The 144,179-nt window shown below is 34.5% G+C and overlaps 7 protein-coding genes and 1 pseudogene across 8 annotated transcripts; 5 read left to right on the forward strand and 3 right to left on the reverse strand.

The window, feature by feature from the left end:
• Positions 1-3,445: 3,445 nt before the first annotated feature.
• On the reverse strand, positions 3,446-5,338 carry LOC133820912 (zinc finger protein JAGGED-like). Of its 2 annotated transcripts, XM_062253478.1 has the most exons (5): positions 5,093-5,338; positions 4,788-4,879; positions 4,436-4,567; positions 4,160-4,238; positions 3,446-4,048 (listed from the first exon to the last, which is right to left on the reverse strand). In XM_062253478.1, coding segments are annotated over exons 1-5 (813 nt in total). In that variant the 5' UTR covers positions 5,095-5,338; the 3' UTR covers positions 3,446-3,540. The 2 variants fall into 2 exon arrangements, with proteins under 2 accessions (XP_062109462.1, XP_062109461.1); XM_062253477.1 differs by lacking the exon at positions 5,093-5,338 and having other exon boundaries at positions 4,788-5,086.
• Positions 5,339-22,242: 16,904 nt separating this feature from the next.
• On the forward strand, positions 22,243-26,006 carry LOC133821948 (large ribosomal subunit protein uL15c). The gene is made up of 4 exons (XM_062254133.1): positions 22,243-22,400; positions 22,500-22,857; positions 24,615-24,766; positions 25,527-26,006. Exons 1-4 carry the CDS (start codon positions 22,329-22,331, stop codon positions 25,764-25,766), a joined length of 822 nt encoding a protein of 273 aa, XP_062110117.1. The 5' UTR covers positions 22,243-22,328; the 3' UTR covers positions 25,767-26,006.
• Positions 26,007-35,674: 9,668 nt separating this feature from the next.
• On the reverse strand, positions 35,675-41,189 carry LOC133821759 (uncharacterized). Its single transcript, XM_062253903.1, has 2 exons — positions 36,580-41,189; positions 35,675-36,303 (listed from the first exon to the last, which is right to left on the reverse strand). The coding sequence occupies exons 1-2, from the start codon at positions 41,117-41,119 to the stop codon at positions 35,675-35,677; spliced, it is 5,169 nt and encodes a 1,722-aa protein (XP_062109887.1). The 5' UTR covers positions 41,120-41,189.
• A 10,350-nt stretch (positions 41,190-51,539) lies between these two features.
• On the forward strand, positions 51,540-53,599 carry LOC133821949 (uncharacterized). The gene is made up of 4 exons (XM_062254134.1): positions 51,540-51,697; positions 52,196-52,368; positions 52,488-52,551; positions 52,752-53,599. Exons 2-4 carry the CDS (start codon positions 52,202-52,204, stop codon positions 53,046-53,048), a joined length of 528 nt encoding a protein of 175 aa, XP_062110118.1. The 5' UTR covers positions 51,540-51,697; positions 52,196-52,201; the 3' UTR covers positions 53,049-53,599.
• Positions 53,600-58,975: 5,376 nt separating this feature from the next.
• Positions 58,976-59,946, forward strand: LOC133821952 (uncharacterized). The gene has a single exon (XM_062254136.1). It carries the CDS (start codon positions 59,271-59,273, stop codon positions 59,682-59,684), a length of 414 nt encoding a protein of 137 aa, XP_062110120.1. The 5' UTR covers positions 58,976-59,270; the 3' UTR covers positions 59,685-59,946.
• A 3,858-nt stretch (positions 59,947-63,804) lies between these two features.
• Positions 63,805-65,895, reverse strand: LOC133821950 (ribulose bisphosphate carboxylase small subunit, chloroplastic 1-like). Its single transcript, XM_062254135.1, has 3 exons — positions 65,591-65,895; positions 65,302-65,436; positions 63,805-64,241 (listed from the first exon to the last, which is right to left on the reverse strand). The coding sequence occupies exons 1-3, from the start codon at positions 65,774-65,776 to the stop codon at positions 64,014-64,016; spliced, it is 549 nt and encodes a 182-aa protein (XP_062110119.1). The 5' UTR covers positions 65,777-65,895; the 3' UTR covers positions 63,805-64,013.
• A 34,812-nt stretch (positions 65,896-100,707) lies between these two features.
• LOC133821953 (uncharacterized) lies at positions 100,708-104,397 on the forward strand. The gene is made up of 3 exons (XM_062254137.1): positions 100,708-100,930; positions 103,038-103,243; positions 103,930-104,397. The coding sequence occupies exons 1-3, from the start codon at positions 100,829-100,831 to the stop codon at positions 104,195-104,197; spliced, it is 576 nt and encodes a 191-aa protein (XP_062110121.1). The 5' UTR covers positions 100,708-100,828; the 3' UTR covers positions 104,198-104,397.
• Positions 104,398-114,624: 10,227 nt separating this feature from the next.
• Positions 114,625-120,177, forward strand: LOC133821760 (hypersensitive-induced reaction 1 protein-like; annotated as a pseudogene).
• The last annotated feature ends 24,002 nt before the right edge of the window (positions 120,178-144,179 follow it).

The following is a 144,179-nucleotide window of genomic DNA, read 5'->3' on the forward strand; positions in this document are numbered from 1 at the left end:
AACCTGTTTTATGGTGGTCTATTTCTGTTCCCTCTTGGAAGTTGTTTGACACTACTTTCTTTTGAAGGACGTACTAAATTAAGACATATCTTTATTAGTGGACAATCTTTGACTTGGGGTTACAATTGTGAAGTTGGGGCTATTTAACATAACATTATATATATATTGTATTGTAAATAATAATAATAATAATAATGTGGTGATTGTATCTCTTAAGGATCTCCGTGAGGTGGTTCAATATTCTCACTATACTCTAATATCTACGTCGCTGTCAGTTATTTTTCCTCACCAATCTAGCTTGAATAGTAGGATAACAAGTAGTTTAAACTAATTTTTTTTTAATCTTAAATGTCTTTTTGCAGTAAAACTTGATCTCAAGTAATCTATTCTATTAAAAGATTTTGGGGAACAAAACTGTTAGGACCGAAGTGCTATTGATTGATCTATATTAAAGTTTAGGAAAAATAAATAAATAATATTATAAGAATTTAGAAAAGTAAATTAAGAAATGAAATAAAGATAAATGATGAAATAAAAAGCTAATTAACAATCATAGAGAGAAACACATATAGAGGTTCAAAATATACTCTTTACATTTTATTTCATATTCTACATGGTGATAGGAGGATTCATACATATTGCGACAAAAAAGTGAATAAAATCATCAAATCAGTGATTGTGCCTGAGTATATATATATATATAGATTTTATTGTCGTAGAAAGATATGATTCTTGAGATTATTTGACTATGCTTTATGTAGTTTTTTTTTTCAATGTAATATACATATTGTAACCTCTCTATAATAGTTTTGGGACCAAATTAATTTTATTATAATTGAGAAATTATAACTGAATATAGGTATTAGTACAAAAAATTTCCAAAGACTTAAAAGTATCAACTTTAACAACAATAACAATAAAATTCTCTAATAATTATTATATATTTAAAGGTAACTTAAGTAATTCAAATATAGAATAAATCATTGAATTTTTTATTTGTGTACAAATAAATTACATAATATATATTTATTTGGCTGTATATATAATTATTACTATATAGAGGTATATTTTCTTAATACGAGACTTAAAAAAAGTATAATTAATTACATTTTAGAGGTTATTTTTATTTATAATTGGCTCAAATTGGGACCAATTTTTTTTATAATAAAATAAAAATTATTCTTATATAGAGTATTTATATATAGAGATTTTACTGTAAATAATGCCTAGCCAATCTTACTAGCTAATAAGATGATGTTCATCAACTAATTGCTTAAGCTTCCACCCACCACCCGATCGATCATCGGACGGCGGGGGCAGTCCTTTGCTCTAGTTTCTTTTTATTTGGATAGTTTTTGTACTTTTTTTTTTTTACTATTTACTCTTAATTTGATTTTTATTTTAAAAGGACATGCACTAGCTAGCACCACCAAAGACAAAAGACATGATGAGTCGATATAGTCATAATGAGGTAATATGTTTATATAGTGATGTGGAGCTACATATTGATAACCATAAATAATTCTCATATATAACCATCAACATATGAAGAAGTCTAGTGAAGATTCCACACATTAATATGCTACCAATGAACAATGCATGGTTTGTACTAGTAAGCTCGTTTGTCTTGTCTTTTTATATGTGAAAGCAATTATAATCTCAAACTAGTAGCTCTTACAAGAAAGTAACAAAACTATACACACAATAAATGAGAAATGTGATCTTCGTGATCAATAAATGTAATTTTTGGATATACATGCATCAATTTTTTAGAAAAAAAATGCTGTGAAATTGTAATTTTCATATATATATATATATATATATATGAAATGACTATAACGCATCTTTTTTTTGCAATATCGGAGCATTATTTTTCTATTTCGGCACCTGGATAGATATAGTCCAAATTTTTTTTATATAACTGTATATATTATAGGTATTTAGAATATTCTGCAAATTTTCAAGAAATTCTGAATAGTTTATGAAGCGGAAAACAGATTTTAAATTGTCAAATTTTACACGCGTACACAAAAAACAAGCATGCGTGCAACAGATAGTTTAGACCTTATTTCGGTATCATAATTTATTCAGAATTTCTTGAAAATTTGTAGAACGTTCTAAATAGCTATAATGTACCCCATCATATAAAAAAATTTGGTATTATAACGATTCAGGTGCCGAAATAGAAAAATGATGCACAGAAAAAAAAAAAATGATTCGTTGTAGTAGCTCCCATGTATATAATAAACAATAATATTGGTATAATTGTTAAGTTGGGGAAATATTCGATGAAAACAATGTCTAAAATGGAAGTGATGGAACCAGTTGATGATGATCTACAATTTTTGAGAAAATTTAAACTGACTCGTTTCTTTTGCTTTGTATGATGATGAGTAAGATAGTTCCCACTAATAATTACCGGCTAGCTAAGGTTAGCTGGTTACTCATCTGTGCGTCATATTTTAAAGAAGAGAACAGTGAAAAAGACGAAAAATATTTACTTCCAAAAATGTAGATTCCTGACTAGATATATATTGTACTACTGAAGAGGACAACTCAATTTGTTCCAATATTGTCCACTTATTAATTAGTGGCATTGCTTTAAATTACATGTAATGATTAACTAACCAGAAGAATAGGTATATATAGTAGTTTTGTTTTAATGCAATTCATGAACAGTTCAACAAAGCAGCTTGATCATTTTTTTTCCCTCTAAACTGTGCTACCATGTTGTGACTCTGACAACGATAGAGCCAAGAAAACTGAAAATGAGTAATAATAAGTGAGTGAAAATCTTGGGTGTTGATCATTCAGAGAAGCCAATCATAATTATTCTTAGTCTTAATTATTACTTCTTATTATTAACCCTTTTGTTTTGGTCAAAGACGAACGTATATATGGAAGTTTACATAAAATTCAAACCAAAAAACTTAAGTATTTATTAAATTGGGGAGACAAGTATAATATTATAGAAACTGATAGCCATGCAAAATGAAGTTGAAATGCAAAAAGGGGTTGGGAACTTTCAGTTGATATCTAACTTGGTTTGTCCCACCACACAAAAGCTCATATATATATATATATATATATATCTTTTTCTCTCCTCAATTAGTAGTAGTAGTAGCTTTCCTTTTCACAGTAGGTTTAGTAGTAGTAGTACTAGTACTACAAACCAATACAAAAAACACCACTCTGATCTCCATTAATCCCCACCACCCCACAGCTCCCAGCCAAACTAGCTGAGCCTGTCAATGAGATCAAAAGCTGTTCCCAATCCCTGTACAAAAATACCAACCAACAAAAAATAAAATGACCCCATTTGTCAGCTTGTTAGGTCTCTCTCCCTTTCTCTTTCTCTTCTCTCTATCTCTTAAAACGGGTGGCGTGTCAATGTAGCTAGAGATAGATATATAATAATCACTTCAAAGAAAGATTCAAAAGAAAAAGTCTTCTAAAAATCCATACTTTATATTATTATTATCGTTTATGATGATCAGTTCATAATAATCTTTTCTCATTAATTTTAATGTTACCAAATTACTACTGCAACGACGAACCTCCCCTACCACCACCACAACCTCTACTTCCTCCTGGTTCGGCCAACTCAGTCGACCCTCCTCGGCCGCTGCCGCCGGTTGAGCCTGATCCGAACCCGTGTCCAACCGGGGCACCAATGCAAGTGTAGCTTGATTCAGATGCGTATGTTAGGTTAGGATGACAGTACTGCGACGAAGAGTTGGTGCTGGAACCGAGTACGTGACCAACATAGTAATCGTGAGGTGGCGGAGGAGGAGGAGGGTAGTGTGATGAGAAAGGCATTGGACGATTAGAGGAGTTGTATAGAGTATAAGGCGGCTGAGATGGTTGTACCACTTGTTGTGGTGCTGGCGGCGGCGGTGGCGGAGGTGACGGTGCGTAGTTTGATGATGATGAGCCGGAAAACATTCTTGTTGGGAATCTCATTGGCAGTGCTGAGTCGGTCACTACTCCCATGTTGGCTGTTGGATGATGGTACCCGGCTCCCGGCGGTGTCATTGGATGACAACAGCTTGATTATTATAAAAATAACCAAAAAAAAGATCAAAATTTAGTTCTCTTTCCTATTAATGAACAAAGGAAATGTTGGTGATGAAATTAATTGATATATATATATATATACCTGAGGTGACCTTGGGCGGCTAGGTTATCGTTGCTGAAGACCAACTGACGAGCTCGGTTCAGTGTCTCTGTCTCTCTCTCTGACCATATTCAACACGCACACACACACAAACTCTAATTAATCAGAGATTAATGAATAGTTACATGTGATTAGTTAATTAAGATTTGATTTGACTTGAGCCAGAACACACTAACACACAGTGTGTAGTATATAATATATAATATATATATATTCATTGGTAAATCATGGTGAAAAGGAGGAGTATTAGTAGTTTGCCTTGGCGGTGGCGGTTCATGTGTCCCCCAAGTGCCTGAGATTTGCAGAACTTGAGGGAACAAAACCTACACTCGTAGACCTTCCCGCACTCGTCCTTTCCATCCTTACCGCCGCTTTTTTTCTTTCTATAGCCTGCGAAAACAGAAAAAAATATATTATATAATATACACATATATATATTTATAGTTTTAATAAACACAAACAAATTAAAGCCTTTTCACACCCTAACACTGAACCCTAATCATATAAGCAACTTTGAGATGAGACCCTTTTCACACCAAAGACTACATTATGCAATTTTACACTTGATTGATATATATATATATACATATATATATATGTGTGTGTGTACCGGTGGAGCCGTCCTCGAAGACTTGTTTACCGTCTCTACTCAAGTAATCTTCAGGCAAATTGTTGAGGTCTAAAGGGTTCCCCTCAGGCCGCCTGTAAAAGGTGCAAAAAGGAAAAAAGTTTAATAAATAAATAGTGATAATCAGTATATGATAATGAAAGATGTGAGAAAAGTGAGAAAGAGAACAAAAGAAGAAAGAAACTTTGTATGTGGTCATTAATTATTAAAGTGTATATATAAACAAGTAGAAGTAGTAGTAGTAGTAGTGGTAGTAAGATTTTAATCGGTGGATGGGGAAGACCTACATGGTACCGACAGAGAAAGAAATAAGAATATTAAGTTGAACACAACTACAACTACAACATATATGTGTATCTTTCAGAAGTGTGAAGTGATTATATATATATATAAGTAAAATAAAAATTAAATAAAATAAATAAAACCCCTTTTGAAAAACAAAAAATAATAATAATTATAAGACTTTCAGTTTGAGACTGCAATATAGAGGCTAGTTGAGTGATGGTAGAAGAAAAAGAGCTTTGAAAGTTCTCTATCAGTTTTTGTCTGCCAACCTCTCTGGATCTGGACGAAACTCTCTCTCTCTCTCTCTCTCTCTCTCTAATGAATTTAATGGACAGTGGGTCTCGTGACTTTAAAAAGAAGGGAGAGAGAGAAGAGTAGGCATAATAAGTGTATATATATATATATATATGAATATGTTATGAGTATGAGTGGAATAAATAATTAATAATAGAGAGTGAATCTGTGTGTGTTGTGAATTTGGTTTGGTTGAGATCAAGCGGACGAGGAATGAGAGGGACGTTTCCTTAATGAGTTTTGGCCTTAGCAAAGGACAATATTTTGGTTTGGTCTATTGCCCCAGAACTAGGAGTAATCAATTATATATTTATATATATATATATGTAGTCATTGATCAGTTTTCTTCCTTATTTGGTTATAAGATTGCTACCAACTTTTACCATATATGAAAACACATACACTTGATCAACGTCAAATACTTATATATATACTTTTTTTTTCTTTTCTATATACCTATACCTATAGCTGCTAGTACACACTTGTTAAACCTAGCTAGCTCAACCATATTTACTGTGAAACTTATTGAATCACTATAGTACTATTTCTAAAAAGCTAGAAATGGATTATTAATTAATTAAACTGTACGCCTGAGATGTGTAGTTGATCTTAGCCGGACGTTGATCAGAAAAGCATGCATGCTATAAGTTTCTATATACATATATAGTAATCACCAGCTAGGATTACCGTGATAGATTTCATGTGGTGTTACTATCATATATCAATGAGAAATAAATATATATATATATGTATTTATAGAACTTTTTTATATTATCTAATTTAGCATTTGCATGCTCAAATTAATGATCATCATACTATAGCTACGTATATACTTGTAATGTAGTTGGTCGCTGAATAATATATGACATTTTAAAGTAGTGATTTCTCGTCCATATACGTTGAAAAATGTATAAATTGATTGGTTCATGAATTTTCTAAAATAGGAGTGGTTTCAGACTGAAAGAATGGCCTCTTGACCAGAAGTAACCAAAAATATATAGTATCTAGAAATGGCTAAAATATTTAAGATATAGAGGCTTGTATAAATGATTAATATACTGATCAAACTGATAGATATCGCCGAGTCTCGTGACCTTCTCACCTAAATTAGCAATAAAGTTATTAAAACCCTGTAATGTAATTAAACTTCTTTACTTTACTCTCATCAACATTATATATTCATTAATGACTTAACCATCGATCACACTTCAAAAGAAGTGGTGTCCAAGTCTGTTTCTTCTATATATACATGACCCAAGCCCAAAGAAAATGGGCTGGGACAAAGACCTACCAAAAATGCAATGCAAAACCTTAAAATTCATAATCAAATTTCATATTCAAAGTAAAAAAAATCAAACCCCAAAATTGATTAATTTACTCCACACACAATTCATGAGGTAAAAATTTTAAGACCTAAACAAAATGATGAACTCTCAGGATCGGTTAGTCATAATCATCAATCTTCATCATTCCTTGTACTCAGTGATGACCTCGATCGAGAGCAACCCGTCTCAGCTCCCGTCCGACCAGTTGCTCGATCGTCTGCCATTACAAGAAATTTGAATGAAGAAGAAGAAGAAATAGAAAAGAACGAAAAAATAGTTTAGGTTTATTTTACATTTCAAAACATTACTTTAACTTTTAATTTGTAAATTTTGTTTAAGCTTAAGATTAATATTTTGTTAGGTTTATTATTCAAACGTAATGTTTGATTTATTCTAAGTTTAATTGTTTTTTCTTTTTATTTTTTTATATTTGTATTCTATTATTTTCTTTAAAAATTTAGAAAATAAAATTAAAAGGTATCTTGGTCTTATTTGAAAAAAGTGGCAAAATTTTAAGTCATGAGACTATTTTTTTTTATCGTATTACAAAATAGATGGCCCTTTTAAAATATTTTGAAGTACAAAGTCCAATGAAGAGCCATAATGGTATAAACCTTATAAAAAATACATAACATTAAAAATATTTAGGGATTTTATGGTCGGGGCACCACTTTTGCCCGTACCATGATTTTCGACATATGGAGAAATTATAACTCAATTTTTTTATATGATGATGTACATAATAGTTGTTGTATGCATATCCCAACAATTTTTGAGAAATTGTTGCAGTTATACGCGTGTAACTGATAGTTTAAACTTTGTTTCTGCCATCGTAAATTATTCAAATTTTTTTTAAAAATTAGTGGAATGCCTGATATAAATATAATATTATGCACCATCATATATAAAAAATTGCTTTTAATTTCTACCCACATATAAAAAAACAGAGGCACCACAACCAGATTAAGCAAAAGTGGCACCCTTATTATAATAGAATTTTCCTAAAAATATATAGATGTTTATGACTATAAGTAAATTTGTTAGAAAAGAAGAACTAATAGTGACTAAAGAGCTAAAACTAGTGTGATTATTAATTATATGTGAAAAAGTGAGACTAAAAATACAACTTATGATAATATAATATTAATTTTGTCACAATTAATTAAAAAAAATTATTGTAACTAAAATTAATAGTTAGTCAAAATGATTTATTTCTGTAATTAAAAAAGTTTCTAACAATTTTTTTTTCTAGTGAGATTATTGAATATATAGAGAAATTCTATAGTAGGTGTGTCAGTTTAGCTCTTATTGGTAGGGGCATTTCTGATTCTGGCATGTAGAGATTATATCTCAAATTTTTTTATATGTTGTTTTATATTGTAGTTATAGTAGACATCTCACTAATTTTATAAAAATTCTGAATAATTTACTATGCCCAAAACATGATTTAAAGAGTCAATTGTATGCGTACAACTAACTATTTTGAACTCTTGTTCTTGGCATTGTAAAGTATTCAAAAAAATTTGAAAACTGCTAGGATGCCTACTATAACTACAATATATACCGTCATATAAAAAATTTGGATTATAATTTATTTACATATCGAAAACAGAGATGTACCTACCAATAGAGGCTAAATTGAAACCCCACCATCACTACAAAAAACAAGGCCTATACCGAGAACAAATGTCATCGGTAGAAGCCCAAATGTTCTCGATATAGCCTATACCGAGACCATGTCGTCGGTAGAAAGTCCTCGGTGCATCCGCGTCGGTAGAACAAAACTTCTACCGACGACAATCAAAATGTTCTCGGTATAGGTTTTACCGAGGACATTGTCCTCGGTATAGAGTGAAAATGTCCTCGGCACAACCAACTCCAATATATCATCTTAATGGTATATACCGAGGACAATGTCCTCGGTATAGACTAAAGCATAATTTTTTTTTTATTTGTAATATTTATTCCCTTATTTATTTATTTATTTAATTTGAATTAAATAGAATAAAATTAAAACACTTATATTAAACATATAAATAAAAAAACATAAGAGTATGTTTGCTGAATCAAAATAAAGAGTTGTCTTAAACATGATAATGTAATAGTCTATTGTAATAAAATTCATACATAACTCCTACCGAGTCGGTGCTCCAACAACGGGATCATCGGGTGGTGGTGGGGCACATTGAGATCCCGGGGTGATACAATGAGTCCGGACATGCTCCTCTAACTGTCGAAGACGCTCTCTCATCTCAGACATCTCTTCATCTCTAGTTTGTGAAGGATGAAAATCAAATGGAGTTCGGTCCCTTATGTTAAGGATACGTCCATATCCTTTCTGGTGGCCCCGTCGTTTTCCGAAGACAGTTTGTACCAAAGATATGTCTTCATCTTCAGGCGCACTCGAAACTGGTGTGGAACTCTCAGTATCAATTGTCTGTGTCTGCTGTGTGTCGCGATATGCACGCAATTCCTCCTATGATACAATGTATAATGTAATTATGTTTTGTAAACAAACAATTAAAATTTTGAAAAATGTTTAAAAAAACTTAACGTACCCAAGTATTTTTGGCTGTCTCTGTCACCCACCCTGTGTCTGATTTATGGTAAGTATCCATCCAGCTATCCGGGATGGGCTCAAGTTCCCCAGTCTCTAAATTGCGCTGTCACGTACATATATTTTTATAAAATTAATAATTAAACGTAAATAAGAAAAACAAACTAAAAAATAATTAATTAACTAACTTTTTTATAGCGCAGGGCTGGGATTGACTCAGAACCTCCATAGCTAAGCTCTTTCAGTTTCTTCCTATTTTCCTTGCTGACCACAGAACGTTTCTGCAAAAAGTTATCGTTAGTAATATATTTAATTAAGATAGTTAAGTTTAGCAAGAAATTAATACCGTAATTTCTGGGCGTCGGAAAAATTCAATGGCTTTTTGCCACTGCGTATCCGTGCAACCACCATAACGATTTTGTGGCCCATTAATCGTCAAATGCTCTTTAATATCGTACTTCCAGTCAGAATACTTTTTAGCATACGAAGTATCAATGCCTCTCAAAATCCCAGGCATATGCCATTCTCCATATCTAGTACGCCCAATATCAAACAAATCATCCTAATTTACAAACATTTATTAGTAAATATGATATATAACATAAAATGAGAATTAACATAAAAATACATAAACTACTTACTTCCAAATGTGCAAGTATTCTTTCTTTCGAGGCATTTGGTACTTTTGACCATTGAGGACAGTTCGGATATGTGTACTGCCGAACAAGTAATCCGAGCTCTCTTGAGAAATTTGAACTGTAATCTCCGATCTCTTTATATGTTCTCCCCCGCACATCCTACTCGAGAGGGAGAGGACACCCCAACTGTTCCCTTTTTTCCCGCGTGTTCAATCCTTTATGGCGTCCACGTTTGTTTGGAGGCGCTATTGTATGCAAAATCAATATTTTAAAATTAATATGGATTAATTGTTAAAATTTAAGGAGTATATCAATGTGTAAAGTATTACCTCGTTCACAATCAGCTGGGATATCTGACGGTCCACGTGGAGGATCGCATCCTCCACCATCACCCCCGTGAGATCGAGCAATAACATCAGCCATATCTGTCAAATTAATCGATATTAAAATTATATTTATCGGTTAAAAATGACTATATAAAATTATTTATTGTTAAAAATAATTACTTCAACATATTATAAAATTACCACTTAATTATCAAAATAATGTCTATGACCATAAAAATCAACCTTCTTTTGTAAACGAATAGATGGTGTTGCCACATTGCAAGTAGAGCAAGCATAATAACCTTGGCCAGTCCATCCAGAAAGGCTACTCCTTGCTGGGTAATCGTTTATAGTCCACATCAAAGCTGCCCGAAGAGTGAAGAAACTTTCATCGACTGCATCTTGAGTCTGTACACCAGTCACCCATAATTCTTTTAACTCATCAATCAATGGTCTTAAGAAAACATCAAAATCTTTTCCTGGCGAATGAGGTCCCGGAATTAATAAGCTCAACATGAAATTAGTTTCTCTCATGCACAACCATGGTGGCAAGTTATATGTCGTCAACACTACCGGCCACATACTATAAGAAAGACTCATATTACCAAAGGGATTGAATCCATCTGCAGCCAATCCAAGCCGCACATTCCTTGGTTCCATTGCAAATGTTGGATTATTTCGGTCAAAGTCCTTCCAAGCTTTCCCATCAGCAAGATGACGCAATATACCATCTTCTTTTATACGTTGCTCGTGATGCCATCTCATATGTTGAGCAATGTGCCTCGATGCATATTTTCGCATTAACCTAGGGGTTAAAGGAAAATAACGCATCACTTTATGAGGCACTTTCTTTCCCTTGGTGTTCTTGTCCATCCATCGATCCTCCCCACAAACAGGACATTTGCTTTTTCCAACATGTTCTTTCCAAAACAGTGTGCAATCATGCTTGCAGACATGGATTGACTCGTAGCCCAATCCAAGTTTCCGCAGCAACCTTTTCGCTGCATAATGCGATTTTGGAAGCTTATTTGGAGCTGGAAATACATCATGTAACAACTCCAGCATTCCATCAAATATTTTGTTGGGAATTTTGCCCAACACTTTGAAATGCATTAACTTCACTAGGAAATTCAATGATGTGTAATTTTGACACCCGGGGAATAATGGAGCCTTGATCTCAGCAAACAAATCGTTATAATGTTGCCCACCCCTGTAGTCTGTTGTAGGTATCTCTTGATCGCACTCATTCTCTTCATATTCGTCATTATCATTTTGCATAAGATCATTGAGAACATCCATCATTTCATCTTCATCATTTTGATCTATCACTTTCCTCATTGGTATTATTTCATCCTCTCCATGCCAATGTCAATTGGTATATTTCCGTAGAAAACCATTTACAAAGAGATGATTTTCTAATACATCAATCGTCTGAAATTCAACGTTGACACACCTCCTACACGGACATTTCACCAATCCCCTTGAGTCAACGCACTGCCGAGCTCTCTGGAGAAAATCCATCACACCAGCCTCATACTCATCAGATAATCGATTTGTCAAATTAATCCAGCTCTTGTCGATCGACATTGTATGAATGTAGCACTGCACGGAACACTAATCATCAAACTTACAATCAATTTGTGTGTGTGTCCTAATTCAGAGAGAGGCAAATGTAAGAGTCTTCAATCACTCACCCTCTCTGAACGGGTCTAAGGCTTCTTGTGATGAACACTAAAAAAATATAATATTATCACTTGGTGATAATAATACTATCATATCACTAGGTCTTATTACCAAAGAAAAAAGCAAATAAAATTAAATATGCTTTTTTTAATGTCTTATTCTCTTTGAAGTTAATTATGTTGTTTTATGATTGTTATCCAATAAATTAGCATTTATGACGTGGCAAGTAATCCCTGACACGTGGATGACACCTGGAAGCGTCTGCTAGAGTATCGACCAGAAGACACAGTAGAAGCGGGGTAAGCCCGTCTTACCCGCGACCAGTCTGGTCGATGATTCCGTGTACAAAGCAATATTTATGGGAAGATCTTTGTAATCCCGAATTTATCTCACTCAATCTCCTGATTACCCGATTATTCAGGGGAGAATATCTGTAACAATCTTTTGTAACCCCCCTTGAGCCTATAAATAGCAAGAGATAGCTCAAGGGAGGGACTTTTGGCTTTTGAATCATTCGAAACTATAGTAATTCTCCTAGTAAACTTGTATTGTTCTTCAGAGGTTGGTGAAACTCATTGAACCCTAGTTCTTTGATCACTCTTCTGATTCTTATATCAATATTAGTCTAAGTGGACGTAGGTCATTACCAGATCCTGGAGCCGAACCACTACAAACATTCTTGTGTGATTTACTGTTTTTGCCATACGTTCTTCTCTATACATTCATTCACATCAATCACATTTTGACTCCGTGTCAGTTGGCCAAATCTTGGGTCAACAATGATATCTAACTATAATATATTTCAGTGTAAATATTATTAAAATTATTTAAATTTGACTTATTTTTTTCTAACTTCAAATATTAATTTTAATTTTAATAATGATTAACATTGTGTTTAAAATTGGTTTCCTAATAATATAATTGTTAATTTTATTTTTACATATTAATTCAGTATTTATTAAATAACATATATATTTTTTTTTGATGAATCAGCAAGTTTTTCATTACTCCAATAACAACTATACAAGCTAATAGCATCTTCAATGGAAGACCTAATAATAGCAAAATCTATACAAATATGTAAACTGTTAGAAAATATCCCTCTTTACACCATTAGTTTTATAAGTTTTATAAGGCCAAGAACCATTCTATTTCTAGTGTATTGACATGTTGAGGCCAAACACATCTGACTCTGTACTTTATATCTTCTTTAATCTTCTTTACAATCATATCTACTGTCATCACCTTCGAGTTCCAAAGAGGTTCATTTTTGGCATGCCAGACTTGGTAAACCAAAGCTGCAAGTGCAGCGGAATAGCATTGTTTTTTTAACTTAGTTATTTTGGCTCTTTCTATCCACCTGAGAAGACTACCCAGATGCCTTGATTTAGCTCCCCATCTAAGCCAGTTCTTCACTTGCTGAAGGCAAAGCCAAGCTAAGGAGCAATCGAAAAATAAATGCTCCTCTGTTTCTGTGTGATGCCGACAGAACAAGCAATGAGATTCATCTATTATGTTATAGTTCTTCAGCTTTTCCCTTGTTCTCAACCGATTCTGAACAGCAATCCAGAACACCAAACTATGTCTTGGCAGGTTAAGTCTACCCCACACTTCTTGACTCCATTTAACTCTATTCTGAACAGGGCACATCATCATGTAGCCATGGGATATCTGATATCTGGCATCAACAAATTGCTGTATATCAGCAATACTTTTAACACGATCCTTGACAGCCACCAACTTTTTCCAATACCAGCTCCCATGAGTAGGGGGCTGGTAGTTCCACCAATCTCCACCTTTAAGATAGACACTATGTATCCACCTAACCCATAAATTGTCTTCCTTGTTTGCAATTGCCCATACATACTTGATAATAGCTGCAATATTCCATTCAGCAACTCGTTTGAAACCAATTCCCCCTGCTGCCTTGGACTAACAAACTCTCTCCCAAGCTATAAGGCCTGCTCCCTGAAACAGGTGTTGTCCTTTCCATAGATAAGCACGGCAAATAGCCTTAATGCCAGCAATAACTTTCCTTGGTAGGATCATGATTTGGCTCCAATATGAGTGTATGGTTAATAACACTGAGTTGATTAATACAGCTCGGCCAGCAAAGGACAAATTTTTAGAGCTCCAAGTCTTAATCCTAGCTGTCATTTTATCAGCCAATACATCACACTCATTGCTTGAAATTCGTTTGGCACAAACAGGGATGCCTAGGTATTGAAATGGTACTTCTTTCCTGCTAAATCCAGATGCATCCACAATGCGCTGCACCTCACTATCCTGCATGCCACAGCAGTAAACAGCCGACTTCGAGGGATTAGGATGCAGCCCAGAGGAACAAGAAAAGAGCTTCAGTCCTTGCAATAGATAATGGATGCTTTTAAAGTCTCCATGACAGAACAAAAGGACGTCATCTGCAAAACTCAAGTGATTTAACTTCAATTCTGCACACCTGTCATGAAACTTGAAGTCTGATTTTGTCCCAATTCGTTTCAAAATTCTTGTGAGATACTCCATTCCGAGGACAAAGAGGAGCGGAGACATAGGATCCCCTTGCCGTAATCCTCTCTTTGCGTCAAAAAATCCATGCATTGAGCCATTGAACATAAGAGAGAATCTCGGAGTCCGGACACAATTCATAACCAGCTTTACAAACTTGTCAGGAAATTGGAAAGCAAGGAGCAATTCTTCAAGGAAATCTCACTCTACTGTATCATAAGCTTTCTGTAAATCCAGTTTGATCACACACCCTGCCTTTGTTGCTTTCCTCCCATAATGCCGAATGATATCTTGACAAATCATAATGTTGTGAGCGATGAACCTACCCTTGATGAAGCCCCCTTGATTTTGTGCTATCAACTCAGGAAGGATGTGTTTGAGTCTCGAACAAATCAACTTGGTGGCTGTTTTGTATATTACATTGCAACATGCAATGGGTCTGAAGTCACTAACTGTGTTAGGACACTTAGTTTTGGGTATAAGAGTTAACACAGTTGTATTAATCTCTTTGAGTATGTGACCTGAATGCAAGAATGAGATTACTGCATCACAAACATCATTCCCAATTAGGTCCCAATTGTCCTGAAAAAAATAACTTGAATATCCATCTGGACCCGGTGCCTTGATCCCAGGAATCTCAAAGATGATCTTCCTGATTTCTTCCTTTGTAAACTCGCCCAGTAGCAAATCAGCTTGCGGCTTGGTCACTAAGGGCCCTTGTTTCACCACGCTGAGAATCACAGGTCGCCTACTAGTCATCTTTGTACCCAGTAAGTGTTGGTAAAAGGACATAAATGCTTCTGTTACTTGAGAAGGCGCATCTACCCTGATTCCTTCCTGGTTTACAATTGATAAAATTATGTTCTGTCTTCGCCTTTCTCTAATGCTAGTTTTATAAATTTACACAAATTTTTTAAGATTTGTTTAAATCGTTAAAATTACTTTAAGATTTATTACTTATTTAAATAAAATTTCAAGATTAATGTTTATTTTTATTAAAATTTGGTTGCATAATGTTATTGTTAATTTTATTTAATCATAATTAAAAATATATTATACAACTTATCAATTCACTATTTCTTAAATTAGAAATTTTATTGAGTACTTTTAATTCTATAAAAAATTGGGCAGCATAACGACTGTATTTTCATATATCCCAAAATTTAAAAACCTGCAAATAACACATAAAAAAATATCCAGTCGCAGAACATACACAAAGCAATACAAATACATTGTAAATGACTATATAATTTATAATTATTACTCTAAATTTTATTAATTATTCAATTTTCTATTTAAAATATCATAATTCTACTAAAAATTAACAACAAAAATAAAGCATCAATATTTATCAACACTAAGAATAAAAAAATTAACAACAACAACAAAATTCAAATTAAATAAACAAAACTCACTCTAATAATCAAAATTTATTAACCAAATCTAATAATCTAACACTAAAATTATTTAACCCAATCTAAAAAACAAACACTCAAATATTATATTTTCATACAAACATATTTTTATAACTAAAAGTCAAATTATATACCTAAAAAACAAACTATTAAATTAATAAATTTTGATACTAATAAATTAATTATTTATCCATATGATTAAACTAACTAAATCCTTAAACTATATATGTATTTTACTAAAATACTACACAACATTATTTCCTCTAAATTGGATATCATTAAACTTTTAACTAATTTTCATTACTAATTATTATTCTTACCTATTTTAAATACATAATCAGAAATTATATATATAATATGACAAATAACAATATATTAACAATATTAAACAAATTATACATAAAACCCTAAATATATTTATGCAAAAAATATAAAAAAAAACCAAAAAATTACATAGAAAATATGAAATACCTGTAAAACCGCTTGTAAACAATGCAAAACCTGAAAACAAACAAACAAAAATCTCATTATAGAAGACCAAAACAGAAAAAAAAAATTGATAAATTTATACAAAAAAAATTGAAATATATTCAAATGCTTACCTTAATAGACCTTATAGCTACCTAAATCTTCTTTGGAAGGGAAGATTTGACCAAAACCAAAACTTTTGGGGGCCGAAATACCGAAAAAATAAAAAAGGGGCAAAGAAAATGGAGATTTTTTTTTTTCCGTTTCAGAGAGAATGAGCTCTCTGTTTGAGGAAGATGAAGATTATAAAGACCCTATACCGATAACATGTTCTCGGTATAGGGTCCTCGGTACAGAAACTAAAATGAAAAAACCGCGTAAATATGGCGAGGTACTAAATTGTCTATACCGAGAACGTGTTCTCGGTATAGCTTCTTATTTTTGTAGTGCATGAAATTTCTCAATATATATATAATATATAATTAAGCTAAATAGTTATTATCATACAAAAATGTTCGATAATTTTCTATAAAAGAAAAACACTCACGGGAATGGAATTATAATGGTAATGGAAATTGATTATGAGATGTTTAATTTATTTATAGAGTGAACATTGGAATCATAATTTTTTTTTTAGTTTGGTGTAGTAATATAGAATGGAAAAATGGTATATTGATAAAAATGTCCCTATTTTTTTGTTTATATTTATTATATTTAACATTAAGTAAATTAAAAAATATATTAATGAATTAAATGTATAACAACATAATATACAATTAAATACTTTGAATTATTTTTTTATAATTAAAAATTATTATTTAAATTACAATAGATTAAAAAAAATCATTTAAATTTTATAAATATTTTGAAATGTTATTAACAAAAAAAAATCTTAAATTAATATAAATAATTTTATATACTGAATAATAATAATAATATATGAATGAATATATTTTAGACTATTATATATGAAATTTAAAATATATATATATATATATAAATGCATAGGATAACTCCAATACATTAGCTTAGGACTTTTTGTATATAAATATATATAAGAATTATCAATGAAGAAAGAAAATAGGCAAAATAGTTATTTATATGATTTTTAAGTAATGGAAATGTCTTAACATTGAACTAGCATTGGAATGAAAGTTCTTAGGAGCTGGGATGGAGAGAGAATTAGGGGTGTTCATTGGATTATATCCAATATTTTTCGATCTATCTAATTATTCACTGGATGTTGGATTTTTACAATCGATCTATTCTAATTAACTTGTCTCAATCGATCTAATTAAATCCAATTATCCATTAGATTGAATCAGTTTTATCCATTAGATGTATCCCATTGCTTATGTATTTGATCGGATTTGATCCATCCAATATTTTTTAGCATTTATTTAGTTTAATTTGTTAAAAAAATACATATTATTATAAATAAAAAGACTAATTTGTTCAAAACGTTACAACATCATACAAATACAACATATATTATAAGCATAATCCTGAATAAATAAATATATTTGAAAATTATATATACAATTGGATCAGTCAGTTATATTAGATTTTTGTATGTATCATCCAATAACTGATCCAATCCAACTTGGATCTTCAAAATCCAATCTGATCTAATCCAATCATAATTGGATATCACATATTTGGCGGTCGGTAGTAATTAGATCGGTCGGTTCTAATTGAATTGGATGATTTCTGCATACCTCTAGGGAGAATGTTGATTCAAGAGGGGCCAAAATATAAGAAGTTTGTATAAGGGGCTAAATTCATGATTTTTGAAAAGAAATTGGAATTATTTATAAAAATAACATGTAATATATTTATTTTTTAAAAAAAACTTTGAGGGGCCAAGGTCACCCTCTATGTCTAATAGCAAACCAAACAAAAGAATGGAATCCCTCATTCCAATATTCCCACCTCTTCTATCGAACGAAACATACTCTTAAGTATAGCCTGCTCACCCAAGTACCATGAAAATAGGCTATATATGTATTACTTAGGTCGAGTTAAGCAATTAATCATTACTATTAACAAATTATTAAAATGAGTATACATATATATATATTTCTTCAGGTGCTGTTGAGGACCACTCTAGCTACACATTAACATACATATAAATATATATATTATATAAATTTTTTGTTACTTTTAAGTGGTCCACTTCACTTCACAAGTAGAATTCCCAGTAATAAAGAGATTATATGTACCACTTCTGTTCAGAATTTGCAAAGATTCCTCATTAACTAATAGTTATACACTGCAAATTTTATTATCTTTATCTTTATTAGTGCATTAACGTTGATCAATAAATATGTATTTAGAATGAACTAATAAAAAGTCTTTCAAATTCACGATACTAGAAAAATAAAGGTTAACTATACATATCGGAGGTTGTAAAATGTTCTTGGTTGGCTACAATTATATATAGACTTATCTTGTATCAATTTAAGTACAGCTGCTCCTCGATCACTTTTTTTTATTTCTTGAACTCATCGCATTATCAACTACGCAATAATTAATCTTATAATTAAAAATATTTTGACCAAAATCGGGTCTAAAGTACGTACTATTTTGATTTATATTGTAAAATACAAAATCCAAATTGTTATTTAACAAAATACAGGAGCTAAAATATATATTTTCAGTTATTTTAATTAATATACTTAATCTTTCTTAAGGTACTTAGTTAAGTAAAGAATGTTTCATATTGACAAGTGCCGATCATCAACATATCTATTATCTATAGCAAAATAGATTTGCCATCATGCATTCAATATTTTTTTCCTAATATATAATAAATAATAATATATTTATTTGTGGATGGAAATATGCTTAAATTAAAGTGCACACATACACAATTTAATATATATATATATATAAATATATATAAGAAAAGAAGAGCAGTGCGCATGCTTAGGCGCACTGAGAATACTTTTGAAGATGATAAAATTGTGTAAGCATTTATAGACTTCAATTCTATGTATAGAATCCAATATAGAGTGAGTACTGCTGAAGATGCTTCCTCCAAAGTTATTGAATGAATGAATAGTATTGTCCTTATGCTTTTGGAGGTGTGTTAGTATTATTACGATACATAAAAAAAAATTAAAAAAAAAAGTCTTTTCATATAACTTTCTATGGATATTTTAAGTATTTATTCCAGTCAAATAGTTACTCATTCATTTACGTTTGAGAGATGAGAAAGTGACACTTAAGGAAACAACCATTACTGGCCCAATTACCAATTTTATGCAGTTTCGCCCATTAATTGGGCCTTCTCAATATGGTGATTTTTGGGCTTTCATGTAAAAACTAAAAATCAAAATTGGGCCCCTTCTTAACGGGCCTTTCTTGAGTGAGAGCTGAGAAAAATGACTATAATTCATGCATGGATATGGAGATACCAAAAGCTACAATAGAAAATACAAAAAAGATACTCGATTACAATAGAAGATACCAAATAAAAGAGAAAGTATGTCCAATTACATTTGAAAATGGTAAACATTGAAAAAAACAAGCAATAGGTACGAAAGATGATTAAGCCATTCTGCACTTCTGTAATAAAATAACATAAATCATAAAAGGGTGAGTAACCATTTGGTACCCTGTGTTTTTGCAAAGTATCATTTTGGTACTCTCTGTTTTTAATAATGCTCATATGGTACCTTAAACTTAAATTTAATTAATAAAATTTAATCAAATTGCTGTCAATTATGAAAGTTCAAAATTTAAATTTAATTACTTAATTACATATAACTGATGATAGTTTGATCATATTGACAAAATTTTATCTATCAAATCTGAGTCTAGGGTATCAAATATGTATAATTTTAAAATACAGGGTACCATATGAGCATTATTGAAAACAGATGATACCAAAATAATATTTTGCAAAAACATAGGGTATCAAACAAGTAAATTCCCATCATAAAAATAAGTAATTTCCTCTATAACAATGGCAAACTTATAAGTTTAAAAATAGACATATAAGCACATGTTTCATGATACTCAATAGGATGATGCATCATTGATATAGTTTATTTTACCCAAAACATAAGGATGGCAAAAATACTCATTGGATCGGGGAAAGTTGGGTTTAACCCGCCCCACATTAAAACCCTTACAGGGCTGGGTGGGTGGAACCCACCCCATTTACATCCCTAGCAAAACAAATATTTGGTCAAATTAGAGAGAGATGATAAAGAGTTCAAAAAAAAAAAAATGCAAAATGACACAACATCAACGAAGGTATTAGTGTCTTAAATAGAGAGAGACTCCACACTGGACAATGAGGTAAAATTAAGTTTGTAGTGGGGCCAACTTTAGATATAAACGAACTAGACATATACTTAATGGATAAGGTTTTCAGATAAAAGAGTTCTAAATTTTAGAAAAATATCATTTTTTATAAAAAAAAAAAAGACTTAAATTTTTAAAAAATATCATTTTTATATGTAATTGATTTTACAAAATATTATTGTTGACTAGGTTTTAAGTCAAATTGATCAAATATATAAAAAAGAAATGGTTGAATATAAAATGAAATGATTGGAATTTTGAAGTGATTCGGGTGATTCAAGTTCACTATATATCAATTATGTTTGTATTAGGTAGAAGAACTTGCAAGATTCAAGTTTCTTATACAATGTGGGCAGTGTATATATATGCACCCAATTGTGTCGACTTACAAATGAGAATCTCAGTCCTTTTTATAGGCAACTCAAGGATTTTGAACACTAAGAAAATAGTGGACTCATTGATGAGGTCTCGCTGAGCCAGCTAAGTTATTATTTGCATGTACATTGAATCCGTTATAGTTTCTCGCGACTCTTTTAGGGTTCTTCCCGAGTGGGAACATGCGTCAAATTGTCAAGTGATGGGTGCACATGTTTCAAGGAAGATCGCCATTTTCCCTCCATATACGCATCACTGGTTATACTAGTGAGATTGCATACTTTACAAGTCGCTACTAATGCTATAAGCGATCTCCTGCCTCCTCTCTTATTTTCCACTCTCATAGTATGTTCCCCGAATATGTTATTTCGGTGGGTGAGGGTGTCCTTTCTCCTCAGAGATACAAGTGTTATATTATGGGAAATCCACATACAATAATTATATTACATTAGATTGGCCTATATGTAATTAAGCATATTTCTTTTTTTTTTTACTTTAAGAGAGATGGTCTCCCAAGTCTTCGAGATAAATTTATTTTAGGATAATTATTAATATTTGGTCTATTAAACTACTTTTAAAATATAATTTATTATTTACAACATTAATATTTCTTCTAATTTTTAACATTTAGGATTTCTTTGAGAAAAAAAATATTTCTATTAATGCTTCATTAAAATTTATCCGAAAGTAATTACAAAAAATGAGAAATTTACAAAAATACATAAGGTTTTAAAAAAAATACTAAAAATATGAAATTTGTAAAAATTATAAAAATACAGAGTGACATAATCATAAATACAGATTTTTTTTTGTAAACAAACTTTACAAATTTGTAACAATATAATTTTTTTTGTAACCAAAGTTTACAAATTTGTAATTAAAATTTATAAGTTTCTAAACATATGTTACAATTTTGTAAATAACATTTACAGACTAAATAAAAAATTATAACAGGCGATTACAATCTTAACAAATTGTTATCTGTTTTTTTGTAATTTTTGTAAAATTATGTATTTTTCAAATTCTTATAAAATTTATAGTACTAGGTGTAATTTAAAAAAAAAATAACCAAAAGAAAAATAAAGAACAAATTTTCTAAGAAAATTGCCCTATGTTTATTATCATGTCTCATCATTCATATAAATAATCATTAGTTTCAGTGAGTAAGAGCATAAGATCGATTTTATTTTTCATTTTTCTTTTATTTAAAATAATAATAATAATAATAAATATATAAATAAAAAAGAAAGCTTTATCCTATCTGTTGGTACAAGTCAGTGTTAGTGCAATAGCACAAGTGAACAAGCTCGAACGCAAAAGACTGAGAGTCCCATATCCATGGCGAGAGCTCTTCTATCTCTTTCTTCAACCTCACATGTTACCAGACCAACCCCTTCTTCCCCATTCAAGGTTCTCTCCTTCTGTCTCTCTTTTCGTCTATCTTTTTCCTCTATCGTTTGGCTTTCATGGCTTCAAATTTGACGTTCGACCATTTTTATTGTGTCACAGGGAAATGTTGGGAATTTGAAGGCAAACCCATGTCAAATTCAGTTCCTCAGAGTCAAACTCGACAATTTATGCAGAGAGAGAAGACAACTGATGGTTGTGAATAAGGCAGCTCGGACCGAAGCCGCGACTTCATTGGAGAGCAGTGTTCGGTTCCGGCTCAACAATCTGGGTCCTCAACCCGGTTCGAGAAAGAAAGGAAAGAGAAAAGGAAGGGGTATAGCGGCTGGACAAGGAAACAGCTGTGGGTTTGGGATGAGGGGCCAGAAGTCCCGCTCCGGACCTGGCATTCGGCGAGGCTTCGAGGGAGGTCAAATGCCGCTTTACCGTCGTATCCCGAAATTGAGAGGAATTGCTGGAGGTATTGCTCCTATTTTTTTCTTTCTACAATAGCTTACTTCAATTTTCTAATGTTTGATAATATGTTTACCTTCTTAAGTGATGATTATAGATTGGGCAACCGTAGAATTGAATTATACTGTTGTGTATGTGTTTTTATCACTTCATTATTGAAATCAAGAAAATGAAAGGTTGCAGCCTTAGCCAAATTGGTAATGTTGAGTTTAATGTTCGAATACTTATCCCCTTTGTCATAAAACAAAATAACACTAAGAATAAGGAAATGAATGGTGTGTTTTGGTTGATGACTAGTTTTATCTGTAATAAGCTTTTGAATTCTGCTCGGGTTATTGAATTATCTGTGTGGCAAAGCTTTCAGCTGTGGGTGAGCATTTGTGCTCTAATCTACCATACTATAATCTTTTAGTATATGTGAAGTTAGATATTTACGAACAAAATCATATGGCTCTTTTTCACAACCTTCTGATTTCACGTTTCTATTTGTATTTGGATAACATTCGAAGTCGTAGTCTTCGATTTTGAAGACTGAGGTTTATGGGGTATACCTTTTATGTTACTATGCTTGAGTCTTGATCAGTTCCTTTCAAGAATTGCTTAATGCCTACAAAGTAGTATTCAACTATTAGCTGTTAAGCTGAAGACATCAATATATACTATGACAAATTATTCATTCAGACCGTTGGATCTACATATTTTGCATCAGCCCTCGTCCATGAAGATACCTGAAATTATTATTTATGCTACTCATTTCTCTTGTTACAATCATAACCCCCCAATACACTTTAGTTCAAGTTTTATTCTTTACCGTATAAAACACTTCTTCTGCACATGTAAGTGGATGCCCCGTTCAAGAATTTTGTTGGGCATCTTAATTCATTCTAATTATAATCTTGTCTATTACATGTAATTGGATGGCCCTTTCAAGAAGTAACTAGCAACCTAGAATATAGCATTAAAATGTGTACTTCTGTAATAGGAGAAAAAAAGACTAGGATAATCCATAATATAGGTCCTCTGAATATATTCACTTTGCTAGTTATCTCACTTTGTACTTCATCGAGTGGTTTGCTGCATCATGTTTGATGGTGGCTTTTCAAAGACCCTGCATATATTGTGATTATGAGCCGCTAAAACAGATTGAATAAGGGATTTGAAGATAGATAGATACAATCATAAAAATTCAAGGCCAAGTGCAGCATTTGAATGTATCATCATTGGTACACAATCACTGGCAAAATTCTATCTTTTTAAGTCATTTCCTCCAATTACTCGAAAATATAACATTTTCATACACTCACAAAATTTTATCTTGTGAGGAATTGTTAGTCTCTGTTTTTTGTCACTCAAGGTGCCTTTAAACTTTTCTGGTTGTCCAAAAATTTTGTGGCTTGGTAGGGTGCTCATCCAGTAGCTCAATTGTGATTGTTAAGGGACATTTAAAGTCATAAGATTTCATTGAGTTTGCTCTTATTCCTTCTCAAAGAAAATACACACTAGGACATGTGGTTGCTGAACAGATTATTAAAAGAAACAAAAATAATTACAATATAAAGAAAACCAATTCATTTATCACACTTAGAGAAAGGTGAAACCGTGTTTATTTGTTATCTTAAATTAATAATGTCGTTTTACTTTTATTGTGAATCGTGACAAATATTTTTAGCCTCGGATAGCAAATGAATGTTTGCTCAACTGCAGCATTATGCATGAGTAAAGCACTTTAATTAAAGCATGTGTTTCCACTTTCTTTCTTACCAGGCATGCGCGCTGGAGTACCTAAATATCTCCCCGTGAACTTGAAAGATATAGAAGCTGCGGGATTTCAAGAAGGAGATGAAGTATCATTGGATACTTTAAAGAGCAAAGGATTGATTAACCCATCAGGAAGAGAAAGGAAACTCCCTTTGAAGGTAAGGATGACATTTGGTTTTTTCTCATTAATGTAGCTAAGGTTGGTACATACACATATGGGTTCGAGTTTTTGAGATACAGCACTTGATGGTTTCTTTTTCAGTTAGCCAGAGGGAGTACGGTGCAAATTTTTACTTTACTAAAAAAACCATTAACGAGAGATGTTGAATTTAAAAAATTATTAATATTTGGCATTCTAAGACATTAGAATCATCTGCTGCTTATGAAGAGGGTGAAAATGCAGTCACATTTATGTCGAACTTCATTTACTTTATGCTATTGACTTAATATATGAGCCATAGTTCTTCATGCTATGCAATGCTGAATGTAATCTCCAGACAAGGAAATCTCTGCGCAAGAGTCAATCTTTGTTTGAAAATAAATCTTGTATGATAGTTTACTTGTTATGACTGGCAGTTGGTAAAGTGGTCTATTTCCATAGGTTTTTTGAGCATGTGTAAGGCTGGTTATGCAAATACATTTATTCAATTGAGCTCTTCCCCCTTTACAATTTAATTTATGCCTGTGTTAACTTGTTTCTGGTTTTGTTTTAATTGCTTATTAATTTTTCTTCCTAAGACTGGTTTTCTGTTTATGAATAAACTATGTTTTACTGTTCAAATAGTTGTATATGTGCTTAGTTGCAGCAGCAGCAGCTTGATTTTCTGATTGCAAATGCCATCACATAATGGCATCGTTATGATATGTGCACAGTTTTATACCTGGCTGAGATAATAATTGTTTTTTTAATGTTTCAAGATACTTGGTGATGGGGAGTTAAGCGTGAAGCTGAACATAAAGGCCCGTGCCTTTTCAGAACAAGCAAAGGAGAAGCTTGAGGCTGCTGGCTGCTCCCTCACTGTATTACCTGGACGGAAGAAGTGGGTAAAACCATCCGTAGCGAAAAACCTTGCCCGTGCAGATGAATACTTCGCCAAGAAAAGAGCTGCCGCTGCCGCTGCCGCCGCCACTGATGCAACTGAACCAGCTACTGCTTGAGCGATCACAGTTTATACTCTCTTTTGGTAGCCAAGCAGAAACTAATCCACATATTGCTCTTTAACGCTTTCATTCTTTTTTTGGAGTTTTGTAGTACTTGCTATTGTACATTTTTTTTTTCTTTTCTCTCCATCTAGGCTGTAAAAGTTCCAACTGAAAGTTCTGTACTGGTTTCAGACTTAGATTGGTAATCACCTCTATTTAGTTAAAAAAAAGAACTGAAAATAGTATGTGTGTGAAGGCAAGGCAAAACAAATTATAGCATAATCAACTTTCTAATCCATTTATGGCCCTACTTTTCTACTTGAAATCACCCCAAGTTGGTATTCCTAATTAGGAATCTATGTCAGATAAAACTGATTATTGTGGGTTGTTGTCACATCTTTTTGCTTGGTTATTATCTATACATTGTCGATAACGATGGACCCTCTTTTGGCAAAACAATCCTAAGCTATAAAATTGTATTGGAATCGGATTCAAAAACATGTGCATGACCATGTTGACCAATGTTGCTTGGTGACGCAATACTTACTTTTTAACTTTAAATATCAAGTGGTGTGTGTGAATATGATTTAGTGGGTTGGCTTAGACACTACGCTCCATATTGGCAAGAGAATGATTAGAGAAGGAAATAAAAAGGGCTTTGACGCGTGGAGAATTTGCTTTGATTATGTTATGTGTTATGATTTGAATTCACTTCTTTGGAAAAATATTAAGTAATTTTTGCCTAAATTCCCATCTACACAAAAATTATAAAAATGCTCTCAATGGGATCTATTGTACAACTTTTTAAGGTGCACAAGTTGCAACTGATTTTAATGGCCGGATTGGAACAAAATGATACTAAAATGACGTGAAGACACGGTTTAATGAGCATATTATATGTTGTTTTTGTGCTTATTATTTTAATTTGTAGATAAAATTTTAACTTGTGCAATGAACCAGGGACGCCAAAAAGTAAGGACACTCGCATTATTCTAAACTAATAAGGTCAATAACTTACAAATAATAAAACATGGGCATTTTTTAATTTAAAAAGGTACTGTTTATCATATTTTTTTCTTCTAATAGTAAGTAAAACTAAAAATAAAGTGTTAAGACACTCAAAATTTAGGGATGACAATTTAACTCGGGTAATACTTAATCTAATAGGAATTAGGATAAAAGAACAATATTTTATCCACTCTCTTTACTCGATTAGTATATACCAATAATGAAATATATAACTTTACTAGATACAAACAACGTATGCACGTTTGCTTAATTTTATTTATAAAATTTATTATTAATTTTATATTAATGTCATATAAATTTTGAAATAAATATCCTATTTTAATTAAATAATTTATTTAATTTTGTTTAAGTTTTTGTTTGTTATAGTTTTTGAATCTAGGAGTGACAACAAGTGATTATATATTATATGTTTAATGTAATATTAAATATTATACGTTTATTTTAAATTTAAGTTTCTTGCTAGTTTTTTTTTTTAAAAAAAGTAATTTGTTGCTAATTCATATTAGATTATATTATATGTATAATATGATATTATTCTAATAAGTGAGTTTAAGTTTAATTAAATTTTATTTAAGTTATAAGACGTATGATTTTATTATTTTTAAATAATTATTATTGTAAAATATCTCAAAAATATCCTATTTTAATTTGTTTAATTATTTATTACTTTTAAATAATTATCATTGTAAAATATCTGAAAATATCATATTTTAATTTGTTTAATTATTTATTATTTTTAAATAATTATCATTGTAAAATATCTCAAAAATATCTTATTTTAATTTCTTTAATTACTTATTTTATTTAAATTTAAGTGTTTACAAACTACCGTTAAATATAAGAATATTCCGTTAAAGTTAACATTAAAAAAATAAAAAATCGATAAAACCAAGATTTTCCGTTATTAACACACTTATTATATATAGAAGAGATATAGAGAATAAAAGTATATATATATATATTTTTACATATTTTTAGTTCAAAAGATATATGATTTGTTTAGAATACATAACTACCTAAATTTATATAAATATGTACTATATCATAATTTATACTAATAAATGTCACCATAGACTAAATATATATACACATTGTTGACTAGTTTTTTTTCGCTAACAAATAATTAAATTAAAGCTCAAAGAAACAAAGAAAGAGACACAATGATTTTGTGGTTCAGGTTTGTTGACTCTCGTTTTAGCCAACTGACATGGAGTCAAATGCTTGATGTTATCGAAAGTATTAAATAAGATCTAATTGAAAGAAAAATAGACAACACAACAATTTATAGTGGTTCGACCCCAAGAATTGGTAATAACCTACGTCCACTTAGACTATTATTGATCTTGATTCTCAAAGGGGTGATCAAAGAACTAGGGTTCTTTGAGTTTCACAAGCCTTCGTGGGATGAGTAATACAACTGAAAGATAATAGCCAAAATTCTCTTCTAAAGCACAAACAAGATTTTTCCAAAAGTCTCTCCCTTGAGCTACTTCTTCTCTATTTATGGGCTCAAGGTGGGTTACATGAATCAATCATAGATATTTATACCTAATAAATCGGATAATCAGGTATAAAGGGAAATAATCTCGGATATGATTACAACTGTACAAGATTACTAAAAAATATACGGAGTATACGAGCAGTCTGCTCGTTTATAAAACTCAAACGCTGTGTCAGGGGAGCATCCCTGATCGATGGTCGAACAGAACCACTGCCAAGTGTCCGCCACGTGTTGAAAATATTTGCCACGTCATCCATACCTGCTTTTTGGATAACAAGGTTATTAATTAACCATAGTCCACAAGTCACTTGTATTAGGATGAGAGAAGCTTGAAAGTTTCAAACTTCTGTGGAGTTTCAGGCATCGTTTTGGCAATGTTCTGAATAAAAAAAGTCTGGGATCCTTTACAATGTGTGCCCTAACCCTATTTATAGATTGTCGAGGGCAATTAATTCCCTAAAGAGGTGTAATTACAATTATCCTCCCTTAATGGGGCACTAAATGAACAATAAATAATACATTCCACAAGTTAATGTGTTGGTGGGCCCAAACGTATCTCAATGGGCCCAATTATGAGATTTCAGCCACTACATTTTGGGGTAACATGTCCTTGACAATGTCAGGGGTAGCTGCATGTGTTTCTCAAGTCAAGCGGTGTTGTGAGACATTCTGCTTGTTGCTTGTACGGACTCGACATCACGATTTGTGTAACAGTGAATGCTACACAGCTGCTTGTGGTCCAAGGCTGCTAGGCTTGACACCTGGCACTCAACTCCAGGCCCAGAGGAGGAGTTTCACATGCATGGAGGACTTGAATGGAGGAGATGTGAGATGGAAAAGGACATTCTGCATGTGGCTATCGGGAAGTAGCCTTCCTTGAGGACATACTTCTTTGGAGGAGGTGAACAAGGAATAAAAGGCAAGGCTTTCCTTCTGGAAGCTCTAGGCGAGCTCTAAGGGACCTAATCAGCTTCCGTGAAAATCTAATTACCCTTAATGTATGCCACGTGTCACCTGGTGAAAACATGGACAACATACATATATTATAGATTCTATTAATTCATGTGAATGATATTATTTTTAATTCTTAAATTTGATTAGGGTAGTGGTACCCACTACTTACTTAAAATAATAAGGTAATATGATAGAGTATAGGTAAAGGTTTTTTAATAGGTTAAGGTACTATTACCTTCGAGGAACTTTACCATTGTCGTCTCTACTCTCTACCCAAAATTTAAGCACAAAACTTATATATGGTATTATTTTTAACCACATAAAAATGTTATTTGCGATAATAATATACTTTTTTTTGTTAATAGTTACACTTATATACCAATTCAATTTTAATGAGTATACCAACCAAATTGTAAAACGTTGACAAATATTAACAATCATGTCATCACTTGACGGTTGATACTAACAAGTGCGGGTAAATATTTAATATTATTACCATAAGAAAACAAAATTAATTGGTACGAAAATATAACTGTGGGATATTGGGGCGACAATACCCAAATATTTTCAAAAATTACACTTTAATACCCAATTTTTTTTTTGCCAACGCATCACCCAGTCACAACCGCAAGGCCTTCATCTCTGTTCAGCCTCGTCACTCGGGTCGCCCAGCCACGATGTAACCCAGTCGAACCACCACCACCCTCCTTCGATGTATGCATTCATAGCAACATAGAGGTCAAGTGAAGGTAGATCTGCAACTTTGAGATCTCTAGCCGTTCGACGAGCATCCCTTTTGCAACTTTTAGATTCCCCGTGTCAGAAGTTCGTCAACGATTCCACGATCCCAAGTTCTTCGATGGTTCTACGATCCCCTTTAACCTTAGCCACCTCCAGTCGACCTATAGTAGCAGTAAGAAGAAGAAGATGATAATGGCGATGGAGATAATGAAGATGCAGTAGCAAAGTGGGGACGATTGAAAGGGTTTTTAATTTTAATTTGTTTGAATGAAATGATTATAAATATATATTTATTAGTTTAAAATTGAATATTTTTTTGTGTGTTTCTTTTTTCTTTTTTTATAATAAGTTTGATGCGTGTCGTATTGCGTACCAAATTTAACAAATATTTTATTTACTCTCAAACCAATTATTTAGTATAACGGCAAATAGAGGTCGAACCCAAGGGAACTATATTCAGTTTATTATTCACAAAAGCTTAACAAAGTTAAATTGGAAAGGGTGGTTTTGGAAAGTAAAAGTAAAAGCAAAAATTAAGAAAACAATTGATAGCAAGAAGAGATTAACAACGATTTTAAAGATGGTTAAGAATTATTCTCCACCTCAGACCGTCATGCAATTATATCAATAATGAATATTATTCCGATTCCCAATTAAACTATTAACCCTACAGATAACGCTTAAGCAGTCAATTATCTCAATCTCCCTATCACAATCAATTACGGCTAAGCGCTCAATAATTAATTCTTTTTACCAAACAACAAACCTATTAAGCATACGATTCATTTAATTTAGTAAAAGCATTAACAACAGTGGAGATAGGTTAATCTAGGCAATAAATCAATGAAGCATTTAATTCATTTAACCTAGGTTCTATTCTTCATCACAATCAACAATGTTTTTGACCACATCATCAATTGCAATTTATCACAAACACTTAGAATCCTAAACTATTAGGTGAATAGAAATTCTAAGATGACAGTAAATAATGCAAGCCCTAATTAGTTGTACACCCTAACAAGGAATCACAATATTTCATACAATAGGCATAGAAGAATAGAAGCAATTTAACATTATGGAAATCAAGAACAATATTCACATCTCAAATCAAACATTCATGTCTGGGTTTTGAATAACCCTTAACCTAAAAGAAACTTAGCCAACAATCATGATTAAAAACATAACCAGAATCAAAGAATAAAAGAGTTTAGAGAAGAAGAAAACTATTGAAAAGGTTGAATGCGATCCTCCTTCTTCTCCTCCGCTCTCTCTGTGTTCCTCCCTCTAAAATCGTGTATCTAAAACTTAATTCACGAATATGACCTAATCCCCCTTTTATTTCCCGTCTAAAAATTAAGAAAAATCGAATTTGGATTTGAATTTTAACGCGTGCCGCGGCATCCATATTTCCTTGCCGCGGCACGAGGCTTCAGATATGCGATATGGGCTTTTCGTGCCGCGGTATGCAACTTTCCTTGCCGCGGCACGAGACTCTCTGTTTCTCTTGTAGCGGCAGGGACTTTTCTCTGTAGCGGCAAGGACCTTTCTGATTTCCCTCGTAGCGGCAGGGACTTTTCCCTGTAGCGGCAAGCTTTCAGATTTCTGTACTTTTGTTCTTTTCTCGATTTTTCTCCTCTTTAACACTTTACTCCAATGGTTAGAATCCTACAAAATCATCATTCAACCAAAAATCATCAAAAATATACAATTATCCTTAAAAATAATAATTTAGATTAAATGAATCAAATTAACAAAACGATTCTAGCTATCCCCAAACACACTACTTATGAACACAAAATCTGATAAGTAGAAAGGTAAACTTTATACAAAAATATACTTATCAAATTCCCCCACACTTAAACTTTGCTAGTCCCTTAGCAAACCCACTAGACTCTAAACAAAACTAAAAACTATCACAGAGGCGGTCTCACTGAATACGATGATTGTCTCAGAGAATTTCACTAAAATATTATGCTATAGTGACTTTGAATTTCATAACCATCAGATTTTCAACTCCCAAATTGATGAACCACTTGAAATTTGCCTTAAACCACGAGTTATAACAGTCATACTTACCAGTTCACTTGAATCAAGATGAATTTATACATGTCGTTTTATTCAAAAAAAATTTAAGCAAACTAGCCCCTCATCAGAAAATGAATATATATATAAAGGGCAACCACTCCATAGACACTAACCAATTACTCTCCACTAATATAAACACACAGAATCAAGAATCAAAAGGTCTTTATCAGCTTATAATGGATGGCTAGGGTACAGGGTAGATGAGAAAGATACATTTTAGGCTCATATTGCACCATAGCATACCTAATACATATACTTTTCTATTTCTACTTTGGATCTTCTTCAACAATTCCCTCATAAATTTCATACATTGTTGATCTCTCTATTTTCCCCCACACTTATTTTCATGCAAGAAAAAAAAATTTCTTTTCTTTTTCTCTTTTTGCTTTTAACATATTTCTTGGGGATAAATAGGAGATCTTTACACTTATAACCACATCATAAACAGAAACTCTTACTATACTTCTTTTTTTTTTTTTTTTTTTTTTTTTTTCTTTCTTCTCTTTTTTTTTTTTTCATATAACCTCTCATCCCATAGTAGAAATTTAACTAGCTAAGCCATGGTGCAATGGGTTATCAACACAGATAAAGAAAAAGAAAGAAGTTTAGGGTTAAGTAATGAGTTTTCATCGAAAAAAAATATATGGTCAATAAGGCCCAAAACAGGGAACTAAGGATACATTATTGATAAGGTAGGCTTGAAAGGCTCAAACGATCCAAAGAAATTGCCTTTATCATTTTCCTAATTCTGTGCACTTATGATTTCGCCTCAAGCAATTTACTAGTGTGTTCTAGAGTGGCGGGGCTAAGTTGTATATATCTATATTTCTTTTCTTATTTTTTTTTTTTTTTTTTTTTTTCGACATGCATAAACTATTCCTAAAACAAGTAAGTAGCAAATCTATCTGTAATAAATCGCTATTTAAATCACAAAAGTAGTCATCAAAACAGGAGTCAATCACACGAATCATAATCTATCCATCATCTTCTAGCATTCAAGTTTAGTGTCACTCATAAACTCATCATCGACCATTGCATTCAATAAGACCAGCCCAAGACACAAGACAAAATAACACACACACAAACATTTATAAACAAAGACAATTAACCAGACAAACAATTTGTTACCCGTCCCCCACACTTAAATTGAACATTGTCCTCAATGGAGATAAGTACAAATTGAGACAAGAACAGTAAATAAAAGAAAAATAAGAAAATAAAATAAAAGAAAAGAAAATAAAAGAAAAATAAGAAAATACGAAAAAAGAAAACTCCCTCATCAGTTGCGACTAAAAGTGTCATCCTCATCATAGTTGAACTCCTCTGTGCCAGCTGCTTCATCAGCATCTCCATATTCCTGAGTGTTACTCGGCTGTACTGGAACAGCTGGAGGATAAGGTGGCAACCAATTTGGGGCCGGTGGGAATGCAGACATATCCGCCCCTAAATAGGTTTGCTGCATCCTGAAGCATAGGTCTTGATAAGCAGCAATCTCCATCATCCGTTGGTTGTGGGCCACCATTTCATCATGATATGCTCGCATGTCAATGCGAGCTCGGTAAAGTTCCGTCTCCATGGCGGCAACCCGATCAGTAAGTGACCTGGATCGGCCTGTGTGAGGCTGCACAGGTGCATGTGAAGAAGATGCAGGTTGCTCAGAAGATGTGGCTGCGGGTTTGTCAAACCGCTGAATAGTATTCCTGTCAATGATATGCATTGGGTTTATGACCTCTTCATTATCATTCCAGCGCACACCGGCTTTCTTGCATAAGTCTGTGATTAATGAAGGATGGTAGAACCCGTACTGTGTGCTAGCCATACTCTTCAGAATAGAGGCGTGAATGATCTTGCCAACGTCAATAGTCTCGTTGGTCATAATAGCCCTCAACAAATTCCCACAGGCCAAATCAACTGTTCCAAAATGTTTTGTTGGGAATAGTTTTGCCCCAACAAAACGATGCCATGCCTTAAGTTCATAGTCCATATACTTGGACTCCAGTTTGTGTGACAAGGCATTCTCTGTCGCCCTCCACCGTGCTCCTTGAATGCCAATAGCTTGGATAATGGCATTAGGATCCAGATTTGATTCAGAAGCATTAAATTCGTCATTGGGAATGTCTGGCAAGCCATAGTAACGGTTAATGGCAGAGGCAGAATAGGTAACGGAAACACCCCTAACCATTACCTGTAAATTCTTGCGGTCGATTGCATTAGCATAGAACTCACGAACAATCGAAACAACCGCGGGCTGTGGTTGGGCACACAGTCTTTGCCAACCCCTCTGCTCGATGATACTCATCAACCTTGGGTAAGGATGATGCATGTCTAGATCAAAGCCCCGTTCTGCCACCCATGCCTTCTTCTTATCAATGGCATCCTTGTAGCTTTCAAACGCTTCTTTAGAAGTGAATTTCTTTGCATCATACTTGACTTTGGCTGTGGTAGACGGGCCTGCATGGTCAGTGCGTGATCTCTTGCTCGACATTATATTACAGGCAATAATTGAGGATTAACGGCTTCAAAGTGGTAATGAGTAATAATTAATGGCACAGCACAGAGTAGAAGATGTAACACGCTCAAATCTGACTATTCAACTCACTGTGGCATTTCATCGAGCATGTAGAGTGCACTTTTTAAACTTCAGAGATCACAAGTTTATGGCTTGATCAACTACCCCCAAGATGTAGATACACTCAATATACACGCATTTTCACCAGAAATCAAAATCAAAGAAGGAGATCCAACAAAACCCGTTCACTCTAATAATGGGTTTGAATGATGCCAAGTCTCAAACAAAGGAGGGCAAATGAGAATATTACCTTGAATCCAGTTAAAAGCTGTGATAATGTGCTTGATTACTACTTGATTCCTTGCAAAGACTTCCAAATGAGCATGAATTGAAGAGAAGAAGAATAGGTGGCAAATGATGATGAACTTGAGGAATGGGAATGGATGATGGGTATGGTGGGGTGAGGCAATGATGATGGTTTAATGAGGATGGTGAGGTTTGAGGAGGATGAGGATTAGAGTAGAATGTGATGACGTTTAATGGAGATGGGAGTGGTCTTTAGGGCTGAGGAGAAGAAGAAGAGAGTGGGGATTGTAAGATAGGTTTGTGTTTTGAGAGATGGGTGAGTGAATGGGAAAAATGAAAGAAAAAGGGGGTTTTAGGGATTTCTGGGCGCGTGCCGCGGCAGGGGGTTTTACGTGCCGCGGCACAGAACTCTCGGATTTGGGAGTTCTGAACGTACCGCGGCAGGGCTTTTCTGTGCCGCGGCAGAGGGGTCTTGGCCTGGGGGATGTGCATAACGTGCCGCGGCAGGAAATTTTCTGTGCCGCGACACAGTGGTCTCGGGTTCGGGCCTTCGTATCGTGCCGCGGCAAGGCTTTTATGTGCCGCGGCATGGTGCCTTTTTCTGCATTTTCTTACTTCTTTTTTTTTTTTTTTTTTTCACGTTTTTCACGGTTTAAAGAGAGAATCAGAGTACAGAAAAAAAAATTGAAAAAAAAACTAAATGTTTAACTTAAAAATAAAAATAAAAATAAAGAAAATAACTAAAACTGAAAACAATAAAGATGGCTACGTTTAACGTCGCTAGCTCGACTCAGAACTTCAATCTTCATCAACATAAACTGGGTCTTCAAGGTACATCACATGAACTTGCTCCTCCTTGGCCATTGACTCATAATAAGGCTTCAGTCGCTGGCCATTCACCTTGAAAGACTTCCCCGTGCTTGGGCTTACAACTTCGACCGCTCCATGAGGAAAAACCTTAGTAACAATGAACGGACCTAACCAGCGAGACTTCAACTTCCCAGGAAAGAGTTTAAGGCGAGAGTGATACATGAGGACTTTCTGACCTTCCACAAAGCTCTTCCGGAGAATATGTTTGTCATGAAAAGCTTTGGTTTTCTCCTTATAGATTTTCGCGCTCTCATATGCTTCATTGCGTATTTCTTCTAACTCATGCAATTGAAGCATTCTTTGTTGTCCTACAGCAACCGTGTCCAAGTTACACTTCTTTACAGCCCACCACGCCTTATGCTCTAGCTCCACCGGTAGATGGCAAGGTTTACCATACACCAACCGATAAGGTGACATACCGATAGGTGTTTTATATGCCGTTCGATACGCCCACAAGGCATCATCAAGCCTTGTACTCCAATCTTTCCGGTTTGAATTTACAGTTTTCTCAAGGATCAATTTGATTTCACGATTAGAAACCTCCGCTTGCCCGTTGGCTTGTGGATGATAAGCAGCTGTCACCTTGTGAGTTACACTATAGCGTCGAAACAATGCTTCTATACTCTTGTTGCAAAAATGAGTGCCTCGATCACTAAGTATAGCCTTAGGTGTACCAAAAAGCACAAAAATGTTAGAGCGAATGAAATCCACTACTGTTTTTGAATTGTCCGTTCTAGTTGCAATCGCTTCCACCCATTTAGACACATAGTCTACCGCCAATAAAATATATTCATAGCCGAAAGAGGATGGGAATGGTCCCATGAAATCCATACCCCAAACATCAAAGATTTCAAGAATTAAAATGGGAGTTTGAGGCATTTGATCCTTGGCCGTTATGTTACCCACTCGTTGACAACGATCACATGCCTTACAATAAGCATAAGCATCTTTGAAAATTGTGGGCCAATAGAAACCGCTGTCAAATATCTTACGAGCTGCCCTCTTAGGTCCAAAGTGTCCACCACAAGCATAAGCATGACAAAAAGCAAGGATGGAACGAAATTCAGATTCCGGTACACATCTACGAATGATTTGATCAGTACAATACTTCCAAAGATAAGGTTCATCCCATATATAGTGGCGAGCATCATGCTTAATCTTGTTCCGTTGTGCTTGTGTGAGATCACTTGGTAACTCCTTTGAAGCAAGGTAGTTTACAATGTCGGCATACCAAGGAATAACTTCTTGCATGGCAAGGAGTTGCTCATCTGGAAACCGCTCATGCAATGGTAAGAACTCCTCCTCCCGAATCAACCGACTCAAGTGATCAGCCACTAGATTTTCCGAGCCGCTTTTATCTTTTATCTCCAAGTCAAACTCTTGTAATAATAAAATCCACCGAATAAGTCTTGGTTTTGCCTCCTTCTTTGCTAGCAAATATTTAAGAGCAGCATGGTCGGTATATATGATTACTTTCGTCCCAATCAAATAAGAACGGAACTTCTCCAAAGCATAGATAACCGCCAATAGTTCCTTCTCAGTGGTAGAGTAATTTAACTGTGCATCATTTAGAGTTCTAGAAGCATAGTAAATCACATGAGGAAGCTTACCAACCCGCTGCCCTAGGACTGCACCCACTGCATAATCACTAGCGTCACACATAAGCTCAAAAGGCAACTCCCAATTCGGTGGCTGGATAATAGGAGCTGTAGTCAAAGATTCTTTCAATATATTAAAGGCCAGTAGACACTTCTCATCAAACTCAAACTTAACATCCTTTTGGAGGAGCTTGCACAGTGGCGTAGAGATTTTAGAGAAGTCCTTTATAAATCGTCGATAGAAACCCGCATGACCAAGAAACGACCGTATTTCCTTGACACTAGATGGAGGTGGTAAAGACCGAATGAGATCAACTTTGGCCTTGTCCACTTCAATTCCTTTTTCTGAGATAACATGTCCCAAAACAATCCCCTGCTGTACCATAAAATGGCATTTCTCCCAATTCAAAACTAGATTGGTCTCAATGCAGCGTTTGAGAACCAAAGTAAGATTATGCAAGCATTTATCAAATGAATCGCCATATACACTGAAATCATCCATGAATACCTCAATAATGCTCTCAATGTAATCTGAAAAGATACTAACCATACATCTCTGAAATGTAGCAGGAGCGTTGCATAAACCGAATGGCATTCTCCGAAAAGCAAATGTGCCAAAGGGACATGTGAAAGTCGTCTTCTCCTGATCTTCTGGGGCTATGACAATCTGATTATACCCCGAATAACCATCTAAGAAACAGTAATAGGGGTGGCCAGCCAATCTCTCGAGCATCTGATCAATGAATGGTAGGGGGAAGTGATCCTTTCGAGTTGTCGAATTTAGCTTGCGGTAATCAATACACACCCGCCACCCTGTTTGAACTCGAGTTGGAACCAACTCATTCTCATTATTCTTCACCACAGTAATGCCAGACTTCTTGGGTACCACTTGAACTGGACTCACCCATTTACTGTCAGAGATTGGGTAAATCACACCCACACTAAGGAGCTTCAGAATCTCCTTCTTCACAACTTCCATCATTGGTGGGTTTAATCTCCGTTGCGCCTCACGTGTTGGCTTAAACCCTTCTTCAAGTAAGATTCGGTGCATGCACATGGAAGGGCTAATCCCCTTAATATCCGCTATAGACCAACCAATGGCTGTTTTATACTCTCGGAGTACTCTCATTAATTTGTCTTCTTGGCCTTGGTTAAGATTTCTTGCAATTATAACAGGAAGTGTCTCGTTCTTCCCCAAGTAAACATATTTGAGATGCTCCGGAAGAGGCTTCAATTCAAGTGTAGGAGCTTGAATAATTGATGGCTGCAATTTATCATTAGAAATCGGCAAATCAAGAAATGCAACCTTCTTAAAAGTCTTGTCAAAACCACTATTGAGTGTGGTTATGACATCCATGATCTCATGAGACAAATCTTCATCGGTCAACACAAGATGCTCCCTCAACACAACCTCCAAATCATCTTCACTATGCAAATCTAAAACTCGTTGAGAAAGACTATCCAACACATCAATAGAGTAAACAGCGTGCACATCACTTGGATATCTCATAGCTTCAAAAATATTAAATCGAATAGTTTCCCCATCAAATTCCATGGTCAACGTACCGTCATGCACATCAATTTTAGTTCTCGCAGTTTTCATGAATGGCCTTCCCAACAAAATTGGAGTGGAGCATGGAATAGATTCATCTTCCATATCAAGAACATAAAAATCAGCTGGAAACACCAATTCATTAACTTGAACTAAAACATCTTCTATTACACCCCTGGGATAAGCATTCGACCTATCAGCAAGTTGAATAATCACCCCCGTTTCTTCAAGTGGACCGAGATTCAATGAAGCATAAATGGAGAATGGCATGACATTGATAGAGGCTCCCAAATCCAACATACACCGCTCAATTCTTTTATTCCCAATAGTGCAAGGGATAGTAAAAGTACCAGGATCCTTACACTTTGGTGGAAGCTTCTTTTGTAGAACTGCGGAAACATTCTCCCCCACACTAACTTTTTCATTACCCCTCAACTTACGCTTATTAGTGCACAACTCTTTCAGGAACTTGGCATAGCGCGGCACTTGTTTAATAGCGTCAAGAAGAGGAATATTCACTTCTACCTTTCGGAATGTATCAAGAATCTCCTTGTCAACCTCTTCCTTTTTTGTCTTTTTCAGTCTGCTTGGGAATGGAGGTGGAATGACAATAGTAGGCTTAGGCCTGAGTTGTGTAGGGGTGGTTGGCTTTGGTGGAACATCATCATTGACTGAGCAATCAACTTGTGGCTTGGATGACAATGTACTGGGCACTGGCGGATTAGGTGGATCATATTGCGTCCCACTACGCAAAGTTACTGCACTAGCATTCTCTTTGGGATTCATCTCAGGTTGTGAAGGCAATTTATTTGACAGATGAGCCTCCAACCGGTTATATGATGCCGCTAATTGTCCCACCTGATTCTCCAAACTCTTGATGGAAGCTTGGGTGGTTTGCTGAAATTGAAGAGTATTTGTGGCAAGAGCATTGATTAAATCCTCAGTAGAAGGTTTAGCATTTGGTGGTGGAGCAGCCTGCGGTGGTTGTGATGGTCTAGGTGCATAATTATTTGGAGACCTCTGTTGTGTAGTGAAACCAGGTGGTCTTGCTGCTGTTGGTTGTGGAGCTAGTTGTTGTTGATTCCCATATCGAAGGTTTGGATGATCACGCCAGCCAGGATTATAGGTTTGTGAAAATGGTTCATAATACATCTGACGTAATTGACCAGGAAAATTTCCTACAGCGTTAACACCCTCAGTTTCTCCCTCGACTAGAGTGGGGCACGTATCAGTAGGGTGCCCCACTACTTGACAGATTCCACATGGCCGCACCTGTTGGCCCAAAGCTAGTTGTTGTACCACTGAAGTCAATTGAGCTATCTGTTGACCAAGTTGATTATCAACAGTAGTTTGCACCTCGTTAACCCTTCTTGAAGTTGACATATGCTCCTGGCGAATACCAAACTGTTGGGAATTAGCTGCCATATTAGAAATCAAGCTCCTGGCTGCTGCAGGAGTCTTGTCCACTAGTGCCCCTCCACTGGCTGCATCAATCATACTTCTGTCCAACGGCAGTAATCCCTCATAGAAATATTGAATCAATAGTTGCTCACTGATCTGATGGTGAGGACAACTAGCACACAACCGCTTAAAGCGCTCCCAGTAATCGTAGAGTGATTCTCCCACAGCCTGCCTGATGCCACAAATTTCTTTCCTTATACTCCCCACTTTAGACGCTGGAAAATACCGCTCCAAAAACAAGGTCTTCATAGTGTTCCAGGTCTCCACAGTACCAGGGGGGAGATAATACAGCCACTCCTTTGCTGAATCCTTTAGAGAGAAAGGAAAAGCTCGGAGTTTCATTTGTTCTTCTGTCACTGAGGCTGGCTTCATACTGGAGCATACAATATGGAACTCCTTGAGATGATTATTCGGATCCTCACCAGGCAGCCCATGGAACGATGGCAATAGATGAATGAGGCCCGACTTAAGCTCAAAATTCACATCAAGAGGTGCATATTGAATGCAAAGCGGTTGTTGATCAATATCTGGCGCAGCCAACTCTTTCAACGTCCTATTTTGTGCCATATCTCTGTAAGATGTAATAGAATCGTCTGAATCTGAGTCGTGAGATGGTAAGGGCACTTTCACAGGATCCACTTGATGAGCAAGACGTTGAAAGAGTGGATTATCAGTAATAGTCCGCGAAGTCCGAGAAGAAGATGAAGTAGCAAGATACTGTTTGATTGCCTCCAACCTATTCTGAGTGTCTTCGCCAGACATATAACTCTGAGATGCCAAGAGAAATCAAGTTAGTAAGCGTAAACCAATATGAATAATAAAAAGAATTAAATAGTTCCCCGGCAACGGCGCCAAAAATTTGATGCGTGTCGTATTGCGTACCAAATTTAACAAATATTTTATTTACTCTCAAACCAATTATTTAGTATAACGGCAAATAGAGGTCGAACCCAAGGGAACTATATTCAGTTTATTATTCACAAAAGCTTAACAAAGTTAAATTGGAAAGGGTGGTTTTGGAAAGTAAAAGTAAAAGCAAAAATTAAGAAAACAATTGATAGCAAGAAGAGATTAACAACGATTTTAAAGATGGTTAAGAATTATTCTCCACCTCAGACCGTCATGCAATTATATCAATAATGAATATTATTCCGATTCCCAATTAAACTATTAACCCTACAGATAACGCTTAAGCAGTCAATTATCTCAATCTCCCTATCACAATCAATTACGGCTAAGCGCTCAATAATTAATTCTTTTTACCAAACAACAAACCTATTAAGCATACGATTCATTTAATTTAGTAAAAGCATTAACAACAGTGGAGATAGGTTAATCTAGGCAATAAATCAATGAAGCATTTAATTCATTTAACCTAGGTTCTATTCTTCATCACAATCAACAATGTTTTTGACCACATCATCAATTGCAATTTATCACAAACACTTAGAATCCTAAACTATTAGGTGAATAGAAATTCTAAGATGACAGTAAATAATGCAAGCCCTAATTAGTTGTACACCCTAACAAGGAATCACAATATTTCATACAATAGGCATAGAAGAATAGAAGCAATTTAACATTATGGAAATCAAGAACAATATTCACATCTCAAATCAAACATTCATGTCTGGGTTTTGAATAACCCTTAACCTAAAAGAAACTTAGCCAACAATCATGATTAAAAACATAACCAGAATCAAAGAATAAAAGAGTTTAGAGAAGAAGAAAACTATTGAAAAGGTTGAATGCGATCCTCCTTCTTCTCCTCCGCTCTCTCTGTGTTCCTCCCTCTAAAATCGTGTATCTAAAACTTAATTCACGAATATGACCTAATCCCCCTTTTATTTCCCGTCTAAAAATTAAGAAAAATCGAATTTGGATTTGAATTTTAACGCGTGCCGCGGCATCCATATTTCCTTGCCGCGGCACGAGGCTTCAGATATGCGATATGGGCTTTTCGTGCCGCGGTATGCAACTTTCCTTGCCGCGGCACGAGACTCTCTGTTTCTCTTGTAGCGGCAGGGACTTTTCTCTGTAGCGGCAAGGACCTTTCTGATTTCCCTCGTAGCGGCAGGGACTTTTCCCTGTAGCGGCAAGCTTTCAGATTTCTGTACTTTTGTTCTTTTCTCGATTTTTCTCCTCTTTAACACTTTACTCCAATGGTTAGAATCCTACAAAATCATCATTCAACCAAAAATCATCAAAAATATACAATTATCCTTAAAAATAATAATTTAGATTAAATGAATCAAATTAACAAAACGATTCTAGCTATCCCCAAACACACTACTTATGAACACAAAATCTGATAAGTAGAAAGGTAAACTTTATACAAAAATATACTTATCAAATTTTAATTTTTTGTAATACTTTTTTGGATTTTTTAATTATTTTTATTTGTTTTTAAATAATTAAAATAATATGGACTATTAAAATTGTGTCACGTTTGTGCTTTTCTCTGACATTAATTCTGAATACCAACTACAACATCGATTTATGAACAAAATGTATTATTGCCGCAAAAAAGAATGATTTGAGTATCAAAGTGTAATCTTTAAAAAGATTTAACTATATGTATATTTGAAATTGATATTTATTTAAATTTGATACTCTTCCTAGTTATTTTTTTAGTAACTCTTCCTAGTTAGTTTTAGTTTGTGTTTACATGTAAGTCCTTTTTGCTTTTTTTTCTTTCTGTCGGAGTGTTTACACGTAAGTTGTACTTTGCATTAATAAAAAAAACACTTATTTTTATTTTATTTTATTTTGGGTAAGAAATGCAGAATTGAATTAGTTGGATTTGGAAGTGTAATTTTATTTAAATAAAAGGCATGGTTGGCAATGGTTGTCAAGTCCAACCAACCAAAGATTCATCTTTTTTTCTCGTACAGATTTCAAAGACCTATAATCACTTTTTTTTTAGAAGACATAAAAATCACTCTAATGTATTTATGGCAAACTATTTATTTACAACCAAGTCAACTATTTTAAAAACCAACAGGAAAGTGAGTTTTCTGTTTACACCATATAAAATAATCAGTACTATATATTATAATTATTTAATATTTGTCTTTCTTTATTTTCTTTTCTTTTAATCAACTAACATGAAATCTTAACAAACTATTAAAAGCATCTAATTGAATTAGATTGGTCAAGTTTAAATTTTTTGGACTAGGTTGGGTAAATAACTCTAGGTTAGCCTATGCATTGATAATTTTATATTTTTTGTGTTTTTTTAAATAAATAAATAAATAAATCTACATCCTACTTTTTCTATTCACAGTACTTATTTCCACAAACGTAAAAGCAAAGTTAAGTTTTAAATTGTTCCAAAATCACAACAATAATATACTCTATAAAGTAATTAGTGGATAAGCAACTAATTGGAATCTCAAAACTGATTCACAGTCATAGTTATTAAGAAGCATAAATAAATTATCAAAAAGATAAGAACCCACATAGAATGTCTTACTATGTTCCCTAGTATTCTACAACAATACAAATATATGCTTGAATTTTGGGTTCAAAACCACACAAACATAACAAAATAAATTTATGACTTTTATCAACGTCAAAAACTAATTACTCTAGCTATTCGAATTTTTGTGGTAGTGATTGTTTTTAATCACTACTTGTATATATTTTTAGTATTTTCACTATATGTATAAGTTGTAATTTTTTTTTTTATATAACGGTGTATAATATAGTTACAAAAGATCTCTCACAAATTTTTGGAAAATTTCAAATAATTTAGGATGCCGAAATTAAGATTTAAATAGTTTATTGCACGCGTAAATAAATATTGAAACAAACACGCGAGCAACAAGTTGTTTAAATCTTGATTTCAACAATTAAGTTATTCAAAATTTTCTGAAAATTTGTGGGAGGTCCTTTATAACTACATTATACACCGTCAGGTAAAAAATTAGAATTATAATTTATTTATACGCTAAAAATACTTAAAATACCTATTGATTAAAAATAATCACCACTACAGTGTTATATATATCTAATCTTTTGTAAAATGGTAGATCATTAATTCATTACTACTCCGAATGAAGAACGTTAATTAATTTAAAGTTTTGATTGAAACAAAAAAATATCCTGTGAATACAATTTCTTTTGTAATATTTTAATATGTAGTTATTTAGTTTGATTGAAATGTTTATGCTATTTTGGTTCTTTTTATTACAACCAAAATAAAATCCCCCATTTCAAATATTATCAACAATAACTAAAAAATATTAAAATATTTGAGGGTATTTTGATCATATTGAAAAAAAATTTGACCGAAATTTGATCCAGAAGTACTATTTTGTTGTATTTTGCAAAACGTAGGACCTAAATTATAGTTTAACAAAATAGAAGGTCCGATCGATAATTTTTACACAACACATAGACCAAAATAATATTTACTTTAAGAATAAAGTATAAACAACATAAATATTTTATACATTAAAAAAATTTAATGTAATTAATGGACTCCAATAACTTATTTAAAAATAATCAATCAAATAAATTATTGTAATTAATATCATTTGCAAAAAACTTAATATTTAAGAATTAATGAAAAGATTGAAGAATTATGAAAATAAAATGGGTTTTTTTTATCTTCATATTATTTTTAGTAGGGGAATTAGCGGCAAAATTACTCAATGTTTTGAAAAATTTGTGAATTAGTACCCAATTTTTTTAATGGGAAATGTACCCAATGTCCACTTTCGTTGGTATCCGTCGGTACCCAGCCCATTAAGTCCTTTAAAAGCTGACTCTGTACCCACATGTCAGCTCCTTATTGGTCTATTTAATAATATTTTTTAAAAAATTAAAATAAATAAAAAATTAATACATTTAAAAAAAATTATTCTTATTTCTTCTTCCCTATCGTCTCCCTCTCTTCTCCATTTGCCATAACTATGGCCGGATCGGAACCAAATTCCAAAGAGGTGCCAAAACTTTGATCGGTTGGTTGCAGGTTTTAGGGAGTGTGTGAGGTGGTCTGCTCGTGGGGGAAGGGGTTTCAGCGACATTTGATCCTCTTGGTCCAGCGCGTGTACGGCAACGATGAGCGAAGGGGCAGCATCAGAGTCCGGGAGAAAGGCTACGTGAGAGAGATGGAGAGAGAAGCTGATTATAAAAATAATATTAATTTTATTTACTGATTAATTAATATTTCTCTATTTGAAATTTAATATTTTAGAAAAAATTAAATTATAAAACTGAATTTTTTATAGATTTTTTTACTATTTTAACTTTAATTTTAAAAAAATATTATTAAATGAACTAATAAGGAGTCGACATATGAGTACACAATAAATTTTTATCGGACTTAATAAATTAGGTACCGACATATACTAGAAGAGTGCATTTAAAATTTTTCCCATAAAAAAAATTGGTACTAATTCACAAAACTTTTAAAATATTAAGTAGTTTTGACACGCTAATTCTTCTTTTTAGTACAGAAGTTTGATGTAATGCGTTGAAGATAAGTAGTAATTTGACATTAAAATTATTTATATTGGAAAAGATAATGAGTTGAAGACGTCTTAGTGTATTTTACCAATCAAACAAGTCATAAAAATTGAAAAGAGTCCAAAATTAGACTAAACAAAACAAGTATAAGAAAAAAAGGGAGTGGGGTGGGGTGGGGCGGCTGATGTAAATTTGCTCCTACAAATATTAGTTAGACTTCTCTTGTTTAGTTTTTTCTCATGATATCATGTTCTAAACTTACGTCATACCAAATTGAAAAGAAATAATAAATAAAAAAGGCACATATATATGAAAATTATAAAAGGACAATCAAGTGATGGAAGATAGAGAAGGAAAGCATCAAAGAATTATTAGAATCTTAGGAGATCGGAAGTGGGTCCTAAATTCATTGGTAGTTGACAATTACAACACCATATCATTCATTCAATTCATTTCATTTCATTCATTTTATTAATTAAGAATATGTATATATAGAGATACACACACTATTTCCTTTTCCTTTTCCATCATCATATGGACCAGACTCCGCCACACCGCCATATGTTTATAATTCTATGCTATGCTACGGTATCCCATCCCCCATTGACCATTCTCCACCCAACCCTAGTTATGCATGCCTACATATATCGGAAAATTTTATAATAAGGCCTGCCTTTTCTCCTTATCGGTAACAACGTTTCTATTTTTATGGCGTGAATAAATTATATTTAAATTTTTTTTATATGATGATGTGATCTGTAGTTATAGTAGTAATTCCACTAATTTTTTGAAAATTCTGAATAATTTACGGTGCTGAAAAAGACTTCAAACCAATTTGTTTCACGCATGTATAAAACAGGCTTAATAACAATTTGTTTTTGTATTTTCTGTGTATGGATAGATTACAATTCAATTTTATTTATATGACGGTGTATAATGTATTTATTTAGAATTCCTGACAAATTTTTTGAGAAATTCTAAATAATTTACAGTGCTGAAAATAAGAAATAGGTTGTTTTGAAGCTTGTTTTATACGTCGTTGAAACAAGTTATTTTGAAGCTTGTTTTCAGTATAGTAAATTATTTGGAAGTTTTTAAAAACTGGTGGAATGTCCTAAATAACTATAATGTACACCGTCATATAAAAAAAAATATTATAATTTTTCCATGTGCCAAAAACAGAGACGCCCCTAACGATGGGGGCAAAGTGCATGTCCCTCACCGTAGTCATCCCATATATATATGTGCTTTATCCATATTAAATATATATTTTAAAAAAAAGTGAAATTACCTATTAATCATATTAATACTCAATTTACAAGAGTATTGGTGGTGTTTGATAACACTTAAAAAATAATTTTTATTTAATTAATTAAAAATTTGACAATTAAATATAAAACAGTGACAAAAATCATGAGGCTCCATCTAAAAACCAATTGGTGATTAGTGGAGTTACACATGTTCTTATTAATAGTTCAATATTCTTACACATATTCCATGTGCGATTTTTACACATGTTCTTATTAATAGTTCAATATTCTTACACATATTCCATGTGCGATTTTTCGCTCTCCAATCTTGAATCACCTGATCACAAGTGGCCCATTTTGTCAGCTCGCTTATTTTTTTGGATCTCAAGTGTCTTTTCGCACTATGCGGATCTCGTGTGGCTTGGCTCACTCTTTTGGATCGGTGTGGATCGAATGCCCGCTAGGGAATTGGCTCTTGATACCATGACAAGAATCATGAGGCTCCATCTAAAAACCAATTGGTGATTAGTGGAGTTACACATGTTCTTATTAATAGTTCAATATTCTTACACATATTCCATGTGGGACACCATAGTCTAATAAACAGTGTTTGGTAACTCTATTTTTATTTATTATTTTTAAAAATTTTAATTAAAATTCATTAAATTTTGAAAATAGAATTTTTTCATTTTCAAAATTTCTTTAAACTGTTTTCGACTTTTTCGTTTTTTTTCTTCTCTTTTTCAAATCAACACCTTATTTTATAGTTAAACAAAAAAATAAAAATAAAAGTTATCAAACACATTTATTATTTTTTGTTTTTAAAAACAAAAAGCAAAATAGTTACCAAACATATTTTTAATTTTTAAAAATAAAGAAACAAAAATAAAAATAATATTTTCATTTTTGTGTTTAAAAAATTTTAAAACAACAATTTTACCAAACACAACCTATATAACATGATAGTTTTTTTTCTTTTTCCTTTTTCAAGATGATTCAAGAAAATATATATATTTTAAAGAGAAATGTTTATGCTATTTTGGTTCCTTCTATTATTTTAATATAAGTCTGGATCTTTGATTTTAAATAATTACAACCAGAATCGTAATAAAACTAAAAAATCATCTAAAATATTTTTGTTACTGGTCTTTGTGGTGGACTAAGTTCGGAGAAAGATAAAAACTGATAAGAAAAAGTGCAAACTATTAAACTAAGGCTATCACTTTTTACCAATGTACAAATCAAAAGGTTTTGTTTGTTGTTGTTGTTTGAATCGGAAGATCTAACCCGGTACTAAGAAGACATAATGATCGAAGATTGTATAAACGCATTAGGAAATTATAGATAATTATATTGTTAAGAGAATTGTTAAGGGACACCATTGGTAGTGCCCACCACCACAAGAGATAGCATATCGATATTGGTCAAATCCAATATCAGATCCCACATATTTGAATTTAATAAATATTATGTGATATCGCTAATAAACTATAGTGTGTCATCTCATGTGATATTAATCATCTTAAATTGTCAAATAACAACAACCTGCTATTAATAACCTCACACCTACGTAGCGTTGGTGATAGTTTTAAATAAGAAAGGAGAAAGATGGTAGATGGTAAGTTTAAACCCTCACCAACTACATAAGATAATAGAAATTAGTAGTTTTAGTTTGCTAGCTAGGCCTTTGCCGTCTAAATTAAAGTAAGTAGATGATTTGTCCAATCTATAATTTTAATTTGTGGACCACGCCATTAACAAGGCAGTCCTACCTATAAGTTAGATCGATTTGCCCAAAAAATAATTTTGCACATAAATTCTGTGAGTCCCTCACAGACCACCCCATAATTCCCAACCATTTAACGTATAACCAACTTATACTCTTACTCCTTTGTAAAGGTAAAACAAAAACAAACAAAAGGTAATAATACCTTCTTTTATAGTAATAAGACAATATTAATTAGAGTGTCGTTATTTGGTATTTAAAGAGCCAACATCACAAGAGGTGTATTCTTTTAATTGGTTAGCGATACTTAATAATAATAATAATTAAATTAAATTGTGTGAGACTCGATATTGGATATCACTAATAGTGATATACCACATCCTTACAGTGTTGGGGACCTAGGGATGTAAATGGGGCGGGTCGGCCCTGCCCCGCTAAAGATTGGCCCCAACCCAACCCGCCTCGGATGTGATGGGCAGGTCAGACCCAACCCGGTAAGGTTTTTTTTAATAAAAGAGAGACTATTTTTTTTTAAAAATGTTACAATATAAAAATAAATGACAACAAAATCTGCCATACTAGATAGAAATGAGCTGTCTAATTTTTTTTTTTTTATAAATGGTCTTGCATACTAAAATAAAATAAAATTTAATGTACTTCAAAGTAAAACATCAATTTTCTCATCTATCTAAAATATACTTTGTCTTGTTTATATATATATATATTTGTATTGTGAATCACCCTAAATAGTGGTAGTAATTAGTTTTTTTTTAATTATTAAAAAAAAATAACAACAACCGAGTTGGGTCGTGATCCAACCTGCTTCAATTGCTAGCGGGTCGGGTCAGATCTCGAACCGCTCCGTTTTTGCCATTCTTATATCTGGATCAGGGGTCTCCCCATCGGGTCCGACCCGCCCCGATCCACCGAGCTTTTTTACCATACCTATGAGCAACACTGGAGCCCTTTAACAATTCTCTATAAAATATACTCTCTTAATCATGAAAAAAGAATATTATTTACTTGTTTGCTCTAACGGTTTACACTTTTTTCTGTTTAAAACAAAACAAATTATTTGAATGAAAATCTTGGATCTGATAAATATTTTACAAAATAAGTTTATGGATGGTGTTGGTGTCCTAACAAAAATGGCTAGGACACCAAAGCCATGCTCAATTGTTTTACAGTAACTTTCAACTAAGGTAATAGTTAAACTAAGATTGCATTATTATACGAGGTATGACGGTTCAGAACAAACTTCAATTATATTTAATAGAAGTGGATTTTTTTTTTTTTTGGGTAGATTTTTAACAAGTCAGACAATATGATAAATTATTACACTGTATATCTGTTATACAAATATAATTCAGACAGTCAAACATAGTATAAATAATATATTTTTTTATATATAAATAAAATCATATTATATTTTGAATTGCTAAAAAAATTGTCATATTATATGTATTATTATTATTACATCATTAGTAACACCAAAATATCCCCTAAAAGATGCATAGTACTAGTAGTGTTATAGTTACTTGTTTTTATTTTAAAAAGAAAATATACAGAGAGATTTTTTTAAAACAATAATATACATGAGATGAAATATTTAAAAAATATGATGATAGGTACAAACTGATTTTCTTTTACTTAAATATAATTTTAAAATAATCAATACGATTTTGAAACTAATACTTACAAAAACAATATAAATCTAGAATCTAATGGTTAAAAAATTCTAAATTTATGATAAATTAACGACGTATAAACAGGTAATTGAGTCTCTGATGATGATTATCGCTTGTGGTGTTTCTATAGCTAGGTAGATTTTTTATTTTTTATAAAATATATATATTTTCATGAATAATATAAAATAAATTTTTAACTCAAATAATTAGAAGTAAGTGTATAAAAGGAGTCAGTGTTCAGTTCACATAAATAAATAAATAAAATTTAAATGTACAATATATGCCGAAATTGTTGTTTCGACTTGTTTGCGTTATTTAATTTTCATTAAACAAGATAGACATCCAAATACAATCGACTAATCTCAATCCTAATTCGCACCGAAAACAAAATTAATATTATATTAATATAATATAATTTTATGGCAGTCACTGACCACGTTCACAAAATCCACACCGTTAACAATCCCATAGCTGAACGCCACGCGTCACTATCAGGCAACTAGTTTCCGTGTGATCAATCACCAGCCGTTGACACTGAGACTCGTAGTTCGAGGCCCGGTCCCACCTCTTAAGATATTTACGATATTTCACACACAAAAATAAATAAATAATAATAAAAAATTTTAATTATTTATTTTCTTCTCAAAATTACACTAATAAAAAATTTTATATTCCCAACGGGTCGGGCGCCAAACCCAAAGTAATTTTTCACTTATCGCGCGGGAGGCACCGCCTGCGTGCATCTATTAAAATAATAATAAAAAAAATCAAATTAATAGTAAAATAATATCGCCCACTAATTTTTAATATTTCATTTAATTAAAAAAAATAAAATAAAATAAAATAATAAAGAAAAGAAAAGAGGCTTCTGTCTATGTGCCTTGACTCGCTCTTTCTCTCTCTCTCATGTCGCTCTCACTATTTATTTTTTTAATTTAATAATTGTTGAAAGAAAATTAATATTATAATAATAATTGAGATTCTCTTTCTCTCTCCTCCTTTTTTGCCCGTTCATCTATAAATTAGTAGCAACCCTTATTGACAACCTTTCTTTCCTGTCTCAAGCCAAACACTGCGCTTAAAATTCTTTTCTTTTCTTATTTTTTCCTTTTTTTTTTTTCATTTCAAATTTTATTTCACACATACACGAGTTTGTTTTGAAGAGTTGAGTTTGAGCTGATAGCTGTACAGTTGAGCTGAGGTAATAAATCTTCCCTCTCTTTTTTTTTTTTTTTCTGTGTTTAAAATTATCTTGGTTGTGATTTTAATGAATCGTTTACATAGTGAATTTAATTTCGTATTTTTTTAGATTTGAAACTTTGTAATTGTTCGTAAATTAGTAAAGTCTTCTAGATCTAAGGACCAGCGGATTTTTTTTTTTTGTTTGGCGAAAATAGAAAGATGCAAGAACTGGTTCTGACGGATCTATCAGAGATTGAGAAAATAGTAAATTTGAAAATTAATATTTGGTGTAAGCTGGCAATTGGTTGGTTGGTTGTTTATTTTATTTTATTTTTGGTTTTGTTTTGTTATGAAATTGTATTTGTTTGACCAGATCTTGTTTCAAGTGGGAGAGACACGTTTTTCGATATTTCTAGAGAAAATAAATCGTTAAGAATTTTTTTTAATTAATCAACGCTTCTGGTTCTGACGTACTAATTGTGGTTATTTGATTAATTTTTTTTTGTATGGATTTTAGAAAAAGATGAAGCAGTGTGTGATTCAACAGAAGGGGTTCTCACTTTGTGAAGAGATCAGAGGCTCTTCTATGGACCGTAAAGACCCTGTTGTTTGCCCTAAACCTCGCCGTCCTAGCTTCCTAAACGCCGCCGTGCCTGACCTCCCTATCAGATCTTTCCGATGGCATCTTAAGTAAGTTGATTTTTTTATTATATACGCGTCCATTATATACTGTAAAAAAGAACAGAAGATTATTTATGTTTTCTTTAAAAAATTATAATTAATAATGATTAAATTCATTTCAATTTCAGCTACCAATCAGAGCTTTGTGATTCTAAAGCTGGGACTGATCTTTTTGATGCCATCCTCACAAAGGTTTGTTCTTTTTGCAATTATTTTTAATTATTAAATTTATGTTGTATGATCTGCCTGAAGTTTTTTAGATTTACTTTTAAGGAATTGAAAAACTCATAGATGGTTGGTTCCGTCCTTGTCTAAAACTTGTTTTTGTTATGTTAGAAATCTTTATAATGATCATGGGGTTTGGTTGTTGATGATTTGTTTTTATAATACAGGGTTATGGCATGGAGCAATCTAGCTATACAGCCCAAGTAGCCTCGTCGCCCCCATTTTTCAGCGGGTCGCCGCCGAGCAGAGTAGCTAACCCATTAATTCAGGATGCTCGATTCGGAGATGAGAAGCTCGCCCCACTGGCAGCGCCACAGCCAATTCCTCCACCGTCCGGCCTGTCTTCCCCGAGGAAAGGCGGCTGCGTACGGGGCAATTTTGGGAACAAACCAACGGTGAGAGTCGAGGGGTTCGATTGTCTGGACAGGGATAGACGCAATTGCAGCATCCCTGCCCTTGCATAGAGCTCGATCGTCGAGCTTGATATCCATCTCCAAACGAGTACTAAAAGGTGTATAGGAAACAAAACTAAACAAAAAAAGATTTTAAAGTTCGGTTATAAACAAAATCACAATCTTTGATAGAGAGCGAGAGAGGGGAATTTTGAAAACCACCACTGAGGGAGAAAACTGAAGAGGGGAGATCCTTTTGTCTTGTGTAAATATGTTTTAAAGGGTTCTCTGTAGAGGTAAAAATTGTGTCAAATGTCATGTATGTAAATGAGTTTCTTCTTTGATTAACTAAATAATGAGAAAAGAGTCTAGGGTTTGTAAGGTGTGGGTTTGGGGTTGAGAGAAAAGAGTCTTTGTTGGCGACACCCATCTCTATATTGTAAAGTCTAGTAGTCTCTGATGGGATTTTTTCACTGTATCTCTTTTGTTTACATGGGTGCTTTAAAAGTGTTCCAATGAGCAGCTTGTGAAGGGAATCTGTAAAAATTAAAGTTGCCGTTGAGTCCAATCTAAGCAGTCATTTACAAACACTTTTGTATATATACCATTTCTACTTCTTATCATCTCTTTTTGTGATGTTCACTTTTTTTTACATCTGTTGAATCTGAATTGGAACAAGCAATGAACAATCTTTATTGATATTGGTACATAAGTTTACTTTGTCATCAAGTAAAAACTAAAAAATTGCCCTCTTTCATCTCTGCCTTTACTTTGAATTGATCATATGATCGTATCTGTCGTCTCAAATTAGGATTAAAAGAAAGAGAGGGAAAGAAAAAAAGTTATTCCAAGTTGCAACAATTGAGCCAGTGGAATCTTATAATCTATATTTTGCCCAAGCTTTTTTTAAAGCAGAGACCAAAAAGGGTCATTTGATCAGCTTTTCTTATAGAGCACCTTTATTCGCTTAGGTGGGTAAGCGCATCTATAGCTCATTGCCCAGCAATGCATATCTGATTTGCTCATCTAGCTTGCAAATTTTATGGACTTGGTTTTTCAACAAGTCCAATCGGAATGGAATAATATATTTTTCTCCTCATTGTGGGAATGGTACCATTCTTTTTTGGTTTTGTTTTATTTGTTGGAAGTTATTAATAATGGCCATTACTAATTTGTGATTATCTCGTAAAATTCATGTCTAAATTTGTATGGATTAATTCAAAGTAATATCAATACAAGTTTGTTTTTGTATTCATGTTTAGCCTTTACTTTTAGTTTAAGGAACTGGCTTTGGAAACTAGAAGAAAAGAGATTGTGATGACTGGCTACCAACTTTTGTTTATTTATTATTTTAATTGTTTTTAGGGTTGCCGACTTCAGTTTAATTATATATTTTTACCTATAGTTGTCAACATTGGAAAGCAAAGAACATTTTTCTCTTATCTTCCAACTATTTTCTTGAGAAGAAATCATATTTGTCATCTTATTAGAACAAGTTCTAGAGTTTCTTACCAATTTCCTTCCACTATAAACTTGGCAAGAAAGTAAAATATGACCCTTTGGTACTGTTTTTACTAAGGTGTTATTACTTATTTTCAATCCGTAGAATTTCAGAAATTGGAATTTACAAAATTGACAAAATCCATAAATTTTGTTAGAGCTTCTAGTATGTTAGAGCACTGAAACTTCTCTAATTTATTATTTAAAATACATTATTAAAATCTCACTTTTATTTTTATTTTACCTCAAACTTTTATAATACACCATGCATCAATTTTTCTGTATTCATTTAAATATTGTATATTTTATTTATGAAAACAAAACAATAAAATAAAAATCTATAATGAAGAGAAATGAAAGAAATTATTAAAATACTAATTTGAAGAAGATAAAGTTGTAGCTAAATTTAGTCATGCACTATTAATTATGTAAAATAAAAAATAATAACACCTCATTTGATGGAGGTGTATTTTAGACTTTTTTTTACTCTTTTTTTTAGATATTTTAGATAATCTCCTATAAGTGCTCTTACTCCAATGTTTTAGGTAATTTAGCTAAAATTAGCTATTTTAGGGAGTCACTTTTACCAACATCATTCCTATCATTCTCTATTTTAGCTAACTTTGATTAATTTAATAATTTTTTACAATTTTAAATTTCTAATATTTGATTACTTTAATAATTAAGTATACAACTTCATTAATTAAATTTGTGTAGAAGAATATATTTTTTTTAGAATTTATAATTTCACGAAAAACTATAAATAATTTAAAAATAGTGAACAAACTATGCTAAAAAATAATATACTATATATAGTTAAAAAAATAGTTGTTTAAGATGTAAAATTACAAAATTATTAAAGATGTTAGTTTTTATTTTATTTATTAAAATAATATAAAATAAGTTTAGGAGATCCCTAAATATTTAGAGAACTAGCTAAACATAGGGAGCTCTCTATTTAGTTGCTAAAATAAAAAGCCATTTTGAGATTGAGAGCTCCCTACATTTTATTTAAAAATTGAGATTTAGGGAGCCCCTTATGGTTTTCTCATTTAGAACCCTAACTTTATATGGATGTATTTATTTTGCTGCAAAAGATTTATTCAGATGTTCTTATTTCAATTTACAACCCTAAGAGTATCTCCAATAGCATGATATAAGTGTTGTATAATTATTTTTTTAGCCCATCTTATAAAATAAAATTTCGGTGGTAGTAGTTACTAATTTGATAAATGCTAAAAATTGAGTTAAATATAGCCAATAATAAATATCAAAAAATTTTAATAATTTTTTTACCACTCATTAATACGATTTATTAATTGAATTTTTTTTTAATTTTTAATTTATCTTTTAATAATAAAAAGTTAATTATTTTATGTATTTTTAATAAATATTAATAGTTATATTAATTTTTTTTAACTAGTTGCATTAGACAACAAATTAAAGAAGTAGGCTAAATATAAAATTGACATGTATTTTGAGCTAAATTTAACCCAAAATATACACCATTAAGTAGAGACGGTCTAAAGGTGACAAGACAACATACCAATTTAGGTATTTTTAAACTTAATTATGATTTCAAAATTTTAATAATTTTATTTTTGAAGTACTAAACCTGTATATTTAATCTTTTATTATTAAATATAGCCTGTGACTAGAGAATTTATGTTAAAGTAAAGCTTAGCTATACATCCACTGTCTGAAAAGTCTAAGCCGTTTTGACCAGCCAATCACTTCACAGCTACTAATTCAAATTCCCAAATGGCCAAATCCCACGTTACCTTTTCACGCGTTGCATTTAATTAATTAATTAATTAAACCCAAAAAAATATCAAACATTTTTAATTATTTCTTCACATTCTAAATGCAGACTCCCCAAAAAAAAAAAAAAAAATCTAAATGCAGACGACTTTTGCCAAAGGAACGGCAGCGTATAATGTTTCTCCTAATTCCTAAACAGAACAAAAGAAAAGGAAAGTGATATAAATACAAAGTTTTTTTTTAAAATATTTTATTTCCTAATTTGTTTAAGTTAATTTCACGTCAAATCATAGAATAACAAAGCAATTAAACAGATATTCTAATTGTGTTAACCATAATACTCTGTACTTATCTATTTAACCACAAACAAAAGCATTAAATTCTTATTGGTTTGGGCAATATATATATATATATACATGTGCCCATGAGATAAAGCTTGTCATTATTATTTCATAACTAATAGGTTGGAACTGTCAAATTTAAACAGACAGAAACTGATGAGTTGTTTAATTAGTACAGACACATCTCTTAGGTCCAACTACATACATTATCTTCCACCACTTGATGAAACTCTGAACTGAAACCCCAATTGGGCTATATTTTAGATAAGTATCAAAACCCATTAAAAGAAAATCCCTTATTTAATTTTTTTTTTTTTTGGGTAAATTACATCTAACACGGAAATTTAAAAAAATATTCGTTTTATACGCCAATTTAAAAAAACTATAAATTTACTGTGCTCCTCCCAACTAATGTCTACACACAACTTTTTTTTTCTCCTTATCGTATCTTATTGATATGTAATTTTGAACCATTATATATTTTTTTTTGTCAAATCAACTTTTCTTTCAAATATTATATGTCAAATCACTTTTATATATTTTGTCAAATCAATACAATTTTGATCTTATATTTTACTATTTTAATTATATTAATTCCTATAATACAAATATTACAATTTTCATATTATATATTTAAAAAAAAAGTCTCAATACTTTAATTTTTTTGTCTTTTTTGTTCATAGATACTTTTGGTATGATAATAATAATAATAATTACATATAAATTTATTTTACTTATAAATATTTAAAATAAATATAATTATTAATATTAAATAAATATTTTTGCTTACATAAAATATTATATATTTAATCAATATAATCTATTTCTTTATTAGCTGTTACAGTTTTTTTTTTTTTAAATATACGTTACTTGTTTAATGCAATTTAACATTTTTGTATATACTAATTATAAAATTATTTTAGTTACAAACTTAGTTTTAGATATTTTTGTTACAAATATGTTAACTAAATTTCACAACTTACTTTTTAAAAATATTAGTCACAAATATAATATTTTTTAGTTATAAAATTAGTTATGTAAGCCATTGTTACAAAAAAAAAAAAATTAGCAATGAATTATTCTATAAATGTTGTCTACAAAAATGTAAAACTTGTTTACAAATCTGTAAAACTTAGTTATATATTTGTAAATGTTGTTTACAAAAATATTTTTATATAACTGATTTACGCATCTGTAATACATGTTTACGAATTTGTAACGGCTATTAACAAAAAATGTTGTATTTCACTGCTACTCCGTATTTACACTTGTCATTCTGTGTTTTTCATAATAATTTCATATTTTTGTAATCTATCGTATTTTTCATATTTTTTTAAATGTCAATGTATTTTTGTGAATTTTCCTAAAATTAATCTCTTTAAATAATATTAAAAGATGAGTAATTATTGAAATAATAACAATATGTTACAAATTAGTAACATTGTGTTATGAATAATATTGGGAGAATAAATAACTATTAAAATTATAAAACTAGTAAATTTTTATTATAATTATGTTAAGTAAATATATAAATTATTTATGCAACTATTAGTTGAAAAATATAATTTTATTTGTGAATTAGTTTTGTAAACTTTTGTTACAAAAATATATATTTTTTTGTTATGAATTAATCTGTAATTGTTGTTTACAAATTTTTAAAAATTTATTTACTTATTGTAATAGTTTTGTTACTACTTGTTACAATCTTGTAACATATTTGTACTTTATAATGAGTTTTAGTTATTGTATGTAACAATTTTATTATTAATTGTAATAGTTTTGTTACTCCTTGTTATAATATTAATATTAGTTGTTCTAACATCTAACATTTTTGTAAATTTTTTAGTTACAAAAATTGAATATTTTACTTATAAAATTAATTTTTGTAAATCATTGTTACAAACATGTTAACAAAAATAATAAATTTTAATATTATTAAATAAATAGTTTTCAAATTATTAGATTCGTCTTTATAATACTAATAATTAATAATTATATTATTAGTTTTTAAAAACATTAATAATTTATTACGAGAAAAAATTACATGTGTTATTAAATGGACTTAGGTGTCATATTTATCTATAGATTATTTATTAGTTGTCATCATTATATTTGTAATTAATTTTTTTTATTAACTTGCGGTATAGATGCAAATTTTCTTAATTTTTTCTCCACATGGGAATGCATTATTGGACCTTAAAATTCATTGAACAGAGGTTCGTACAATGATGGGATAAATTGTCCAAGTGGAAGGGAGCCAAAACAGACCAAAGCAATTTACGGCCTTTAGTCTCTTGTTATCCCTAACTGCCGACTAAACAACTAGCTATGTAGATCATATAGGGATATAGATAGATAGATAGCCCCTCGAAAACAGAAAATTAATAAATCTTGGCCAGTTTGGCTCTTGGTAACTGGAGGGCGTGCTTAGGGAACATGACAAAAGCTGATGCACGTGAAAAGATCTTAAAGATTCATTATTATTACTATTATTAAAGTTGCACAGTTGTACTTATCAGAAAACCAAGTTGGTCTGGGTTGGTTTGGTTCAATTCAATTTCAAACAAACCTTTTTTTTTTTCCTTTCTCTATTTGCCGTTTCGTTCACGAAAGTGTATCTGGGCAAAGCTTTAAATTTAATCCCATCATCAGCTCATTTTACTTTTACTCTTTACGAAAAACAAATAAAGATATGAAGAGGCAGAGAAATGCGGTGGCGGTGGCGGTGGCTGTGGCTGTGTCTGGGGACCCCATTAAAGACTCTGCAGCTGGGAATAAGAGAAGGAAGATAAGAGCTTCTGCTACGGTTGAGAAAGCTGCGAAAGAAGATGTAGCAGTGACGAAGGAGGAGGAGGCGGAGGTAGTGGTGGCCGAGGCTCCGGCGGTGGCTGTGGTGGTGGAGGAGAGTAGTGGGGTGTTGGGTTGGGAGGAGAATTGGTGGCCGTGGTTGAGTGGGGTGGTGGACGAGCAGATGTCTTGGGGAGCCGTTTGGTTGCCGTTTTGGGACGTGGATGAGTTCATGGGAGACGAAGCCTCGCCCTCTAGTCATTCCTTGTTTAGTGATGTGTTTTGGGATGATGACATTTGGGGCTTAAGGGGTTTTTAAGAGATAATAATACTAACCATATATACATATATATATATATATATGTATTATGTAATGACATAGTTTAGACTACTTGTTCAATAATATGTATTATTGAGCTTTAATCTCAGTTTCGTGTTCATGTTTTTCTGTTGTATATTATGTATGTGTACATTAGTTTATCCGACTGAATCTTCTTCTTAAACTCAGAATCACATGAGGTTTGGCTTTCGTTCTTTGTTGTTATATATTTCAATATACTCTAATCAATTTTACCTTTTTATTCTTGTTTTTGTGGTGTTTTAATAACCTTAATATCTGCAACTGCAACTCGTGGTAGTTAATTATCGTCGAAAATTGGTTCAGAACAAAGTCAATTATTTCTAATTATGGCATTGATACTACACATGAGAAACTGCCAAAATTTAAAACGAGCGATGTGCTTTTTCTTTCTTTTTTTATGAATTGTCTAACTTCTTATCAGCACTTTAACGCTAGAATCGTATAAGTTGACATTGAGTAATGAATAGTGATAACTCACGTTGTTTAACATTAATGTTGAAATTAAGGATAATTGCTTTTGTAAAAATTGATGCCGACATGGCTGAAACCAAAAATAAATATAACAAAAAGAAAAAGAAAAGAAGATAATTGTGGCATGTAAAAAAGTTTGTCTTTTACCTTTTCTTTCAGTATTATACTTATTACATCTTTGTTACTTTTTGTTTTTTTGAATTCAAAAACAGATGAAAAATTTTCATTGTTGATAATGTTATATTTCTTCTGATTTTTGGTGATTTTTTTTTTTTTGGCATTTTCAAAGTGCATAAGATGCATTGTTTTTTTTTTTATTTGAAGAGCATAAGATAAATAGTTGGATTTGGTAGTTTTATTTATTGAGTTGACTAAGTTATATTTAAATCTTAGGGTCTACACTAAAATAAAAAAGATTGTAGGACAATCAAATTGGACATGTGCTTCCAAAGTTTTCCACCTAATACTTTAAAATTATATTGAATTTATTTTTCTTTTTTCTTTTCAATTGCAAAATATATATTTTTATGTTAGAATTTATATTTGATATATTTTTCAACAACTAAAAGACCCCATGTGTAAAGTAATGTTATATTTTAAAATGATAGACACATGTGAAGTTTTATGACATTATTTTCAAGTAAATTTATATATATATATTTTTTATTTTGGCATATCATCACTTAACGATAAAAGGCTACCTTCACACTACATTTGGACAAAATAGGCCCAAAACCCAACAACCTAATGGGTCCATCAACCATATCGTCCGTCGTGGGTCTGGATTCACCTGCCCAAATTCATTTTCGGCCGATTTGATGGTGTATCGAATCAAACTCATATTTAGCAAATAAACTTCACTACAACCTTAAAAGTAAAATTGCTGCTCACCCCATTTCTCTCTTTCACTCTACTCCTTGCTTGTCGCCCCACCTTGTGCCATATGAGGCCTATGAGTCCAGGCTCACTCACTCATTGTTGGTCAGCTATCGCCCACGCCCTCTCACATGCAGTGACTATGAGCATCCACCTCTTCCTAGCCTCCCCATCGGTCAAGGCTGACATGTATGAGGCCACGCAATCCTCCTAGGGTTGGCAATATGAGGTGGCAAGGCGGAGCGGGACTCCGCGATGCCTTGTCCCTAATGGGACGGGTCAATTTTGGCCCCGCCTTAAACGAGGCGAGACGAGTCAGATGCGACCTTCCTCATGACTCGCCTAGTATACTTATTTATATTTAAAAAAAGAAGAAAAATCAAAGTTCATAATGGAAACGATACTTTGATACTTTGATGTTTAAAAAGTGTTAGTAGTGTGTTTTATTATTTATTTAGTGACTTACTTTGTTGTTGTTATTTTAGGAAATAATCAAACTTCATTACGCAAAAAGATCACTATGTAACAGAGTAAACAGCTCAGAAGAAAAATCTGTCTCCTGTAGACTACGGTCAAAATAAGATCAAGAAGTTCTAGCTAGGAAATGAGTTACCTTATTGCAGACCGTTTAACAAAAAAACAACGATACATTATTTAAATTGAGCAAAAGAGATCTACAATTATCAATCAATAGCCCAAAAGGGGAGACCATTGTATACGGATTCCTGATTGCTTTTATCACAACCAAGCTATTTGTCTCAAGCACAACTTGCTGCCAATTGTGATCCTTTATCAAACTCAGCGCCTCCTCGACTCCTATTGCCTCTACCATCGCCGGAGCCAAACACCCTGCATTGCTCTTCATCTTGGCCTCAATAAGATGACCATCATGACCTCTAGCAACAATACCGACACCATACCTGCCTCCGTTTTCAAAAATAGCACCATCAACTAGGGGTGAGCATAAAATCCGAAAAACCGAAAAAACCGTATACACTGACCTTCTGAACACCGAAAAAACCGAAACCGATTAAACCGAACACTGAAAAAACCGCTAACGGCGCAAACCGCCACTGTTCGGTCGGTTTGAAAATTTTGTCCGGACCGACCGGCGGAATCGAAACCGACCGAACAATATAATATATAATAATTATTAATTATTAAAATTATTAAATAAAAATTAAAAAAAATATGAAATTATGTTTTATATATTTATGTTTTAGAAATGCACAAAAATGGATTCCAACAATCCAAAAATTTTAGTTTTTTAACTAAAACTTTTAAAAATTAAAAATTAAAAAAAAATAAAAAAGAAATTTGGTTTGGTCGGTTAGCAGTCTAAAACGGTCGGTTTTTTCTTTTGACTGGTTTAGTCGGTCGGTTTTTGGATTGCACCAATCCGGACCGAAAACCGAATTCTGGATTTTATGTTATGAAAAAACTGCACAAACCTACTGATGCTCACCCCTACCATCAACATATCTTAATTATCATATTACCAGTTGGTTTGGTCCACTCCTCACTTCCTTCATTGGGTGCTAACACACCAAGAGAAGGCATTAAAGATCACTAAGGGTTGAACAACCCCATACATCCCTAAATCCTCCACCTCAAGCAAGCCCCCTCCTAGTCTCTCCTAGAGTCTCTCGTGCAATGTGACTAAGTAGTACCCCTTCTTAGTGTTTTTTACTAATTTAAAAAATGTTTCCCCACTTTTTTGTATAATTTCTTTTTACATTTAGTTATTTAAATTGGGTATTTATCTTGGTTAGTGTATATTGTATATATTTTTGGTTTGTGTTTAAGTGCATATTCGTATGTTATGTATAGGATTTTTAGTTTGTTAAAATGATAGTTTTGAGAAAGGAAATATTAATGACGCCCATAGCAAGCTCAAATATTAAATGGTATTTTTCAAAAAGCATATAAGCTATAAGGGCCTAATTCATCCGAATCTAAACCAAACTGGCTCAAAATTCATGAAACCCAAATTCATAAAAACCAAAAGATAATAGGAAGAATTAAAGTACAATCTTTCCTAAGTCTGAATTTGCAAAATCCGAACCCGAGAATACAATTAAAACTCGTGAATTTCGTCGTGTGTACTCATAAGTCACACAAAATTAATTAAGATTTTTATTATTAAAAAGTATCCATTAATGATTTAAATAGGTCTAATTTCTGCCTATATCCCTTGAAGTTATTATCTATTACAAAAGAAGCTAAACTTATGATTATGAATTGTTTTTATATGGATGATAACCAAAAGAAAAAAAAAAATCATACAATTAGACATTTGATTTAATTTTACCTTTGAGATTTACAAAATTATTAAATTTCGATTAATTTTGACTAAACAATTAAGAGTATGTTCCTTTACTTTTTTTTTAAGAAAAATAAGTAATCTTCATTAATAAAAAATTAATATGACATAAATCATTATAAGCTCATTGAGCATCCAACCATTCGCCAAAAAAACTTTGTTTACTTCACACACATTCTATTACTTGTTGTTTTAGGTTTTGACCATATTTTGATTAAGAGAATTAGTTTATTATTTATTTTATTATAAGACAAAATTTTAACAAAGAAAGAATATGGTAGTATAATTTAGCTAAAATGCATAAAGTGTTTTGCTTATTTAAAAATATAAAAGTTATTTGACACCTAAATGTGTGTAATTTACGTGTGCAAATATCATTACTCTTATTAGTATTTATGGAATGAAAAATCACAAATTTGAATTCCATTATTCTCATTAAATAATTCATTCACATGGATAATACAAAAAAAGAAAACAACGAAGAGGAAGATGATGCACCATCATAAATAAGTGTCATCAATAAGACAAAATGAAAGGAAAGTGATAGAGACAGATATGAATAAGTCTGAATAAGAGAAAATGAAATGAAAGTGATAGAGATGAATAATGAATATATATTATTGGGAGGGCTTGTAAGCAATGAAACTGATGCACTGAACTTGGCGGACGTTGTCGAATCCAATGATACGAATGTAGGCGTCCGGGTATTCCTTCTTGGCTTCCTCGACCTCTCTCAGCACTTGTGTCGCGTCTGTGCAACCAAACATCGGCAGCTTCCACATTGTCCAGTAACGGCCGTCGTAGTACCCTGGGGAATTGTTGTGCTCACGGTACACGAAAGCATCCTATTTATATACATTAAAAAACTATAATGATTCATCATCTTTTATATATAATGTTTCTTATATCTAGTATATTTAAAATAATAGAATTGTTAAAGGTCCAGCACCAAAAGAAAGTGACATATTATTATTGGTGCAATCTAATATCGAGTTTCATATATTTAAATTTAATAAATATTATAAAGTACTGCTAACCAATCATGAGTTATCACCTCATATGGTGTTGGACACCTTAAAATACTAAATATCAACACTCTTAAAATTATTTAACTTTTCATTTAATATATTTATATCCTTTTTTTTTATATATAATGTTGTTTATTTATTTAAAATTTATAAGACAATAATATAAATTTAATAATTATATAAATAAAACTAAATAAATATGTATAGTTCATTATACGTAATATATATATATACACGTCAGACAACATTTTAAAATATAATTTTTTGTTTCCTATGGAATTAAATCAAATTAATTAGTAATATAGAGACCATTTTCAATCATTTTCATACTTTTGTTTGCTTTATACCAAATAGAGTGACAACATTTTTTGTTGTTATTATGTTGGAACTTTTATTACGAGGAGGGACGGAGGCAGAAAAAAAAATTAGGGTGGCAACATGTAAATTAAAATATTTGGGGGGATTGATTACTATTTTTTTAAATTCTATTAAAATATTTTTTTTACTAATTTAATATATATATATATATATAATATAAAGAATTAAAAAAAATTGTGGGCTTGAGCCCTCCACTTCTATAACTCCTTCTATATCTGATTATGAGAAATGTAATTCGAATACATTACATTACAAAGATGTTGGTTTCTACCGAAGAAAATTACTGTCGTTAGAGCCACTTGAGCTAAAAAAAACTGCGAATAAATGGCGCTTTTTTGAAAAGTCATTTTCTGAATTTTCAATGTTGTCGGTATAAGCATTGTCGATAGAAGTAATTTTTTTTTGTATTGTTAGTTTTTTTTTTAATAAAAATAAAGTAAGCTAGAATATACATAGGAAAAATAATATTAGAGATGAGATAGATATGAAATGTTTTAACCTTCAGTTCAAATTCAAGGCAAGGAACCCAGTTATTCTTGAGAAGGTATTCTACTTCCTTGAGCAATGACTCACTAGAGAGAGGTGGAAGGTAAGACAGAGTCTCAAACTTCTTGTTGTTTCTTGGTGGCCACACCTATAAATAACATGATGAAAATTATAAAATAAAAAAAATTAATTGACCTATATATATATAAATAAATTGATTGATTGATTAGTATTTAAAACAATAATTCAAATACATTTTATGAGTATGAGAATTAGTTTGTCATTTATAATAATTCAAAAACCTTCATGCATTGCACTCTTCCACCATTGCTGGCTATAGATGTTATGTCATTGTTTGACTTTTGAGTAACTGGAAATGAGGAGGTTGACTTGAGGCCAGAGAAAGGTGCCACCATGCTGGCTTTTGCCGGCGTGCCACGGCCGACGGAGGCAACCGCGGCGGCGGAAGAGACCATGGAGGAAGCCATTTGTTATACCGTTTGCTTAAATTGATCGAATAATTAAGCTTCTTTTGATAGGTGAATCAGAAATGTACTTCTTTCTACACTTATAGTTGAAGAGGGTTTGCTTTGCTTTGCTATATATGCTTTCTTCGACTTGTATTTATAGGGCACATGAACTCTCTCACTATTAGCTGCTAGTTCGTCCATCTTACAATCCGACGGCCTTGGTTTGGTGATGGAAATTGGTGGAAGTCTTTTGGCCGTTGGATCATGTTTAGAGCCATATTCAAACCTTAATGGCCACACACATATGTACCAAAAAAGTAACCAAGGGATGACCCCTTAGCCTTATCGTCTTATGGTTCATTGGTCATGACACGTGGCACGCTCTCCTGTTATCTTATCTCAGCCTAGAAATGTAGTGAAGTGAGGACTTGAATTATTTCCATGAAGGGTTTTGAGTGATCTATTTTCGCATGAATCTTTCTGATATGATAATATTGTGACTTGTGGAGTTAGAGCCTTTATCATCGATAATTTCCACCTCTCATTTTGCTATGTGAATTTAATAATATATTACTTTTCTTGAGACAATTAGGCATGCACTAGCAATCGATCTATATATATAATGCATGTAACTAATCCAAATAACTTTGTGAAATTAATAATAATCCAACTCCCTATGTAAACTTGATATTTCAGCTATAAAAAAAGAAGAAAAAAATGATCATTTTTCTAAAATTCACAACAAAAAAAACCAATTTTATTACTATTACTTTGTTTAATACTATTAGAGGCAAGAGTTTATTAATTTATAGTTTTATGTACTTTTGAGTCTGGTTTCCACTTTTCCATCAAGATTCAAAGCCATCAAATATTTTCAGCTAGCTAATGCTATATACCTTTCTTTCTAATCTTGTTCACTATGAATATATAAATATATATATGCCTTTATATATAAGTGCGATCGATTCTTATATATTATATATATGAGTTCTTATATTATAAGTACAGATTTTGTGGAGCCCTTTTTGATTACTCATCCAAGAACATTATCAACCACAAGTATAGATCGGGTGGAGCTTAATCTCTGTATAGCTATATATGTTTTTGTCTTTTACTTGATTGCTCTTATATATTTTGATTAGTTATTAGTAGCCACACGCGCCTCAACTTTATTAAAAAAGAGTAAAATAAATTTATATACGTATATGTGATCATTCGATTGATTCAAGCTACTAGATTTCAATGTAGTTCACCTCGTTTTGCTAATACAGTTTATCAAAGCAGTGAAAGACAAAATAGTAAATTACAGGGCTGTCCAGAAATTTTTACAACCTGCTCAATCAGAATTTTCGGCCTAAACCAACCTAAAAAAATCGCCAAAAAGCGCAACTCAAATAAACCGACAAAAATTTAAACCGCCCAATTGTTATATTTGGCGAGTTGAAAATAATTATCAACCTGCCCAATATAACCCGACCCGCCTAATTAAAAACTTACTATTTTTAATACATTTAAATATATTAATATATTATATAATTTTGTTTTATTTTTTCACTATAAATTTATAATATTGCTTTAAGCTTAAAAATATAAATTTCACTATTAGTATTAGTATTTAAAAAGAAAAAAACTACAAAAATATAATCTTAAAAAAAAAAATCACACTATTACTTCGGTTTGGACAGGTTGACCCGACCAACCCGCCCAAATTATTGGACGGGTTAAATTAATTTTTTTCTTATTTGAGCAAGTTACGGATTCACTTTTCCTAACTCAATTATAATATTGGACTGATAAAAATATCTTGTAACCCGACTAACCCACTCAATAATCAGCCCTAGTAAATTAGTAGCAAAGGGCAAGAAGTTTGTACCATTAGGTGGGGTATCATTTTAATTTGTATGGTGAGAGTCACATGGGTTGTTAGTGGATTCAAGTTCTAAGCTTTGACGTTTTATAAATTATTGATGCATGGTTTAGTAGATATCCAGCTACTCATTATTATATTTAGGATTTATGATCACATGATGAATATTATTTGCATAGGTTTTCATCGATTTGTGTGAATACTGAAACAAATAGTACTCAAAGAAATATAGTGAGATCACTCAAAGAAGTCAAAGAATTCGTATGCATAGCAATCAAATGAAAAAATAACATCACATATCACATACTATAGTGGTTTAGCTTAAGTTGAGCTTACCCTTCTATTGTCAAACTATCCTACTCTCATTATCATTTCGATTTCTTTTTAAGAGTTATAAATACAACAATTCTTGTTGTATAATTAGCATTCATGCTATTTATTAGTATAGGTAAAGTTATTTGGCGGTTAAAAATGATATAAATTGTAATAACCATGTTTTATTGCATGTGTTGATATTTGACAAATCATGATCACAGATGCATCTGGGTGTGTATTGGTTGCATCTGGAGATTTTCGTGGTTTCATTTGCCACGTGGGATTAATTTTTTAGTTTGTTCTTAACTAATTCTATTTAGTTTGTTATTAGGGATTTTTGTTAGATTCTTTACTTGCTTATAAATATTGGTCGGTTTTGGGTCTTGTGAGCTGAGCCAACCAATTCATTTTATTGCAGATAGTTTTATTAGTTTTCTCTTTAAATTTTTTGTTGCAGGTTTCTTTGCTAAGACTTTGAGTTTTTCAGATTCTACACAGTGAAGAACAAAGGGATCTGTTCTAGGAGTTTTGAAGAGATTTCAGAGACTTAGTGCTAAAAGGATTTCAGCCATTCTTCTAAGGGAGTTAGAAGTCTAGAAAGTTGAGTGAGACACTCAAGTTAGGGTAATTGTAAATCTTGCTATGAGTTTTAGATTGTTATTTAGTAAATTGGCATGTTGATTTTGTAATTTGTAAAGAACAAAGTTTACTATAGTGGAAGTATTTTGCCCTGGTCTTTGTGACCCAAGGAGTAGCTGATTTTTATTAGTGAACCTTGTAAAAATTCCCTTGTGTTCTTTCCTTTCTTAGTAATTGTTCATTATTCAATTTTTTTGAATCAATCTAATAGTTTACAGACTGTTTAACGTCCAAAATGTGACTACCATTAAGCGGTAGTTGTAGTAAAATCAGACGTTCGATCCACGAGGAGGTAACATAAAACCAAAAGATTAGTAGAAAACAACATAAAAAGTTAGTAACATGAAATAAATAAAAATAGAAATGAAAAGAGATTTGAGATTTTTGTGTTGTCTTTTTGATGAAATGATAAAATTAGATAAGTGAAATAAAAGTAAGGTGTAATCAAGAGTTTGAGAAATATAAATGTTTTAAGAATCATCCATATGCTTGTTTGGTTACTTAGTTACTTGATTTACAAAAATACACAAATAATAAATAGTTCACATCCCAACATTTACTTGGAAAATCTAATATTAAAGTCCATATTCTTTTCTAACAAAAGTTCATTTGAGTTATAAAGTTCTTTACTTTAGGAGCACAATGTTAATCTTATGAAAAATCTGAAAATGACAAAATACCCAAGGGTAATAATGCAATAGAAGATTGGACATAAAATTATGTATCAATATTACTTTTACTAATTAGAAGCACATAGAAAGAGCATGACTAATCCTATATACTATTAGTGCAAGTAAATAAAGGTAACAAAATAGAGATAAGGATGAAAGAACATAAATAACTCAAATACCTTATATTAAGAACATAGTAAATCAAAGTAACAAAATAATATCACTAGCATATTGAATCATCCATAACCTTCCTAGGAAGATTAGACCATTATGCTCATGATTCTCACAAAATTCTAAGAAGAAAATATGAGAAAAAAGTGAGTAGAAATTTTGCTATAGTTTCTTTACTCTAAAAATTACATATCAAATGTGAAAGAAGAGTCCATATTTATATATAGAAGGAGAAAATGATTAAAAAGATATTAAATTACAAATGGGGTCTACAAAATAAATTTAAAATATTAATAATAAAATATGATTTTAAAAAATCAAATCTTATTATTAATATTAACTTAGCTATTTTAGTGAATGGTCATTTTGCCCTTTTTCTAAAACACCACAAAATATGAGCTTAAGAGCTCAAAATAGAAAGGTGCAAGACCCAAAACCCACAGAAATTGGGTTGAAAGGTGGCTGAAAGTGTTGACCAAGTGCAGTCAATAGAGGCGCGTCACGTGTCCAGGTGGTGGCAAGCTTGGGCTTGGGCTTGGGCTTGTTTGTGCTCATTTTGGGTCTAATTCCCTAAAAAAATGTCACTTTTTCAACTCTTTTTTTCAGTTTTGATTCTTTCTTTCTTCTTTCTTTTTCTTTATGCCAAAATACAACTTTAATTCCTACAAAATAATAATAAATTAAATCATATTAATTCTATGAAAATATTAATTGAAACTTAATTTATTTTGACTATTAAAATCAATAAATGTGTATTTTCACCACTAATCACAACATAAAAAATAACTTTTCAAATTGGTATTAGAACCGGACGGTATAAAATTGTAGATTTGTAGGGTATTTTTGTAGTTACTCGCTTTAGATTGTCTATTGAATTTGTTCTTGATCTACATCTGTTTATGTTCTGGTTTCTTGCTTTCCACCTATTTGTTTTCTGGTTTCTTGCTTTCTTGTTTCAATCCTCTCTGAGATCCATCTCTGGGAGTATTTTCTTTGTTTGTGTTGATCATGGAATTGTTTAGGGAAGGTGGATCTACCACAAGACCTTCTATGCTGGAAGGAGCCAACTACCCCTACTGGAAGACAAAAATGAGAGCATTCCTCAGGGCAATAGATGAGTGTGTGTGGATGGTTATTGTCGATGGATGGAATCCTCCCACTGTCAAAGAAGGTGATGTTGAAAAAGCCAAAGCAATGAACGAGTGGACAACTACTAAAATTGAGAAGGCAAACTTCAACTTAAAGGCCTTGCATGCTCTCTTTAATGCAGTCTCCACAAATCAGGTCAAGGTCATTGCAAATTTTGAGATTGCCAAAGAAGTTGGAGAAAAACTCAAAGTCAAGAATGAGGATACCGATGTTGTTAAGAAGTCCAAACTTCACTCTCTTGATAAGGCCTTCAAAAATCTCGCAAAGGAGGAGGACAAATCAATAGCTAAATTCCATGCAAAATTGTGTGACATATCCAATGAGTCTTATGCCCTCGGCGAGACTTACTCTAATGCCAAGCTGGTTTGCAAAGTTCTTGGTGTTCTTCCAAGAAGGTTCAAGGCCAAAGTCACATCAATTGCGGAAGTGCATGAAATTGAAGATTTGGATCTTGATGAATTAATTGGATACTTGCAAAATTATGAGAAAATTTGAAAAGAGAGTGAGACCAAGAAGAAGCGAGAAAAAGAGAATGCAAAGTCCAGACATTGATGAGGTTACTCACTCTCTCACTGGCAGCCCTTCTTCGACCTGGCCCGCTTCTAATGCGGTTCTTGCTACTGAATTTACCCATCTCGACCACATTTTGCACATCGTTGCTATCTTCAATTGGCAGCTCACCGCTCACAAGTCCACGGTTGGGGCGAATCTGGCTCGCTTTCTCTTTGCAGTGGGTACCCACCAGGCTGTCAGTTTACCTAATTGCCTGTTTCAGGTTATATTGGATACTTCCTTATGGCCCGGGGTATCTAGGATTTTGCCCCTTCCTTGTCTAATTCAACGAGTAGCTCATTGTTTCTCTATTGTCCCATCTAAAAGCTTGAACACCTGCATCTCATTCAATGCCATAAACTTGGCCTCCAATAGGTCCAAAGCTAAGAAGGAAGGTCCATTAATTAAAGATCCTATGACTGCCTCTTCATTGGGTGTCAAACAATCCTCATGGAAGTATAGATTGTTTGAGTGGATTAATTTCTCTCAGCACTGAGTTTCGGTCCTTCAAATCTGAGTTTAGATTGGCTCAAGCTCAGAATCAAGCCTTTCAGACTGCAGTACTTAGCCACCTTGGTCTGCCTCCTTTCTTTGTTTCATCCTCCACTGTAACACCCTCACTTATTTTAGTTTAAACCATATCTTAGGTGTTACGTTTTAAAACTATATCATAATTACTTTCAACAAAAGTCATGGATTTTTTTTTAGAAAACGTATTTCACATTATTTACATTAAATATAAAGTATGTCTCAAACATATTATACATAAGTATTAAATAACCCAATTTATTTTCAAAGCATAACTTCACACTTTATTACAAAAATACACACTGATAAACTGAAATAACGCACAAAAGGGCGATATGTTCATATGTACAAATCAGGGTGAGGACCATGCTTCAATTCTCCTTTGTCATTCACTCATTTCTTTCTCTACCTGCAACACAAGACAATTGTGAGCCTAAAGCTAAGTAAGCAAAGTAATGCATGCAATGCTAATGATTACACAATGTCAATAGACATACACAACTTCTTTTTAAATTTTGGGCCCCTTAATATTGTGCACACTGTTTGATTAGGCTAATGCCTGCAGGGCTTGTTACACATATAATATAAAATCCCATAGGTTCTCCTCTGGCTAGTCATCACCACAGTAGGGCGGATTAATAACCTTATTCCATTGTTGCCCTGCAGGCTCAAGAATTAAGTCGGCCACACACTGTGGTGTCAATACATGTAACAATAACTCATATGGAGAAGAAATAAAAAACGGGAACATGACAAACAATATAATTGGTTCACTAAAACCTAGCCCAAATTATTGGGCTGCCACTATAAGCCTAACTATAGGCCTCCGTTTACACTTACTTACACTCTCATTTGCTTTTTCAAAACAGTGGCACTGAACTTAAACTTCTTATTACAACTTAATTTTATGTTGCATAAAACTTGCTAAGGCATCACATAATTAATCATCATAATATCATGATGTTTAACGCCCAAAACGTGCATCATAATATAGTATAGATCGGGCGGTCGATTCCACAAGGAAGCAAAGAAATAAAGTTAATCAATAAATACAATTAAGAGATAAATAATATGAGGAAAATAGAACAAGTGATATTTTTGTTGTTTTTTATATTTAAATATTAGAAATAAAGATAGAATAAAGTGTGATGTAACAATAACAAGTAGGAAGGATCGAGAGTCACCAATATGCATACTTATTTATTTGGATCTTTGATTCACAAAATTTACCCAAATGAGTAGTTCACATCCCAACTATTCATTTGGAAAATTTAGCATTGAGGCACAAATATGTTTCACAAAAAGGTGTTCAAGTGATTAGTATTCTTTACCATGAAAGGATGGGATAAATCTTATGAAAAATCTAAAAATGACATTATACCATTGACAATAATGCAATAAAAGATTGGACATAAAACCTAACACAAATATTACTTTTACTATTTATAAAATACATAGAAAGAACATGACTAATTCTATATAGATTTAGCAAAAGTAAATATATATGAATGAGATGGAGAAAATGATAAAGATATTATCTGTATTCTTTTCACTAATTTAATAATACATAGAAAGTGCTTGAGAAAATCTATATACTATAAACATAAATAAAGATAATAAGATGAAGAAATAGAGATGAAAGAAAATAAATCACTCAAATATATGAACTTTAAGCACATGGTAAATAAAAAATATCAAACAAAGTCATAGTGCATATAGGATCATCCTAACCTTCCTAAGAAGGTTAGCCTATTATGCTAGACATTCTCATGAAATTCTAGGGAGAAAATATGAGAAATGAGACTAAAATTTGGTAGAGTTTTGCTACCTAAAAATTACATAGTAAATATGAAATGAGAGTCCCTATTTATAGAGGGAGAAAATGACTAAAAAGAAATTAACCAACAAAATGAGGTTTACAAAATAAATCTGAAATATTAACAATAAAATATGATTTTGAAAAATAAAATATTATTATAAATATTAACCTAGTTATTTTGGTGTATGATCAATATGCCCTTTTTCTAAAGCACTAAAAAAAGATGAGCTTTAAAGTTCAAAATGGCAATTTTGCAAGGCCCAATACCCACAAAATATGGGTTGAAGGTGGCTGGTGGCAGAAGTGGGTTTTGACCCATTCCTAGCCAATGAGAAACTGCCACGTGGGCGGCTGGCTGAAGGGAAGAGAGGGGTCGAAGCTGCTGGAGTGTGGTTGCTGGGTTGTTCCTGCGTTGGGCCTTGGCTGGGCAGTTGGGCCTGCTGGGAAAGGCTGAAGCAACGTTGAAGGAGGAGTTGATTGGGTCAACGCAGGAGGAGAAGGCAGATGACTTGGATGCTTTGGGCCAAAAACTTGATGGACCCAAAACGGGTATGTTTAAATATTTATACTCGCAAGCGCACGAATCGTATTTATAGAATAGTTTTCGTGTAAGCACGAGATCGAACCCAAAGGAGTTGTTTAAAATAAAAAAGAAAACTATTTTAAATCAAAAGTAATAAATTCTAACATAGTTCCAAAATATGAGATATTAAAGATGAAAGACAAATATGAAGAAGAAAAATCCATAAACTTGTTGCATTACAAGGGAAATCAACATACACATAAATATTACCTAGTTACAAGTTGCTTCATCATGATCTTAATAATCTTATGAAAAAGATTAGAAGCACATAACTAGAGTAGATATTACAAAATAAATGACATACATACTTGCAAAATGCTCTTAACCCAAAATGGAAGAAAGGATGGTAGAGAGAAAATGGGAGAAAGGAAGATAGTAACCAAAAATTAAGCACCCTAAAATGGTCTTGAAAGTCCATATTTATAGCCAGAGTGAGTTTATTAAAATAATCAATTTAAATTAATTAGATTAATTAAATAAAATAAATATGGTATGTAGAGGTAAAATATAGGGTGTAATGATGATGTTGTGGTGAAAATGTGTAGGAAAAAGGGTAAAAAGTTGGCATTTTTGTCATAGGGGACAAATGGTACACTTGAGTAATTTATGGTAGGGGTGCACATTTAACCCGCAAAACCCGAAAACCCGCAAAACCCGCTCGACCCGAACCCGGAGAACCCGTTTTTTCGAAAAAACTGACAAAATCGGGTTTAACCCGACCCGAACCCGAAAAAATCGGGTCGGATTCAGGTTTGCAATATATGTACTGTCGGGTTCGGGTGTAACCTGAAACCCGACTGAATTTTTTTAAAAAATAAAAAATAAAATCAAAATAAATAAAATCAAAATCTGAAAGAATTTAACCCTAAACTTTATACCCGACCCCCTTTTTTTTTGTTCTTCTCCTTCGTTTTCAGTCAAGCGGCAGCCCAGCCCCAGCCTCTCCCTCGTCCCTCCTTCGGTTCAAGCCACCATCATCAAGAACGGCAGCCTGAGGCTTGAGCTGAGCCTCCCTCTTGGTTCAAGCTTCAGCACGGCAGCAACAGCAAGGAGCAGAGAAGAAGAGAAGCCGAGCCGAGTGCCACTGCCTTGCCTGACGCCGACCCAACCCTTCGAGACGAGCCCGGAGCCTCCCTCACCCTTAGCTCTCACGTGGCGGCACCACCGGCCACCACCAGCGGCGCAACACGCCTCGGTCCGGTAAGCACAGCTATACATTACATAATACAGAATTACATTTAGTATATATATATGTTAGGATAGGCAAGGGGTTCGGGGGTTCGGTTAATATATATATATGTATATATAATATATATATATATATATATGTTAGGATAGGCAGGGGGTTCAGGGGGCATGGTATCTAAAAAATCCAAGCTTTTCGGCCCAAAATCAGAAATGGCCCATCAAACTCGAAATTACACCCGAACCCGAACCCGACTGAATCCGAACCCGAACCCGAAAAAATCCGAAAATTTTGGATCGGTTTCGGTACCATTTTTTGTAACCCGAAACCCGCAAAACCCGAACCCGATGAACCCGAAACCCGAAAATCCGACCCGTGTGCACCCCTAATTTATGGGCTCAAGAAGGGAAATGGCAGCAATGTGGTGGCTGGGTGTTGGAGGGGGGCCACGGGTTGGGCCTGGAGTAGGCCTTGGGGCAGGCGGACTGGGCTTCACGTGGTTGGGCTTGGGCCGAATTGCTGATGGAAGATGTTAGTCTAATTTCTTCAAGATGCTGAGCCATGTTTTGGCTGGAGGCAAGTACTGAAGGAGACTTGCATGGGGGAGGAAATGGTGGCTGAAATGGGTGCATGGCATTGGGCCTGGGCCATGGCTGTTGGGCTGGCTGGTGCATTTGAGCTTTTAAGTATCAAAAATGCTGATTTCTTTGAAATTTGCCACTTTTTCTTTCTTTTCTTTACTCTTCATAGCCCAAAAAAATTACAACTTACTTCCTACAAAATAAACATAAATTAAATCAAAATAAAATATTTTCAACTATAAAATAAATCATATTAATTCATTAAAAATATTAATTAAAGCTTAATTTAATTTAAACATTTAAGCTCAAAATTGCATCTTTTTACTCCAAACTTAACAATATAAATTTTAAATAATTAATCTATAACATTTTACAATAATATAACTATAAAAATACACAAAAATATATAAAATTAAAATAAACTTAATAAATTCAAAATTACTTATAAACTTAATAAATCAATTAAAAACTCATGAACTAAGCAACAATTAGCACATAAAAAGTGGTAAAATAACTCTATTTTGTAGGGTTATCAGCGTGAGAGGCTAGTTGGGTCTTGGAGTTGTGTTGCTGGACGCGTGTCAAGTGGGAGAGGACGCCACTTGGTGCTGCAGGTGGAAGGAGAGAAGAGGTGGACTGGGCTTGGGCTCTTTTGGGCCAAATTTTTGGACTTCATGTTGCAAAAATGACAACTTTTCCTCATGTCTTCAATTTTATTTATTTATTTCTTCTTTCTTTTCTTTTTGTCAAACTGCAATTTTAAATCCTACAAAATTACAATAAATTAAATTTTAATCAAATATTTTTATTTATAAAATAAATGATATTAATTCTATGAAAATATTAATTAAACTTAATTTATTTTGACCATTAAAATCAATAAATGTGTATTTTTAGGCACTAATGACATGCATGGTCTTATATCATACAATAATTCACCATATCAATATTATGTCACGCATACAAATTTATGATGAAGTGTCAATGTATGTTAATACCACTTACTCACAAAATATTCATATAATGCATACTTTCACATAACATGTAATTCTTGTAAGGTTTTCTCTCTCTAGCTTTCTCTCAGCTCTCTGAGCTGGTGCCATGGAGAAAACGAGGGCGAAGATGCAGAGCAAACCTAAATCATCTATTAAGAAAAAGAAAAAACGAGGGCCTGATTCTAGTTCTGATGTAAGGAAGACAAAATCCATGGATGAAGTTCTTGGAATTGAACCAATAAACTTCTCAAATGAGGAAATTGAAGATGAGCATGTCGAATGTCATCTGTCATCTGTGATTGGTTCCGAGGAGGTTTCACCTAGTGCAGGAATGAAGGAGCACCAACAGCGAGAAGAAATTCGTTTGAAATTTGCTCAAGTCATGGAAGCCAAGCAATTCATGGAAGCTCATCGGCATACAGCATCTGCGGTTTCTCAAGGTAAGAATGTCACACCTCCCATCTTGCGATCTGGCAATGTAATGCAAAATCTGGAGTCCAAATTTGCCGATTCTGCTGCAAAACAGAAAATTAAGATAACTATGGAAGACATTGAAGATGAAGTGGACTACTGGAAATCCTCTATGGTGTGCTATGTTCTAGGGGAAAATCCACCGCTGTCAATTATAGAGGGTTTTTCTCGACGTATATGGAAGGATAAGGTTGACAAAGTGGGCATGTTGTCTTATGGCATTTTCTTAATTCGATTTGATTCTGTTGAGTACAGGGATCAAGTGATTTCAGAGGGGTATATTTTCTTTAACAAGAGACCAGTTATTATGAAGGCATGGGACCCTAATGTTAACTTCAAGAAGCAGGACATTCAATCGGTTCCAATCTGGGTACAATTGGATGACCTTGAACTGAAATATTGGGGAGAAAAGTCCTTATTCAAGATTATCAGCCAAGTGGGAAAGCCTCTGATGGTCGACTCTATCACTAAAATTAGGGACAAGTTAAGCTATCCTCGGGTTCTCATTGAAGTCTCTTTGAAGCAAGATTTTCCAGTTCTGATATGGTTTGAGGATGAGCATGGTAGTAACACTTCAGTGGCTGTCACGTATGAGTGGAAACCAATAATTTGTGACCACTGTAAAGGAATGGGTCATGACACTAGTGTGTGTAGAAGAAAAGAGGGAAGGAAGCCAGAATGGGTGGTTAAGAAAATAGAGACTCCAACTGATTCGGGAGAGACAACACTAGAATTGAATAAGGATATGACATCTAATTTGAACACAGGAACTGATCCGGATGGCTTCAAACCAGCAACAAAGGTTTGGAAAGTTAAAGCAAAGGACCCTCCAGTTAACACTTCGGTTACTAATTCATTTCAGGCTCTAGAATCGAATGGTGGGGAATTGGTGCAAAATGAACATAAGGAACAGCAGAGTCAACAATTGATAGAAGTTGGAACTCAAAGTGAAAATACAGGAGGAGGGGGAGCACCTCCTCTTTCAAATGGATAAAATTATTAGCTGGAATGTCCGAGGGATTAACAACCAACAAAAACAGCGGTTAGTCAAGCAATTCATTTCTTCTCAGAGAGTTGGTTTGGTTGGTCTGCTCGAGACAAGAGTTAAGGCTCACAAACTAGGAGGCTTATATCTGAATTTTTTTACTGGATGGTGCTTCACTTCCAATAATGCATGGCATTCCGGAGGACGAATCGTGGTTAGCTGGAACCCTTCTAGCTTTCATGTTAATATCATCAAGTGTACTAGCCAGTTGATTCATCTTGGAGTTACAACTGTTGACAATAAGAATTTCTTTTTTGTCACTTATGTCTATGCTTTTAATGATGAGGAAGGGAGAAAATGGCTTTGGAAAGACCTTCAAGATCTGACTGTTAAGGGTCCTTGGACTGTAATGAGTGACTTTAATGATATCTTAGCAAAAGAGGAGAGGATTGGCAATAGAGTTAGATATAAGACATCCACTGACTTCATTGACTGTGTAACAAACTGCCATCTTGAGGATGTCAAATATAGTGGGAATTTTTATACTTGGTGCAATAAACAATATGGAGAAGACAAAATCTATTCTAAGATAGATCGTGTGCTAGCAAACCAAGTTTGGTTGAACTTATTCCCTGATGCTGAGACGGAATTTTTGAATGAGGGGCTGTTGACCATACCCCAGCGGTCCTCACGGTTTATTCAAATGTCCCTTGTGGTAGGAAGCCTTTCAAGTATTTCAATATGTGGTCTACACACCCAGATTATTTTAAGAAGGTTAAAGTGACCTGGCAGCAACAATTTACAGGGACAAAAATGTATCGACTAATTACTAAGTTGAAGGCACTAAAGGCAGTATTCAAGGAGATCAACACTCAAGGCTATTCTGATATAATTAGTGCAGAAATTCAAGCTAGAGATCATCTAGCTGAATGTCAAAATAAGCTTCAGTGTGAACCCTTAAGCCCTGTCTTACATGGCATGGAGTTGGAGGCTAGAAACAAGTATACTAAGGTTCACAAGGATAATATCTCCTTTTTGCAGCAGAAATCTAAACTGAATTGGGCTAGAGATGGTGATGAGAATTCAACATTGTTTCACATCAGTATTCGGGAGAGAAGAAGGCAAAACAGAATTCTATCTATTGTTAATGCAAATGGTGATCGGGAAGATGAGCCTATACAGGTTATTGAAGCTTTTTTAAATTTCTATCAGGAACTTTTGGGTAGTAAGATGCTGCAAAGGAAGAAAGTATTGTCTGGAGTGATGAATCAAGGTCCTAAAGTAACAGAGTTGCAATCAGAGCTACTATTGAAAAATTACACAAAAGAAGAGGTTAGGAAAGTGTTCTTTGAAATCCCTGGAAATAAAGCACCAGGTCCGGATGGTTATGGGAGTTTCTTTTACCAAGAAAACTGGGACTTAATAGGAGATGAAGTTGCTGAAGCTATTATCTCATTCTTAAAGACTGGGCAGCTGCTTAAAGAGATAAATACCATAGTGATTACACTTGTTCCCAAAACCAAATGCCCGAATACAGTGAAGGATTACAGACCAATAGCCTGCTGCAATGTCATTTATAAAGCAGCTACGAAATTGATTTGCTCGAGGCTCAAAACAATTCTCCCTAGTATTGTGGCTCAAAATCAAGGAGGTTTTGTTCAAGGTCACTTCATAGCGCACAATATAATGATTTGCCAAGACTTAGTCTGTCATTATGGGAGAAAATCATCAAAAGCCAGTTGTTTAATTAAGCTAGATTTACAAAAGGCTTATGATACCATTGAGTGAAGCTTTATAGAAGAAGTGTTGTATGGTTTCCATTTCCCTGAGCATTTTATTCAGCTGATCATGGCATGTATAAGAACACCACTGTAATATCCAACATTTTCATAATACATTTATTTATAATAAATCAGAGTTTTAATACATAAAATGTACAAGTTTACAAATTTAAGAAATAGTAATGGAAAAATAGTGTTTAAAATATGATTTTATGTTTTTAATGAGATTAAAGAGAGACAAACTTGAGTAGTCAAGTATTGGACCCAAATGTCATATAATTTTAATTGGGGATTTTTATAAAATTAAGAAAGTTTTGCTAAAGGGCTTATTTGAAAAGAATTTTAATATTTTGGGTCCAAGTGTAATTTTAAAAATAATTTAAAAAAAAAAAAAAAAAAAAAAGAGAAAAGGCTTCAGCCTTTCTTTTTTACCCGAGTCTCTCTCTCTCTCCTCAGAAAACCCCTCTCTCTCTCTCTCTCTCTCTCTCTCTCTCTCTCTCTCTCTCCTCTGCGTATTACTGTTGCCGACGACGCAGGAGTACTTTCCGGCCACCATTTTTAGCCACGCGCCGGACCGTTGGATTCAGAGGCCTCCGAACTATCGACCCACGCGGGAATCTAGAGCTCACTCGCCGATTAAACGCCTCAACCACTCGATTTAAGTTCGGCCACCTCGCGACTTCAAAGTTGCGATTCGGCCACCTCGGGCATCCGTTTGCCGATCCGTCACCACCATCGTGCTCCTCGTGTTGTGGGCTTCAAAACCCAATAACTTGTTCCTACATCTACCATAGTTGGGTGGTGGGCCCACCACGAGCCACCGCGATCCACCGTAGACCGACGGTCGAAACTTAGTGTTCGAGGTTCCGAAGTACGTTTTGAGTCTCAGAAAATCATCGTTTGACTTATTGTGGAACCCGATCATTTTGGTATAATTTCTTTAACCTATATATTGTGATTTAATTGTGATTGATTAGAGTAATTGTTATTATGTGTATTTATGGTATATAATTATATATTATTGATATATGGAATATTTTCTGTAATTTACTGGCTGTCTGGGATTATATATATTTTTGATACAGGTTTTGATTTTGGAATTGTCCACTTTATAGCCGTTGTGCTGTCTAATTTTCTAAAAAATATTAGATATTAAATCAAGTATAAAAATACATATTTAATTGATTTTATATTAATATGGAAATTATTATGATTAAGTAATTTTAATTATTATTGTTATTATTTTGTTAAGTAAATCAAGAATACAGATTCATATATATATATATATATGAAAAGTATGATTTATAGTAAACCTATTATCTAACCATTATTATTGTATATTAATATTTGAATATTAAAATAATATCAAATATTAGTTTCCTACAGTTATTGATATTTGTAAGACCAGTGAAGTTTGGAGAAAGTATATTTATTATATCACTGGAATTGATATTATGACTAACTAATAATAATATAAATATTTATATTTATATTATTATCATTATATTGATTATTACAACTTTATGTTACAAATATGATTTCTTTTATAAAATGACTATTTGAATATATACATCCATATACGTATTGCTATTGAAGTATTTTGTTATTAATATCGAAATAAGTTTAATTATAGACGATAATTATTATTGTTGTTAGGATTATAATTATTATTATCATTTATATAGTTTCTGGTATGATTAATATACACTATCAATAGTGTATATTTACGGATTAGATAGAATTTAATAAATTATGTGCCTTGAATAGGATTTGTATGGATTTGATTGATTGACTCTTGGTGAGCCGTTTTAAAATAAGCTAAGGACCTAAGGTAAGTAAATCTCACCTTTTGTGCTTAAGTGTAAGATGCATGACTACATTGATTGTGTACATCTGATGAGTTAAGTATGGTATGATGATGATGCATATGATAAGTATGTGAAGAATGGTTATATGAACACCATAAGGGTGTTGTGTGATATGAAATTGATGAATTCTGTGATATGTGAAAGATGTCTTACTTGGTTAAGAATGATATGAATTATGTGCAAGTATGTGTTCTTATGTTGATGGATATGTGGATTACTCTATGTTCATGATTTGTTATATGTTATGATATATGAAGCGTTTAAGTTTTTAGGCTGGAAACCTTAGACCTGAGCCATAGCTCTACGTTAAGGTATAACAACGCCACCAACCCAAAGCTTCATGTATTATGACTAAAGATGTTTTGAGTTATATGAGATGTGATACAATGCCTTGATTGAATACCATCAACATGAGTCATGAACACGAACATTGGCATTTCAGCATCAGCATGTATGCATGGCATGTACAGTTATGTGATACATTATTATGTGATATAAGACCATGCATATGAATATAAGAAAAGTTATGAAATGTCTTGAAAAGTCTTATGTAAAGTTAAACATTTTAATGACACAAGGCTTAAGCAAAGTGATAATAAGATGTTTAAAAAGGGTGCCACTGTTTTGATGAAGCAATCAAGTAAGTTCAGTAAAGAAGACGGAAGTCTATAAGACTTATAGTGGCTGCCCACTAGTGTGGGCTAGGTCAGAGTTGACCATTCAGATATGTTTGCCATGTTTCCGTCTTTCTCCTCCATATGTGTAATAAGTATGGCAGCTATGGCAACGATGAAATGAGTGTTATGATAAGCCTAGCTGAGATGATGGCTAGCCGGAGGAGAACCCATGGGATTCTATATGATATGTGTAACAAGCCCTGCAGGCATTGGCTGAATCAAACAGTGTGCACAAGTGATATTGGGCCCATAAAAATGTGAAACTAAAAGAAAGAGCATAAAAGTAAAGTTTGAAAGTGCATGAGCAATAAATGAAATGCATAAGTATATAAGTCAGCATATTAGTATATGTGCACTACAAACTCACGACATTCATGTGTATGTGTATGCATGAGATTTGCTTACTGAGCGTTAGCTCATTATGTTATTTTCCAACATTTTTCCAGGTGTGGCTTTAGCTGTTGAGCAACTTGTGGAGCACGGACTCAGTAGCAATGCAATAATGGTTTAGAGTTTTCATATGGCTGCCTTAAATTTAAAGTATTCATACGTGTAATAATTTCTTATAATAAGTTTATATAAAAGTTTAAATTTTTCTGTATTTCTTCGTATCATTTTATTTAATTCTTTTGGTCAAGTGCCTTACATACTCGTAAACCCTAGAATTACGAGTATGTGGCAGACGTACCCTACCTTAGGGACGTTACAACCACGATTTTCACTTATGCTTAATGGGTCGATGCATGGATATTTTGAAGCTAAAAGAGGGTTGCGACAAGGGGATCCGATGTCTCCTCTTATTTTTCTGCTGGGAATGGAATACCTCACTAGAATAATGCAAAAAGTTGGCCAGAAATCTTATTTTAATTTTCATAACAGGTGCAAGGAGCTGAAGTTAAATCATCTAATTTTTGCAGATGATGTCTTACTGTTTTGCAATGGTGATTACAAGAGCATCTGTTATCTACTACAGGGCCTCAAGCTATTTTCGCAAACATCAGGACTACAGCCTAATGTTTCGAAGTCTGCACTATTCTGCAGTGGGATGAATTCTAATGAGGTCCATCGCATTTTGGAAGTATTAGGATTTAGGAAAAGTGATGTCCCGTTCAATTACTTAGGTGTTCCCATCTGTGCTAAGCGCATCTCTGCAAAGGAATGCAGCTTGCTGATGGATAAAATGACTAATAGGATCAGGTCTTGGAGCACAAGGAACATCTCTTTTGCAGGTCGGGCAGTCTTGATTAACTCTGTTCTCCTTTCAATTCATTCTTATTGGAGTCAAATTATGTTGCTGCCCAGGAAGGTGATTAAAGAGATTTAAGCTATCTGCCGAGCATTCTTATGGACTGGTAAACAGCTGATGGTTGGAGCAGGGCAAATAGCTTGGGACAGCATGTGCAAGCCTAAAGCAGCAGGAGGTATAGGCTTCAAGAATATCTCTTAATGGAACAAAGCTGCTATGTTCAAGTATGTATGGGCTGTAGCAGCCAAAGAAGACAATTTGTGGGTTAGATGGGTGCATAGTGTGTACATAAAAGATGGAGTATGGTGGGATTACATTGCCCCGGTTCATGGTAGCTGGTATTGGAGGAAGGTTGTAGCAATTAAAGACCAAGTAAAGACTCTTGTGGATTTAGTTCTGTTTCCTCAATGAAAGTATAAGATTGCAGAGGGATATAGACTTCTCAGTCCTGTACATGAACAGGTTAATTGGAGCAAGGAGGTTTGGGGGAGATTGAATACCCCAAAGCATAGTTTCATGCTATGACTGGCTATCCAAGACAGATTGAAGACTAAAGCAAGATTATATAGATTCAATGTTCTTCCTGAAGCTAGGTGTCAGTTTTGCAAAGTGGCAGTTGAAACAACTACTCACCTTTTCTTTGATTGTCCATTTTCTAGTGAGTGTCTTCAACAGGTTAAGAGCTGGGTTTGCTGGGGGATATCTGCGTGCCAACTACCTAGTATTATGAGGGTGATTGGCAGAATGAAGGCAACAAGGTTCAGGAAAATGGTACTTTCAGCTATTATGGCTGCACTGGTGTACCATTTATGGAGGGCAAGAAATGAAAGTCTTTGGCTATCCTCCCTTGACAATCCAACAAGCATTGTACAGAAGATTAAAGCAGCTAGTAAGATTAGAATCCAAAGTGTATGGCCAAAAAAAGTATCTGCAAAAGATTTTGCATGGTATACTATATTATAAATAGAATATAACCATTGTACAGATTAAAGAAGTATGTTTGGACCCTTTTAGTGGGTGCCATTTGTTTGTAAATTGGCTTTTGGGAGTAATGAAATGCACTGCTGATTTACCAAAAAAAAAAAACATGTAATTCTTGTATTGCAGTTGAGTACTTTACTTACCTTGTGTCCAAAATATATTTCACCGTGTAACAAGTGGTGTCTTAGGTGTTGATGATTTTATCCTGACAATGGCATGAAATTCACACCACTTCAAACATATGATTTTTCTTAGGATCTCTAATGACATATATAAAATCTTAACTCCTTGTTTTAATCCTTTAGAAAAATCCAAAATCCTCATAATATTATAATCATGACCATGATAAGTTTTAACACTTAATTAGGATACTATCATCCAATTTATAGAAATCCAAATTCACACCGTAATGATGGCAGCAAGACATTGAAATCTAATTTTAAAATATCCATAGAACATCATATCAAATTTCATATCCAAATCATGCCTAAAATGCCTTAAACCACTTAGATCGAGTGTTAGATTTATCTTAAACACTTGGAGAAATTTTGACAGAGCTTCCCATTGACTTTACTATCCCCAAATATCAAAATAAATCAGTAATCAACATCAACTAACCTGCCATAACCACATATCCCAAATACCAACATAGTTCATCACAAACTTATCGTATACCGATTTTGATAAAATTCTAATTTCCAAGATCATCACCCAAATTAAATGAGTCTCCACATATACTCAAACATTTATAAACATATCTACCCTCTTATAAATTCAATCAAATAACCAAAAATCAGTTTGTACTCCAAGAACCATAAAAACCTCATAAAACACAAAAATTCACTTACCGAGCAACTTTTCGGCGAAAACAATCTCTTCTAGCTTTTCTAAACCTCAAACCACTTGGAAACCACTAAGAAATATCTTAAAAAAGATAAAACACCATATATAAGCTCTCAGCAAAATTAAAAAACGTGGTTTAACTGCCAAGTACAAGAACTTACCATAAAAAAGTCAAAACTAAGCTTAATCCACTTCTTTGGCTTTGATTTAACTTGGATCTCCTTAGAATCTCTTCAAGCCAGCCAAGAAATGTTTTTGGTTTTCTTTTCTCTCTGTTTTTCAGAGTCTTGGTCATAGAAAGTGATAAGGTTGATGATAATTCTTTATTTTCAATGATTTGGCCTTATTGTATCAAAATTTGACACCTTTCACCTTATCATTTAACTTTTTGACTTATGATAACCTTATCGCTTCAATAATTCCGACTTTATCATCTGATAGGCCTATTCTCCTAATGAGTGAAACACTCACACCAAACTTTAGGTCCATATGTGTAGTGACCCAACTATTTCTATGACCTTGAACCATTAGATCTACTATACATAGGTACTATTTTGGGAAAGATACATAAGAAATAATATAACTTTATTAAATCTCAAAATATTGTATCAAATACATAATAATAGAAAATATGGCATGGGTACCCATTGTTTAAAAGAAAAACATAAACTTTAATTCAATTGTTTTAAAAAACTAAATGCGGAAAAACATGATCTAAAAGACTAAATATAAATAACTTCATCCTCGATCGACACGCAGTCCACTCAGTCCGTTCATCCTCAACACACATGCTAAGCTTCCAAGAATCCATCCGCCTCCGTATCTAGTTTCCTGCATCACACTAAGAAATAAAGGAATGAGCCTAATGCCCAGCAAGGAAAACCTAACACATAACTCATATACATAAAATTCATAACGTATCATATAATAAAACATATCATAAACATATGTCACACATACTATAATGGCCATTATTACTTGGGGTCCCATAACTAAACAAGTCATATGCCCATTAGATTTGTGGGGCTTGCTAGCTAAGCAAGTCATATGCCCATAAATTTATTGGGGCTTGTTAGTGTACAAGTCATATGTCCAAGTCTACAAACATACACAATATAACATTTCATAACACAATATAACATAAGATAACATATCACATATCATATAACATATAAAATCTTATCCTATTTTCCTTACCAATATACCGGGATGATGAGAACAAAGTCGGGATTTTGGAACACTCCTAAAAACCATAATATAGAGGAGAGTATACTAAAGAAAAGAGATGGAAAGAATAAACTACACCGTCGAAACGATACTTACCAATGAAAACCTTAAGTTCGAAGAACTTAGATGCCTAAGAATAGAAAAGACTGAGTTAGTATTTGAGTAGAGAAGAACTATAAGAATCAATACAGAAAGGAACTAGAATTAGGAATACCTTGAATGCTTCTATGATCGAACTATACCTCGAAACTGAAATACACTATAACCTTACTTCCCAAGTGTTTATTAAGCTTATAACCCCAATCCAAGTGTTTATCACTCTATAGTCTCACTAGCACATGGAAGGCTCTGATCAATGCTTGAAGAATGAATGAAAATGCTTGGTGCTAGATCCTATTTATAGAGTTCTAGGAATTAAAATCTTCTTTTTGGCTTTGAATAAAAATAATAAATTTAATTGAAAATATTTGAACATCCTTCAGCCAAAGGCTTAGGAATTGGTCAAATTTTTCAGTGAGATTTAAGGATTCAAAGCTTGATTTTTAAAATAATAAAAACAAATAGAATCCTAACTTCTAACTCCCTAAATCTCGTAACTCTAAACTCCCCTACAGTAAAATCAACATATCTAGAGCTATAGAACTCCGATTTGAACTCTCTTTATACCGTTAGAAAGCTAATTAAATTATCTACAACTTTCTAAAAATACTATTTTTCGAAATTCATAACATAACTGGGTCAAAAATAGGTCGGAAGTTACAGTACCCTAAAGTTACGAAAAATCTATTTACAACCTAATCCACAAATAAATAAAATTGTGACAAATATCATGCTCTTATCAGATTTTGGTGAAGACTAAGTCTTATATTTATCTTATTTTATCATTAAAATAATAATTCCTTAATAATCATAACCTTAGGAATAACCATGCTCATGACAAGTGTCGTATTCTTATTAGCTCTATCTAAACCTTAGGTTATTATAATATTCATATTAATAACCAGCAATATTAATCAAACCTTATGTTATAATTAATATTCTTAAACTATAGGTTAAACTTATAAAATCCATAACTATTGCTAGGAGTTTCCAACTAAGTCCCGGCTTTAACCAAAATCCATAGTAATGAACATACTATAACTAATACTAGCTATTACTACTACTACTACTACTACTACTACTACTACTACTACTACTACTACTACTACTACTACTACTACTACTACTATCTAACTAGCTAAGTAAATTATGAGACTCTACAATATGAGTTCATACCCAATAGTTATGCTTACCCGATTGATCGTAGCGCATTTCAACTTTGCGTCAACAACACTGATTATGAATACCTACCATCAAGACTTGATCTAATGGTTCTAAAACCATTTTTACTCATAAATAAAACCTTAATCATACCTCAATTATATTTGGTAAATCCACTAATACTCAATTTTATACCGAAATACTAGTAAGCGACTCTTTCAAAGTAACAATAACGTTCATCATAATCTACCTCGGGAACCTCATAACTTTCTCTTTCAAACTTAGTTTCTAAGACCTCAAGTTCTCGGTATTCTCTTACACTAAGTTTGCATGCACTCCTAAAATGGCTAGTACCCCCAGTAGCACTAGAATTACGATTATTTCCGAATGAAGAATAATACATGGGAAAATACATCTCGAAACGTTTCTTTTCTTCTTCATTCATTTTTTTTATTTGGCTGTTGTGATTTTTGTTATTTTTTTGAATTTTGATTTTTTTTTTTGTTATTTTTGGCTTTACTTGTTTCCAGGTCGATTTGAGGATTTTAGAACGGTTCCACTTAAAACCCACACTTTATCTAGAACTCCCTGAGGTTGCTAGATAATTATGGAGGGGTCACAATTCATAAAAATGGTCCTCTTACAACCAATACTTACTAGAACTCCCCGAGGTTACTAAGTAAGCATGGATGGAACTTTTACTCAAATTGGCCTTTAAGCAAAAATTGCTTATGTTGACAAAACAAGCTTTGTTTTTTTATTATTATTTTATTTTTTATTTTTTATTTTTTTTATTTTATGATTTTTTTTTTTAAGATTTAAAACCTAAAAATTAAAAAAAACTAATAACAAAAATAAATAAATAAAGAGACAAACCTAGAAATAATAAAAAAAAATTATAGAAACACAAAAAAAAGACTAACTAAGTAACCAAAAAAAAAGTAATCTTACAAACACATAAAAAAAAAATAGTACCAAAGTAAGATAGAAAAAGAAAAAAAAAGTAATTAATCCTAAACACAAATAATTAAAATAGAAAAATAAATGAAAACTAAACTTAAGAAAATATAAGCAACTAATTTATATCTTTTTTTTTTCAAGTTTTTTTTTATATTATTATTATTAGTTTTTGACTACAATAAAAAAAAAAGAGAAAAATAGAATAAAATAAGATACCAAAAATAAATAAAAAAAACTAAATACACACACAAGTTTTGTTTTTCAACAATAATAAAAAAAAAAAAAAGAAAGAAAAAAAAAGAAAAATAACAACAAAATAAAATAAAATAAGTTACAAGACAAAAACTAAATAAAATAAAGTAAAATAAGGTACAAGAAAAAAAGACTAAATAAACACACAACAAGTTTTTTTTTTTAATATTTTTTTGTTTTTAATTACAACAATAATAAATAAAAAGAGAAAAAGAAAACTAACAAAATTACAACAAAATAAACTAAGAAAAATAAAAAAATAAAAAACTAAGAAAAAGAAAGGATAACAAAAGAAATTTTTTTTTTGGCACAACAATGACAAAAAAAATGAAAAACTAACTAAAAATTAACAATAAAAAAAATGATAGTGATTTTTTTTTTACTTTTTTTTTTAAGGGTAAATAAGATAAATCTAAAAAAAAATCTTAGAGAAATATACACACAAATAAAATGATAGAATTACTTACCTCTTTTGCAAAATTTATTGGAAAACCTTTTTTTTCACTATTACCTCCCCGGCAACGGCGCCAAAATTTATTTAACGCCCAAACGTGACTTCCACTTAGCGGTGGTTGTAGTATAGATCAGGCGGTCGATTCCACAAGGAGGCAAATAAATAAAGTTAATCAATAAATAAAGTTAGAGATAAATAGTGTGAGAAAAATAGAACAAGTGATATTTTTGTTGTTTTTGAAATTTAAAAATTATAAATCAAGATAGAATAAAGTGTGATGTAACAATAGGTAACAAGTAGGAAGGATCAAGAGTCGCTAATATGCATACTTATTTATTTTGATATTTGATTCACAAAAATTACACAAATGGATAGTTCACATCCCAACTATTCATTTGGAAGATTTAACATTAAAGCACAAATATATTTCACAAAAATGCATTCAAGTGATTAATATTCTTTACCATGGAAAGATGAGATAAATCTTATGAGAAATCTAAAATGACATTATACCATTGGCAATAATGCAATAAAAGATTGGACATAAAACCTACCACAAATATTACTTTTACTATTTATAAAATACATAGAAAGAGCATGACTAATTCTATATAGATTTTAGCAAAAGTACATATATTTGAGTGAGATGGAGAAAATGATAAAGATATTATCTATATTATTTTCACTAATTTGATAATACATAGAAAGTGCATGACAAAATCTATATACTATTAGTAAACATAAATATAGATGATAAGATGAAGAAGTAGAGATAAAAGAAAATAAATCACTAAAATATATAAACTTTAAGCACATGGTTAATCAAAAATACCAAACAAAGTCATAGTGCATATAGGATCATCCTAACCTTCCCAAGAAGGTTAGCCTATTATGCTAGACATTCTCATGAAATTCTAAAGAGAAAATATGAGAAATGAGACTAAAATTTGGTAGAGTTTTGCTACCTAAAAATTACATACATAATGTGAAATGAGAGTCCCTATGTATAGAGGGAGAAAATGACTAAAAATAAATTAAACAACAATTTGAGGTTTACAAAATAAATCTGAAATGTTAATAATAAAATATGATTTTGAAAAATCAAATCTTATTATAAATATTAATCTAGTTATTTTGGGGTATGGTCAAAATGCCCTTTTTCAAAAACACCCAAAAAGATGAGCTTTAAAGCTCAAAATGGTAATTTTGCAAGGCCTAATACCCACAAAATATGGGTTGAAGGTGGCTGTGGCAGAAGTGGGTTTTGACCCACTCCCAGCCAATGAGAGCGCGCCACGTAGGCGCTGGCTGGGACTGATTCGGATTGGGCTTGCTGTGTTGGGCCGTTGGATGTTGCTAGGCCTGCTGAGATAAGATGTTGAAGGAGGCTTTGGAGGTCACGTTGGAGTGAGGCTGCTGGAGCTATGTTGAAGATGGGCCTTGGTATTGGGCCACTGTGATGCTGAAAGTTGGCTTTGGATGGATGGTCACGTTGGAGTGAGGCTTAATTGATGGAGAGAAGTTGAATTGATGGCATTGCTGAACATGCTATGTGGCGTATGGCATATGATATGGCTCATGGTCACATTGCATAATTGAAGCTTGGGTGGCTGAATGGAATTGAGAATAGCCTGGGACACGTGGCGCGAGGGTGGAGAAAGAGGCTGGCGGGCCTGGGCCTAGTTTGGGCTTCAAGTTACAAAATTACCAACTTTTCATCATTTCTTCAGTTTTATTTATTTATTTCTTCTTTCTTTTTCTCTATGCCAAAATGCACTTTAATTTCTACAAAACAACAATAAATTAAATTCTAATCAAATATTTTCATTTATAAAATAAATCATATTAATTCTATGAAAATATTAATTAAAACTTAATTTATTTTGACAATTAAAATCAACAAAAGTGCATTTTTCACCACTAATCACGACCCCTGAGAACGATCGATCTTTTAGTTCCTTAGCGGTTACCTAATCACAACCAAGTATAACCTCCATTAATGAGAATCCACATGAATAGGGTCTTAACCTAAGCACCACTCTCGGGACCTCAAAACATGCCCACACGGTGAGTAGATTCGATCCCGGGCCTTAAGGATTTTTACCCTAAGTAAAAAACCCTTAAAAATACTCAAAACGGGACTTTGGAGGAACAGGGTAGCGCTACAACGCTCAACCCCTAGCGCCCCAGCGCTATACTCAGAACCACCAACATGCCAAAAAGCCTCCTGAGGAGCACTGTAGCACCCTAGGGTGGGCACTATAGTGCTACCTCCAGACCAAAACTCCCCTGAACCGACCTTCTTCATCTCCTTCGATTCCAACTTGATTCCCAAGCTTCCAAATCCCATTCTTAATGCAAAATGAACCCAAAAACCATCCTAACACATCCCAAACATCACAAGCATAGGAACCATAGCCAAAACTCCCAACAAAACCAAGTATTCACCCTAGAAATCTCAGCTGCAAAACAAAACCAAAACAGGGCAAACCAGAAAATTCTATGGATAGAAACTTACCCAAAGCTCAGCTTATGATGCTCTTCAATGGTGGAACACACTCCCAAACTCCCAAGGCTTGCTTCCCAAGCTTGAATCCTCAAAATTGGTTCAAAAATCACAAAGAAAGGTGAAAAGAAGAAGGTACGGGAGAACTCAAAAACTTGCTCTGTTTTTCACTACCTTCTTTCAGCCAACACTAAGTATATCTATCCTAGGGGTGAAATGTCCATTTTACCCCTAGGTCACTTAATAGTTTCTAAAGGCTCCCAAGGGCAAAATTGGCACTTTCCTCCTATCTCGTTAATCATAATTAACGCTCTCCAATTCCCGCTATTCTCAATAATCTCAAACACCAATAATTCACATCCTGTTACCCTATAATTCCCAGTAACGCTCTAATCATTAAAATCACCCTGAGACTCAACCCGAGCCCCGCACTTAAACCTGTTGTGACCATACCGCTAATCAATAATCCAAGTTCGTCTCATGCCGAATAGCTCGAACAAACCCACATTATAATGTAGTCTCAACACATATCATCAACATGCATACAATTATACCCTCAACGGGCCAAATTACCATCACACCCCTATAATTAAACATGTGGACCCACATGCATGCATTTAACATCATATTATAATATAATTCACATATACATGCAAAATATCATTTAATGGCATAATTAAACAAGTATGGCCCTCCCGGCCTACTAATCCCGCCATTAAACCACATCGGAGAATTCAGGGCATTACACCATGCATACAAATTTATAATAAAATGTCAATGTATGTTAATACCACTTACTCACAAAATATTCATATAATACATATTTTCACATACACATGTAATTCTTATGTTGCAGTTGAGTACTTTACTTACCTTGTGTCCAAAATATATTTCATTGTGTAACAAGTGGTGTTTTAGGTGTTGATGAGCTTATCCTGACAATGACATGAATTTCACACCACTTCAAACATATGATTTTTTTTAGGATCTCTATATATATAAAATCTTAGCTCATTGTTTTAATCCTTTAGAAAAATCCCAAAATCCTCATAATATCATAATCATGACCATGATAAATTTTAACACGTAATTAGGTTACTATCATCAAATTTATAGAAATCTAATTTCACACCATAATGATGGCAGCAAGACATTGAACTATCATTTAAAAATATCCGTAGAATATCATATCAAATTACATATCCAAATCATGCCTAAAGAGCATTAAACCACTTAGATTGAGTGTTAGATTTATCTTAGACACTTGGGGAAATTTTGACAGAGCTTCCCCTTAATTTTACCTATCCCCAAATATCAAAATAAATCCACAATCAACATCAACTAACCTGTCATATACACATATCCCAAATACCAACATAATTCATCACAAAGTTATCGTATACCGATTTTGATAAAATTATAATTTCCAATATCATCACCCAAATAAAAGGGGTTTCCACGTCTATTCAAACATTTATAAACATATCTACCCTCTTATAAACTCAATCAAATAACCAAAAATCAGTTTATACTCCAAGAACCACAAAAATCTCATAAAACACAAAATTTCACTTACGGAGCAACTTTTCGGTGAAAACAATCTCTTCTAGCTTTTATAAGCCTCAAACCACTTGGAAACCACCAAGAAATTTCTTAAAAAAGATAAAACACCATAGACAAGCTCTCAGTAAAATTTAAAAACGTGGTTTAACTTCCAAGTACAAAAACTTACAATAAAAAGGCCAAAACTAAGCCTAATCCACTTCTTTGGCTTTGATTTAACTTGGATCTCCTTAGAATCTCTTCAAGCCAGCCAATAAATGTTTTTGGTTTTCTTTTCTCTCTGTTTTTCAGAATCTTGGTCGTGAAAAGTGATAAGGTTGATGATAATCCTTTATTTTCAATGATTTGGCCTTATTGTATCAAAATTTGACACCTTTCACCTTATCATTTCACATTTTGACTTATGAAAACCTTATCACTTCAATAATTTCGACTAAATCATCTGATAGGTATATTCTCCTTATGTGTGAAACACTCACACCAAGCCATAGGTCCATATGAGTTCATACCTAATAGTTATGCTTGTCCGATTGAGCGTAGCGCACTTATGCTAAGCTCGTTTCGACTTTGCGTCAACACCACTGATTATGTATACCTCCCATCAAGACTGGATCTAATGATTCTAAAACCATTTTTACTTCATCAATGAGACCTTATTCTTACCTCAATTATATGTGGTAAATCTACTAATACTCAATTTTACACCGAAATACTAGTTACCGACATTGTAATATTTTTCACCGCTTAACATCTTTTGCCTTGTATATCTCACTTTTCTCACTTGATTTCATGCCTTGTTCATATTTTTCATACTTTCTTATATCTTGAGAAAATCAAATGTAGCACCCACAAGGTTAATAATATTGAACATACACATAGACATAATATACACAACTTTTATACTTATACATGGAAACACTTATATGAATATGCATATGCTCAAATTATACATATTGTATGATATGTAATGTAATGCAATGCAGTCATGTAATTATTGGCTATATTATATCAAAATAATGTGGGTGATACATTTGATGTGCTCAAGATATAAGAAAGTATGAAAAGTATGGACAAAGCATGAAATCAAGTGAGATATAGAAGGCAAAAGATGTTAAGCGGTAAAAATAGTACAATGCCGACTACTAGTATGTCGGTATAAAATTGAGTATTAGTGGATTTACCAAATATAATTGAGGCATGATTAAGGTCTTATTTATGAAGTAAAAATAGTTTTAGAACCATTAGATTAAGTCTTGATGGGAGGTATACATAATCAGTGTTGTTGACGCAAAGTTGAAACGAGCTTAGCATAAGTGCGCTACACTGAATCAAGTAAGCATAACTATTGGGTATGAACTCATATGGACCTAAGGTTTGGTGTGAGGGTTTCACACATAAGGAGAATAGGCCTATTAGATGATTAAGTCTAAATTATTGAAGTGATAAAGTTTTCATAAGTCAAAAATTGAAATGATAAGGTGAAAGGTGTCAAATTTTGATACAATAAGGCCAAATCATTGAAAATAAAGGGTTATCATAAACCTAATCACTTTCCACAACCAAGACTTTGAAAAACAGAGAGAAAAGAAAACCAAAACCATTTCTCGGCTGGCTTGAAGAGATTCTAAGGAGATCCAAGTTAAATCAAAGCCAAAGAAGTAGATTATGCTTAGTTTTGACCTTTTTATGGTAAGTTATTGTACTTGAAAGTTAAACCACATTTTTTAATTTTGCTGAGAACTTATCTATGGTCATTTATATTTTTTTAAGATATTTCTTGGTAGTTTCCAAGTGGTTTGAGGTTTAGAAAAGCTAAAAGAGATTGTTTTCGCCAAAAAGTTGCTCGGCAAGTGAAATTTTGTGTTTTATGACATTTTTGTGGTTCGTGTAGTACAAACTGATATTTGGTTATTTGATTGAGTTTATAAGATGGTGGATATATTTACAAATGTTTGAATAGACATGGAGACTCATTTAATTTGGGTGATGATCTTGGAAATTAGAATTTTATCAAAATCGGTATACGATAACTTTGTGATGAATTATGTTGGTATTTGGGATATGTGGTTATGGCAGGTTAGTTGATGTTGATTGCTGATTTATTTTGATAGTTGGCGATATGTAAAATTAAGGGGAAGCTCTGTCAAAATTCCTCCAAGTGTTTTAAGATAAATCTAATGATGGCAGCAAGACATTGAATTATCATTTAAAAATATCCGTAGAACATCATATCAAATTTCATATCCAAATCATGCCTAAAATGCCTTAAACCACTTGGATTGAGCATTAGATTTATCTTAGACACTTGAAATTTTTTTGACAGAACTTCCCCTTAATTTTACCTATCCCAAAATATCAAAATAAATCAGCAATCAACATCAACTAACCTGCCATAACCACATATCCCAAATACCAAAATAATTCATCACAAAGTTATCGTATACTGATTTTGATAAAATTATAATTTCCAATATTATCACCCAAATTAAATGAGTCTCCACGTCCATTCAAACATTTATAAACAAATCTACCCTCTTATAAACTCAATCAAATAACCAAAAATCAATTTGTACTCCAAGAACCACAAAAATCTCATAAAACACAAAATTTCACTTACTGAGCAACTTTTCGGCGAAAACAATCTCTTCTACCTTTTCGAAGCCTCAAACCACTTGGAAACCACCAAGAAATTTCTTAAAAAAAGATAAAACACCATAGATAAGCTCTCAGCAAAATTTAAAAACGTGGTTTAACTTACAAGTACAAGAACTTACAATAAAAATGCCAAAATTAAGCTTAATCCAATTCTTTGGCTTTGATTTAACTTGGATCTCCTTAGAATCTCTTCAAGCCAGCTAAAAAATGTTTTTGGTTTTCTTTTCTCTCTGTTTTTCAGAGTCTTGGTCTTGGAAAGTGATAAGGTTGATGATAATCCTTTATTTTCAATGATTTGACCTTATTGTATCAAAATTTGACACCTTCTACCTTATCATTTTACTTTTTGACTTATGAAAACCTTAACACTTCAATAATTTCGACTTAATCATCCGATAGGTCTATTCTCCTTATGTGTGAAACACTCACACCAAATCTTAGGTCCATATGAGTTCATACGCAATAGTTGTGCTTACCCAATTGAGCATAGCGCACTTATGCTAAGCTCGTTTCAACTTTGCGTCAACTACACTGATTATGCATACTTCCCATCAAGACTTGATCTAATGGTTCTAAATGTATGGAACGTGTTTCCTAATATGCTATGGAATGGTGGTGGGTTGGCCTAGTGTACAAGAAATTTTTGTAATATATTTAAACTACTTTTAAATATGCAGATCCATTAATATACATACATTAATCATACACAATAAAAGAATAGAAAACATACCTCTTTATGCCTATCAAGTGTCCTTGCTATCTTTTCATAAAATGAACGAACTTCCTATCGAAGCTGCTCTCAGGTACTCACACCAAGATCTTCCACAATGTTCTTTACACCTCAAGAAGTGTGTGGGCACTTAGAGAATAAAGGATGATAAATTTCTAATTCAACTCGATGTACTCAACACATGAGATCAAGTGAATAGGCCTGAGATTGATTGTGTATCTTTTTCAGGGAGAGATATAAAAGTATCGTTCTTTTTCTTTAGAGCGAATAATTCTGTCTTCTTCAGGATGAATATATTTATTTTCTGATAAGTTTAACTTAAATAAAAAATATTCAAATTTAAAAAATAAATCTGTAACCAATTTACAATTTATCTTTTAATTAATTTGATTATATTGTTAATGAAAATATAAAAAACGAACTTTTAAATTTTTTATTAATTAATTAATTAAATAAATAAAAGTGAAAAATCTATCCCTGAAAAATATATGGCTCACGCCATACACAGTCCAGGGACTGTGCGTGTAGTGTAGCACCCTATATTTTAGGGTTATTTGATTTTTCCACAATTATTTATTCAAACTACCTTATCAGACAAAATCCAAAAACTTGATAATTAATTCAAAGTTGAATTTATTATCTTTTTAACTAATTATCAAATATAATTAATTATTTGAATAAATATCAATCTTTTAAATTCAAATCCAATTTGAACTTATCAGGTTATTATCTCCCACTCAAGTAAAGATATTTAATTAATTCTACCAATTAATTAAAACCAATTTTAATTAATACTAATATTGAAAATTAAATATTAATTTTATTATAATTTTGAAAATTATAATTAATTAATTATTTAATATAATTTCAAAAATTATATATTAATTAATTTTGTTAATTACAACTAATTTGTAATTAATTAATTATCACTATTATCACATAAATGCATATTTGGCCCGAAGAACACATTTCTTTTTAAATATGTATTTTCACAATTTCACCATTTATATCAACTCTTGCATTGAATAGTGTGGATAGAGCCGTTGTGGGGACCTATGGACCTATAATTCTGAGCTCCAATAAATTTGAGATTATTAATTAAACTCTTTAATTAAATAATCTTAATTTATTAATTTCATGATTACTCCACTATAAATATGAGACTGCACTCTTGTAATTATAGACATTTCATTTACTGAGTACTTTATAATAATAAAACGTCCATTGATATAATCATTACATACAAATTAATCATCTAATAATGGTTCATAATTAACCGGGAATACAATTACAGTTTTACTCTTTTAATTATATCTTGTTTCCTTAAGTACAATTGACTTTACTAGTGAAGGTTAATTCATAACTAAATTTTGAATTTGAGCTCAATAACCTTTCAGTCCCAAAAGTCAACCCTTAAAAGAACCATTATTCAATCTCTTATGAGAATGTATAGATTCCATATCTGTATACTATGTCCCTAACCATTTACATTAATGAGTTCCCAAAACAAAAGTTTCTAGCCTGATCATTCTGACAGACCCTAACGAGTGAATCAAAGAACTCATATAACATAAACAGGAGTTCATAGTAACTTCAGGATTAAGATCTATTTGTATATGATCATCAGTTGATATATTTAATTAATACTTCAAAACGATATTTAACTAAGTATTAGTAAGCGTATCTGGTCTAGTTCTATATATTATCTAATATATAAAGTACTTCCACTAAAGTGTCATACTACACTAGTAATCCGGATCTAGATCACATGTATTCATAATACTAGTGCACCGTACTTGCAGTAATTAATCCAAAGATTCCGTAACTTTATTTTACTGCGAACTATTCAAGTTCATTTATCTCAAATACAATCCTCCCGTACTAATTTGTGGTTGAGATCACATATATGAACTTAGGAATTTTTCTGATATTTACTTAATATTATCACATAATAATATAGTTTATAAAATATATGCATAACAAATTCAATTTATTTATTTTTGTCTTAAAACAATGTCTACTACATATGCTTTCAGGGCACAATTCCCAACACTAAAACCGTTTTTACTTCATCAATGAGACCTTAATCATACCTCAATTATATTTGTAAATCCACTAATACTCAATTTTACACCGAAATACAATCGACATTGTACTATTTTCACCGCTTAACATCTTTTGCCTTCTATTTCTCACTTTTCTCACTTGATTTCATGTCTTGTCCATATTTTTCATACTTTTGTATATCTTGAGCACATCAAACATCCATAAAAGACAACTAAAACGCCACAATGTTAATAATATTGAACATACACATAGACATCATATACACAACTTTTATACTTATACATGGAAACACTTATAAGAATATGCATATGCTCAAATTATACATATTGTATGATATGTAATGTAATGTAATGCAATGCAATCATGTGATTATTGCTATATTATATCAAAATAATGTGGGTGCTACATCCACTACTGTTGACTCCTTTGAGGAAGGACCACCATCTCAAGGGGAGCAAGTCCCTAGCCCTGTTGCCACTAGTTCCCTGCCTGCTGACCCCTAGTCCATGCCTTTTGTCGCTGCCCCTCAGGGTGAGTTTGTTGTGCCTCTGGGCACCTTCAAGCGTCTCAAGAAGAAGAAGCAACCTTCTTCCTCCAAGTAGTTGTGGTTCAACTTTGGCATGCCCTATGACCATTGATGGGGAGTTTCTTTAGATCCCCTTTTGTTAAATGAGCAGTAGCAGTTAACTAACTTTCAGTATTCTTATGAAGGGGGAAATAGCTTTTAGGACAAATGTTTTGAACTTTGTTTAAGTCTTATGTTGCTCTTGAGATCTTTATATTCTACTTTCTACTCCTATGATAATTGTCATAAATTATGTAACATCTTCTCATCTTTTTTCTTCACTGATGTAATATCATTTGTTAATATTATATATATTTTGTATCATTTTTTAGTGTAATTATCTTATATTGTTTATATATTTCCAAGAAAAAGAGGAGCATTTGTGTCATATTTATAAGAAAACTATATTTACACCCATGGATTAGAAAGAGATATCATGCTCCACACCAAAGAATTTTTTTTTTGAATAATGTTATTTTGTGTAATTATTTTTGGTTGATAAAGTGCAATTATCATTTATTTTTTTGCCCCTTAATTATATTGAGAAAAAGGAACGATCATGATAAGCTCGTGAGAATATATTTCCTTAATATTAATAAACTCGAACCCCACTTCCTGCCAATCTCAGCTTTGAAAAGCACAACCCATGATTCTTCTCCGCGTGTAAATCACGCTTGCAGAAAACTTTTTCCGTGCTCCTCACGCTCTCTTTTTCGCTTCGTCAAAGAACACCGACATATTTAATTTTCAAAAACAGCTTTCACTGCTTTCCACTTGGTTGCTTTTAGTGAGAGAAAAGGGTAAAGTTTCTCACTCTCACTCTTTCACACTCTTTGCACTGCTTTCTCCCATCACAGCACTTTTTTCAGTCTCAGCGCTCTCTCATACCCATTTCTTCATTAGGGCAAAAGAAGAAGTAAGCAATGAAAGAAGGAAGGGGTTCCACTCTGGTTCATCTTCTGGTAGTAGTTCTGAGCTTGGTGGCCTTTGGTTTCGCCATTGCCGCCGAGAGACGGCGAAGCGTCGTAAGCCTCTTCTTCTCTTTTTCTTCTCTAGAATCTTTCTCCATTTCGTTTGTTTCTGCCATGAAAAATGGAAATTAGCGATTTCGTGCTCGTTTATCTGGCTTTGAGTTTTTTTGTTTTGTTCTGGAAGTTACTGGCTCTGTATTGGGAAATTGATCTGCCTAGGCAATGGTTTATAAGTTGAGACTGTCGTGCCATTGGAGTGATGATCTTGTGTTTTTGAGTCTCATTCAATTTCTAAAATGGTTATAAAAAAATAGCTTGTAAGGTCTGATCTTGAGGTTGCATTAAAGTCATTTACATATGTGTGTGTATATAGAAATAAATTCAGTTTCAAATAATAAATTAGAATTTCACCTAATTTCTACAAAAATGCTAGTAAGGATTTTGAATTTCAGAGAGAATATTTGTGTTTCTGCTTTTGTAGTTTTTAATTGATTTACTCAGGAAGAGATGCGGTAGCATGCGCGAGGTGTATACTAGTATGTACGTTACTAGCACAACCTTATCATATAATTTTATTGTATGGACTAGACAACACCATTGATACAGGAGATTTTTATGTATCAATTTATTAGAAACTGAAGAAACAGATGCATTGGTCTCTACAGTACTTGGATTGTGTCGGTGTAGTTTTGTTAAGACTTGAATCTCAGAATAATTGAAAATTGTTTCGTCAATTTCATCTCACTTTGCTTTCTTTTCTACGGATGGTATAATCAAGCCTTTCATTCTATTGCATATTGAAATTTATGAACACTAGTCGGAGGAGGGCTTAATAGCCTAAACCCCTTAGTCTTGTTTATTTACGCTATGCATTCAAAGTTCAAACTACATCACCTTGCCTGTAAATTTATTAATATTAGGATTGAAATGTCATAGGATGCGTTACATGACATTTGAAAATCAAGTAATTTAAATGTTACCTTTTATTTTTGGCCAAAATATTTAAATTTTCTCTATACACTACTTAAGGCAGCTGTATTTATATTTATACTTGTTCATATCCAGCTATGCTAAATTGCTAACTATAGCCAATTTGCCCAAATTTAGATGTCGAGGAATAAAGATTAGCCGTACTTATGTTGTACATAATCAATTTGGCAGTGTTAGTCTCCGTTTTGGTGTCTGTGGATTTCAAACAGAATTTATAGTGACATGAGTTTTATTGTGATTCTTGCGTGGGCAAACCTATAATTTGCATAAAGTATATTAACAACGGCCAAGCTCAAAAGTAAAAATCAGTTACTGAGAATTCAGAATTCTGTAAAGCAGGTTTATGTAGATTTCTAATAATTTTCTAGTTTCGAATTCTTCATTGAAATAGAATTATGTATACAAAACATATCTATCTTTGATACATTCATCTTGTGTATATTTGTATTCACAAGATTATTGTATTTTGAAAGAAGTCATGGTCTACAGTGTTGTGCTTTTGTTAATTTGCAATTCATTGTTCCGTGTGATGAAATTCACATGCTTAATTTTTCTACATTGTTCTTTTACCCAGTAAGTTCCCATTACAAATAGAATATCGATTTTTCTTTCTAAGTTTGGGTTTACAATCATCATTTTAGGATACAGATCCAAAATAAGCAATGAACGAGATAAATCTTAAGCATGGCTTATTTGCCAGTTTTTGGGTTTTGAAAGTTCTTGCTCCTGGTTTCAGTCTTCTACCCAGTTTCTTGCAATGTGTTTCTATATATTAAGTATTGGGTTTACATAGTTGTTTCTTGATTACATATGAAGCATATCATATTTGAGATATTTTTGAAATTGAGTTTTTGTTGCCTTTGCTGTGCCTCGATTTGATAGGTTATTGTGTCAAGTTGACACATAAGCAAAAACTTAAAAGGAAGTGACAAAATTATAATAGCATCAGCATCATTTTGACTTGTCTTCCATTCATAAAATGCAAGAAATAGTTGGTTGTAGAATTTAGTATCTGGTACTTGAAATTTCCTATTCTAGAATGCTACGGTTTTCATGCTATTAGTTATATTGCTACTATTTAAGAAGAATCGAAATTTGATTTAACATATGGTACTTATTTAGCATTGGTTTATGTTCTATTCACTTACTCCATACCTATTCTTATTGACAGGGCCACATATTTAATGATGAACGTACAAATACAACCTATTGTGTGTATAACTCGGATGTTGCTACTGGTTATGGAGTTGGGGGTTTTTTGTTTCTTCTTTCAAGTGAATCTCTGCTTATGGGAGTGACTAAGTGCATGTGTTTTGGGAGACCCTTAGCTCCTGGTAGTAATCGAGCTTGGTCCATCATATATTTTGTCTCATCATGGTGAGAATCTTGATATTGCATGGGTGTGTCTTATATGTTTGCAAACTTTGCATTCGTAGTTTGTTGTTTCACTGAATTGGGAGCCGCTATATTTGAGTAACATACCCTTCGTCGTGCCAGAACTCTAATTAGCAGACATCACATTTTGCTATTTGCTTTGAACTATTTTTGCCTATGTTTTGATTTTATTTTAGCATTTCTATCTCTTATCATGTGTTTTCCTTTTTCTGCTGGCTCCTAGAAAATCTGAGGACATAGTATTAAATGACTATCTACTTTCAAACATTGATTGGTGTGGCTAAGAATTGACAGTTGACACTGTTTTATGCAGCTGTAGGAAAGCTTAACTAATCTGTGATACGCCCACTTTTTTTAATCTTCTCTGAGTAAATTATATGATACACCACACACTTCAAACTTGGAACTAAGATGAGCTTCTACAACTTAGAAGTTGCTTTGATGCCGTTTGATATGGTGTTTTTGTTCTGTTTTCCTTCGAGTATAACACATTGTGAATTGTAACCTTAGTAGTTCCAGTTCATAACATTGCAATTGTGAAACAACAAACTATGAATGCAATCGTAGTAGTTCCAGTTCATAACACATTGTGAATTGTTTCACAAACACATAATGTTTCACGAACTCCAGCTTAGATTAATCTGAAAACTTGTTATGTTTCTCCACAGGGCGACTTTTCTCGTAGCAGAGGCATGTCTGATTGCAGGTGCAAAGACGAATGCATATCATACGAAGTACCGGGAGATGATTTATGCTCAGAACTTCTCTTGTGAATCTTTGCGGAAAGGTGTGTTTGTTGCTGGTGCAGTATTTGTGGTAGCAACCATGATTCTAAACGTGTATTACTACATGTACTTCACCAAGGCAACTACTAACCAAGCAGCTCATAAAACAAATCATTCAAGCTCTACTGTTGGGATGGCTGGGTATGCTTAGAATAAAACTAATAAATAGATAAGTTCCAAGTTTTGCCCTTTGATTTTATGTGTGTTTGGAATGCCTTTCTGATGTTTATGACTTAAACTTTAGTATGCATTCCGTTTATGTAGTTATATATACGTGCTATTGATGACTGCTTTGATTAGGCTACATGCAAAATCATATTCAATTATAGGAGTGACGTTGTATTAATATTAGTTTTTATTTATTTTTTCATTTGGGAAAGGTGGACTTTAAATTTTCGAGTAAAATATTTTCATGGAGGATCTAAGATTTCGGTGGGGTTGCATATCTTTGCCTTTTTTGTTTTTGTGCAAAAATGAAGAACTTGAGGAGTTTTGTCACTGAAAAAGATGCATCTTTATAGTAGAGAGTGTGGCTGACATGATCATGAGATTGGTATGGGACTTTGTGAGGCAGTTGGAATATAATTAGTTGAGGATGTTCCTGTGATTTTCCTACATAGTCAACATAGCATCTCAACTATTATTCACACTGTTTAGCATTGAATTTGAACTTGGACAAAATTTCAACTGTGGTGACTCGATAGTCAGTTACAATAGATCTTTCTTGTGAAAGTATAAGAATGTGCATAAAGAAGTATTTTATTTATTTACTTACACACCCCATTTGAGTTTAGGGAGTTTTAGCATAATTAAATGAATTGACACAAATAAAAAAAAGGACTTGATTGCTTTTTTTTTTTTATCTTTTCCAACATTTTACCTTTAGAATGGTTTTGGTTAGGGGAGTAGTAAAAATATAATGATATTTTATTCCAAGCTAGAGAGTATTGGAGAATTCGAGCCTAATAATTGACGTTCTGTTAGGTCTCTATTCTAGTCATGAACTGTTGATGTATGGGGTCTAGTCATGAAGGGAAATAAGAGATATAAAAATTGAATTAAGATTAGGCGTGGTTGATATTTGGCCACATAATCCTCTTTCAAGGGAGTGGAAAAAAAACTGGGGATAAAAGTGTGCAAGTGTACCAGTAATGAGTTTTTAATGGACAACATGGGATGATGAAACTTACCCGATTGTAAAATTGTCTAGGGACTGAAATAAATTTAATGAAAAGACATCTCTTACTAAAGTTGCAAATTTCTAGATTGAAAAAAAGAAAACAAACTATTTTGAATCCATGTCTCCTATAACCTCAGCATTCAGAGCTAACTGGAACCGACCCATCTGCTTGTGTCTCACCTTTTTCATTTAGTGCTAAAAAGATATATGAAAAGATCTACAGTCAAAGAAAATAAATAAAAAAGCAGGTAATTATAAAAAGGGTCATAAAAAGCTGAAAGGGGGGGAACCATTCCATTGCTAGGAAAGGGTCATAAAAAGTCAGTAGTAAAGTTTTTTTCCTTAGTCAAGTCCACATTTACCATTCTAATCTCAGAAAACAAACTTATTTTTCTATTGATTAAAAAAAAAAGAGTACTATTTAAGTAAGTCCCTAAAAAGTTGAACTTTTTAATACAATGAAACAATTTATTTATTTTGGCTTAAATACATTGATTGAAACTTCGGAATTTTCCCAAACAATTTCGATGCTTTTGAATGAAAAGTTACAATGTTGGTCGATCGATCTGAAATCATCATAATTACATAGCATGGGAACAATATACATAACTAAAAAGCCATGAGAATGAGTGCTTTCGGAGAGAAGGGAAAGTGGAAAAAAGGATGAGAACAAGGCAAGAGGGAAAAGAGGCCAAGAAGAAAGAGGCAAACGTAGTAAAAGGATGCCATAATTGGCTCATAACTTTGTGCATTTGTTAAACAGATTGTATTCGACAAAGAAAATTTATGTTGAACATACCACAAAAACAGAAAAACCAAAAGCACAAACCAGAAAAAAAGCCAAGAGATTCCTTGATCTCTATCCTTATTGACCCTATGTTTCATGGATTTCCGTTCTTTTGAGTTGAATTTCATAAGCATAGTTGGTCGTTACTATGTAGCCCTTATTTCTTGTTTAAATAATGAGTTTGTTTTTTTCCCAATTTTTATTGGAAGACTTTCGGCTGATTATTATTAGTGGGTTAAATCTGTCATATGCTTCCAAGTTTACCCCACACTCTTTTGATGCTCGATAGATGGCGGCTTATTGAATCTTTAGTTGGAGTAGTTATTAGAATTTTCTTCCTTTTTATTATAAACGATTTGGTAAGTCTATTATTTTTTATCATGCTAAATGAGTAATATCTTCATGTAATATATTATGTCCTTTTTACCATTAATGGAAATTTCCTTACTTTTCAAAAATAATTATAAGAAAACAATTGGTAAAGAAAGAGAAAACCCAAAAACCAACTTTAATAATTACGAACACAAATTTAAAACCCTATAACACCATGAACAAAAATAAAATAATAATAATAATAATTTTGAAGAGATCTTCAACCTAATTCCTAGGTCAAATTTTTTGAATATTTGAAAAACTTATTCGATCTTATATATACAAATGCATAGAAATGTATATCTAATGATTTTTGTACATAAAATGTTTGAATTTAAAAGATATTGTTATTTCTTTTATAAATATATAATATAACTACCAAATTCTAAATTAATAAACTAATATTAAATATAATAATATGTAATGTATATTTAATAACAAAAAGTTGGAATAATTACAATGTAAAAAATAGGTTTTGATACTTTTTTGTATTTTGTGTTTTGTCTCATTACTTGTCTGGACACTGTATTTTGACAAATTACTTTTTTGACCCTATGTTTTGTGAAATTGTTGAAATAGAATCCTACAATCAATTTTGATGAAGAAAAAATTGAATATAACAACACATTTTTAAGTAGAATGATTTTATTTTTGTTCTGAATTGTTAGTTTGGTAAATTATTTGTGGTTTTAGTTGAGAAAACATTAACCAAAAATAAGTTTAGGGTTCTATTTTAACAATTTTACAAAATATAATGTCCAAAAAATAATTTATCAAAGCACGTGATTTAAACAAGTAATTTGATCAAACAAAGTAAAAAAAAAATATGAACCCTAAGAAATATCACAAAATAAACCGTTGCCGAAAACAATAAACCATCATATTAGTACCAGAAAAATATCATAATAATAAATTTATCTTAAAAGTACAAACAATTCATGAAATCAATACAGAAGAATAATATAACGAGCAAACATAATAGAACATAATCATAAAATTCCTTTAAAATTTTTGTAATTCTAAAGGAGAGATTTAATTAGAAGATGATAAAATTGTAGATTTAAAACAGTGGAAATCGAAGATACTAATACCAGTACATAGACAATATCTCAACGGGATTTATAAGTGAATTGTATAAAAAATGATGGTTGATATGATTGTAATACAAATATGATAATAACGGAAAATTAAAGGACCCAAATGCAAGAGAAAAATAAATATGTATGGATGGCTTGCAGTGTTATTGAACAATAGCAATGTTACAACAATGGAGATTCTCTCTCTGATAAAAACAGAAGACAAAAACTTTTGCTTGAGAAACTAAAGTGACTGCTATATATATATATATAGCTGACCAAACACCACCAACTAACTTGACTAACCGAAGCCATTAAGAAAATAACAATGAGCTGAGTTGGAAATTAACTGAAGTAACAGAATCAACTACCACAGAGAGTAAGAGAAAAAGAATAGGTACTCAGATTCAAGGGCGGATTTAGAATTAGGGCTGAGCATTGGGCGGGTTGGTCGGGTTACAAGGCATTTTTACCCGTCCAATGTTATAATCGGGTTAGCAAAAGTGACTCATAACTTGCCCAATTAAGAAATTTTTTTTTTAACCCGTCCAATAATTTGGGCAGGTTGGTCGAGTTAACCTGCCCAAACCGAAATTGTATTTTTTTTTTGGCGGGTTGGTCGGGTCAACCCGCCCAAACAAAAGTGGTATTTTTTTTTTAACATTTTTGTAATTTTTTATTTTAAATACTAGTACTAATAGTGTGAAGTTTATATTTTTAAGCTTAAAACAATATTTTAAATTTATAGTAAAAAAATTAAAACAAAACTTAATTAATTTATATATTTATTTGAATATATTAAAAATAATAAATTCTTAATTGAGCGGGTTGGGTTATATTGAGCAGTTTAAATTTTGGTTGGTTTATTCGGGTTGCATTTTTTGGCGGTTTTTTCGGGTTGGTTTGGGCGGTTTATTCGGGTTGGGCGGGTTGTAAAAACAGCCCTATTTAGAATATATTTTTAATGGGGTAAAAAAAAAATTCAAAAAAAAAAAACATCCATTAACAAAAATACATATGAATAATATTTTTATGAATTAAAAACAAAAGCAAAGTATATGTGGTAAAATTTGAAATAAACAAACAGAAATATAAGAAATTATAACTGAAAAGCACAATAAGAATAGTCAAAATAGATTTATAATACAGATGGAGAGGGAGTTAGTTTGTGTTAGCAGAGAGAGTCCCTTAGAACAAATTCAGAGAGAGTTGAATAAAATGTATTTCTCAGCTCAATTGAATAGTGAGCTAGAGGCTGGCTTTTATTAATAAAAGAAGTTTGTTACAAAATACAGAGGTGAGCAATGGCTCAATTACAGACCAAATCCCAAGAAGGATTACAAAAGGAATATTCTAACAGAATTGAAAAGTACTAATGATTACACTATAAAGTTTGGACCACAACCCAAACATTGACACCTGTTAAATTACAAACAAATGCAATCTGCTGCTGCTCTGCTTTGCTCTGTATCATGGACCTGCAGCAGTACGTGAAACTTCTATTTCTCAACACCTCCCCTTAAACGAAGGGGTGAAGATCTTACCCCGAGTTTGTCAACAAGAAAGGAGAATCTTGAATTTGCCAGACCTTTAGTAAACAGATCAGCAACTTGATCATGTGAAGGGATATATCTCACCTCTAGTTGTTTTTGTAGAACCTTGTCTTGCACATAGTGAACATCAATTTCAATGTGTTTCGTTCTAGCATGAAATACTGGATTGGATGCTAGAGCACTAGCACTTATATTGTCGCACCATGTGATAGATGGCAGTAAGAGAGGAAACTTGAGTTCTTTGAGTAGTGATTCTATCCAAGAGATTTCAGCTGCAACATGGGCCAAAGCCCTGTATTCAGATTCTGTGCTTGATCTAGATACAACAGCCTACTTTTTGGATGACCAAGACACCAATGTTTCACCCAGATAAACACATTAGCCAGCAATTGATCGCCTGTCATCAGGACAAGATGCCCAGTCTGCATCGGAAAAGCCAGTCACACTCAATTTGTTGCTGCAGCTGATGTGTAGTCCCAGAGTTTTTGTTCCCTTTAAATACCTCAATACTCTCTTCACAGCATTCCAATGGACATCTGTTGGGTTTTGTAAAAATTGACTTAGCTTATTTACTAAATAAGCTATGTCTGGTCTTGTATGGCATAGGTATTGAAGGGATCCAATAACACTTCTGTAAGCTGAGGGATTCTTCATTGGTTCACCATCACTGATCGATAGTGATTTACCAGCAGTGATGGGTGTGGGACATGATTTGAGATTCTCCATGTTGACTTTCTTTAATATATCCTCAATATATCTTGTTTGAGTCAAGTAAATGCCTGTGATATCTCTGAATACTTCTATTCCCAAGAAGTAATGTAGATGTCCAAGATCCTTCAAGGCAAACAATTTGTTTAGTTTGCAAATAAAATATGCTACCCACTTTGAGTCACTGCCTGTTACAACTATGTCATCTACATAGATAAGAACTAAAATGACTTCCTTCTCAGTTTTGTAGAAAAACAGAGACGTATCAGCCTTGGAGTTTTGGAATTGCCAGTCAATGAGAGTGTTCTTGAGCTTGTCAAACCAAGCTCTAGGAGCTTGTTTTAGACCATAAAGAGACTTGTTTAATTTTCAAACCCAACTCTCTTTTCCTTTTTCCTCAAAACCTTGTGGTTGTACCATGTAAACTTCCTCTTCCAAAGTGCCATTTAAGAAAGCATTATTTATATCCAATTGTCTTATGTCCCAACCTCTTGATACAGCTATGGTAAGAACAATTCTCACAGTTGAGGCTTTAATTACTGGGCTGAAAGTCTCACCATAATCGATTTCTGGTCTCTGATGGAACCCTTTAGCAACAAGCCTTGCTTTCAATCTTTCAATGGTGCCATCTGCTCTGAATTTAGTTCTGAAAACCCACTTATTGCCCACTAGATTCTGATTAGCAGTAGGAGGAACTAGGGACCAGGTACAATTCTTCTTTAGAGCAGTTACCTCATTGTCCATTGCGCCTTTCCAACCTGGATGTTGAAGAGCTTGTTCAACCGATTCAGGTTCAGCAAAATTAGATGATGCCCTGGAAGTACTGAAAATGTCTTTTGTTTGAATATACCAGCTTTACCACGTGTGATCATGGGATGTGTGGGCTGTAAAGCAGTAGTAGAAACTGATTGGGACTCAAAATCTGGTTCAGGAATTAATTTAGCAGACGCAACAGGAGCTGGTTCAGGATCATGCTTAGCAAAATTTGGTTCAGCAACAAGATCATCAGGAAAAGGATCATATTCCTCCCCTGCATGAGCTGAAACAAGACTGTGATCAGCTAAAGGAGGGCTAACTGAGGGAGAGTGTACCTGAGAGTAACTTGGTGATGCTTCAGAGGAGGCTGTTGCTGTAGGATTAGCAGACGTTGGTGAGGAAACACCAGTTGACTCAAGTGAAGGAACAGGAAGCGTTGACCACGATGAGCTATGAATGATGACAGATTGAGGAGTTTGATAATTGGTGAGGAAGCCCTTTTTGAAAGGGAACTCGAGCTCATTAAATACAACATTCCTGGAAATGTAAACACGGCCAGTTGGAGTAAGACATTTGTATCCCTTGTGAGAGTTGCTGTACCCTAAATTTACACATTTCAGTGAGTGAAACTGAAACATGTGAGATTGATATGGACGTATACAAGGAAAGCATGCAACACCAAAAGTCTTAAGGAAAGAATAATCTGGTTTTTGATTGTAGAGGATTTCATAAGGAGATTTGTGGTTTAGAACAGGGGTAGGAAGCCTATTAATAAGGTAGACAGCAGTGTCAAATGCATCACTCCAGTATTTGAGGGGCATTTGAGCTTGAGCAAGCAAAGTGAGGCCCATTTCCACAATGTGCCTATGCTTGCGCTCTGCCCGACCGTTTTGAGCTGAATCATGAGGACATGAGTGTTGAAACTCAATGCCATGATGATGAACTAAAGCTGTAAAGGATTGGTATTCACCACCCCAATCATTTCTAAGACTTTTAATTTTCTTTTCAAACTTGTTTTCAACCAGATTTTTGAATTGTAGGAATGCATCAAGTGCTTCAGATTTGAATTTGAGTGGATACAGCCATGCAAATCTACTATGATCATCAAGAAAATGTATGTAATACTTGTGGTTTATGTTTGATGCTATAGGTGCTGGCCCCCATAGGTCAGTGTGAACAAGTTCAAGCACAGATTTGGCACGTTTTGAAGACAACTTATGAGGAAGTGCATGTGATTTTCCATACTGACATGCATCACAGAAAGTTTGCATTTCAGTGTTGGATTTTCTTACATTACTTGACTCTAAAACAAGATTTAAAATCCTAGGCGATGGATGACCTAGACTCCTGTGCCACACATCTAACTTAGACACTGAACTGTCATCAGCTTCAAGCTGGTTTACATTGGAATTGACAGAAAAACAAGCAGGAAAACAAGTAGGCTTCGACTGGTATTTGTTTGTGAACTGTGGATGAGTTGAACTTGTAGTTGAAGGCTGTTGTAGAGGTGATTCCAGTCTGTATAATCCATCTTTAAGCACTCCTCGAAGCACCACCTTCTGAGTTACCTTATCCTTCACCAAACAAACATTGGAATGAAACTCAATTAGTACATTATTATCATTAGTGAGTTTAGAGACACTAATTAAGTTTTTAGCAATTTTAGGGACAAGTAACATCTCTTTTAGCAGAAGATGCTTTCCATTGTTTGTGTCTAGAAGACCACTACCAATATGAGATATGCTGAGTTTGGTTCCATCACCTACTGTAACAGTTTCCTTACCACCATAAGGCTGCTTCTGGTTTAGTGCAGCAGCATCAGAGGTAATGTGGTTACTTGCTCCACTGTCAGCAAACCACACGTCACTCTCAAGAACTTCTGGACTGGCTATGAATGCATTGTGACTGGTTTGAGAAGGTTTGTTTCCTCCATTTGTGTGGTTAGGATCTGACCCCATGAAGTTTTCATCAAACCTGTTGTAGCACACTGCAGCAGAGTGGCCATACTTGCCACAGACCTGACAAGTTGGTCTGGTTGTGTTGGTTCGACCTCTTCCACAAAATCTTCCAGAAGTGCCACGAGTTCCTGAGAACCGATTTCCACCGCCTGAGTATTGGCTTTGATTGCTTGAGCCACGACCACGTCCTGCTGTGCTGAAACCAGAGTTGTGTTTAGTAGCCATGTGAGCTTGAGGATTTGTGGTGCTAGCTGGTTTGCTGCTGATGGTGAGAGTCTGCAGTCTCTCGATTTTACTGTCAAAACTCAGAAGTATGTCTTGTAGTTCTTGCCAAGTTGTACTCGGTCTTGCTTCAATTAGCACCACGATGGACAGGTACTCTGCATCTAGGCCAGACAGAACATTGGCAACAAGATGTGCCTCTGGATATGGGTCACCTGCAAGAGCAAGAATGTCAGACCAATTTTTCTTTTGTCATAAATATTCCCCCATTGGTGTTGTGCCTTTGCGAACAGTCTGAATAAGTGTCCGTGTGTCATCCATCTTTGATTTAGAGTAGGCTCCATAAAGACTTTCCAAAGCTCTCCAGAGACCTGCTGCAGATGTGGATCCCATGACTTCAGTGGCGATTCCTTCGGTCATAGAGCTGTAAAGCCAGCCCATGAGCAGTTGATCATTAATGATCCATTGTTCATACTCTGGGTTAGTTTCCATCTCTCCTTCATGTTTAGCTTCTCCAGTTACTGGAATAAATTCCGGTGGGCACAGTTTAGTGCCATTAAGATATCCGTGCAGTCTATGACCAAGTACAATGGTAGATACCATAGTCTTCCATAGGGTGAAATTTTTTCTGTCCAATTTCAGAGAAAATGGTTGGTTTAGAGTTGTAGGTTGCTGAGAGTAAGTGTTTGGGAGCTGAGATGAGGATGCACCATTTTTATTGGTGCTGACAACAGTAGAGGGAGTCTGAGGTTCACCTTCGGCCGACTGTTGTTCTTGAGGAGTGGCCATTGACAGAGACAGAACCTAGCTCTGATACCAAGAACAAATTCAGAGAGAGTTGAATAAAATGTATTTCTCAGCTCAATTGAATAGTGAGCTAGAGGCTGGCTTTTATTAATAAAAGAAGTTTGTTACAAAATACAGAGGTGAGCAACGGTTCAATTACAGACCAAATCCCAAGAAGGATTACAAAAGGAATATTCTAACAGAATTGAAAAGTACTAATGATTATACTATAAAGTTTGGACCACAACCCAAACATTGACACCTGTTAAATTACAAACAAATGCAATCTGCTGCTGCTCTGCTTTGCTCTGTATCATGGACCTGCAGCAGTACGTGAAACTTCTATTTCTCAACACCCTTTCGTTTTCCGGCGCCACCCATCGAAATCAATTCACTTTGTCTCTCGTTTTTTCTCAAAGGGCAGATTTTGAGACCATTAGAGTTGCAGAGGTCTCGACAATTTTGATCAACGAAATAAGTCCCTAAAAAATATTGAATTTTGTAATACAATGAAACAATTTGTTTATTTATTTATTTTGGCTTGAATACATTGATTGAAACTTTGGATGCCATAATTGGCTCAAAAGGGTTGAATCAAAAAAAAAAAAGGAAAGAAGAAAAAGCATAGCAGAAAGGACACATAGAGAGTGAGTGAGTACAAAAACCAAGTATAAGCTTTAAAAGTTTTCGACTTTATTGGGTGCACAGAGGATCAGATTTTATAGATAGGCTTTTTTGTCCTTCTGATTCTGTAATACTCTGTGAGTTGAGTTGGGGTTTACTAAACTTCTCATTAGCTTTATTTCTCTTTCCTTTCTTTATATACCTCTTCTTCCATCGACACAACATAATACAAATTCCACTTTTCCTAATGCCATTTTTTTAACCATATCACACCTTACCATACCACACCACAACACAACACTATTCCAATTCTTATTCCTATTGTTCAAACTTTGATGGGAAAAGAGAAAAAGGTCATAATCTCATTGCATTATGGGGCTAGCTAAGCTAGAGGCCCAATCAAATGTCCCACCACCATACCATTCCATGGCACGTGTTTTCACGCACTATAAAATAAAATAGGCTATTGTAGTATTGATATTACAGCTAGAAAGAAAGAAAGAAATAGTAGGGATAAGAGAAGTGTTGACTATTCCAGTTCTAGGGAGAAGAGAATATGGGTAATTTGTTCTGTTGTGTACAAGTTGCCAGTTCACAGTAGCTATAAAGGAGAGATTTGGCAAGTTTGATGATGTACTTGAGCCAGGATGCCATTGCCTGCTGATAAGTAGTATTGTTAGAAAATATAATTATTGCCTTTTTTGTATACTTTTCATATAACCTGCTGTACAGGTGTCATACGGGCATTCTTTATTCTGTGATATAAATTCTCATGTAATGGTTCATTTGCTCTTTTGAGCTGATCTTAATACAACAACTTTTACTCTCTTTTCTCTCTGCTCTCTCTCTACTTTACATGGTATCAGAGCTATGGCTCACACTCCCGACTCTTCACGAACCTCTACTGGCCAAAATGAACCCTCCCCACAAACCCTGAATACCGATACAGCTCCTCTCCAAAATACCCACACTAATCTTCCCATTTCTTCAATGAACCAAACCTTTACAGTAAAACTTGATGAAAACAATTACCTCATATGGAAGAACCAATTGCTGAATGTGATCATGGCTCATGGTCTTGATGCATTTCTTGATGGCACCCATCCGTGTCCTCCCAAATTCATTTCAGATGAACACACACAGGTCAATCCCGACTATACTTCTTGGAATCGGTATAACCGATTGCTTATGTCCTGGCTCTATTCCTCTCTCACCGAACCCATGCTTGGGGAAATCGTGAACTACAAAACTGCTCATGAAATCTGGGCTGCTTTGGAAGAGATCTACTCATCCTCCTCTATGGCTCGCATCACTGAAATTCGTGGCAAACTTCAGACAATCCGGAAAGCTGGACTCACGGCAGCTCAGTATATTCAACGTCTCAAGAGTTATTGCAACCGTTTGGCAGCAATTGGTGAGACAGTTTCCCCCAAAGACCAGCTCGTGTACTTTCTTGGTGGATTGGGGCCAGCGTACGATGCCTTTGTCACAAGTATACTTAACAGAGCAGACAAGCCCTCCATGGAAACTTTATATAGTCTGTTACTCAGCTTTGACTACAGAATGGAAAGAAATGCTTCTGATGATATATCGAGCTCCCTTCAAGCTAATTTCTCTCAGCTCAACACTGGGAAAAAGTTTGCCAAACACCCATACCCAAATTCCTACAACCCGAACCCGCGCCCTTACTCTCCTGCCTCACCTTCACCAAATTTACCGAATCCCTATTTTCCTGGTGTTTTGGGTCCTCGTCCCAATCGTTCCTCTCCTCTGCCTAACCATCATTCCCAGAAATCGCCCCATCCACGACCCTCTTGTCAGATCTGCGGGAAACAAGGGCACGCAGCAAATGTTTGCTACCATCGGACTAATCTGGCTTACACCCCTCAGCCTCCTCGTACATTTAACACTATGCTTGCCTCCTCTCAAATGCCCACTCCTTCTTTTTCTGGTTTTCATGGCTCCGATGGTTCTTCTGTTTATTCCTCTGCTCCCTGGTTCATGGATTCTGGAGCTACCCATCATTTCACACCGGATTCAAAACTCATGGATCGCCTAACGCCCTATCATGGGTCTGAGCAGGTTCAGGTTGGTGATGGTAAGTCCCTTGCTATTTCTCACATTGGTCATGTTACTTTACCGGCTCAGTTTGTTCCTCTGTCTCTCTCTCATGTCTATCATACTCCTGGTCTCACCAATAATCTGATTAGTGTTTCCAAATTCTGTCATGATAATAATGTTCTCATTGAGTTTCATTCCACTAAATGCTTTGTCAAGGATCAGGTCACCAAGCGCACTCTTCTCACGGGAGTGCTTGACAAGGGTCTCTACCGTGTCAGTTCATCTACCTCTCCACAGTGATCTAGTTCCTCTTCTTCCTGCTTTGCCCATCTCACTCGTGTTCGTGATTCTTCCCTTTGGCATAATCGGCTTGGTCACCCGTCTCCTCGCGTTCTTTCGAAAGTTTTAGCTGCCTGTAATTTGTCTGTAGATGCTAGTTCAGTTTCTGAATTTTGTAATGCCTGTCAATTGGCCAAGTCTCATCGACTGCCATTTTCTTTGTCGGATTCTAGAGCTTCGGCTCCTTTTGATTTAATTCATAGCGATGTATGGGGTCCTGCCCCTGAACCTTCTATTACAGGCGCACGTTTCTTTGTATTGTTTATTGACGATTTTAGTCGATTTACATGGATTTATCATTTACAGTCTAAATCTGAAGTGTTTTCCACTTTTCTGAAATTTCAACTTATGATTGAATGTCAATTTGATACTAAAATTAAACGCTTCCAAAGTGATTGGGGGGGGGGTGAATTTCGTGTTTTCAAACATCATTTTGAATCACTTGGCATTTTACATCAACTCTCCTGCCCATATACAGCTGAGCAAAACGGTCGTGTCGAACGAAAAAATCGTCATGTGGTCGAAGTTGGCCTATCTCTCCTCGCTCAATCTCATGTTCCCTTGGCCTACTGGCCTTATGCTTTTTCTACTGCGGTATATCTTATTAACCGTCTTCCCTCTTCAGTCCTTGATTTTCATAGTCCTTATTTTACTATTTATCACATACTGCCACAATATGATCTTTTCCGTGTTTTTGCCTGCTCATGCTTTCCATATCTTCGCCCATACAACACTCATAAGTTACAATTTCGGTCTCATGAATGTGTTTTCCTGGGTTATAGTTCACATCACAAAGGCTATCTTTGCCTCTCTCCTTCCTCTGGCCGAGTCTATATTTCTCGTCACGTCACCTTCAATGAGCAGTCCTTTCCTTTTCTGCCCTCCCCTCCTTCCTCTTTGTCCTCCCAGCCTTCTTCTCCATTGTTCACTCCTTTATTATCTCCCACTGTTGCATCTCACCCATCACCGTGTGTCCCTCTTTCCTCCCAAACGTCTCCTTCGTCAGTTTTCCCTCCTATTTCCTCCTCTAACTCCTCCACTGCGTCTTCTAGCCGGTCCCCTTCTCTTCCTCTTCCTGAGCCGGTTGAGTCTCCTGCCCCATGTGAGAATGCCACTGCACCCTCCTGTAATGTTCATCCTATGATCACTAGGGCGAAGGCCGGTATACATAAACCAAAGGTTCTTCAACATACTTTATCTGATGCTTATTATGAACCTTCTACTTATAAGCAGGCTGCTCCATTTTCTCATTGGCAAGACGCGATGTTGGCTGAGATTTCTGCTTTAAAAGCCAACAACACTTGGCATTTAGTTCCAGCCCCTCCTTCAGCCAAGATTATTGGATGCAAATGGGTCTATCGAGTGAAACTTACTGCTGATGGGGCCATTGAACGGTATAAGGCGCGCTTGGTTGCCAAGGGTTATCACCAAACAGAAGGTATTGATTATTTTGAGACGTTTAGTCCAGTTGTTAAGCCTACAACGATCCGCACTGTGTTGACTCTTGCTCTGTCCGAGGGCTGGCCTTTAAAACAACTGGATGTGCAAAATGCATTTCTTCATGGCGATTTATCTGAAACAGTTTTTATGGCCCAACCCGAAGGCTTCAAAGACAGCCTGTTTCCCGATCATGTTTGCTGTCTTGATAAAGCCCTCTACGGTTTGAAGCAGTCTCCACGGGCTTGGTTCAATAAACTTAGCTCCTTCTTGCTCTCTTGGGGGTTCGTTAACTCTACAGCAGATTCCTCCATGTTTACCTTTCACTCTGATTCGGCTTTTCTGGTTCTCTTGGTTTATGTCGACGACATAATTCTTACTGGCAGCGATACCTCTGCTCTGTCATCTCTGCTCACTGCCTTACGACATCAGTTTGCTATTAAGGACTTGGGTGCTTTGCATTTCTTCTTGGGTATTCAAGTAGCTCGAACCCCTGCTGGTCTTCACCTCTCTCAGCATAAATATATACAGGACCTTCTCCATCGTGCTGACATGCTTGATTCAAAAGTTTACAATACTCCTATGTCCACTGCCTTTGTTCTCTCGGCTTCTACTGGTACTTTGCTTCCTGACGGTACTCAATATCGTCGTCTTGTTGGCGCCCTTCAATACTGTACCATCACTCGACCCGATGTCTCCTTTGCAGTCAACCGTGTCATACAATACATGCACTCTCCCTCGGACGCTCATTGGCAAGCCGTAAAGCGGATTCTTCGTTACTTGAAGGGCTCGGCTCATCATGGTCTGTTTCTCCAGCCTTGTTCCGATTACAACTTAACCTGCTATACCGATGCCAACTGGGCATCGTGCCCTGATGATCGCCGTAGTACTGGTGCTTACTGTGTTTTCTTGGGTCATAATTTGGTTTCCTGGCATTCCTCCAAACAGAAGGTTGTCTCGCGTTCCAGCACGGAATCTGAATTTCGTGCTCTTGCCGATGGTGTTGCTGAGATATCTTGGCTGCAATTTCTTCTTCGTGATCTTCATATGCAGCAGCGCCTAGCTCCTCTCTTACTATGCGACAATATTAGCACCACCTATCTCACGGCCAATCCAGTCCTCCACACCCGTACAAAGCATGTCGACATTGATTTTCACTTTATTCGTGAGCGGGTTGCCAACCACCAGTTGACTGTTCGATTCACTCCCTCTGAAGACTAGCTTGCTGATTGCTTGACGAAAGCTCTTCCTTCCGCTCGTTTCCTGCTGTTACGATCCAAACTCACTGTGCTTGATCGCCCCATGAGTTTGCGGGGGGATGATAAGTAGTATTGTTATAAAATATAATTATTGCCTTTTTTGTATACTTTTCATATAACCTGCTGTACAGGTGTCATACGGGCATTATTTATTCTGTGATATAAATTCTCATGTAATGGTTCATTTGCTCTTTTGAGCTGATCTTAATACAACAACTTTTACTCTCTTTTCTCTCTTTTCTCTCTGCTCTCTCTCTACTTTACACCTGCCATGGTTTCTTGGAAGTCAGCTAGTTCGACATCTCACTCTTCGTTTGCAGCAATTGGATGTGAGACCAAAACGAATGTTTTTTTTATAGATTTTCAATTGGCTGTCCTAAACAGTTTCTAACAAGAAAACTTGTGTCTAATCAGTAGTTTTTCTTAACTACTGATTATTCTCGAGTGCTCTTTAGGACAACGTCTTTGTCAATGTTGTTGCATCAATCCAATATCGTGCCCTTGCAGACAAAGCAAGCTATGCATTCTACAAGCTTAGCAACACTTGTTCTTACGTTTTTGATGGCATAAACCAAGTATCCCACTTAGATTTCCCTGACTAATTACTTTTACAATTAGTATTATTGGCTAACTGGGATTTTTGTTCCTTTACACTAGTGATTAGTGCTGGTGCTCCAAAGCTCAACTTGGATGATACTCTTGAGCAGAAAAATGAAATTGCCAAAGCTGTGGAGGAAGAACTTGAGAAGGTAATTTCTGGAGATGTTAATAATTTAGTCAAACTTTGGACTCTAGGAGTGCCTGTTTATTGTATTCATGCTTCTCTTCTTTTCTATGCTTATGGCTATGAGATTGTACAAACACTTATTGTGGACTTAGAGCCAGATGAGCATGTGAAGCGAGCAATGAATGAAATAAATGCTGGTACAGTTCAGAAACTGATGATATGGTTTATATGCAAAGGTTTTTTCATCATGCTCTTTTTATCAGATGCTAAATATCAGACCATCTAATTGAACATCATTAGAGAAATAACATGCTTTACCAATATAAAGAAATTAAAAACTCGCAACTTCAACTATAGCAGAACTATTGTACAATGGCTCATTCATATTTGCGTAAGAGTCCCAAACTTCAACCTCCTATTTGCCGACCATAACTCTAGCAAGAAAATAGTGCTTCGAACAAAGTATAGGTAGATAAATCTACTTAAAAGAAAAATATGAAAACAAAAATTATATTATTATTGGGACTCAGTGTCTAATAATAACTCAGGTAATGTATCCAAAATACTAAAAATTATAATACCTCTTCACATATCAATATACTACCCTTGTAGTATTCAAAAGACTATTTAGGATTTTTGCCCCCCGAATTATGACTTATATATTATCGTGTTTCTTGATTTGTTCGGATCGTCAAAAATTCATCTCGAACTATTCACAGTGTTGCAAAGTGGAACTTCCGTCCAATTTTTTTCAATGTGACTAATAATATGCTGACTGACTCTTTACTTGTTGATGTGACATTACCACGTGTGTAATTTAAAGAACTCGAACTATTAACACAACCAAATCATGCCCCTCGAATTCAAAATTTTAAAATTTAAACAATATTTTGAATATTAAAAAGAAAAGATAAAAAACATTAAACTAAAAGTCCATTTAAATTAAATTAAATCATGCAAAATTTAAAAAATCAAATAGATAAAAACAAAACTATAATAAAATTCTCTTATTTTCTTTCATTTTTTCCTACTTTCTTTCACTTTCCCTTACTTTTACACTAACCAAATAATCTCAACAACTCTAGTCAATTCATCACAACATATACAAATCAAAATTTTAATCTCTCAAATTCATACATATTTTGATATGATATTAACAACATAACGAAAAGCACATATTTTCTATTTTTTTCTCACAATTTTGAACCATTCAAATCCCCTTAGGACACTCAACAAATGAGAGAGAGAAGAGATATGAGATGGGCAGGGAAAATGAGAGATGCAGAAAGACAACATAGGTGACACCAAAGTTGAATGTCATCGGGGAACCCGCATGAGCCCAGCCTGTTAATGATGTTGCTACCCAGCCAACTTCAAGCTCACTCAAATGCATGCCCAAAACCTAAGCCAATTTTTTGTCACCATCAATTTTTTTTTAATTTCAATTGATTTTTTTTTATCAGAAAAGGAACTTTTATTGATCAACCACCAAATACACGAAGCTGCTCAATTCGAGCAGACCAAAACTAGCAAGAAACTCTATCGCTTGTTTATAAACTCAAGCATATTCCTTTCTATTTTAGAGAAACTCCTAGTATTCAAGTTAAGTACTCTAGCTTTGACATGAAACTTTATCATCTCATCAACATTCAAAACAGAAAAACAACTATTTTCAAAACAACAATGATTCCTATTTAACCAAAGTAAATAAATGGTGGGAGCAAAGGCTACAACAACAATTTTGTGCAAAAGCCATTTGTTCCTTCCTTTAATCCACTCATGCCAGCCAGCAAAGGATTCCGGCCAAATCACTGCTCCATGCCACCCTTGCACTTGCTGCAAAATCTTCTTGGAAAAAGCACATTCAAAGAATATAGGTGAGAGTGGCTTTCATCTGCTTGAGCACAAATAGGGCACAAGGCAGTAACAAGATTCAAATTGCAATAGAGAAGAATATCTCTATTCAAAAGATGATTATTGACAGCTTGCATAGAGTGCACATTTATTTAGGGACCGAAAGCTTACACCAAACCACTCTCCCATAGATGACCCTCTCACGATCAAGCAGCATGTTGTAAAGTCTTTCCATTCTCAGCTTTCCATTCACCACAACAACCTCAAAATCACTTTTAGATATAGTGCAGCACAGATTTGACAATTTCCTCCAATACCAACTTGCATCTTGCTTTAAAGTATACTCCCAGATGTTCTTCCCTTTGAGGTAAATATTATTCACCCATCTAACCCGCAACATATCTTGCTTTGAGGAGATCACCCAAAAAAATTTAGCTAGCATTACCTTGTTCCACTTCGACCCTTCTCTGAAATCCAGCCCACGAAAATCTTTAGGAAGGCTGTAACGACCCAAAATTTACTAATAAGGCTTAAGGGCCTTGATTAGTGTGCCGTGAGAGCATAATTGGTTTATGTGTGATTATGTGATAAGCATGCTTATATGATTATATGGATATGTGAAATGCATGTTTACGAGTATTAATATGCATGTGAGCCATGTTTAGCTTATAAGGGTATATTTGTAATTTTGACCTGTTGAGGGTATGATTTTGATGTTATGTGCGATGTTTCCGGCGTGAAGCTATAACGCCCTGGATAGCCAAGACCGCTACACTGTGTACTTATAAAGTTGCAGGACTTGCTAATCAAGTCATTAATTTAAAAAAACGTGTCACTAAACATGAATGAACTAGGGTTAAAAAGGTTTTGGTCTCAAGAGTTACACTTTATATAATTAAACAGTTTTATACATAGGATCCCAAAAGAAACAGAGTTTTGAAGTTGGTTTACAGAATCTCCAAAATACAGACAGCCATCAGCCATATTAAGGCAAAATAGACATTCTAGTTCTCACGTCCTTGCCTAATCCCCAACCGTGGCGGCTGAGCAGCTGGTCATGTACATTCAGCTCACAAAGCTCTCAAAGTCAGGGCTGATCAAGCTTGCCCTTGCCTTTACCTGCACCACGTAGCACCCATGAGCCAAGGCCCAGCAAGAAAACATAATATGTAGCACAAACAATAATAACAGATAATCAACTCTTTAAGCATGTTCAAACACTTAATACTCCACATTAACCACTCATCACTTATACATAACCAATAATGCAACTAATCACAATTAACAATTAGGTCACATAATAGTCAGGGCCGACAACTTAGGCCACATCCTCTGTTTACCCCACTGACCCCGGCCCGCTTAAACCGAGCTCAGTGCATAATAAGCTGTCCTCGGCTACCAGTGGCCAAGCCGCGCCCTGTGCGCTAGTGTAACCATTGGCACTCTTAGGCCGTTGGTTCACTATTTATATGGCATAATACCATCCTTTCAAGCATACATATTAGGGAACCCTTAGTCCCATTACAAATATACAACTGGGTGCAGTTTTCTTACCTTTAGTTTCTACAATCACTGATTACGAGTGACGTTCCTCAAGCACAATCTTCTTTCCGAGCCCTAGCTTTAACACCTAGTCACAACCAAGGTATTGGATTCCATTAATATTAAAATAAAGGTTTTCGGGTACAATACTAGTTTCCGTGACATAGAATTCCATCAAGCACGGTGGTGAAATCGATCCCAAGCACCCTAGGCTATTCTCGTGTTTAAAATCCCCAAATGATCAAGAATGTACCTAAGGGTTGCGGCCCTTGAACCCTAGCCGCAACCCGCCCCTAAAACAGAGCCCAAGGCCCCAGCAAGCAGACACACATCGCGGCCCTGCCTAAGGGCGCCACGACGCTCTTCCCTGGTCGAGCCTCCCTGGTCGACCCTCCCCTTCGTGCCCAGAAAATCCACCATTTCTAACATTCTAACCCCATCCCAAAACATCCTAGCTCAAAACCCATTAATCACAAAGCCCTTAATATGACTCTAACAACATAAACCAACAGAAATCCAGCCTAAAAACTGACTAAAATTCCATTTTTGATTTCTGAAACCCAACAACTCAAACACCAAAATGAGTCATGCAATACTCAAATTTAAACCTCTAAATCACGAGTTGAAGCTTACCTCTTTTGCTGCACCACTTCTTTGACAATCTCTGAGCTAAAACCCAAGTACTTATCTTCAATTCAGCCTTTAAACATCAAAATCATAATCACCTTAATATTCAGCCAAAAACTTAGAGTTCTAACACCCAAAATCACAATTCAACTCTTACCTTAATCTTGATTGAGTGTCCCTTAGTCTGAACTAAGCTAAGCCTTCATAAATTCAGCTCAAACACAGAGTTTTCCTCAGCTGATTCCCTTAGGTTTTCTGTAGTTTCTTGGGAGAGAAAAGAGAAGAGAAGAGGAGAGAGAGCATGGGTCGGTTTATGTTTTATTTCCCTATTTTTCATTAACGTAGTCTAATTCTAGACAGTTAAGTCAATCCCGAGGCTCGGGGTACCGGAAACGTCCCCGAGGGAAAAATGGTAAATTTCCCCAATATTCTCGCCTAAGCTTTCTATTCTCAAATATATCTCCATATATTAATTTTCATAACCCGATAGCTTAAATAACTACCCGATACCTACAATACCCCTGACTTATCCAAAGTAAAATACTATGCCCCGTTGTGACTTCCCGTTAACTAGCTCCGCCTCAAGGCAGGGACTAGGCTGTGTTCTTATGCAGGCAAAGAAGGTGATTGCCTATGCATCACGATAGTTAAAAGATTATGAACAGAGGTATCCAACTCATGATTTGGATTTGGCAGCAGTGGTCTTTGCGTTAAAGGTATGGAGGCATTACCTTTATGGGGAGAAGTGTGAGATATATACAGACCACAAGAGCCTCAAGTACTTCTTTACACAGAAGGATTTGAATATGAGGCAGAGGAGGTGGTTGGAGCTGGTGAAAGACTATGACTGTGATATTCTCTATCATCCAGGTAAAGCCAATGTGGTGGCTGATGCCCTAAATTGGAGAGGTCCAGGGCAGTTGTATAGTGTGAGACAGATATCCAGGGAGTTAGCTGAGGATATGACCAGGGCAGGGATTGAATTAGTGGTGGGCTAGTTAGCCAACATTACTCTGCAGTCTACTCTCCTAGAGAGGATAAAGGAGAGTCAGCTACAAGAGCCACAATTGGTGAAGGTTAGAGAGGAGGTTCTAGCTGGAGTTGCTAGGGATTATTCTATATCTGACATGGGCCTACTAAGATACAGGGGTCGGATTTGTGTTCCGATGGATGCTGTTATTAGATGAAAGATTCTGGATGAGTCTCATAGCACACCGTATTCCTTGCATCCCGGTACCACCAAGATGTATCAGGACTTAAGAACTTTGTATTGGTGGCCGGGAATGAAGGGTGATGTAACTGAATATGTAGCTAAGTGTCTGACGTGTCAGCAGATCAAAGCTGAACATCAGAGACCTGCAGGACTATTACAGCCCTTAGACATTCCAGAGTGGAAGTGGGAAGACATCGCAATGGATTTTTTGGTGGGCTTGCCTAAAACAGTGGGTCAGCATGACTCAGTATGGGTAATGGTGGACAGATACACTAAATCAGCTCACTTTCTACCAATGATGACAACTTTTACCGTTGATCAATATGCAGATCTCTATGTTAAAGAGATAGTACGTCTTCATGGAGCTCCGAGGTCGATTGTGTCAGATCGAGATCCTACTTTTACTTCAAAGTTCTGGGGAAGTTTGCAGAAGGCAATGGGCACGCAGCTGAAGTTTAGTACAGCGTATCATCCTCAGACCGATGGTCAATTTGAGAGAACTATCTAGATACTGGAGGACATGCTGAGAGCATGTGTACTGGATTTTGAGGGGTCTTGGAGTAGGTATTTACCCCTGATAGAGTTTTCCTACAACAACAGCTACCAGGCGACCATAGGCGTGGCTCTTTATGAGATGTTGTATGGTAGGAAGTGCAGATCACCTATTCATTGGGATGAGTTGGGTGAGTGCAGATACTTGGGTCCTGAGGCAGTTCAGAGGACCAATGAAGCTATAGAGAAGATCAGAACTCAGATGCTCGCATCGCAGAGTAGAAAGAGGAGTTATGCGAATCCAAAGCGTTGGAACGTGGAGTTCCAGGTGGGAGACTATGTTTTCCTTAAAGTCTCACTGTTCAAAGGGGTGAGAAGATTTGGCGAGAAGGGAAAGCTGAGCCCTAGGTTCGTAGGACCATTTGAGATCCTGGAAAGGATTGGTCAGGTAGCCTATAGGTTGGCGTTACCCCCGGCGTTGTCAGCTGTGCACAACGTGTTTCATATCTCGATGCTACGGAAGTATGTTTCTAATGAGACTCATGTGCTGAGTTATGATGATCTGGAGCTGCAGTCAGATTTGTCCTTCGAGGAGTAGCCAGTCTAGATATTAGACAGGAAGGACAAGGTCCTGAGGAATAAAGTTATACCTTTGGTGAATGTATTATGGAGGAACAACAAGGTTGAAGAGGCGACCTAGGAGTTGGAGTAAACTATGCGGGATCAGTATCCCGAGCTGTTCAGGTAAAATTTCGAGGACGAAATTCCTATAAGGGGGGATAGTTGTAACATCCCGAATTTCCTAATTGGGCTTAGTGCCTGGATTAGGGGGCCGGGAGGCAATAATTGAGTTAATATGTGAATTATATTATAATATAATTATGCTTGTATTTTAAAGATATTAAACATGTGCTTATGGGATTGAGGCCACATTATTATGTGGATATATCTGGGTTACTTGACGAGTGGCGGTCCCGATGAGCAAGTTAGCGGAAAAGTCACAACGGGGTCTAAATACCCGATTCGGGGTATTTTAGTAATTTAGTACATTACCGGGAAATTAGTGGGTAATGGGAATTTATTGGTAATTGTGTGAGAATATCGGGAGTAGCGGGAATTATAGAATGCAAATTGTGGATAGCGGGATTTAAGGCAAAGGACAAAATTGCCCTTGTGAACACTTTAGGAATGAGATAAGGGCAAGGGGGCAACTTAGTCATTTCCACTGTGGTTTAAGGCTTAGGTGGCTGGGATATACTCAGAAAGTTTGAGAAGTTACATGAAAAAGAAGTCAGCAGCTCCCTTTCTCTCTTTCACGTTCTCTAGGTGCCATAGAAGCTTGAGGAGGTTTTTGGAAAATTCAAAGAGTGAAGCTTGGGAATTGAGGTGCCAAACTTGGGGAAACTAGAGGTTTAGCTCAAGGGTTTCATCACAGCTGAGGTATGAACTCTGAACTGAAATTTGTTTGGTTAATTATGCTGAATAATTTAGAGTGAGGATGTCTATGCATGCTTGATAATTGAGAGGTTGGGTTTGGTAAGTTTGATGAGCTTTGGTGTGTTAATTAGTTGAGTTTTATTGGTAAGAATGAATATATATGTTGTAGGATTTGAATTGGAGGTGTGGGTCGGATTTGGTTAAGCTTTGGCTGGGTTCAGTTGAGGAAAAAACCCAGAAAATTCTGGGTTCGTGATGATGAGCCGCGGCCTGCGAAGAGGATTTTGAGCCCGCAGGGCTCGGATGCAGGGGTGCGCCGCGGCGCGCGTTGGTTTTCAGAGAGGCCGAGCCTTTGGAATTAGAGGTCGGCTTGTAGGAAAAACTTATTGCCTGTTTTTTATTTATTTTCATGAAATTTACATATTATCAATCAAACATGCAAATTCCTAGAACATGCTCCTATGAAATTGATACAAATACAAAGTAAAGTAAAAACTTACATTACGCAGCGGAACTGGAACAACTCCATCCTTCAATCTCTCTAACCCTTGATTCCTTTCTGTAGCAGAGTATTATCAAGAGATTGAACAAGATCAGCAACACAGTCTTCCTCACCAAGCCTTTGATCAACCTAGAACTAGTGTGGGATGGTTCTCAACACATGAGATAGAGATCTTGAAGAGAAGAAGAAGAGAGAGTGGCCAAGAAAGGTTAGACTGTCTAGGTTTTCACTTACCAATCAACTGAAAGTCACTTGCTTATGAAAACCCTAGATATCATATTCCTTATATAGGAAACTTAATGGGATTTATTTAAATTTAAATTAATTAAAAATAATAAACAAAAATAAAGCCTTGGGCTGCCATAAATGGACTTGGGCCTAATCTCTTTGTTTTGAATTTAAATCACAACTGGGCCTAAATTCAAAACATTTTATTCATTTATTTTTCAATTAATTAATTAAATCGTTATTCAAATTAACTAATTATAATTTGAAACTTGATTTAATATTATTTATTTATATGGATACCAATTTATCAATATTAATAAATTTACCCAAAGATTCTCTTTTATTCTCAAAATCTCATATCTCTGTAAATTTTCCAAAATTGACCTAGTCAACTTTAAAAAATCCTAATTGATAATTAAATTAATTAATTGAGACATTCTAGATGATTTACTCAAAGGTGATGCGGGGAACATGGATCCATGAAATCAAGCTCCAACAAGTTACCGTGAATTTATTTACGAATAATTTCACTACCTTATTAATTCCTTGTGACTCCACTATAGACTCGGAATTGAACTCTTGAATTCATAGAACGTATTTTCAAAACCATAAATACGTTATCCATTGTTATAACCATTACAATCAGTCAATCCTCTATCGATGACTTATTAACGAGCTGGGTGCAAATTACCATTTTACCCCTCATCAGTATTTTATCCTTAACTCCCATTAAGTTCCTTATAAATGATATTTCCGTGAACTTAATCACAGAAATGAGATCTCAATCATTTAACCTTTTGAACAAAGCAATTAAGGAAATCATATTTTCAGTTCTCATACGGAAGTTATAGATTTCGTATCTATGAATAATGCTCCCACTCAATTACACTAATAAATCTCCAAGATGTAAGTATGGGCTAGACCGTAGGGTAAGTTGGTAACGAACAAGTCAAAAGATTTAAATAATATAATTAGCAGAATATTATCACTCAGAATTAAGATCGACTTAACATATGGTCAACGTTGTGACATTGATTAGATTTGATAACAACGATACTTATTTATCAATCAATAATCAATATCGTTCCTAGTCCGATGTAACTAAATACATCCGATCTTATCTACTTGGTCGATGCCGTGGACAAGACATCACACCCTGAATGTGTAAGTAGATCATATCGTAGATTGCCTAATCAGTGAAAATCCAATGCACTGATCTAATCTTAGGACTCGTTCTTTTGAACATATAATTACAACTATAATCCACTGTGACCTAGTCACTATAATTGTAACTATCCATATGTTCGGGATTTTATTAATGTTTGTATTATTTTAATAATCATGTAATAAAACAAGCAAGAAACACGATTGTCAAACTAAATGATTTCTACTACTTTTATTGATAATATGAAATCGTGCTACATGTCCGACATGGTTTTATAAGGGCATAAAACCCAACAAGGCCGCGGCGCGGATTTTTGGGGCCGCGGCTCATAAGGGGAAATTTGACCTTAATAGGATTTTTAGGTTGGAAACTTAACCATTTGGGCTCAGGATCGATCCTACTTCCTTGTTAAGTGGAATTCGATGTCCTGGAGGCTAAGAGTTGGTCTGGAAGTTGTTATTTACTTGTTATTGATGGGAACTTCCTTATCGCGGGTGTGACTAGGTTTTTGATTAGTGGTGAAAAATACATATTTATTGATTTTAATGGTCAAAATAAATTAAGTTTTAATTAATATTTTCATAGAATTAATATGATTTATTTTACAAATGAAAATATGTGATTATGATTTAATTTATTTTATTTTGTAGGAATTAATTGGTATTTTGGCACTTGGAAACAAAGAGAAAAAGAAATAAATAAAATTGAAGAAAGAAATGGAAATGTGGCATTTTTGAAATGAGGAAGCCCACTTTTCGGCCCAAGCCCAGCAGCAGCTTCCTCTTGCCCAACCGCCAGTTGTCGCCTTCCCAGTGCGCCACTTGTCCGCCTGCTTCATCACCTCATTCCTTTGCTCCAACCGTTGACCCGGTCAACCCCTCAATATATTAGTCATGCCTTGCCTTTTTCTTTCAGCATCAAGTTTCAATTTCCATGAAGGCTCAGCAGGCCCAAATGTGTACAAACTTCAACCATCAGCCCAACAGCTCCAGCAAGCTCAAGTGACCATCGGCTAAACCTTCCCAACAGCCTGCCTACGTGGCACTCTCTCATTGGCTGAAAATGGGTCAAAACCCTCTTGTGTCACCAGCCATATTTTGTGGGTATTGGGCTTTGTAAATTGCTATTTTGAGCTTTAAAGATCATATTTTTGTGGTATTTTAGAAAAAGAGCATTTTGACTATACACAAAAATAGCTAGGGTAATATTAATAATAAGATTTGATTTTTCAAAATCATATTTTATTATTAATATTTCAGATTTATTTTGTAAACCCCAAATTTTTATTTAATTTCTTTTTAGTCCTTCTCTCCATCTATAAAAAGGGACACTTTCTTCACATTTGGTATGTAATTTTTAGGTAGCAAAACTTTACCAAATTTTCGTCTCATCTCTCATATTTTCTCTCTAGAATTTTATGAGAATGTCTAGCATAATAGGCTAGCCTTTTTAGGAAGGTTAGGATGATCCTATATGCACTATGACTTTGTTTGATATTTTTGATTCACCATGTGCTTAAAGTTTATATATTTTAGTGATTTATTTTCTTTCATCTCTACTTCTTCATCTTATTATCTATATTTATGTTTACTAATAGTATAAAGATTTTGTCATGTACTTTCTATGTATTATCAAATTAGTGAAAATAATATAGATAATATCTTTATCATTTTCTCCATCTCACTCATATATATGTACTTTTGCTAAAATCTATATAGAATTAGTCATGCTCTTTCTATGTATTTTATAAATAGTAAAAGTAATATTTGTGTTAGGTTTTATGTCTAATCTTTTATTGCATTATTGCCAATGGTATAATGTCATTTTTAGATTTCTCATAAGATTTATCTCATCTTTCCATGGTAAAGAATAATAATCACTTGAATACATTTTTGTAAAACATATTTGTGCTTCAATGTTAAATCTTCCAAATGAATAGTTGGGATGTGAACTACTCATTTGTGTAACTTTTGTGAATCAAAGATCCAAATAAATAAGTATGCATATTGGTGACTCTTGATCCTTCTTACTTGTTACCTATTGTTACATCACACTTTATTCTATCTTTATTTCTAATATTTAAATTTCAAAAACAACAAAAATATCACTTGTTCTATTTTTCTCACATTATTTATCTCTAACATTTATTTATTGATTAACTTGATTTCTTTGCCTCCTTGTGGAATCGACCGCCCGATCTATACTACGACAACCGCTAAATGGAAGTCACGTTTGGGCGTTAAATAAATTTTTGCGCCGTTGCCGGGGAGGTAATATTGAAAAAACAAAGTTTTTCAATAAATTTTGTAAAGAGGTAAGTAATTCTATCATTTTCTTTTTGTGTATATTTTTCTAGTTTTTTTTTTTATCTTACTTACTCTTAAAAAAAAAACCACCATCATTATTTTTTTTTATTATTATTGTTCATTTTTAATTAGTTTTTCATTTTTTGTTATTGTTGAGCAAATAGAAAAACAAAATTGTTATTTTCTTGTTATTTTTTGTTATCCTTTCTTTTATAGGATTTGTTAGTTTTATTCTTAGTTTATTTTCTTGTTATTTTTCTTGTGTTAGTTTTATTTTTCTCTCTTTTTATTTATTATTGTTGTAAGAAAAAATTATTAAAAATAAAAAGCTTATTGTTGGTGAGTATTTAGTTTTTTTTTAAAAATTTATTTTTGATAGCTTACTTTATTTTATTTTATTTTATTTAATTATTAAAAAAAACTAAAAAAATAAATAAATTGGTTGTTGGGAACCACCCATAAAATCCAACTCTCCCAGTATTCCAAAAGTCATTCCTGAAAATCCACCACTCAATGCCACTCCAAAGGTACCATTTCCCCAGGCTTTGAAATCTGTTGGGAAACTTCCCGACAACCGGGCTAAACTTCTTGAGCACTTGACACAAGTGAAGATTAATCTTCCTTTGCTTCACATCATTAAACAAGTGCCTGCTTATGCCAAAATCATCAAGGATATTTGCACTGCAAAAAGGAAGCACCATGTCAAGAAGACTGCTTTCTTGACCGAGCAAGTGAGTGCGGTGATTGAACAAAAGATACCGCCAAAATACAAAGATCCCGGTTGTCCCACCATTTCTTGCCAAATTGGGACCCATGAAGTCAGCCAAGCCTTACTTGATCTTGGCGCGAGTGTCAATCTCATGCCTTATTCTGTATACTCGCAACTCGGTCTTGGAGAAATGAAGCCAACATCTGTTGTACTACAGCTTGCTGATCATTCCACCAAAAAGCCTAGGGGTATCGTTGAGGAGGTATTGGTTCAAATTGAAAAATTATATTACCTCGTGGATTTTCTTATTCTTGATACCCAATATTTGGTGAACATGGAGTCTAAAATTCCTATTATCCTTGGAAGACCATTCCTTGCTACTGCAAATGCTTTGATCAATTGTCGGAATGGTCTAATGAAGATATCGTTTGGAAACATGACTCTTGAAGTCAATATCTTCCACATCGGGAAACAACCCCGAGAAGATGATGAATGTTACCAAACATTCATGATTGACTCTTTGATTCCCGAGGAGGTTCAATTGCGAAACAACTTTGATAATCTTGACGAACTCCTCCTTCTGTCAAAGAATGAAAGTCCCAGTTCTATTGAGTCTACTCTTGCAATATCAGATCGCATAGACTCACGCAATAGAAGGACTCGGTTTTGGACACCTCGCTTTGAAGAGCTACCTCGCGAGAGGGCGCAGCCGAAAACTTCAGCTGAAGAGGTTCCAACTGTTCAATTGACCCAACTTCCCGAGGGTTTGAAACATGCCTTCTTGGGAGACGGTGAAACCTTTCCAGTTATCATCTCATCCAACCTTCAAAATTCTCAAGAATTGCAGTTACTCGAGCTACTGCGAACGCATAAATCTGCGATAGGTTGGACGCTTGCTGATATCAAAGGTATTAGCCCTTTAGTTTGCTCCCATCGAATCAATCTAGAGGACGAAGCCTGTAATGCCCTGGCTACCCCAGAACAGTTACGGAGAACGGTGAACCGGAAATTTGACCCGCTACCCGAGTCCTTTGGTTAACAGGTTAAGGTGGAAAACCAGTAAAAAGGAAAGGGTACTTTTCATTAAGTAAATAAACTGCTCATGAGCCTTTTTAAAATGTTTACAAGTAGTTCATGTTACAAAAGAGTTGCTACAGTTCCAAATATACAATCCCCGCCGGCCTAAGCGGCAAAAATAGGGTAAACCACTAGTCCCTCTGAGAACTCCTTGACCGTGGCGGTCAAGCGGCCCTGTATGTACATTACATCGCCCAAGCTCTTCACTCAAGGCTGGCCAAGCTTTTCCTTTCCTTTACCTGCACCACAAAGCACCCATGAGCCAAGGCCCAGCAAGAAAACATAATAAAACATGATATAATATCAACAACATTCATAATAACCACTCAGGACTATCAGTCCCACAAATAGGTGACAATAGCCAAAAGTCACAGTAATGAGCATCGCTCCCTCTAGCCATGTGACGATAGGGTCACCAGGGCTTAAATGATAGGTGATTTCTTTCATAAGCTTGATCAGGACAGGTGCATGGTGATTGGTCACCAACATAACCTTCCTCACGACTCTAGAGTCGAAACTATGGACAATGTCCCTTAGCCTTGTGACAGACAGTCACCGGGGTCATATACCTTGGCTATAATCATCTGGTCGTAGACCAGGCAAGCGCTTGTAAGTTTCTCGACCCTAGGGTCGGTCTGGCATTAATGCTATAGAGTCATTCAATGCGTGATTCTCGACTTTAGAGTCGGTCCCTGACTAGTCAGTGTCTCAAGCAGGTAATCAGCGTTCAATAGCATTTAATATGCAATCCATGTCCACATATATCAACCAGCATGCCTCAAATATCAAACTAAACATGCCATATATCTATACAGGGTGCAACTATATTCTTACACTGTTTTCTTACCTCTGGTTCGAGTGAGAATTATAATATGAACGACCCCTGAGAACGATCAACCTTTAAAATCCTTGACGGTCGCCTGGTCATAACCAAATTATAGAATTTATCAATAAAAATGATAATCGAGGGTTCCCAAACCAAATCCTAGCCCCCGAGACCTCAAATACTACCCAACCGGGTACTAGGTCCAACCCCGAGGCCTATGGTTTGAATCCCTAAGCTAAAAACCTCTTTCTAGCAAATTTGGTCTTATGGGCCGCGGCCCCCAAAAGCTGTGCCGCGGCACGCCCCCAAACAGAGAAGCCCCCATCTGCCAGACGCGCATGGGCCGCGGCACGCAAAAGCTGTGCCGCGGCACCCAGCCCAGTTCAGCAACTAGCCCACGCACAAACCAGATTTTCCCCCTGTGCGTTTTTCTCTCAAACCAGCCTCTCAAACCATCATAAAACCTCCTCCATACATGTAATTAAACCCCCAAATAACAACCTTAGCTCACTCACATTAAACCCCAATCAAAACAACATAAAAACTCCCTTTAATCCTCACTCCCCACATCAAAATCCATGAACTAAAAACTATAAGCAAAACAGAGCACCAGCTGAAATTAATGGCCAAAACTCACCTTGAGACTAGCTTTAAACCTCCTTCACAGGCTAACACAAGTGCTCCAACCCAGCCTTAAGTTCCTCTAGCTTGAATTACCACCAAGAACACAAAACTCTCAAAGAAGGCAATGGAGAAGATGAAGCTATGGGAAGGTACGGGAATGAAGAAGCAAACCCCTGTTTTACTCTGTTATACCACAACTTTCTAAGCCACTTAAGTTATATATATCCTTCCAAAAAGACCAAAATACCCCTTGTGTCAACTTAAGCCTCTAAGCCACCCCAAGGGCAAAATTGGTACTTCCCGCTTAACCCGTTAATTATAATTAACGCTTCCCAATTCCCGCTAATCTCAAAATCCTCAAACACTAATAATTCACATCCCGTTACCCTAAAATCCCCGGTAACGCTATAACCTTTAATATCACCCCGAGACTCACCCCGAGCCCCGAGCTCAAACCTGTTATGACCAAACCGATAAATCATGTTTTAAGATCGTCTCATGTCGGAATACTCGAACCAATCCACATTATAATGTGGTCTCACAATATATCATTATCACGAAAACAAATGTTCAAGTATACCCTCAACGGGCCAAATTACCAGAATACCCCTGTAAACAAATGTGGACTCACATGCATGCATTTAACATCATATTATAATATAATTCTCATAAACATGCATAAACACATTTAATGGCATAATTAAACAGTTATGGCCCTCCCGGCCTACTAATCCAGCCATTAACCATAATAGAGAATCCGGGGCATTACAAAGCCATCTCTCGAAGAGACCCTCAGCGGCGACTGAATCCCACGATGAAAGAGGTTGTAAAAAATGAAGTTTTGAAATTGCTAGATGCCGGTATTATTTACCCGGTAGCAGATAGCAAATGGGTCAGTCCAACTCAAGTTGTGCCCAAGAAATCTGGTGTCACCGTTATCCAAAACGAAAAAGGGGTCCTTGTCCCCACAAGAACGGTGACGGGGTGGCGCATGTGCATTGATTATAGAAAATTGAATGCCGCCTCCCGCAAAGATCATTTTCCACTTCCATTCATTGATCAAATCCTTGAACGTGTAGCTGGTCATCCTTTCTATTGCTTTCTTTATGGCTATTCTGGCTATTATCAAATTGAGATTGCATTGGAGGATCAAGATAAGACCACTTTCACTTGTCCCTTTGGCACGTTTGCTTTCCGGCGTATGCCATTTGGCTTGTGTAATGCACCAGCTACTTTTCAAAGATGCATGATGAGCATCTTTAGTGACATGATTGAAAAATCAATGGAAGTATTCATGGATGACCTAACCGTTTTTGGAAACTCCTTCGAGACATGTCTTCTTCATCTTGAAGTTGTTTTAAAACGATGCATCGAGAAGGGACTTGTCCTCAATTGGGAGAAATGCCACTTCATGGTATCTTCTGGCATAGTCTTAGGTCACATTGTTTCTGAAAAAGGAATTGAGGTTGATCAATCCAAAGTCGAACTTATCTCCAACCTGCCGACTCCTAAGACTGCCAAAGATGTTAGGTCATTTCTTGGTCATGCTGGTTTTTATAGGAGGTTCATACAAAAATTTTCAATGATTGCTTGTCCGCTGAGCAACCTCCTAGCCAAAGATGTTACCTTTGAGTGGACACCTAAGTGTGAGGAATCATTCCGAGCACTAGTCAATTCGCTCACTTCCGCTCCCATCATTCAGTCGCCCGATTGGAGTCTTCCTTTCGAGATCATGTGTGACGCCAGCAACTTTGCTGTGGTAGCTGTGCTAGGAAAACGTAGGGAGGGGAAACCCTTTGTTGTCTATTATGCAAGTCGAACTCTCAATAGTGCTCAAATGAACTATTCCACTACTGAAAAAGAGTTGCTTGCCGTTGTCTTTGCCCTTGACAAATTCTGATCTTATTTGATTGGATCGCCCATTACGATCTTCACAGATCACTCCGCCCTTAAGTATCTCCTTTCCAAAAAGGATGCTAAGGTGCGATTAATACGGTGGATCCTTCTCCTGCAAGAATTTGACATAACGATCAAAGACAAGAAAGGTGTTGAAAATGTCGTCGCGGACCATTTGTCCCGACTTGAATTCAGGGATCCCGCTGACGGTCCACCTATTCAGGATGATTTCCCCGATGAACAATTGCTTTCTGTTGCTAAGTTCCCGTTGTATGCTCACATTGTAAACTACTTAGTAACAGGTGAACTCCCATCCGAATGGAGTTCACAAGACAAACGCAAATTTCTGGTCCAGGTGCGCAATTTCTTTTGGGATGACCCATACTTATTCAAGTATTGCCCCGACCAAATCATGCGAAGATGCATCCACGACGATGAGGTGTCTAGTGTGCTGAATTTTTGCCACAATGATGCTTGTGGTGGTCACTTCTCTGTGAAGAAAACCGCTGCAAAAATCTTGCAATGCGGCCTTTACTGGCCCACCTTGTTCAAAGACACCAATGATTTCTGTCGTTCTTGTGTAAGGTGCCAAAAGTTAGGATCCTTATCCCGTTGGCACATGATGCCCTTGAACCCAATTCTTGTTATTGAAATATTTGATTGTTGGGGGATAGACTTTATGGGACCATTTCCACCTTCTTTTGGCTACCTTTACATTCTCCTTGCTGTGGATTATGTTTCCAAATGGGTCGAGGCTGTACCATGTTTCCAAATGTTTCAAACCAATGAGTGAACATCACATGATTCAAGAGGGAGAGTGGCTGCTAGGTAAGCCACTAGCCTCCAAGTTCTTATTTCATTCATCGGCCCTCGAGGTCGGTCTGGCATTAATGCTCTTTGAGTCATTCAATGCTGATGGTCGATTAGATCTGTAATGCCCCGAATTCTCCGTTGTGTTTAACGGCGTGAACAGTAGGCCGGGAGGGCCATACTTGCTTGATTATGTTATTAATTGATAAAAGCATGTATATGTTGATTATATTATGATATGATGTGAAATGCATGCATGTGAGTCCATATTTCTTATTACAGGGGTGTGATGGTAATTTTGCCCGTTGAGGGTAAATTGATTATTTGTACGCATGTTGGTGGTATATCTTGAGATCACATTATGATGTGGGTTTGTTCGAGCCATTTGGCAAGAGACGATCAAGGAATGTTAATTATCGGTTTGGTCATAACAGGCTTAAGCTCGGGGCTCGGGGTGAGTCTCGGGGTGTTTTAATGATTAGAGTGTTACCGAGCATTAAAGGGTAACGAGATGTGAAATATTGGTGTTTGAGGATATTGAGATTAGCGGGAATTGGGAAGCGTTAATTATCATTAACGGTGTAGGTGGAAAATGCCAAAATTACCCTTGAAGTGGTTTTAGAAGCTTTAAAAGACCTAGGGGTATTTTAGTCTTTTGGCTTGGATATATATGATGTTTAGATGGCTGTAAAAACAGAACCAAAAACAGAGTTTCCTTCTTCTCCTTCCCGTACCTTCTCCTTCCTTCATTTTTCTTGTGAGTTTTTGTGATCTTGTTGAGGATTTGAGCTTGGGAGCTAGGCCTTGGTACTTTGGGAGAGTGTTCCACTGTGGAAGAGCACCATAACCTGAACTTGAGGTAAGCTTTTAGCCATTAGTTTCCATGTATGCTCTGTTTTCGTTTTAGAATTTCAGCTCTTGATTTTGGTGTGGAAAGTTGGAATCAAGGGGAGTTCTTGTGGTGTTTTACTTGGGTTATGATGGGGGAGAGTTATGGGTGATGTTTGGAGGTTTAAATGGGTGTTTGAAAGAGGTTTGGGTTGTGTTTAAATTGGGTTTGAAGGGTTGGTTCAAGGGAAAACGCAAGGGAAGAAAAAACAGGGGTTTTGGCTGAACTGGAGCTTGCGTCGCGGCATGGCCAGGGTGAGCCGCGGCCCTTGGGGGCTGCTGAGTTTAGGCGCCTCTGTTTGAGGGGCGGGCCGCGGCATGGCCAAGGAGGGCCGCGGCCCTTAAGGCATTTTTGGCCAAAACAGTGTTTTTAGCATGGGGATTCAAGCCTAATGCCTCGGGGTTGAACCTACTACCTGGTTGAGTAGTGTTTGATGTCCCGGAGGTTAGGTTTTGGTTTGGGAACCTTTTATTATTCATTTTATTGATAGAATCCCATAATTGGTTATGACCAGGTAACCGCTAAAGGACCAAAAGGTCGATCGTTCTCAGGGTCATTCTTTTATTCATTCTTGCTCGAACCGGAGGTAAGAAAACTGCACCCCAAGCGTGACATGCGTGGATATTCGTGAGGCATGTTGGTTGTGTAATATGGACATGGATTGAATATAGAATGTTGGGCATGCGCTGCTCACTTGTGCGTGGTACTGACTTATTAGTCAGGTTTGGCAAATGTGCTAGTATCAACCGTGAAGCTGTGACTCATTAGTCAGGTTCGGCGGTGGTACTGGGCACTGGTCACGTTGCACTGACTCATCAGTCAGAATTGGCAAAGGTGTTAGTATCAGCTGTGAAGTTGTGACTTATTAGTCAGGTTCGGCAGTGATACTGGATACTGGTCACATAGCGCTGACTCATTAATCAGGACGGCCTTAGCGTGGATCACGCAAGCCAACAGAGATTAGATCTAATCGACTATTAGCATTACATGACTCGAAGAGCATTAATGTAAGATCGACCCTGAGGGTCGATGATTAAGATAAGCACTTGGAGGCTAGTGGCTTACCTAACAGCCACTCTCCCTCTTGAATCATATGATGCTCACTCGCTTGTTGGAAAGCTTTATGTTCAGTGTGATTATAATGATAATCATTTGATAATGTTTATGAAAAGTATTATGTTTTCTTGCTGGGCTTTGGCTCATGGGTGCTATGTGGTGCAGGTAAAGGGAAAGAAAAGCTCACCTAGCCTTGAGTGGAGAGCTGATGTGGTGATGTGTACATATGCGGCCGCTTGACCACCACGGCCAAGGAGTTCTCAGAGGAACTAGGGGGTTTACCCTATTTTTGCCGCTTAGGTCGGCGAAGTTGTAAATTTAAAACAGTAATGACCATTTTGTACTGAGAACCACTTGTAAATGTTTTGTTTAGCTCTGCAGAGCAGTTTGTAATGAAAATCTCCATTTCCTTTTTATTGGTTTTATGCCTTAACCTGTTAAGTACACTTAGAGCACGTTTTTGACCAAAGGACTCAGGTAGTGAGTCAAATTTCCGGTCCACCGTTCACCGTAACTGTTCTGGGGTAACCAGGGCGTTACAATTTGGTATCAGAGCAATGCCAAAGTTAAGGTTCCTGTAGACTGGCTGGGCATGTACACACATCACTGAAGTCAAGCTCGACTCTAGGTTTGGTAACTCTTTTATGTAGTTATGTGCATAACTGCCTAAATGTGGTGCAAATGCTTTACCTGTATGCATGAGATATTATGAACTGCTATGTGATACATGCTGAGTGCTGAGTGCCATAAACATGTATCTGCTTGTGCTTATTGAATGACTGTGGAATATGATAATTGTCTGCTTGTTCTTGGACCGTGAGGCGGCAAGAGGTTTAGTTATTACTACCTGACTGGCCGTATTGATTGTTGTTTCAGTAAGGTATCAGTGACAGAATGAACCCAGAACAAACAGACACTACAGCTGGCCAGAGTGGTCAGGGTCAGAATAATGACAACATTCAGGGTCAAGAGAATGACCAATCTCAGGTTCCACAGCCAGCACCTGCGAACTGGCAGCAGTTGTTTAATGATTTGCAGGCTATAGTGTTGAAACAGGGAGAGGAGCTTCGTCTCCTGAGGCAGCAACAAGTGCCTGCAGTGGTTAATGTATCAGAGGCACCTTCTGTGTCAGTTCCAGTTATTGGGCAACAGCCTGGGGTTGAAAACAGATTGGAACCTCTTTATGAGCGGTTCAGGAAACATCAACCTCCTGTTTTTGAAGGCAGCGCTGATCCTATCAAAGCTGAACAATGGATGAGCATGCTTACCACTATTCTTGACTTTATGAAGGTAGTTGGTAGTGAGAGGGTGGCCTGTGCTGCCTATATGTTTCGGGATGATGCCCGGATTTGGTGGAAAGTGGTTGGCCAGACCAAGGATGTTAATCTCCTGAGTTGGGAGGAGTTTCAGGCCTTGTTTAATGAGAAGTACTATAATGATGCTATAAGAGCGCCGAAGGCCGATGAATTTATGAGGCTATTTCAGGGAAGCTTATCAGTTACTGAATATGCCTTAAAGTTTGACCGTTTGGCAAAGTTTGCCAAAGAGCTGGTGCCCACTGATGGGACCAGGAGAGAGAGATTCCTCCAGGGGCTACAGCCCAGGTTAGCTCGTGATGTTCGCATCACCACTGTGGCAGAAGTCACTACTTATGCACAGGTGGTGGAGAAGGCACTCACAGCTGAGAGTGCAGAGACTTAGATCTGGCGTGACAATGCAGCCAGAAGGGATTTCAGGAGGACAGCCCCTCCATTTGTTGGTTCTAGTAGGGGTGTTGGCCCCAGTGATCAAAAAAGGAAGGTTCCTGATACCTTCCCAGTTCCAAGTCCTGACAGGAGACCCCGTGGTATTACAATGGGTCGTCCTGGGGGTAGTGAAGCCTGGAAGGCTCGTCTGGAATGCCCTAGGTGCAAGAGGCGCCACTTACGGGAGTGTAGGGCAAAGGCCTGCTATTTGTGTGGAGTAGTGGGTCACCTTAAGAAAGATTGCCCTCAGATAGGGAAAGAGGAACCCAGAAAGGTGGACAGCTCGGCCCCAGCTCGAGTGTTCACGTTGACTCAAGCAGAAGCTGAGGCTTCCCCCTCAGTTGTTACAGGTCAGCTTCTTAGTGCAGGAACCCCTTATCATGTGTTAATTAATTCTGGTGCTACACATTCCTTTGTTGCTAGTAGCATTATTGATAGGTTGTGTAGACCTTGTGATTTCTATGCTGTGGGGTTTGGTACTTTGTTACCCACTAGAGAGATAGTGGTGTCCAGAAGATGGGTCAGATCTTTGCCAGTGACAGTAGAGGGCATAGAGTTGTCAGTGGACCTGATAGAGTTAGTTATGACTGACTTTGATATGATACTGGGTATGGATTGGTTGGCAAAGTATGGGGCAACTATTGACTGCAAAAGGAAGATGGTCACCTTTGAGCCTGAAGGTGAGGATCCTTTTGTGTTTGTTGGTACTGTGCATGGACCCCGTGTTCCTATGATTTCTGTGTTGAGGGCCAGGGATCTACTGCAGAGAGGCTGCATTGGATTCTTAGCCAGTGTGGTTGATACCACCCAGGTCGTGCCAATGAGACCAGAGGATACCAGACTTGTATGTGACTTTCTGGATGTGTTTCCAGAAGATTTGCCAGGTTTGCCACCACACAGAGAGATTGATTTCGTTATAGAACTGGCACCAGGGACGGAGCCAGTGTTTAGAGCACCATACAGAATGGCCCCAGCTGAGTTGAAGGAATTGAAAGTGCAGTTGCAAGAGCTGCTGGATATGGGTTTCATTAGACCTAGTTTCTCACCCTGGGGTGCGTCAGTTCTGTTTGTGAAGAAGAAAGATGGTTCTCTGAGGATGTGTATAGATTACAGGGAACTGAATAAGTTGACAATTAAGAATCGATATCCTTTGCCAAGAATAGATGATCTGTTCGATCAGCTGCAAGGTATGAAGGTATTCTCTAAGATCGACCTTCGTTCTGGTTATCATCAGTTGAGGGTCAAGGAGGGAGATATACCGAAGACTGCTTTTCGTACCAGGTATGGGCATTATGAGTTTCTAGTTATGTCATTTGGATTGACTAATGCCCCTGCTGCTTTCATGGATATGATGAACAGAGTGTTCAAGGATTACTTAGACCAGTTTGTGATCGTCTTCATCGATGATATCCTGGTATATTCTCAGACTGAGTTAGAACATGAGCAGCATCTGAGGGTGGTTCTACAGAGACTGAGAGAACACAAATTGTTTGCAAAATTCAAGAAGTGTGAGTTCTGGTTGTCTCAGGTATCCTTTCTTGGGCATATTGTTAGTAAAGGGGGGATTAAGGTAGATCCAGCGAAGATCGAAGCGGTCAGAGATTGGCCAAGGCCAAAGAATGCTTCTGAGGTTAGAAGTTTCCTTGAATTGGCAGGTTACTACAGGCGGTTCATGGAAGGGTTCTCGAAGATTGCTAGTGCTTTGACTGAGCTGACACGCAAGAGCCAGAAATTTGTGTGGTCAGATAAGTGTGAGAACAGCTTCCAGGAACTGAAGCAGAGGTTGATTACAGCTCCGATTCTGAGTCTTCTGACAGATCAGGAGAAGTTTGTGATTTACTGTGATGCTTCTCATCAGGGTTTGGGCTGTGTTTTGATTACAACTCCCATATGCATAGAATTACACAATCACGCCCCCCAACGGCCAAATTACCAAAATGCCCTTGCATTTAAAATATGAGCCCATATGCATGCATTCACCACCATATAATAATATAATTCACATAAACATGCATATAATCATTAAATATCATAATAAACCAATTATGGCCCTCCCGGCCTCCTAATTAAGGTCCTAAACCTTATTAGGAAATTTGGGGCATTACAGTTACATTTCCAACTCCAAGAGTGTAATCCTTCCCATACAATACTTTCAATGCCCGTGAGGAATTTGGAGTTGAGATCTTTATACTTTGGAGATTTTTCGATACTATTTGTGTTATGATTTGTGATAAAAAGAATATGGTTTGGTGCACACACACACAACTCTGAAATCGCAACTATAGTAGCTTAGATAGTAATTTCTGACTTCTTACAGATAATTTGAAAATGCTTAGATGATTTTGCTTGGTTTGACTTGATTATTCAACTTGACAATTTTCTTTTTCGCTTGAATTGCTAGGGACTAGCAATAAGCTGGTTGGGGGTTGTGATTAGTGGTGAAAAAATACACATTTATTGATTTTAATAGTCAAAATAAATTAAGTTTTAATTAATATTTTTGTGGAATTAATATGATTTATTTTATAAATGAAAATATTTGATTATGCTTTAATTTATTGTTATTTTGTAGGAATAAAAAGTTGTATTTTGGCACTTTGAAATGAAGAGAAAAGGAAACATTTAAATCTGAAAAAGAGAAGGGAAATATGGCATTTTTCTTGAAATATAGGCCCAAGAATTCGGCCCAAAGACCCAGCCCGCCTGGTTTCCTCTCTCCCAGCGCCAGGTGTCATGCTCCCTTCGCGCCACGTGTCCAGGTTCCTTGCTCCTCCTTGCGCCACGTGTCCAGGCCATCATAATTTGTCTTCAGCATCAAGCCTCCATGACCAACGTTAAACTTCACTCCAACGCTTCAGCCTCACCTCAGCAAGCCAATTCCTCAGCCTTCTCCAACTCTTAATCCAGTGGCCCAAATGCACATGAAGACCCAACTCGCCTCCTTCACAAGCTGCCCAAAGACCCAGCTGCCCAACAAAGTGAACAAGCCCAATCTGAAGCCTTCCCAACAGCCTGCCTACGTGGCACATTTTTATTGGCTGGAAGTGGGTCAAAACCCACTTCTGCCACAACCACCTTCAACCAATATTTTGTGGGTATTGGGCCTTGCAAAATTACCATTTTGAGCTTTAAAGCTCATCTTTTTTGGTGCTTTTGAAAAAGGGTATTTTGACCATACACCAAAATAGCTAGGTTAATATTAATAATAAGATTTGATTTTTCAAAATCATATTTTATTATTAATATTTCAGATTTATTTTGTAAACCCCAAATTGTTATTTAATTTCTTT

The sequence above is a fragment of the Humulus lupulus genome, chromosome 3 (genome assembly GCF_963169125.1).
Source record: "Humulus lupulus chromosome 3, drHumLupu1.1, whole genome shotgun sequence".
Taxonomy (NCBI): Eukaryota; Viridiplantae; Streptophyta; class Magnoliopsida; order Rosales; family Cannabaceae; genus Humulus; species Humulus lupulus.

Bases quoted from the DNA above. Each gene is read 5' to 3' on its own strand.
- LOC133821948 (XM_062254133.1), top strand. From the start codon at position 22,329: ATGGCGAGAGCTCTTCTATCTCTTTCTTCAACCTCACATGTTACCAGA. The intron at 22,858-24,614 runs GTATTGCTCCTA...CTTTCTTACCAG, and splicing joins ATTGAGAGGAATTGCTGGAG to GCATGCGCGCTGGAGTACCT. The intron at 24,767-25,526 runs GTAAGGATGACA...TAATGTTTCAAG, and splicing joins AAAGGAAACTCCCTTTGAAG to ATACTTGGTGATGGGGAGTT.
- LOC133821949 (XM_062254134.1), top strand. From the start codon at position 52,202: ATGAAGCAGTGTGTGATTCAACAGAAGGGGTTCTCACTTTGTGAAGAG. The intron at 52,369-52,487 runs GTAAGTTGATTT...TTTCAATTTCAG, and splicing joins TCTTTCCGATGGCATCTTAA to CTACCAATCAGAGCTTTGTG. The intron at 52,552-52,751 runs GTTTGTTCTTTT...TTTATAATACAG, and splicing joins TTGATGCCATCCTCACAAAG to GGTTATGGCATGGAGCAATC.
- LOC133821950 (XM_062254135.1), bottom strand. From the start codon at position 65,776: ATGGCTTCCTCCATGGTCTCTTCCGCCGCCGCGGTTGCCTCCGTCGGC. The intron at 65,437-65,590 runs GTTTTTGAATTA...TGTTATTTATAG, and splicing joins GAAGAGTGCAATGCATGAAG to GTGTGGCCACCAAGAAACAA. The intron at 64,242-65,301 runs GTTAAAACATTT...GTATATAAATAG, and splicing joins GCCTTGAATTTGAACTGAAG to GATGCTTTCGTGTACCGTGA.
- LOC133821759 (XM_062253903.1), bottom strand. From the start codon at position 41,119: ATGTCTGGCGAAGACACTCAGAATAGGTTGGAGGCAATCAAACAGTAT. The intron at 36,304-36,579 runs GTATGGATTTCA...ATCATCCACAAG, and splicing joins TGAAATCTTTGATGTTTGGG to CCAACGGGCAAGCGGAGGTT.
- LOC133821952 (XM_062254136.1), top strand. From the start codon at position 59,271: ATGAAGAGGCAGAGAAATGCGGTGGCGGTGGCGGTGGCTGTGGCTGTG.
- LOC133821953 (XM_062254137.1), top strand. From the start codon at position 100,829: ATGAAAGAAGGAAGGGGTTCCACTCTGGTTCATCTTCTGGTAGTAGTT. The intron at 100,931-103,037 runs GTAAGCCTCTTC...TCTTATTGACAG, and splicing joins CCGAGAGACGGCGAAGCGTC to GGCCACATATTTAATGATGA. The intron at 103,244-103,929 runs GTGAGAATCTTG...GTTTCTCCACAG, and splicing joins ATATATTTTGTCTCATCATG to GGCGACTTTTCTCGTAGCAG.
- LOC133820912 (XM_062253477.1), bottom strand. From the start codon at position 5,004: ATGACCACATACAAAGTTTCTTTCTTCTTTTGTTCTCTTTCTCACTTT. The intron at 4,239-4,435 runs GCAAACTACTAA...GAATATGGTCAG, and splicing joins CATGAACCGCCACCGCCAAG to AGAGAGAGACAGAGACACTG. The intron at 4,049-4,159 runs GTATATATATAT...ATAATAATCAAG, and splicing joins GCCGCCCAAGGTCACCTCAG to CTGTTGTCATCCAATGACAC.